This window comes from Podarcis pityusensis (assembly GCF_964106645.2).
Source record: "Podarcis pityusensis genome assembly, chromosome: 3".
Classification (NCBI taxonomy): Eukaryota; Metazoa; Chordata; class Lepidosauria; order Squamata; family Lacertidae; genus Podarcis; species Podarcis pityusensis.
Genome location: NC_138026.1, coordinates 67,201,560 through 67,345,738, shown reverse-complemented (window position 1 = coordinate 67,345,738; position 144,179 = coordinate 67,201,560). Strand labels below are relative to the sequence as shown.

General features: G+C 43.2%; 3 protein-coding genes and 2 long non-coding RNA genes across 10 annotated transcripts; 3 read left to right on the top strand and 2 right to left on the bottom strand.

Moving 5' to 3' along the window:
- Nucleotides 1-35,686: 35,686 nt before the first annotated feature.
- Nucleotides 35,687-45,796, bottom strand: LOC308473125. The gene is made up of 3 exons (XR_013983919.1): nucleotides 44,629-45,796; nucleotides 41,613-41,807; nucleotides 35,687-37,017 (listed from the first exon to the last, which is right to left on the bottom strand). It is a non-coding gene; the product is annotated as an uncharacterized lncRNA (long non-coding RNA).
- RGS17 (regulator of G protein signaling 17) lies at nucleotides 38,219-102,591 on the top strand. Of its 4 annotated transcripts, none has more exons than XM_080998424.1 (5): nucleotides 38,219-38,321; nucleotides 79,790-79,933; nucleotides 98,441-98,518; nucleotides 101,198-101,432; nucleotides 102,243-102,591. In XM_080998424.1, exons 2-5 carry the CDS (start codon nucleotides 79,815-79,817, stop codon nucleotides 102,429-102,431), a joined length of 621 nt encoding a protein of 206 aa, XP_080854550.1. In that variant the 5' UTR covers nucleotides 38,219-38,321; nucleotides 79,790-79,814; the 3' UTR covers nucleotides 102,432-102,591. The 4 variants fall into 4 exon arrangements, with proteins under 4 accessions (XP_080854550.1, XP_080854548.1, XP_080854551.1 ...); XM_080998422.1 differs by having other exon boundaries at nucleotides 98,429-98,518; XM_080998423.1 differs by lacking the exon at nucleotides 38,219-38,321 and adding an exon at nucleotides 50,334-50,522 and having other exon boundaries at nucleotides 98,429-98,518.
- An 8,596-nt stretch (nucleotides 102,592-111,187) lies between these two features.
- MTRF1L (mitochondrial translation release factor 1 like) lies at nucleotides 111,188-122,158 on the top strand (the record flags this gene model as incomplete). 2 transcript variants are annotated; one of them, XM_080998411.1, is made up of 9 exons in its annotated part: nucleotides 111,188-111,515; nucleotides 111,813-111,892; nucleotides 112,315-112,498; nucleotides 113,628-113,791; nucleotides 114,188-114,305; nucleotides 116,060-116,196; nucleotides 117,327-119,028; nucleotides 119,274-119,388; nucleotides 119,990-122,158. In XM_080998411.1, 7 exons carry the CDS (start codon nucleotides 111,188-111,190, stop codon nucleotides 117,540-117,542), a joined length of 1,227 nt encoding a protein of 408 aa, XP_080854537.1. In that variant the 3' UTR covers nucleotides 117,543-119,028; nucleotides 119,274-119,388; nucleotides 119,990-122,158. The 2 variants fall into 2 exon arrangements, with proteins under 2 accessions (XP_080854537.1, XP_080854536.1); XM_080998410.1 differs by having other exon boundaries at nucleotides 117,327-119,388.
- On the bottom strand, nucleotides 113,627-124,509 carry LOC308473131. The gene is made up of 3 exons (XR_013983932.1): nucleotides 124,267-124,509; nucleotides 123,123-123,184; nucleotides 113,627-113,720 (listed from the first exon to the last, which is right to left on the bottom strand). It is a non-coding gene; the product is annotated as an uncharacterized lncRNA (long non-coding RNA).
- Nucleotides 117,417-131,318, top strand: FBXO5 (F-box protein 5). Of its 2 annotated transcripts, none has more exons than XM_080998413.1 (5): nucleotides 117,417-117,554; nucleotides 126,655-127,350; nucleotides 128,121-128,211; nucleotides 129,859-130,032; nucleotides 130,365-131,318. In XM_080998413.1, the coding sequence occupies exons 2-5, from the start codon at nucleotides 126,695-126,697 to the stop codon at nucleotides 130,614-130,616; spliced, it is 1,173 nt and encodes a 390-aa protein (XP_080854539.1). In that variant the 5' UTR covers nucleotides 117,417-117,554; nucleotides 126,655-126,694; the 3' UTR covers nucleotides 130,617-131,318. The 2 variants fall into 2 exon arrangements, with proteins under 2 accessions (XP_080854539.1, XP_080854538.1); XM_080998412.1 differs by lacking the exon at nucleotides 117,417-117,554 and adding an exon at nucleotides 124,734-124,973.
- The last annotated feature ends 12,861 nt before the right edge of the window (nucleotides 131,319-144,179 follow it).

Sequence of the window (144,179 nt, the reverse complement as noted above, 5' to 3'; positions counted from 1 at the left end):
TCATGAATCTCTACCATCAGCTTACAGAAACTGAGAGAGAACCTCTGGAATATTTCTTCTTTCAATAGAGAAGAGAAGAACAGAAAAAGCCCAAGGGCTGGAATTATTTGGAGAAGGGGAGAAACCTTAATGAAACTTCAAAGCCCCATCTTCTACCCATCCCCAGTTTGGGCCAATTCATCCCTCCTTCACCTCTCTGGGTAGCCTTCCAAAAGACCAGTAGCCAGAAGGCTACCACAAACAGTGGTTCTGTTAGGTAATGTTATACTCTGGGCTTCAGGGTTTTTAGATGGAAATGTGTATTTGTTTCAAAATGTGGGGAGCCAGACTGCTGCATTTGGGGTCCCTCCTGTTTATTTTCCTGAGTGGGACCAAGAATTTCTGCCCCAAAGTCTTGCTGTGATAGCACCGCAGATCATGAAAGCTAAGCTTCCCGCACAGCACAGCCATAAGTGAAGCCCTGCTTATTATAGAAAACTTGAAAGTTCATATAGACACGTCTTCAATATTTTTCTGGCCATATTTTCATTAAAGGGAGAATTATTTCTAAGCTTGAGTCAGGTCTAGTGCATTGATTAGTTATATACTGTCTGCATATGTCTATGGCTGAGTAAGTGGTACTCCAGTCACTTATTTTTATTTCATGCAGATTTAGATTTTTGTAATTTCAGAAGGGTAATCTTGTTATGCAATGTTCATCATGTAAACACTTCAGAGCGCTTCAACAGCTTTGTTTACAAGAGCCTCATACCGAGATCAATACGTGCCTTGGATTCAGCCAAATGTGATGCTTGAGGCCCACCATCTAATTAACTATTGTATTTACTACTCAGTCATAGAGCTGAAATTTGGTTTTTAAAAATGAAAAGCCAGCAAAGAATGAAACAGTGAAGGCGTGCTGCGGGCATGAAATACCGCATTTATTTCATTTTGAAGAAGTGATTAATTAATGAAAACCTTAGCTGGGCTGGTGATTCTGATATTAAGCTAATTATGTGAACAGTTAGTCTACATAGGCAGTTTTTTCTCCTAGTAAAAGCTCTGTCCCTTTTCCTTGGTGATTTGGGAAGAGCAGCATGGATTCATAGCTGCAGAATAATGGATACTGCTGAAATAAGAAAAAAGTAGCATCAAACTGAATATAACCCAGGATGCACAAAAAGCACAGGAAGCTGTGCTGGTTCATAAACAAAATGCCAAAATCCACAATCAGGCAATACTTTTACTAGAACCATAGAGAAGGCACCCTAGCACAGAGAAAGGCTCCTGTCTGGAACCCAAGAGAGCCACGACCAATCAGCACACAGAGTACTCAGCTAGATGGGCACAGGAAGCTGGCTTATACCAAGCCAGACCATTGGTCCATTGAGCTCAGTGTTGTCAACACTGACTGGCAGCAGCTCTGCAAGGTTTTAGACTGGGGACATTCTCAGTCCCACCTGGAGATGCCAGGGATTGAACTTGGACCTCCTGCAAGCAAAGACAGTGCTGTGCCAATGAGCTATAGCTGGTCTGACTTGGTATAAGGCCCATAAAAGCAAATTCAGTCTAGTCCTATACAGAGTAGTAAACACCAAGCCAGTTGTTTTCAATTTGCTTAGGATTGCTTAACAGGAGGGTGGGACTGTGACTAGCCAGTTCCATGTCATTTTCAGTGTTTGGCCTGTTGGTGAGTAATGTAAAATTCCTGCATGAATCACAAGACTTTGAGCTATTTTGCTCCGTTTGGTCCCCAACTTAGCCTGTATCTCAATATGAGTTTGAATTGGTCAGTAGTGGTGGTGCGTCTGTGCCAAGGTGACAGAATAATCCAGGCAGCTGTTAATGACATAGCATTGCTAACTTTTCCTTTAAATTGGACAAAATTAGTGCAGTCACTAAATGCCTGTGCCCAATGCCACTTTCTGGAGAGTCTCCCTCTGAGAGAAAAATAATCAACCAGTCATCGGAGAAACTGTGGCAAAGGAGCCCAAGGAAACCGGAGCATTTGCCCTTTTTGAAAATGCGACGGCAAAATTGCAGAGGGTGATTCACTAAGTAATTTCTTCACAGGCTTCAAACCAAGGACTATAGATACATTGCAATGGGCTTGATACATTCCCAAAAGCTGACCAGCAGGTGGGGGGGGGGTTTAACAGGGATTTGTTTTTATATGCCTTGGACTATTGATTTTCAGTCTCTTGCTTCTTGGATCAATTTGTCAAATTACTGTGCTTCTCTTAACCCACCTGTGACTAGAGGGTTTGAAGAGAGCATTTCCAGTGTGTTTTTAGGTGTAGATGGTAGCATATGGGCACTGGGCAAAATTTGGCTAGAATATGTATCATTTTATAAAGGTGTCCACTCTTTAAATCAGCAAGACCTTCTGGTTACAATTGTATGGTTTAGCTTGCAGTGTCTTTCATGCTTCCCAGTGAGAAGGTCCAGGGGGAACATACACTGACTGCATGATTCAGTTTGGACCGTAACTGAGGAAGCAGCCTGCCTATGTCCAAGGTATTTATAGGCTGTGCAGTTTGGCTCAAAGTGACTCTTAGTCCACTTAGTTTTATCTCCTTCCTCCCAATTCACAACTGGGAAAGCAGAACACAGATACAGATAGATGTCAGATAGATATTGGATATATATTTGATAGATATCAGCCCCTCAAGAGGGTATAAAGCTTGCCAGATAACAAGCAAATAGGTCCAGAAGTTTTTGTCCTGGACACCTTTAAAGTTCATTTGCTTGCTTGTATTTTAAAGAAACATCTCTAAATGTTTATTTTGGCAGAAGTGGATGGAATTTGCAGGCACACTTACAAGTGGAATTTCAGAAGTTTAGTTGTAGTGACCTACGCTTGTGGGAGTTTTGGAGTTCAGTTCTTATAGGAACTATGAAACTTCAATGCCCACATGCTCTGTGGGGGAGTTCTGAATGGACACAGCTGCCTCCATTACTGAATCTGTATGCTGGGTACAGCTGCTTCTGTAGAAGTGATGGAATGCAGCTCCATTACCTCTTTAAAATAAAATAAATAGCCTCTATTTTTTTTTTATTCCCCAAAAGCCACCTTTTGAAATCATTCTGGAGAATATTAGCTAGAATCCAGGCATTCAAGGGCATATTTATCAAGCAGTAAATAAGGAAATCATTTCTTGTATTAAATAACCCACAGAAACTCTGGAGACATTGAGCCCAGTCATGCCACACTAAAATAAATGGGGCGAGGCAAGTTCAAGAAGCAGTAGAGGTTTCCAGCATCATGCATTGTGATGGTTTATGGGTGCCTAGTGGATTCTGCACATTACTTGGTTTTTAGACATATGGCGTGTTGTTCCAAGTTTGATAGAACAATAATTCATTGCCAGTCTGTGCTCCATTTCATTATTGCTTGATTTCCTCCCCCCTCCCCACTTTTCTTTTCCAGACTTGCATGACTAGGGTTGCTTTTACACTAGAGTCCGCTTATATTGGTTTTTCTGCAATTATCTAGGAGCAAAAGTAAAATGACAGTTCCCCAAGCATTTTAATATAGCTCTATATTGGCCACCAGTGTTCTTCCCCATAATAGATATTTCTATTATGTTTACTCACAATTCCCATTCAGCAAAACTTCCTAGCAAGTTCAGTGCAACTTTTATGACTCGCAGGCTGGACCCATTTTTTCACTTCCTGTTTTGATGACAGCTGGGGAATTACTCTCCATTGCTCACATTTTTTAGTCTTTCTAAATAGAAAACTAGCACTAGGTCACTCATAAAATAATAATAATACAAGGAAACAATTAAAAACCCTGATAGCTCCCCTGTGGGAACAGAAACAGACATTGAGGCAATTCATGGAGCAATTATCAGGCTAATAATAACCACTAAGTAACCCACCTGAGAAAATAGTGCTTCACCTGTCAGTGCTAGGCAGGATGCAGCCATGAATCAGGTCAGAAAAAACATGGGATAACAACACAGGAAACTGTGGACTGCTCTATTTTGATGATATCAAAAGAGAGTGAGCAAAAATGAAAATGGTGATATAACACTTTTGGGTGGGGGAGGTTTTATGCACACTCAATAAGTTGAAGCAGACATGATGTGAGAGATCTGTGCTCAGATTTTAGAACACCCATGGATGGCCTGCATAATTCCCCCTTTCTGAGGTTAACAGTGGCTTGGGCCTGGCTTACACTTAGAGCAGAAAAACACTACATCAATGAAGTGTTTCTGTTCAAAACTAAAGCAGAAGTTTCCATGGCTCCTTTAAAGTCTTCTTTCTACAGATCTCCCACATCATGTCTTTTTCAAAAATGTTGTTCACTTGATGGTTTGTAAGGCTGATGGGGCTTGATGTTGGTCTCATTATTAACTTGTTGGCCACTTAATAAAAAATAATAATCTGTAAGCAACTTACAAAAGATTGTAGCCTAAAAATGGACAACACTACATTATTTTTTAAAATTACAAAAACCATAAAAGAGACCCACCAACAGCAGAAAACCTCTGCAGCAAAAAAACCAGCTAGTGAATAAATAGAACAGTTCACAAAAGCACTGAAATGATGTTCATGATAGCTCCCGGCAGACCTGACTACAGAGAGAGTATTCCATATGCATGGGGCCACAGCTAAAAAGACCCTCTCCACCGCCATAGCAACTTAGCATAATATTTGATTTATTATATTTCTATGCCACTTGCCATTCAAATGACATTATTAGCAAAACAGCAGCTAAAAAATAAGCTAAACATTATCATACCACTCAGAGACTGGAATGCATGCAATAATATATTTAATGTATCATGTAGTTTGACTCCCAGATGAGAGGTTTACAGGGCCTCATAGAGGCTGCGCAAGTTGTTCCCAAACCACACCCTCTCTCCTCTCCCATTATGTCTGATACATTGTCTGATTATGTTCCTCCTCAAAAAAGGGAGGGGCTGCATGTAAGTATGCAGCAGCCACACCATGTCATGTGATATCACTCATTCACAACAAAATGGAAGATGCCCATTGACACAGGGCTCAGTCACACTTCCCTTTGTTCCAAAAGTTTTTCTTTTCTTTTCTCACACTGGTTTCCCCAGGAAAACCCGCTGTTGACTGCTTGATCAGAACAAACATCAAGCCGCAGAAAACCCAGTTGACATTTGTTCCAGTTCAGCAGCAAACCGTAGGTTACTTCGGAGAAACTGGTGGGACAAAAGTAAAACCTCTTGGACTCATGCCTAGAAATCATGGGACAAACAGATTATTATCATCATCATCATCATCATCATCGTTATTATTATTGTTGTTGTTATTGATACATACATACATGCATGCATGCATACATACCCTGTCCATCTGGCTGGGTTTCCCCAGCTACTCTGGGCGGCTCACAACAGAATACTAAAAACATGATAAAAGATCAAACATTAAAAACTTCCCTAAACAGGGTTGCTTTCAGATGTCTTCTAAGAGTCAGATAGTTGTTTATTTCCTTGACATCTGATGGGAGGGCGCTACTACCAAGAAGGCCCTCTGCATGGTTCTCTGTAACCCCACTTCTCACAGGGAGGGAACCACCAGAAGGCATTCAGAGCTGGAGTTGTGTCCAGGCTGAACGATGGGGGATGGATGAGCCCTCGGAAAATATATGAACAAAGGCACAATCTGTCTTCCAAAGGAAACTCATCTCATAAAGGCTGCCCTTTCAAAACTTCTGCAAAAAAACAAACAAACCTACAAAGCATTTCAGTGTCACAAACGATTTGTAAGAAGGTGGTTGCAACGTGTGTGCATGGCGCTTCCAAGTTCCTGCCGCAAAACCCCTCAAAGGGGACAAACACATTTTCCAGAGAGCAGACTTCAAAGCCAAACACCACGGGGTTCCAATTATCCTCATTCATGAACGCTGTGGTTTCTCTTGCAATGTCAAATGCTGTGGACTGCTAGCATTTTCGGCCCCTGCAAACCAAAGTAGAAACTAACACCAATTAACAACATTTGGGGTAACCTGTTTATTTCATGAGCTTATAGGCTGCTATTCAGCATTAGGCTTCCAGAGCCGTGCTGATATTGAATAACGAAACAATGTTATTAAAATACAGTATTGAAACAGGAAAAAGCAGAAACTAGGCAAATCAATAAAATCTAAGCGGGTAGCAAAATTCAAGTTTAAGCAAGCTGTGTACAACAAACAAGAATGTTTAGGCAATTTTTAAAAAGTGTTTGCCAGGCAGTTAGAAGACATCAAAGTTGGTGTCAAGTGGTCTTCCCTAAAGAGGGCATTCCAGATATGGACCACCACAACTGAGAAGACCCTCTCCTGATGTTGTGGCTGCAGCAGCTGCTTCTAGCAAGATTTCGCCAAACTATCGAGGGATCTTGTGAGATCTCAAGAGAACCGCCAGAGGTGATGCACAACAGAGAGCAACTTTTCATATAGTCTTGACAGGTAAAAGACATGTCTTGCGCACTGCCCTGTTGCAAAGTGTGCATATTCCACATGCGTTGACTAGAGAAGGGAATGCCCAAGTTCTTCCTCTGCGCACTGAGTGGGAACTTCCAATTTGAGTGCAAGAAAACAGAAAGCCCAAGTCATTCACTTTATTAATTTATTTAATAAATAAAATCTTAAAATAGCGTTTGGCTATTTATGACCTTTAAAATATCTTTGAGGAAGGAGGTTATTTGGGGTTTTTTTGTTCTTCTTGATTTTATTCTGTATTTTGTGTTCTCATTTTGCATTTTGATGGTGTGAACTGCACTGTGATCTTCGGATGAAGGGGGGGTATACAAATAAAATAAATAATAAAACAAAATAAATAAATTAACACATCTGCATTTTACCAGTTTATGCAACATAAGCAATCTTGGGTTTCACAACTGGCTAGGATCATGGCTTCAAATGTTGCTGGACTATAATTCACACCATCCCTGACCGTTTGGCTGTGGAGCCCCAAGAAGGAGAGAAGAGGGAGATCAAAACTCAGGCATCAATTTCTAAACAGTTATTTCTGTATTTACCAGCTGTCACAGTTCAGAGGCAGCAGGTGCCTGGTGGAGCTGGGCCTGCAGCAAAGCAGATAAGACTGAGCTCTGCCTCCTCTCTGTCCCACAGAGGCAGTTTGATAGAATGGCTGCCCACAAGGCCCGACGGAGCTGATCTTTCACAGCAGAGCTGATGGAGTGAGCACTGTTTCTCAGCTCTCCTGCTGCTGGAATGGTTGCTTCCAGACAGGGCCGGATTTAGGTTTCATGAGGCCCTAACCTGCTGAGGGTAATGGGATATTTTTGGGAGCAGGCTAGCAGGCAGGCCCATTGCTTACATCATAGGAGCCTACACAACACAAAACACTGTTGCTGTATGTAGGTTTTTTATTATTTTTTATCTTATATTTTGGAAATGTACATCCAGTTGTTGTTTTTTCTTTAATTTTTTGGGGGGCCCCAAGAGAGTGGGGCCCTAAGCTATAGCTTGTTTAGCTTATACGTAAATCCAGCACTGCTTCCAGATGACAGCTGAATGGAAATGAGGCCCGATGGAGCCATTTCTGTTGGCAGCCATAGCATTATTGGAAACAAAGATGGTTGCTGTCTGGGCTAGTAGGATTTTGTTTATGGAGGTCCCAGTGGTGAGCCTGTTGAGGTGCTGTGATGCCAGCAGCTTCTCAAGAGTGCTGCCTGCTGTTTCCAGGTCTTGCCGCATGGGTGGAGTTACGGAAACACATCCATTTCATTACAGAATTAACCCTCATTGCAAGAGTGGTGAGTGTCTTCAGCAGCAGCCCCATGTGTTTTTCATAATATCTGCTTCCACCTCAACTTCCAAAATATGAGAGTTTCGGTTCCAGAAATTGCCTCTCCTGTATAGGCTGGCAAGCATTGCTATGTCATCAGTCCTCTCTTATTGTGAATGATAAAAGTTTGGCCCGAATTCAAAGGGAATTTTAGTGTAGGATTGGACCCCGAATAGCCAAACTTCAGATTCCATCTGGTTAGAGAGTATTAGGCAAATCACTAATTCTCTCCACTCAGTTATTGGAAGTTCCAGGGTTCGATAATGGAGAGACTCCAACTGGCCAGTGTGCCTCACCCTCTCACTCAGAGCTACACTGAAAATTATTAAAGGTTAAGCTTTACACATCATTTCCATCAAGACTTTGCTGACCTGCTGTGAACCACAGTACCCAGAACACTGAGGTACTACCATGAGGTGGTGCCAAAAAAGCAGTGATTTCACCTTTCAGTCATTTCACTTCAGTATATTTACTGTTAGGATATTTCCGTTCCACCTTAAAAGGGAGCAGGCTGTGAGTCACAGAGTCTGCGTATTTCCTGTTCACAGGATGTTTATGTTTTCTGTTGCTTTCGTTTCTCTCTGTGTGTCGTAGACACTAAAGCAGGCAGTCATGTTTTTCTGTGTTCTGATCAACGCTGAATAAAACTTGTAAATAATGCTCTCCTTAGTGCGACTTTTGCTGTGCATTATCTGCTGATAGAGTGTGCATGAGCTCTGGAATGTGGCAAGATATTTTCTAGAAACTCACGTCGCTAATTGCTGATACTGCGTGCCTACGGGAGATCGATGGATCGTCCGGCAGACGGCTTGGGGGCCATGATGGACTTTATCTCCCTGGCAGTATCCCAACATTTACAACAGTGGTAGATGGTGAATTTTTTGCCAAGTAACTGCTCAAAAGTTGACACGACATTAATTCCAAAGGGATTGTCTCCAGTGTCATTAGTCTGACTGAAGCATTAATTTTACCAGGCACATTTGTTGTGGTGACGGGGAGTATAAGTGAGTTTCTAGTGCTTAATTATTAGCATCAAGCGATCATGTTTTTCTCTCTTTGGCAGTCAATCAATCAGAGGTAAGAGTTTGGAAGGCAGGCAACACAGCTGAAAAACCAATGACATTTGGTTAGACAAACAGACACTTTCTCCTGTGCTCTCCATGTGCATTTGATTGAAAGCAGTGTAAGACATAGACTGCATCTGAACCTGGCCATTTGAGAAAAAGGTCCAGTTTATCTCCTGACCCTTTAAACTATGAAAGGATTCTTCCCTGCTGCCAATTAACGAACAAAGTTTTGTTCGTTAGGGATGTCACGAATCTACGTGTTTTTCTCTTGTAAACCACAATTCTTTACATTGTGAAAGATATTCCCACCCCACTCACTTCCTCCTCCCACTCACTTCTACAGGAAGTACCATCTCCAGGCACTTCCTCTTGACCCAGAAGCCAATTATGTGCAGCATGTGTGACCTGGCTGCAGGTGCTCCAGTGCCTCAGCAATGCCTGGCTTGGTTTAGATTGTCATGTTAGTTTTCCAAAAGCTTCTCTTTAACTTCCTCTTATAGATGACTGGTTGCCATTCATTCCCATGGGGAATAGTAAAATGCTGCACTAGGGATTCTAGTGAAAATTAAAAGTAGATTCCACTAGCCTGAAGTCTGCCTTAAAATGTCCTGCCTTCATACACACAAGAGTCCTTGAAAGGCCAGAAAAACTTTCTATTCTTCCTCAGAATTTTCATTCCCTTTGATTTCAATCACTTGAAAATAAACCAATGGAGGTTCTATTTTTTCACTGCAATGCACCAAATGCATACGGTAAATATAATTCAAACATGATAATTTAGAATTAATTTATCCTGTTCTTTGTTTCATTGGGAGATTATAGCTCTGAGGGTTAATGGTTTGACATTTACCTGTGCTGGTTTAAAAGAAAGCATATTTCCTCAGATATTTATGATCCATAAAGATTCTGGCACGAGCTTTCCCTTCTGCCTTCAGCTGACTTATCACCTCTGCAGGATATATTTCAAGCACTACTGCAGTTCCATCTGTCTCAGGAAGGGCTGCTCCCTCAACTCAAGTTCACTCAGGAAACACAGAATAACTATGCATTTCTTGCACATACCAGATATATATGATCCACAACTCAAATGGCATACTTGGGCCAGTTCACATGTCAACGGGGAAGCCAAGGTTGTGCAATGAAGGAGCAGACCCCCTTTCATAGTGCACAGTTGCCATGTGAAACAAAGATATACATACACCTGTGCACTTACATGCCCAGATCACCTTCTCCTGAAAAGAGAGAGAGAGAATGGTTGCTCAAATTGAGCATATACATAGAATTGTATAATTGTAGAGTTGGAAGGGACCACAGGGGTCATCTAGTCCAACCTTCTGCAATGCAGGAATCTTTTCCCAATGTAGGGCTCAAATCCATGAGCCTGAGATTCAGAGGCTCATGCTCTACCAACAAGATCATAACATATTGTAAAACTTACAGTGAAAGGCATACATACCTCCTCATAAGAACTTGAGAAGAGCCTGCTGGATCCTGCCAACAGTCATCTGGTCCAGCATCTTGTGCTCACAAAGGCCACCCAGATGCCTTTGGGAAGCCCAAAAGCAGGAGCAGAGAGCAACAGCAACCTCCCAATTTGTGATTCCCAGCAATTGGTATCGGTATTTTCTCCTCCTTTAACATCCATTTCGCCCTCACATCCGATGGGGGCAGATGGCCAAGAGCATATGACACCCCCGCTAAAACATCTGCACTAGCTTCCCATATGCTACCAGGCCAGCTTCAAGGTTCTTGTGCTGATATGCAAAGCTCCGAACAATTTGCTCTTAGGAGCCCTCATATTCCAGCTTGACGACTGAGGTCATCCAGAAAATAGCTGCTAGTTGTCCTCCTATGTTACAGAGGGCCTCAGCAAGAAGTTGGGCATTTGGTGTAGATGGCCCCACGCTGTTTGGTTTCTTAAATAGTGTTTATGTTTTAATATTGTACACCATCCTGATGTTCTATGATCTGGTGGTACGGAATAATTTATGGAAGGAAGGAAGGAAGGGACATAGTGTCATATGTACTTTGTTCCTAAGTCAATGTGTTTGAGTGTTGGACTAAGGCCTGAGAGAGCTGAATTGAAGCCTGCATTCATCTATGAAGCTCACTAGTTGACCTTGGGCCAGTTGCCATCTCTCAACCTAACCTACTTCACAGGGTTCTTTTGAGGATAAAATGTGGAGAATGAGAATCATATAGAACTCCTTCAGCTTTTTGCAAGAACGGTGGGATATAAATATAACAATAAATAAATAGCATTATAAAGACAAAACCTTTGCTTACTTCAGCCTTGTACTTTATTCCACCACTGCTCTGCTTCCAGCTGTGATTTACTTGGTTCACTTTTGAGTTGGCTATATTAGATCCACCGCGTGACATATGGTGCAGTGATTTTTCTCTTGCTTACCAGGCTGCATTGCCTCTTTCTTCCAAAAGCAATGAGCCTTTAAACACCTGGATAAAAAAAGAATTAGCTCTCTGTTCCCAAGGACAATACGGCACTCAGAAGGAAGAAAAAGACACATATATATTGTGGTGGTGTGAGCAAATCCTTGGAGCACTTCTTATTTATTTTTTCTGGGAAATGTTTTTGCAGAAATACTTTAACTTGAAAAGTAGCTGACCATTGTATAAAAAATGTCCTTATTTGTTCAAATCTCTTCTGTGTCATGAGAGATGCTTTCAGGTTATGCCATATTTTAGAAATAAAGAGACAAAAATATTTCCTATGAATGTAGGTTTAGGCTACATTTTTCCATTGAATGATTTTGAAATAGAGTGCAGCTATTGAAAGTATAACCTAAATGAAGACATGCTTAGAGCTGGGATATACAGTAATCAGTTCCAAAGAACAACAAACAAATTCCCTAGAGAACAAAATAAATTTCTTACAGCCATTGTTTCCTGAATTTTACTTTTATATATTATATAATTTCATTTCTTTTCTCTAATAAACCAAAGAAGCTGGGAGAAGCAAGTTTTGGTGATATGCATGCTGTCTTGAAATATTCTTGCAAAGCTCAATCTAGCTATTATTTTTAAAAATGTTTCATAGTTTATGAGTTGATTAGATTTCTATTTTCAAAGTATCTCATTGGAAAACGCAGGTGAAAACACTGGAATGGGATTTAGCTATGCCTAGCTAAGAACAGCTACAGTTTTCTGCATGTTTACCCAGAAGTTTCAGAGCAACCCAACCACCGCCTCCCCACCCACCCAGCCCTCCCTATCTCTCCTAATCTTCACCTGCAGAGTGACACCAGAACTTCCTCTTCTGTGTACAGATCATGTGAGTAGGTGGAACTGGGTGTGTCCCCCCCCCCCCCAGAAAGCTCCAAAAGAAGGCATTCCAAGGATGGGGAAGAACTGAGCTGGTCCAGGACCCATCGAATATTGAGCTGACCTCAGTGGAATCTGCCTGCTCTAGGTATGTTGCAGAATTCCAACAAAAAAGAGAAACGGAGGAAATGCAATTGTATGCTTTAGGTATCTTCTTCTTTAAGCCAGCTGCACATTTTTCCGTAGGAAGACACACAAAGACACATGGAGAAATGTCATTGTTCTTATCAACACTATTGGTTTCCTTTGAAATTCATCAGAAATTCTGAATAGAAACGCCTAAAATTTATATTTTAGATGACATTTGGTGACAGCCTAGCAGAGTTTTCAAACTAGCAGCCATGCCAGTTTTCCTTCCAAATGAAGAAGCCCATTGCAGCGGCGTAGCGTGGGTTATCAGCACCTGGGGCAAGGCAAGTAATTTGCGCCCCCTAACCCGGGGCAAGGCAAATAATTTGCGCCCCCTAACCCGGGGCAAGGCAAGTACAGTAATTTACTCTCCCAAGCAGCAGCAGCAGCGAGGCTTCTCTTTCCCCCGCGCTCTCCTGGAGCTGCCTCTTTTCTTTCCTTTTTCCCTTTCTCCAAGGCTTTTCGCTTTCTCTCCTTAATTGATTCCTCCTCCACACCGCAGCGTTTCCTAGCTGCTTCCCCCCCCTTCCCCTCTCTCTCCTCCTCGCTCTGCTTGCCTTGCCCTGCACCGGCAGCAGCAGGCGCAGCCAGACCCCCGCCAGCCAGCCCGCCCGCCCGCCCACCCGGCTTCCTCTCCTTTTTTTGCCCGCGGCAGAAGCCTTCGCTCTCCCCCTTCCGCCACCTCCTCGCCAAGCCGAGCGAGCGCAGGCTCCCTAACCCGTGGATTTTAGTAGGGGCAGAGAGCTGCTAGTGCGAGCGCGCCCCCCGCCCATGTTGCGCCCGGTGCGGCCGGCCCCCCTGGCACCCCCCACGCTACGCCACTGGCCCATTGCAACATCAGAGATGGAAATACAATTCAGACCTTGTGCTGAAATAGTTCTCTTGAATGTTTGCTTATAACCATGAGATTGTTGACATCTAGGCAAGAGCAACCAGGTCTTACTGCATATTTGGGATGTGGCAGTGATGAATGATCAGACATTGATGAATGACAAAGCCCTGCAGCATCAGTAGATCCAAGATGCTTAGCGCCTGCCATGATTTGTTCTGAGCAACAAATTGATACTGTGCTACGTTGTTTTGAAGGACCAACTTCAGCCCATTAACTCTTATCTTAATTTATGAGATGAAGTTTTCTTGGAGCCTGCCGGTAAGAGTCTAAATGAAGCTCCAATACAAAGTGCAGAGAAAGTTATAGGATTTAAGAACATTTAAGCCTGATACAGGGAGCTACTGTAGCACTGAACCAATTTAAGACCAATTAATCTAACGTAACTGGATGTTCATTAACTTAAGCTATGATCTCCCTAGCCTAACAGCTATTTAGTTGAAAATAAAATAATGTTCATCTTATTTAGCAGGAGTATTGTTCAATTACAGTGACACTTCTATCGATGCAAAATGATTTATGACTTTTCAATTGATCCTCACCACAACCCCGAAGTTGGGCATATTTCCATTTAAGTCTTCTTTTATTTTTATGTTGGATATTTATATCGTGCTCTTCAATCCAAAAGGATTAGTGTGCATTTTTTAAAAAAATGAATCAAATGGAATTTTCAAATGAAACAGTAAATTATAAAAATAGCAGAAAACGCAGAAAATGTCTATGTTGATATACAGGCTTAGAACATCTGAAAACTATGAGAGCTAATAATAAAGGTATAGTTTTATTACTTTGTATTTTATAATTTTTTTTTTAAATGTTTTAAGCTCCTTTTAATCTCAACTAGGGATATCTGAAATACTATCTCCTTCCCTACAGATTCTCTTGGATCGGGGGGGGGCGGCTTTTGGTACTTCCACCTCCTTAGAAACTGAGGAGGTGGTAATTCCACCTCCTTAGAAACTGAGGGGGTGGTCTGGAAGAGGGCATTCTCTGTAGCAGCCCCTAAGTTGTGGAACTCCATCCCCACACAGGTACATCCGGCTTCCTCACTATGCAACTTTCAGCGAAAGCTGAAGATGGACTTTTTTACCCTAGTTTCTGACACCGGAGATGTGTGATTTCAGGGCCCACCCTGTGGTTTCCCGTGATTGCAATCTGTTTTAATTGTTAATAGAAGGGTAATCGATTTAACAACAAGAACAACTTTGAAAACTTCTCCCTAACTTCCCAGCCTTCTCTTTGCCAAATGACTGATTTCATCCTCTTGAAAACTATCACCCATTCCTCTGTTGTAGCAGCCAAGATGCTTTGTTAAGCCTGACGGCTGATGGCTTGTTTAGGCAGCTAAGATTCTTCAGAAGTGGGGCCACATACTTCCTTGCACTTCCTCTATGCAGTTCAAGAGGATGCTTGACTCTTAGGCAATAGCAGCTGTTCGTCTACACTGGTGGTAGCCAGCACAATATGGTCCAGGCGATGCAGGGTTACAATTCCCCATCTGGAAGGCCAGAGATTCTCCATCACCATCTCCACTGACTTCAGGCATCCAGTCAACCAAGACAGGGATCAAGGGTTGTACATAAAACTACCTGAAATTCCCACCTTTTAAAAGAAGAGTGGTGTCATGGAGGCTTATAATCCAGAATCAACCATTCAAGCAATGTGATTTATTCAATGTAGAATCATAGAATCGTAGACTTTGAAGGGACACCAAGAGTCATCTAGTCCATGCCCCTGCAGTGCAGGAATCTCAGCTAAACCATCCATGGCAGATGGCCATCCAACCTCTGCTTTAAAATCTCCAAGGAAGGAGAGCCCACCACCTTCGGAGGAAGATTGCTGCACTGTCAAACAGCTCTTGCTGTCAGAAAATTCTTCCCAACATTTATTTCAAATCTCATTTCTTAAGAGATCAAAATTAAGCAGGGCATTTCTGCCTGTCTAAGTTTTAGACAAATGCTTTCTCTTTGGCTCCAATTCCCCCCCAAAAAAATCTAGAAAGGAAGCGACAGCCATCCAAATTTTTGGACAAAGTTTGCTTCTTGCCAGGCTCGTAATATTTAAATCTGCTTGAGATCTAAGGAGATGTAGTGGTGCAGAGCATTCTTCCCTCACCCATCTCTTATTAAAAATGGGTTCTTATAAACAGTAAGTTCATCAGAGAGAGATGGTGCATATTTCAAAAGGAGGGCAGTAGTGCAGAGCAAAGTCATGTCTATGCCTGCTGGATGCAATTTGCTCAAAGCTATCCCTTCTTTTACAGCAGCCAGCGAAGTACTGCAGTGTTTTAGCGCCTTCTTGTGTTGGTCTCTGGCAATACAAATGAAAGAAATCTCAGAAGTGCTCTCTCTTCAAAGCAGCATATAAAAACGCTTTGCGTGGACTGCTTTCTTTCATTTCTTGTGGAATTCCGGTTGAGAGAGTTTGCTTTAGCGGGGTGTAAAAATGGTGATACATATTCAGCTTTGCTTTTAAAATACGTGGTGTTTAAACAGTTCATATAACTGACTCGGAACCTTCATTTCTCCCATGCATTGTGCACCTATTATGCACACCCCTGGAATCAAGTCCAAAAGAATGGGAGTCACTCCACAATAGAATAGGAAAAGATGGCCAGTCCCCTTGTCTCTTATATGGAGTAAAAAGGTAAAGGTACCCCTGACCATTAGGTCCAGTCGCGAACGACTCTGGGGTTGCGGCTCTCATTTTGTTTTACAGGTCGAGGGAGCCGGCGTACAGCTTCCGGGTCATGTGGCCAGCATGACTAAGCCGCTTCTGGCGAGCCAGAGCAGCACACAGAAACACCGTTTACCTTCCCGCTGGAGCGGTACCTATTTATCTACTTGCACTTTTACGTGCTTTCAAACTGCTAGGTTGGCAGGAGCAGGGACTGAGCAATGGGAGCTCACCCCATCACAGGGATTCAAACCGTCGACCTTCTGATTGGCAAGCCCTAGCCTCTGTGGTTTAGACCACAGCGCCACCCCCATCCCATCTTATATGGAGTAGTAGGGTTCTATTCCTGTTTGCTTGCTTACTGTTTGCTGGGTGCAATGGGTTTTTTAGGTGTCCCCTAGAGACACATAGGCAAACTACCACACCCCAGCATTAATGGCAGGCAGGCACCACTCCCAAATATTTATATACTAATGGAGACCAAAATGGTCCCCAGGCAGCCTGCCTCCTGAAGTGAGAGGCCAGTGCCAGTTCAGAACTGTCACTTTAGACAGTTGTCTAAGTCAAGTACTCCAGAAGGCAAGTGCTTAAGAAAATGGCATGGAGATCACTTACCAGAAGGCAAATGAATACAGCAGACAGCCTTACAGTTTCTATTTGAATCTGATTTCTACTAGGAACATAAAGCTAGTAAGGAAAAACAATTCCTTATTCTCCAATTCCATGCTTCAACAACATACCCACTCCTACAGACCAGCAGTCTTGGGGTAGGGATAGACAGATCAGTCTATTTCCAATCTGTGACAGTTTTGCATGTGTTCAGGTATATATCTTTTCCATCCCATTTTCTGCCTTTTTTTAAACTGCATGAAAAATCACATTTAGGGGGAAATGCATATGGGTAAAAATATGGGTACAATCACATTTAAATCATGCACATTTTTCCTAAAGCGTGTATTTTTTTGTACACACACATCTTGAGCTGACATCAACATTGCAAAATCTGGAGAATTGCATAATCAAAACAGTAGTTGTGTTCTGATCTGCATATTAGTCCAAAAAGTGCATATTAAATGGATTTGCTTAAAAGTGCAGACTAAACAAAATTCTCCAGTATCTTTTCCTTGGGATTTGTTCCAGGTTTGAGGGGACCCTCAGCAAAGTGCCCTCTCGTGAGCTCCAGCCTTACCTGGACGTGGCAGTGACAAGCAGCCATTTTAATTTCATAGTAACATAGGAAGCTGCCTTATACCAGATCAGACCATTGGACCATCTAGCTCCATATTGTCTACACTGAGAAGCAGAGGGTCTTAGGAGTTTCCCAGCCCTACCTGGAGAGGTTAGGATTTGAACCTGGAACCTTCTGCAAAGCACTCCATTCACTCTTTGCCCAAGTTTGTGTGGCTTTCTTCTTCATCAGACCTTTCCCATCTGGCAGAATTATGTGCCTGAGATTTGATTAAGACTTGATTAAGTATTTCGTTCCAAAATAAATTACCCCAGAGGCATTTTGCACCTTTAAGAAATAATAATGCCTTCGGATTTTCATTCTAACTATTGTTAATTGACAATTTTTATCCATGTACCTATAATTTTATCGAATGTTACCAGCTTATATTTCATAGTCATGTGAGACCTAGTATTAATTTTCTTTCTTAAATTTGTATACCACCTTTCATCCACAGATCTCAGGGTGGTAGTATCAGAGCCACACGCATCAAAGAAAATGGTAAAGTCTCCACCTCATACATTCTCCACTGATTTACTTAGTCCACCCAATTACCCTCACACCTCACACGACAGAGTTGTCCCAAAAGAAGGTATTGGCTGACATGGCAAGATACACAAAAGCCAACTAGACATGCAACTGGCTCTTACTTCAGTGCTGGCAAGACGACAGAGCCCTCCACCTTACCTGGCTGTGGCAGGTTATAAACTAGACTCAGAAAAATCTAGACTTGGGGAACTCAGGAAAGGCCAGTTCTGTCTGCTCTCCACTCCTCATTATCTGCCACCAGAGGCAGCTATCTCACTCTGCTTAATAATAGGGACAGCCCAGTCAACATGTACCACTTCCACCCACACCCATACTTTAGGCTTACTTTATGGAGATAACCCTTCACAGCACCAATCATTTCCTTATAGGATAATCTAGATTACAGCAGAGTTGCCAACATTTCAGTTGTCCCCTGCCATTGTGCCTTTAACAGAGGCTTGATATGTGTGAACTAGCTGGTGATACTTTTAGTTTCATAACCATAAACATCGCCAGCTTCTCTAACTCCTGCTTATCCAGCCACAACAGCAGGACCTGGTTAAACCTGTTGGCAACGCAAGATGCCGATTATCCAAATGAAAAATCAGTTATAACAGAAGTACCACTCTGATGGGGTCCTTTAATTCACCGGGCACTCCATAACGCTGGCATCTGCATCTTTAAGGTTTGACTCTGTCATTTTGTAACTTCTGCCACATCCATCAGTTGCAGAATCCATTGCAGCACAGAGCATAATAAATGCTGAGAAGCAGTCAGGCACTCACCACATCTTCAGCAAGCAAATCAGTCAAGAGCCCTGCTACAGAAAGGAGAAACAGATCTGATCAAAAGCTTCATTGGGACATTTTAGGGGGGGGGACCATGTTATCATTATTGGGGGGGGGACTTGCTGCCATATATACAGCTTGAAGACTATTTTTTTTAAAGTAAGGTAAGGTGCTAGCCAGTGCTTTTTTTCTGGGGGGACGCAGGGGCGTGCATACCCCTAAACATTTTGTGAATTTAAGTTTGGCCTCATTGAGGGGCAATATTTCAAAATGAGTAGGAAAATGAGAGTACCCCTAAACATTTTTTTTTAAAGAAAAAAATACACTGGTGCTAGCTGATTGACAACCTGATCCTACCCATTTTTCCTCTATAAGCAGCTGAATATTTCATCCACTACATGTGCAAAAGTTAAACATTTACCTGTGGAAACATTTTGTCTGTCTTGAATATTTATATACTGCCCATGAGTTTTGCAGATCCCCCAGGGCAGCTCATAACAATCACCAAAACAATATCAATTTTGAACAAATATTTACATTTTAAAATACAGTGGTACCTTGGGTTAAGAACTTAATTCATTCTGGAGGACTGTTCTTAACCTGAAACTGTTCTTAACCTGAGGTACCACTTTAGCTAATGGGGCCTCCCGCTGCCGCTGCCGCACAATTTCTGTTCTCATCCTGAAGCAAAGTTCTTAACCCCAGGTACTATTCTTGGGTTAGCAGAGTCTGTAACCTGAAGCGTCTGTAACCTGAAGTGTCTGTAACCCGAGGTACCACTGTAAATCCCAAATTAAAAATTATTAATACAGCAATAGCACAGAATGGGGGGGATGGGGGACCCTGCAGAATCAGTAGACAACATGTCAGCAGCTTTGAAACCAGCTTAGATCATATGCTGGGTATCTTGGGAAAATAAAAAGTCTTCACTGAAGTGACATCCAGTTTGGCAGTGGGTGGAGTGCCAGTAAAAAGGCCTCTTTCCACTGAACCTCAGAAAGCCAATAAGGTGCAGGAGTTAGCAGGAGGACCTCCAACACACATGGGGAAAGTTAACACTTTCTAAGCTCCCATGTAATTTCCAATATATGTTCTTGACAATTCAAGCCAACTCTGAAGTCTTTCTCAGCCTAAAACTCCATGTCTGAGACAAACCCCAGTTCAAAAGAGCAAGTAGAACATGACAAGAAATACCTCAGTTTGAAACTCTGGGTAGCTTTTGTCAATCAGAGTAGGAGACACTGGGCCAAATATCGCTAACCTATGTAAAAGCTCTGAACAGCTCAGTAAGAGGTTACCCTGAAAAATTGCTTGTCCCTATAAGATCACCTCGGGAAATTTCACTCGTGGGGCTCATACCCCACAGAATAGCACAGGGCAGTGACCTGAAAATTGTCATTTGGTGTACAGATGCTTTTAATGAAATAAATAAGCAGGCAAACAAACAGCTGGCCCAGCCTAAGGCTCCTTCCTGTGCGCCTGGGCCTCATGCTGGCTTGGAGTGGTACCAGCAGCAAACCAGTGGAGCCGATTCCATCAAACAGCAGGAGTCGAAGCATCTGCTGGTTCTCCAAGGATTCCTTGAAGGAGTCTTTGCACAACTGTCGCCTCCCTCCTACCACTGGGATGCTTGGATGCAGCATGGAAACTGCAAGGCAATTATCACCTCTAGGGGGGCTCTTCTTGTTGTTTCTTTTTTTTCTTTTGGCTTCAACTTCTTTATTCTTATTTTTCCTTCATGAATGTAACCATGGAAAAACCATGATGTCAGTTTTCGAAGGGGCAAGGGATTTTTTATTTAAAACACACACACACACACACACACACACACACACACCTCCCTCCCACAGATCCGAACAAGGAATTGTTCTACTAAGAGAGTGATCTGGAAGTTTGCTGAAAATGATTTGGTGGAATATAGGAAACAGCGTGCTTCTGGGGGGCTCCCTTTTTAATTGCCTACTTAATTACAGTCAGTGGGTGAGATCTGATGTAATGATGTTCAAGCTCTACATACAACTGTCTCCAGCAGCCGCAGCAGTTGCCATGGAGGTTGCACAACATCGTCTTGTGTGACAGGTTTCCCACATACTGACAACCTTTGGAACTCGCTCCCACTGCATGTCAGGCAGGCGCCTTCTCTATAGTCTTTTCAGCCCGTGCTAAAGATGTCTGCCTTTCAACAAGCATTCTGAAAACTTTATCCCAGTGGGTATCTGTCATGAATTAGAATTGATGTTATGTATGTGCTGCTGCTGTTTTCAAATTGTTTTATCAGATGATAGGCCTTGCATTTAAAAAGGCTGTCATCAATACCTTGAAACACTTTTTCCATAGGGAGTTTCCCTACATTTTCACATTGCCGTCTCATGTTGCCCCATGTGGCAGAGTAGAACACTCCTGGTATAGTATATTATGCAACTTGTCACACCAGATTAATCACCTGGGTTGCTAAGTAGAGCACAGTGCTTTCATTCTGGAATTTTTGCTGGGAAGGCGAAAAAAGCAGATGGGGGAGGAAGGTCCTTCACAGCTACTATTTTATTCTATGTGGGGGGGAGGAAGTGTAATGTTTGCTGTTTGGTGGTTGTGGGATTCATTTTCTGCCTGGAAAATAGCAAATTTACTTATTTTCCTAGTGTCCCTTGGTCATGTATGTTTTCATATGTTATGGATTGTAGAGGAAAGCAAAATAAGCCATTTTAAATGCAAATATTAGCCAATGGAGCAACTGACTATAGAGGCATGTACAAGCAATTCAAGTTTCAGATTGATAGTTTCCTTATTATCTGGTTTGATATGTTTGACAATTTTGTCTGTGACTGATAACAAAGTCTATTCAAGCATTTTGAATTAACACTTTAAAAAAAAAGTACAAGGAAAATATTCGTTTTCCCTATGTGCATGCTTGCCTGCAGCTTATGAGCTCTTTGGGGACAGTAAGCTATATTTAGCATCTATTAGTTCTAATTACTTCCTTCTTTCCCCATATACAATTCTCTCATCTCTCGATCTCTCAGGCCCCATCTTCGCCATACATTTAAAGCAATGCTATAGCTCTTTAAATAGTTACTGCTTTCCCCCAAATATTCCTGGGAGCTGCAGTTTGTTAAAGGTGCTGAGAGTTGTTAGAAGACCCCCATTTCCCTCACAGAGGACTGGAAAAATTCATTGGAGGATAAGCCTTTCAGTGGCTACAAGCCATGATGGCTGTGCTCTACCCATCCTGTCAGAGATAGTATACCTCTGGGAGAATCAGTAGGTGGGGAAGGGTTAAGCACTCCTTCCTGCCTGCCAGCTCTCCCTTGTCCTCGGTGCTCCTGCGAGGGGAACAAGAGGAGAAATCCTTATACCCATCTCTGGTACAGCAGGCATGAGGAATAAAGATTCACTACATTTACCATATCTAGGCAAGTACGAATACTGCAAGCCTAAAAAAAAAAAGTGTTCTGTAAACCTGAACTTGGAACAACTTCAAAGAAACTATAAAACTATTGTTTTCTTTCTGCATCTCCACAATGAAAAATGCTGTCTGGGTAAGTTTCAAGAAATTTACAAGTGTTTGTCATTCCTGGTTTAAACCCTGAAGCCCCTAGAGCTAAATGAACATCTTCTTTCAGTAAGCACAGGTGCCTGTCTCCTCCCTGTTCAGCCTCTTCCTGCCCACAAGGACAAATGCACAGAAAGGGTTAACCTTGGCACTTTAGGATGAGCTCCTTGCAATTATGAAAACTGCTGGGGATACAGCAAGAGGTAATATAAAGAACAAAAATCCTATTAACTTCAACGGGGTTAGGGCTGGTCGAGCACTTTGAGGATCAATGGGCACTTCAGGGCTATTATTCAGTCTGAAGTCGTTGACAGCAAATGATATTTGCCTGAAAAAAAATTGATTAAAGATCAAATAAGGGCCTAAGAGCCTGGCTCTGGAATCTTGAATTATTTGGTTTAATAGCCACTTGCCATGCACAGATTGCAAAGAAGGTTCGCCTTTTTTTCTTTGCAAAATGAAATTATAGAGCTGGAACAAGATTTGGGGATATTCTGAAAAATGAATGACCATTAAGAATGCCAAGCATGTGATAAGGCAGAAAGATCTAACGGCACAGTTCCCCATTTCAAATTTCATTATAAAGTTGGAAGTATTATGTAAATGAAACGCTCTTAAAAGTTGCAAATATTAAACGGAGGCTTTGGATAATCTGCTCTTGGCCTGTACATTTGATGTAGCCAGTTAGGTAACACACCCAGTGCTTGAACATTCCTGTCTCTCTGATGAATGGTCATAGCTCATTGATAAACTGCATGGTTTGCACGCAAGAGGTCCCAAGTTCAGCCCCAAAGATCTACAGGGCTGGGGAAAGGCTCCTTTGAAACCTGTCTTGAAATCTACTGCCAGTTGGTATAGACTAGATAGAAAATGATCTGACTCAATGTAAGACTTGTTCTCCAATGAAAGACAAAAGAAGCAGTTCACCAATATCAGAAAAAGTGAATCAGAAAAAGCTGGTGAGGTGCAATTTTAATTTAATGAAGACTATCCAATGCATGTTCAGCAGAGGAAACAGTTGACCATATATATATTTGGAAAATGGGCTTCTTTTGCCCAGGGGGAGCAAGTCATATCACTGCTCAGCTTCTTCTTTATCCTATCAGCCCCAACCAGCATGGTCATTGGTCAGGAATTCTGAAAGTTGCAGCCCCAGATGTCTTAACAGTGCCACGTTGAGGAAGGCTCAATCATATGAACTTCCTGAGGTGCTACAGTTGCAAGAAGGCTGAACTCAGTGCAGTGTGCTGTATGTGCTTCTAGATGGGCTGCTCAGCTCTCCTCTTAGCTTGGGGCATGAGATTGCCAATTTCTGTTGCAAAAACAAAAATTTAGCACATCTACAAAGCTGCAAACGAAAAGCAAATATTTAATGAGAAAGCTCATCAAGACATGTTTTTGCTTGCAAATAACTTGAAGGTCACATTTCCTTTGCAACACATCAGAAGGGCTACATGAAAATATGCAGCGGGTGATTCTGATATTTGCATGGAATCTATCCATGCCCCCCCCCCCAAATACTTTCTGTCAAATTGTCATAGGGTTTCAGGGCTATTTTTAGCATCCAGGAGGCGCCAAAAAAAATTTTTTTACAGGTCAGAGATTCCTAATGGAAGTAATTGGATTTTTAATTAGTTCTTTCAAGTTTCTAAATTTGGCATTTCCAACAAATAGCCAGTTGCTATACAAGCAGAAGAAAGCAAAGCAATAATTATGAACAGTTTGGACCCCTCTCTGCTGGAAGCATGGTTCACTTCCTAGTGTCTTTGCTGACCCTTGGAAAGAACATGAATAAAGCAGTTCAGAGTGTTCAGCCAATTTAAGGGCTTGGTTGACTGAATATTCAAAGCCTTCTAATTGTGAATTGCAGATACCACATACTGTGTGGGGCTTTCTTTGCTATGGTGTATCGTATGGGGGGGCACATCCTATTCAATTAGTGGTGGTTGGAATGATAATAAAACATGCACCCATCTTTAAAAATAATTCCCCCGTCCATTCTGATTGGGAGTAGTCAGGGACTAATTTGAGATAAACTTGAGTTTCCCCCCTGATTGGCACATATTTCCAAAGCCGCTGTTTTCAGTGCCAGGACAATGTCTGGGAACATGAGAAGTGATCACTGAATGTCTTTCAACATCTACAAAGCTCCTTCCTCTTTTCAACCGCCCCCCTCTCCCCAATTCTGGTTTTGAAGAATAGGATTTGGCAACAGGAGGCATAAGCTCCAAGTGAACTGGAAGCCTAATGCCCCCCCCCCCCAGTAGAAATGAATCATTGTGGATTTATTTCAAATTTTTGCTGGGTGTTTCCTCAAAATACCGTGCCTGAAAGTCAGGGTTGGCCTTCCAGATGTTGATGAACACCAAGTCCCATGAGTCCCAGGCAGCATGGCCCATGGTCAGGGATGATAGCCATTGTAGTCCAACATCTGGAGAACCATGTTTCCCACCCAGCCATGAATCTTGAACTTGTACTACAGCAGCCTGCCAGTGTGAAGTTCTCCTCTGCAGCCCTCTGACATAAACTAGATCACTAAGCCTTCTTAGTCGAAATATAAAATAATAAAATAAAATAAAAAATTGTCCAGTAGCACCTTAGAGACCAACTAAGTTTGTTCTTGGCATAAGCTTTCATGTGCATGCATACTTCTTCAGATACACTGAAACAGAAGTCACCAGACCCTTATATATAGTGGGAGGGTGGGGTGGGGGTTTTCTCAGGAGGGTAGTAGGAAATGAGTGATTGACTCAATGGGTATGGTAAACCTGTTGACGACTGTTAAAGGTAAAGGTAAAGGGACCCCTGACCATTAGATCCAGTCACGAACAACTCTGGGGTTGCGGCGCTCATCTTGCTTTATGCGGCCAGCATGGCTAAGCTTCTTCTGGCGAACCAGAGCAGTGCACGGAAACGCTGTTTACCTTCCCGCCGGAGAGGTACCTATTTATCTACTTGCACTTTGATGTGCTTTTGAACTGCTAGGTTGGCAGGAGCAGGGACTGAGCAATGGGAGCTCACCCCGTTGCAGGGATTCGAACCGCCGACCTTCTGATTGGCAAGTTAACAACTGCAATTAGTCCTACAAGAAAAAGCAAGGGGTAGTATGCATCCAATATCTCTATGAAGACCAGGTCTCACCACAGTTTTCAGTTTAGTGATAAGTTGTAATTCAGCAACTTCTCTTTCAAGTCTGTTTCTGAAATTCTTTTGTAATAAGACAGCTGCTTTGAGATCCTGTATTGAATGTCCTGGGAGATTAAAGTGTTCTCCTACTGGCTTGTCTGGCTTGTGATTCCTGATGTCAGATTTATGTCCATTTATCCTTAAGCCTTCTTAGTTGTAGCACCCTGGGATAAATGCCTTTCCGAAAGAAGCTTGCCCAGTGTCAACCCTGATGTCATCCTAGAATCAGGTGGACACCTTTTTTAAAATAATTTGTCTGGGCATGTGATGTAAACTAGTTTTAATTCTGGTATTATATACTCTGTTGACTTCTGTTGATGTTCTGTTGGTTGATGTCAGTCAACAAGGCAGGTTCAGAGAAAGCGAGAGAGAACACAGCTCTAATTTTTCATATATATGCTGTCCTGAAACTCTTGCACTGAAGAGTGGCATAGAAATTTTCTAAAGAAACAAATATTGGTTTATTGATTTAGGTAATTTATAACCCACTCTTCATTAAAACTAGCCCTGGAGCAGAGTACAACATAACCATATATAATACATAATAAAAGAAAGCAACCTGAAATATCAGACCACAACCACAACACTTCAAATTTAACAGGTATCACGAGAGTGACAAAACAGCTCCTGCAGTCAAATAACCAAATGCCTGAACAAATAAAAAAACAAAATTTAAAAGACACCTAAAATTCATTGCAGTTGGTAATGACTATCAGGGGTCAGATGGAATCTGCCCAAGTTTATCTTATCAGAATTCCTAGCACAGCAGACGGATTAGATCAGACATAGGCAAACTCGGCCCTCCAAATGTTTTGGGACTACAACTCCCATCATCCCTGATCACTGATCCTGTTAGCTAGGGATGATGGGAGTTGTAGTCCCAAAACATCTGGAGGGCCGAGTTTGCCTATGCCTGGATTAGATAAACCAGAAAACTTCAACTCTTGGTGCCGGCAGGAGACAGATGGGAAAGAAGCAAAGCTTGCTGCAATTGCTTGCAAACCACACACATTTTAATAAGTGTATCTGATGCAAAGCTTTATTAATGGTGAGAAAATACAATTGAAAAGGGATGACCATGTGCTGAAAACTTGCCAGGATTGGACTCCAGAATTGGGTTAAAATGCACCACCCTCAAAAAATTATGATATTCACTTTGTGATTATTAACATTTATTTATTCAAATATTGATATGCCACTGTTCATAAAACATATCTGTTTTGCTTGGGGTTTTATTTTTCCAAAGAAGGACCTCAACACGTGTTGACTATCAGAAAGCCACCGTTGTTGGGTCTGTGTGTCTTTGAAATACAGCAAGACAATGTTTTCCTATCATTTGTAATGGTTTAATAGTGAGCAACAAGCATGGCTCTTTTCCCACAAAGAACAAAGGCCCTTGTTGGTATCCTTATCTCCCATCCACAAGGCTCCTCATCTGCAAGAAAACAAAAAAACAAGCAAGCAGAAAGCAATATTATTACAGGAAGAAGAAACCCAGAAACCGCAGCAAAAAAGAAAATAAACACAAAAGCATGTGAGCAAATGAACAAAAAAATGATAAACATGGAGATGGACAGAGACACAGAAGAACAAGCCAGGAAACAAGCCAAAGGATGAAAAGGAGGGACACGATCCTCCGACCTACTAGGTCACACCTGCATGGGATATTTGAAGGGAATGTGTTTATGTCATTTCTAATGGCTTTAATGTCTTTGTCCTAAGAAGAGGCCTTTCTTCTGTGGTTCTGAGTGCAGCATGTTAGTCTCACAGCAGCAGTGTGAAGATATATGAGGCTAAGATGTTGGGCCAGTTTTTACAGATGTATAAATATCAACAGGTTTCTTCTCCATGTTGTGATTGCTCTCAGCCAAATGTGCTGTGCCGTGCTGTTAGGGATGCTGCAAGCATTTGGAAAGGGGTGCTCTAAAATGCAGGTTTTCATATTACTCAGGGCATGGAGAAAGTGGCTCGAGGAAAGCTTTCCTCCCTCTCTCACACCCTTAGAACTCATGGATATCCAATGAAGTCAGATGTTGGAAGATTCAGCACAAATAAAAGAAAATGCTTCTTCACACAGACAATGAACCTTTGGAACTCACTGCCACAGGAGGCAGAGGTGGCCCCCAACCTAGAGGGCTTTAAAAAGAGGATTAGACAAATTAATGGAGGAGAGGGCTATTCCTGGCTACTAGCTAGGATGGCTATGCTCTTCCTCTACACTTAAGAGGCAGCAACGCTTCCTCTAATACCAGTTGTAGGAAACCACAGGAGGGGAGAGCGCTCTGGTGCTTGGGTCCTGCTGGTGGGCATCTGTTTGGCCACTGTGAGAACAAGATACTGGACTACTAGACAGGTTATTTGTTTGTTCAGGTGTCCCTGTTGGAAAGCCCACATGCATTTGTATGGCAAACGCAGCCTTGATTGTTGTCTGATGTGGAAGCAGTCAGGCTCACTGCTGCTCACCTTGCAGCCACATGCCACAACCATTTGTGCCACTAACAGGGAAAAGGCCGTCTGATATTCAGACAACTTGTGCTGCTGTATGGGATGCAAGGTGGCAACTATATATATATATACCGTATTTTCCATGTATAAGACAATGCTTTTTGCTTTAAAAAATTAGGCAAAAATTGGGTGTCGTCTTATACACGGAAAGTGAATGCGGGGGGGGGGGGGCATGTGATTAATGGCAGCAGCAAGCCGGATATTGGCAGCGGCGATGGGGTAGGTGATTGGTGGCTGCGGCAATTGGGCAAGCGATTGGTGGCTGTGGTGAGGCAGGCAGTGATTGGCGGCTGCGGCAAGTGGGCGGGTGGGCTGTTGGTGGCGGTGAGTGGGCAGACAATTGGCGGCTGCAGCGAGGTGTATGATCGGCAGTGGCTGTGGCAAGTGATCGGCAGTGGCAGGCAGGCAGGTGAGCGATTGGCAGAAGTGACATCTCCCACCCCTAAAAAAAAGCTGAACAATTTAATTTCTTGATTTGGGGTTAAAAACATAGGAGTCGTCTTATACATGGGGGTGTCTTATACACGGAAAAATACAGTGTATCATGTGTTTAATAATCATGAAACAAGCATGATGAGATGGCTGTGCAATTTCTTTGGCTATGGTTGCATGAAAGAACAAGGTTATTTGGAAGTCAAAGTCGTTTTAGAACTGACTTCCTATGCAATCTGCTTAAGAAGAGAACCCAAATGCTTTTACTTGAATTCCACTGGAATGGCTGTAGCCACAATTTCACTAGTAGTTGCTCTAGAGTTCTGGGTCACTTTGTTTTTTTAACCGCATTTTATTGATCTTCAGTTATAACAGGACTGAACCACAATAATGTTATTACCAGTTCACTCCACTCCCCAAGGTACAGAGACAGCATTAAAGAATAGTATATTGGAATCAAGACTTTATTTAATAAAATGGATATACCACTTGATTGTTTTTAAAAAGGGGGAAAGCCTCTACAGCATTTACAGCTGTATAAAATAGAACAAGGCAAAACTATTGATAAAAAAGTTAAAAACAGGAATTAAAAATATTCAGAAGGAGCTAAAGATATCAACAGCAGCTAAAGAAACAAAATACATGTTTGGGTAGGCTTGCCCAAAACAAAAATGTTTTAAGCAGAAACCAAGACTGCAGTGGAGGTGCCAGCCTGATGTCAACAGGCAGGGAGTTCCAAAGTGCAGGTGCTGCCACCATTTCTTACAAGTGTGGAATGGGTATTATGTGGCATGCGTAACAGTGTCAGCTCAGCGCTCTGTAAGAAATCTCTAGTCTGCCTCATAGAACTAACTGTATCATTACTTCCTCAGCCTTTGTCTTCTAAATCAGGGATGAGCAGCTCAACTTGATATTCAGGGTTTTCTAAAATCCATCATTTCCCAGGTGGATCCGACTCCAGCCTCAGGCACAAGATGGAAGCCCTTGCTGCAAGTGCTGCCAGAATGCGACAAAAATATATATGCAGAAATGTATGGTTGATCATAAGGATCTGATATCAAGATTTGTTAGCCCATGATTACATTATTGCTTAACATATTGCATTATATTATGCTGTTCATATTTTATTTTACTCTTCTTGTAATTTTGTGTGGTGGTTCATTTTTAATTGTGGTTGCTATCGCTTTCTGGCTGAGACAATAAAATCTATATCAATTCCAAATCACAGTCCCTGTTGAATCTTCTCCTTGGTGTGAGACAGAAAACATAATTTTTGTTGTTTCCTGAGTGGCATTTTAAAAAATGCCTTGGAAATTCTGATGCTGGGATTTCCAGCCCAGGAAGTATCTGTAATTGAGAGTTTGCCAACCTGTACTCAACATAGATTTTTATTTTTATATGGCTGTTTTTCGTTTTTCTTCAACAATCAGGGTGTTTATTTAAAAATAACAAATAAGAGGCATTTAATTAACAGCCTTTCCTGTCTCTTCCAAAGGCTTTCTCCAAGTTTCAGGCTCCGCTCCCTTTCTAAATTACTAGGATAGAACAATGGGGCATAATTAGAGCATGCACAGGACAGCTTATTAATAAAGAACCCAATCTATTCTTTGCAGAACACAGCAGGTCTGGAGGCCCTTTGTATAAGCACTGTGTGTACAGAAGAGGGCAGCATTATGTGGCATGTACTTCCCATGAGTGCAATGATCTGGATATTATTGCACAGGTGCCAAAGCATGCAGGATTTTCAAGCACACTGCAGCCAACACTGAATAAATTGGGTCCTATCTGTGTGTGTCCCCTACTGTACACTGAAGCCTCTAGGTGACTTATATAAGGATCAGAAATGCAAGAATTAAAATACATAAATGCATCTCATCAAGCAAACACTAAAAAAAACACCACCCTGTATGTAACTGTATATAAGAAGAGATTTCCTCATACCAAGAATGTCAACTCCAATGATCTGTATTAAAACTGTCTACTGAGGGAAAGTATTCTCTTTTAAACCCAAGCACTGTTGTCACTGAAAACTAATAAAACACTAAAAGGCATTAAAACTGTGGGGCAGGGAGAGAGAAACATATTTGAATGGCACTGTAGCAGGGCTGCTATCAAAAAGGCCCTGTCTCTCATCACCACCCTCTGGATTCCAATCAAGAGGGCACTTTGAAGAGGTCCTCTGTAAATAATCTTAGGCACACATGTGAACCCATGAGTTCATGATTGTTGTTGATTTCTGCAGGAATAGCATGGAGGACTTGATCTCATAGTCACCCACCACAGACACTGTTGTTGTTGTTGTTGTTTAGTCGTTTAGTCGTGTCCGACTCTTTGTGACCCCATGGACTAGAGCACGCCAGGCACTCCTGTCTTCCACTGCCTCCCACAGTTTGGTCAGACTCATGTTTGTAGCTTCGAGAACACTGCCTAACCATCTCATCCTCTGTCGTCCCCTTCTTCTTGTGCCCTCAATATTTCCCAACATCAGGGTCTTTTCCAGGGAGTCTTCTCTTCTCATGAGGTGGCCAAAGTATTGGAGCCTCAGCTTCACGATCTGTCCTTCCAGTGAGCACTCAGGGCTGATTTCCTTAAGAATGGATACGTTTGATCTTCTTGCAGTCCATGGGACTCTCAAGAGTCTCCTCCAGCACCATAATTCAAAAGCATCAATTCTTCGGCGATCAGCCTTCTTTATGGTCCAGCTCTCGCTTCCATACATCACTACTGGGAAAACCATGGCTTTTACAATACGGACCTTTGTTGGCAAGGTGATGTCTCTGCTTTTTAAGATGTTGTCTAGGTTTGCCATCGCCTTTCTCCCAAGAAGCAGGCGTCTTTTAATTTCGTGGCTGCTGTCACCATCTGCAGTGATCATGGAGCCCAAGGAAGTAAAATCTCTCACTGCCTCCATTTCTTCCCCTTCTATTTGCCAGGAGGTGATGGGCCCAGTGGCCATGATCTTCATTTTTTTTTATGTTGAGCTTCAGACCATATTTTGCGCTCTCCTCTTTCACCCTCATTAAAAGGTTCTTTAATTCCTCCTCACTTTCTGCCATCAAGGTTGTGTCATCTGCATATCTGAGGTTGTTGATATTTCTTCCAGCGATCTTAATTCCGGCTTGGGATTCATCCAGCCCAGCCTTTCGCATGATGAATTCTGCATATAAGTTAAATAAGCAGGGAGACAATATACAGCCTTGCCGTACTCGTTTCCCAATTTTGAACCAATCAGTTGTTCCATATCCAGTTCTAACTGTAGCCTCTTGTCCCACATAGAGATTTCTCAGGAGACAGATGAGGTGATCAGGCACTCCCATTTCTTTAAGAACTTGCCATAGTTTGCTGTGGTCGACACAGTCGAAGGCTTTTGCAGAGTCAATGAAGCAGAAGTAGATGTCTTTCTGGAACTCTCTAGCTTTCTCCATAATCCAGCGCATGTTTACAATTTGGTCTCTGGTTCCTCTGCCCCTTCGAAATCCAGCTTGCACTTCTGGGAGTTCTCAGTCCACATACTGCTTAAGCCTGCCTTGTAGAATTTTAAGCATAACCTTGCTAGTGTGTGAAATGAGTGCAATTGTGCAGTAGTTGGAGCATTCTTTGGCACTGCCCTTCTTTGGGATTGGGATGTAGATTGATCTTCTCCAATCCTCTGGCCACTGCTGAGTTTTCCAAATTTGCTGGCATATTGAGTGTAGCACCTTGACAGCATCATCTTTTAAAATTTTAAGTAGTTCAGCTGGAATATCATCACTTCCACTGGCCTTGTTATTAGCAGTGCTTTCTAAGGCCCATTTGACTTCACTCTCCAGGATGTTTGGCTCAAGGTCGGCAACCACACTACCTGGGGTATACAAGACATCCATTTCTTTCTGGTATAGTTCCTCTGTGTATTCTTGCCACCTCTTCTTGATGTCTTCTGCTTCTGTTAGGTCCTTTCCACTTTTGTCTTTTAATATGGTAATCTTTGTATAAAATGTTCCTTTCATATCTCCAATTTTCTTGAACAGATCTCTGGTTTTTCCCATTCTGTTGTTTTCCTCTATTTCTTTGCATTGCTCGTTTAAGAAGGCCTTCTTGTCTCTCCTTGCTATTTTTTGGAAATCTGCATTCAATTTCCTGTATCTTTCACTATCTCCCTCGCATTTTGTTTGCATTCTCTCCCCCGCTATTTGTAAGGCCTCTTTAGACAGCCGCTTTGCTTTCTTGCATTTCCTTTTCATTGGGATGGTTTTCGTTGCTGCCTCCTGTATAATGTTACGAGCCTCCATCCATAGTTCTTCAGGCATTCTCTCCACCAAATCCAAATCCTTAAACCTGTTCCTCACTTCCACTGTGTATTCATAAGGGATTTGATTTAGATTGTATCTTACTGGCCCAGTGGTTTTTCCTACTTTCTTCAGTTTAAGCTTGAATTTTGCTCTAAGAAGCTGATGATCTGAGCCACAGTCAGCTCCAGGTCTTGTTTTTGCTGACTGTATAGAGCTTCTCCATCTTTGGCTGCAGAGAATATAATCAATCTGATTTCGATGCTGCCCATCTGGTGATGTCCATGTGTAGTGTCGTCTCTTGTGTTGTTGGAAAAGAGTGTTTGTGATGACCAGCTTATTCTCTTGGCAGAACTCTATTAGCCTTTGCCCTGCTTCATTTTGCTCTCCAAGGCCAAACTTGCCAGTTGTTCCTTTTATCTCTTGATTCCCTACTTTAGCATTCCAATCCCCTATAATGAGAAGAACATCCTTCTTTGGTGTCATTTCTATAAGGTGTTGTAAGTCTTCATAGAATTGGTCAATTTCAGTTTCTTCAGCACCAGTGGTTGGTGCATAAACTTGGATTACTGTGATGTTAAAAGGTCTGCCTTGGATTCGTATCGAGATCATTCTATCATTTTTGAGATTGCATCCCAGTACAGCTTTTGCCACTCTTTTGTTGACTATGAGGGCCACTCCATTTCTTTTACGGGTTTCTTGCCCACAGTAGTAGATATGATGGTCATCCGAACTGAATTCGCCCATTCCTGTCCATTTTAGTTCACTGATGCCCAGGATGTCAATATTTATTCTTGCCATCTCATTTTTGACCACATCCAACTTACCAAGGTTCATGGTTCTTACATTCCAGGTTCCTATGCAATATTTTTCTTTACAGCATTGGACTTTCCTTTCGCTTCCAGGCATATCCGCAACTGAGCATCCTTTCAGCTTTGGCCCAGCCGCTTCATCAGCTCTGAATCTACTTGTACTTGTCCTCCACTCTTCCTCAGTAGCATGTTGGACACCTTCCGACCTGAGGGGCTCATCTTCCAGCGTCATAACTTTTATATGCCTGTTGTCTTTGTCCATGGAGTTTTCTTGGCAGGTATACTGGAGTGGCTTGCCGGTTCCTGCTCCAGGTGGATCACGTTTGGTCAAAACTCTCCACTACGACCTGTCCATCTTGGGTGGCCCTGCACAGCATAGCTCATAGCTTCTCTGAGTTATTCAAGCCCCTTTGCCACGACAAGGCAGTGATCCATGAAGGGGACCACAGATACTACTACTAGCCTAGTGTATCTGAATGCACTAGCATGGCTTGTAGTGCCTGGGGTACCAACTGCAGGAAAATTTCCATTATAATATCAGTCCAATTGAGAGTGCTAGCGATAACCAGCAACAGCTAGATTTTTTTCATTTAAAAAATTGTGAAATAATTCCCATCAATATTGTTGAGTCCCTGGATTGATCCATTGAACTGCACCATTGATTCCACATGTATGAACTGCCCATACCCCACTCCCAGCCTTCCTCTGTGTACGAACCATTAATGGACTAATATTATATTCCACATATATGCACTCCTCCTGCATAGTCTAGAAACACGCCCATGGTTCTTTAGGGCCGAAAAAGGAGCAACAGAAAAACAAATCCATGTGTTGGAAGTGGTCCTACCACCTCACCCCTCCCCCTATAAGGCAGGGAGGCCATTGGAAGCAAGTGTCCTGTTTCACACAACAGCTTCAGAATTGCAGTGGATCTCTGACCCATGGGGAGAGTTCAGGTTCGGGTGAAGAGCAAGGCAAAGTAACACTAGGTCTGGGACTAGTGTTGATGCCAAGTAAGGCACCCTGGACAGCTCCATGCTGGGCTCCAGCTGCAGGCTCCACAACGGCACCACTGAGCAGCCCACCTCATCACAGACCCTTCTTTGTGTGCCTCCTTGAGAGGTCCAGAGGCTGGCAATACACAAACAGGCCTTTTCTGTAGTTCTGGAATGCTCTCCCCAGGGAGGTTTGGCTGGCACCTTCATTAAACATTATACACAAGGTATGTCCCCAGTAAGATCATGCCACCGTGATGTCTGGAAATCCCCTTGTCTGAAAAAACACAGTGGGAAAGATACGGTTTTCTCATTGAAGGAAGCACACCCTGCCCCACCAGGAAAAAAGGAATGGTATTGCAGCCAATGGATAAGGAAGCACAAGGGGTGTGTGCATCTCATTTTCTGCAACCCAGCAACCAACTGCAGTCTTGCTTGCAGTGCCTTCGGAACAGAGCTTTTCTATGAAGAGACTGGAGCTGGAGCTGAGCTGAGCACTCATGAAGAGAAGCAGAGCTCTGAACAGTGAACTTCTACCATTCTATAATATTTGTGAACTTTTCAGTGCAGTTGGGGCCTCATTAGATTTTAATTCTAAATTATGTATTGAACTGCCTTGCATCCACCTACCTTTAAAGCACTTCCAAGATCCTGGCCTATGATAGGGCAGCCATAGCTGATAACAAGGGGGAGGAGCACAACTCAATAGCACAGCACCTGCTGTGCATGGTGAAGACCCTGGAGAGCTACTGCCGCTCAATACAGACAATACTGAGCTAAATGGATCAGTTGTCTACATGGTTTAAGGCAGATCCCCATGCCCCTAACTTCCTTCAGATGCAGATGAATGCTAGGGCTTATCATAGAGAAGTGAGACACAGTGCCGTTCATTTCTGACTGCCCATTTAGACTTTACTCTGACTGCCCATTTAGACTTTATTCAAGCAAGCATCTTCTCATTACTTTCCCGAGACTTTTAAACAAAGTTTATAGCCATGCATTACTTGGGCCAAACTTAAATGCTCTCTCTCTCTGTTTTCTGCTGCCAAACTGCAAACAGAGCTATTTCCCTGTTTACTTTCAGTTTAAGTGTTTGTCTTCCCTTCATGTTTAATCTTCCTTCTCTGGCGGTGCTCCTGAGTCATGTGTTAAGCCACCTTATGAAGTTTCTCCATTAAACGATCAGGTCATGCATACATACATAATTTTATGTGTATGCTGCCTAAATCCTGCAATTTTTTGACTCTGAAGATTACACACAAACAAAATTACAGTGGTACCTTGGTTTCTGAACTCAATCCATTCTGGAAGTCTATTCTACTTCCAAAATGTTTGAAAACCAAGGTACAGCTTCTGATTGGCTGATTGGCCCCAGAAACAATGATGACAGCCAAAATGGATGTTCGACTTCTGAAAAACATTCGCAAACCGGAACACTTAGTTCCAAGTTTGTGGCATTTGGGAGCTGACTTGTTCCTCAACTAAGCCATTTGGGAACCAGGGTACCACTGTATACAGATAAATAAAAGAGAAGAATATGTAACATTACATAGCTATTTATTATTAGACATATTTGCATCCTATCAGTGCTTCAAGTTGCTGAGGACAATATGCATGAGATAAACCATCATTTTATTATATGGGGGAAGTCCCCTCAGGTGAGGGCAGCCTTTGCCAACCTGGTGCCCTACAAGTCCTTTGGACTACAACTCCCATCAACTTGAACTAGCATAGTTATGCTGTTTGGGGCTGATAGGAGTTGTAGTGCAAAACACCTAGGGTGCACTAAGTTGGCAAAGACTGGCCTAGAGGTATTGGGTAATATCCAAAGCTCCCTCTCCTCGGATTTGTCTCTCCTCTGTAGCCCCCAACTCAACATCCAGATGGTTGGGAGACTTTCAGGACCTACGAGGAGAGGAGATAGAAGTCCCATCATGTGAGTGGACTCCTTGCATGCAGTGCTGGGTGCACCCTATGTTCCTACAGCAGGACTCAAGCCCTTCTCCTCGGCTCTCCATGCTGAGCCTGTACTTGCAGTCCCATTGTAATCTGGACAGGTGGTGTAGTGCTATCATTACTGGGTTGTAAATTGTGCATGGAGTATAGAGCTGGGTGACTCCATGGTGTTGTTCAGCCACACAGATTGGTGCATGGGTACTGTGAGCGCAGTGTCGGTGTGAAAAATCATGATTGGTGACAAGAACTTCCAGGAATGCTGTGGGCATGTCTATCAGTGTTGCTATGTTGACTTGAGTTTCTTCTACTCTTTGCAGTTTTGACCTTGTGGCAAGTTGGGCAAAGGATGAAGATTATGTTGCACTGGTGTTAGCTATCATTATTGAGCCTTACGTTATATATGAGCTATAGGATCGCCCATCCTTCTCTCAAATGCTAGGTGCTGCTCTGGCTAGAATACAGCCATTATCAAAGTCCCCGCTCTCTCTTTCATAACCACTTCAGAAAACGCCTGCTTGCAGAATGTGAAAATGAAACTGAACTATACCAAGGTTTGTTGGAGGAATGTGAATCTAGATTCAGTTTTTAAAGCCATTGACCAGCTCTCTTTAACATTACATTGCACTAAATGCAGAACTCTTCCAGAATGTTTTTCACCCTAACAAAATTGTCACTTGATTAGCCCTGGAAATTAATCTCAGCTTGCTGAAATACCCCCCTGTATATATTGAATAGCAGCTCTTGAGAAGGGACAAGAATGTAACTCAGTGCTTCTCCATACTTCGCCAGTGTGCAGCTGGGTTGGAGCAGTTTCCGTGTTTTGAAAAGTGCACAGAAGATCGGTCACAATATTTTCTTTTCCTTCTGGGGTTGCTACAATGAAAATCCGCAGGCCTCTCACCACCTCCTCATCATCTGTAACATCAGGTTAAAAAATAACAGCATATCCATTTTCTGGTTGACTTGCCAGAGGCAGCTTCACAGATTTTGACAGTGTGAAACATCATGGTTATATTTGGATTTCCTACAGCTGATATGTAGCATATGGACATCGCACACATCTGCAACTGGTACCACCATATCAAGCAGTGTCGAATCGATTAAATTAAATAGTTTAAACCAAATTTCAAATAAATGTGCAATTAATTGTAACTGTTTGGAATTCTATTGTGTTGTTATCTTCCTTAGTGGACAATGCTTTTTGATAGGGTAGGGAGAACTGGGGGTAAGTTGATGCAACCAAGGGTGACCCGAAATGCATTGGGACCCACTGGACTAGGTGGACTGTAGAGCATTCAGTCAAAGGCTGCCCCTGATGTCGTGTCTGGGGGCGAGGTCTGCTCTTTATTCCCCGGATCCATTCCAGCAGTATAAGCTGCCGGACTTCTCAGTGTCGTCCGGGCTCCTGAGGCAGCTCTGCTTCCCGACACGGCCGCCCGCTGCGCTCGGACGCCCAAGTCCGAATCTAGATCGGTTGCCCCTCCCCCTCCCCCCGCAACCGGAAAAAAGGCAGCTCTTCCCGCTTGCTTGGCCGAAACTTAGCCGTTTCCTCTCTCCGATATTAAACAAATAAATGAGCAAATAAATCTGGAGCGGCTCCGCGCTCCCGCCACCTCACCCGGGCGCTCACCTGGACGCGCGCGCGCCCCGCACAAACACGTGGCCCGCTTGCCTGCTCGCGGGGATCTTTTCAACGTGCCGCCTTCTCTCCTACGGAAAACTCAGCCCGAGGGTGGCTGGGGGGGGTGTACGGGGGGGGCTCGTCTGGGCGACTCCCCCTCCCTCCTCTCCCAATCGCCAGACAGCCTCCTCCCCCACCTCCTTGGAATCTCCCCGGGGAGGGGGGAGGCGGCGCGTGGGGGGGGGACCGTGGGCGGCGGCGTGTGTGCGGGGGAGGGGGGCAGCGAGGAGTGAGTCACGCTCGGGAGAAGCGGGGAAACTCCAGCTGCTGCGCCGGGGCCAGCGCTGGCGGCAAGGCGCGTGCGCAGACTGAGGTCTGGGCTCTCCACCCTCCTCCTCCTCCTCCTTCCCTTGCTTTGCTCCCTCTCTCTCCTTCCCCCCTCTCCCTCCCTCCCTCCCTCCCTTCCTCTCTCTCTCCCTGCCGGCTGGGTGCTGAAGTTGGGCGGATGGCAGCCCAGCAGCTCCGCTAGGGACCAGCGGCGCCAGCCTTTTTCGCCGGGATCGCTCAGGGCGGAGCGCGCGCAGCCAGGCGGGGGCGGGTAAGACGCCGGAGCGCTTTCCCTTTGGCAATCTCGGCCGCGCACGGAGCCCCAGCCCCAAAATGTCTGCTTTTGGAGGGACCCAGATGCATGCAGGGGGGAATGGCGGGAGCTCTAGCGGGAGCCTGGCGAGGGGAGAGGGCGCTCCGCGCGGGCGGAGGGCGACAGGGGGCGAGCGGGGGGGGGATGGCGACGCCTTCAGAGGTGCGCGCCTCCGGGTGTGTTGGGTGCCGGCGGGGGGGGGATGTTGTTTCTCTCCAGTGATGCAGAAAGGGGTGCGGAGCGAGAGAGGCTCGCCGGGGTGTCTTCCCTGGACCGACTGCCACACACACACACGGGGGCTGCAGATGGAGGAGAAGGATGCTGCCGGGCTTGGCGAGCGAAGGGTTGGAAACCGAGCGAGTCAGGGAGGCAGAAGATGGGGTTGGGAAGAGGAGATTATTATTTTTCCCGGGTGGGTGGGGAGAAATTTCGTAAAAAGGGGTGTAGCGCTGAAAAGAAGGGTGGCAGAGCTCCTGAAATGTGCACATGTCCGTTTTTCAGAGATGAAAAAACGCTGGGTGGTTTGGTTTGGTTTTGTAATTCCCTCAAATTCCTCCCAGAGAGGTATCTGGGTTGATTCCCTGAAAGTCTCCAGCCGATTCACACCCCTCAAATCTCTAATGCATAAAGATCATTGCAACGTGTAGAGCCATTTAAGAAAAATGTTGTGGTCTTTTTTTTAAGCGCTTCCAAATCTTGGATTAGAACTCTTTCCTTTTAAATAATCAGCAACAACCCCTAACGGAATTTAACATGCCACCAATTTCAGAAAGAGGGAGGGGGTGAAAAGAGGAGAAACACCCGCTGAATCTCTAGTAGCTGCTTTGGTGTGAAGGGGACACCACGGAGGGGTGAGAGGGGGTGACAGACAACCTCTTTGCCTTTCATAGGGAGAGCCAGGCATGCTTGCCCCCTTTCTATACCAGGCAGAGCCTCTCCTGGCTGAACGCCACCCAGCCACCCTCTTCATGCATTCTGCAGCATCAGCAGGGGGGCTTGGACTTGGCCAGATTCTTCTCCCCATTTCTGTGAAAATGTTGGGGGGGGTGTTGAGATTGGAGGAAAGACACACACAGAGAGAGAGAGAGACTAGGCTACAGCTAGCAGGATCCTTGCCAGCCTGCTTAGGCTAGAAGGGCAGCAGAGCATCTCTGCCCAGGTAGAATAAAAATCTGTTGCCCACCCACCCATAGCTGATACGCTGACGGAGTGATTGAAATCTTCAGTTTTTGCTTAGAGTGGTCCTGGCGGAATTGCTGACTCTGCCAATAGGCATGTGTGTGTGTAATTTGGGGGGGGGGGGACGACGACAATACACAGGGTAAGGAGAGAAGGGTGGCAGATTGTGATGGATGGGATCTTCCTTTCAAAGTCAGCTCTCCCTCCATCTTTCTCTCCAGGAAGCCATGAGATCTGATGTTTCAACACTCTTTTCTGCTTACCTCTCAGCTTCTAGGATTCCTTTCCTTCCAGTCAGCTTCTGGTCTCTCAGGAGAATTTTTAGGTGGATGGGCTACTCAAGTCAAGAGCACTACTTCCATGCTCTTTTAAAATTTGAATTAATGGGATCTTTCTTCAAAGAGTTGTAAAATGTTTTAGTTTCTTAATTTCCATTATAGCATTATATTAGGAAGGTCTCCAGGGGAGTAGTGAAGGGGTATTGGGCACTCACCCAAAATGTTGCCTACGAACCCCAGCATATATTTGTTTGTAATTTGTGTGGCAAAATCCTTACTCCCTTCATAATGGCCTTTGTACTTCTTCACTCCTCCAGTCTAGCTTTCCAGCACTGGCCCTGACAAGTTAGCAACCTGCCTTTGTGTTTCTGTACTTCATTCATACTATGTATGTTAAATTGGAATCAATCAGAAAATTATTGTCACAGGGATGTGGTTATCCCATAGCATTCTCCATTGCCCAATCTCTGCACTGCTTCTGCTCCACACCTCCTTTTTGCCATTCATAGCCTAATCCCTACGCATAGTTAGTCAAAAGTAATTCCCTATGAGAACACAGGAGAGGAGCCTCAGTTCTGCATCAGAAAAGTGGTTTCTTCTATGATCATTTGTGGAAAAGTAAGGTCTGGATTTAAACTAAACCAAAAGCTGCGCTCAAACTCCTAGAATCCTTAAACTTTCAGTTTATGAGTGGGCAGTCTGTTGTAATTCTTTGGTGATGGAGATACACTCTATACATTTTCTGAGGCACTCTTAGTTCATATGTTCAAGGGCCAAATCTTGGCGTGGTAAATAGATTCTGGGTTCAGCCCTGGTCAGGCTAGTCTCAAACTAAACTCTCACCCCTCTTACTCAGAATATTATAAGTGTCAGGGGACTAATGAAACGTCAAACAAAACTATAATCTGTTCTTATCAGTTTTTTCTTCTCTCAATAACTTCCTGGCTCCTGTATCATGTGTGTCCCTTGTAGCTGAATGGGTGAAGGAACCCCATATGTCTTGTTTGAAAAGCAGAACGTGAAAGATGCATAAAAATAAAGCAAAGCAAAGCAAAGCTGTGTGTTGGAGGTGAAGTGGAAGCTATGGAAGTTCTAACATACTGCATGAACCAGGCCTATATTTATGGCATGCCCAAGCATTGTCAGTGTGGAATGGACCAGAGAGTGAGGGATTTTTTATTTATTTCAAGAGCCACATTCCCTGAGCGATAATTTACCTGGGGCAGTATGCCAGTAGTGGGGAAGGAACCAAAAGTGGGAAGAGGTTACAGGATTGCATGGTCCGCACACTCTTTCTGTCCCACCCCTTCTCTCTCCTCTGTCTTTTTCTCTTACATGCACATGCACATGATCTGTAAGAAGAATCAGTTCTGGGTATCTATCCGCAGCATGCATAAGAATGTATTAAATAAGTCGGGTGGGGGGGGGCATCACTGCCCTAAAAATTCACTCCTTTATACTGGGTAGCAAATAAAATTATAACAGAGAAATGACTTGAATTCATGTCTTTTCAACAGGGACAAACATCTCTCTTTTGCAGTTTCCAATCTTCCTGGCATAACTGCCATGGTTGGTACATAAGTAGCCCCATTTCTCTCTCTCTCTCTCTCTCTCTCTCTCTCTGTGTGTGTGTGTGTGTTGACATTTTCATGAGCTTCCTAAGGAAGGACTAGTTTAGCTTCCCCTCTTATCCCTACCTTGAAATCAGAAGTATTGGGATTGAAAGGCACGTTATGCATTCTCTAAATATAGGACATGCCACAAAGAGGAAATAGAATGCCCTCCGTGTTACCTTGGCCTGCTCCTTTGCCCCTAGCTGTCAGGGGGATATGCTACTTATCTTGGATGCTGGCTGGAGCTCTGGGCTCAGGAGGTTATAAGCCTTAGGTTGAACCTCTGGTTGGCCCACTTTGTTGATAAACTGCTTGGCACCCTTCTTCCTCTATTCCATTCAGTCAAGATGGCTTCTTCCAGACAGTTCTAGAATCTAAGCAGAAAGAACTAAGTTGTGTGTCAGTGAAGGAACCCAACGAATCTTCACTAGGTGGAGGGAGAATGGAGTTTGAGGAAACAGTGGAGAACAATGGAAGGAAGAGCTTCTAATGAAGATTCAGGAACCATATTTTCCAATCAATACTGTGGTACCTCAGGTTACAAACTTAATTCGTTCCGGAGGTCTGTTCTTAACCTGAAACCGTTCTTAACCTGAGGTACCACTTTAGCTAATGGGGCCTCCCACTGCCACTGCCCAGCTGCTCCGTGATTTCTGTTCTCATCCTGGGGCAAAGTTCTCAACCCGAGGTACTACTTCTGGGTTAGTGGAGTTTGTAACCTGAAGTGTTTGTAACCCGAAGCGTTTGTAACCCAAGGTACCACTGTACTTCATCAAACTTCCTTGGTCTTCAGCTTAGTTTCCTGGTGGTCTGCCCTAGAGCAGGGACGTGGTACCTGTCATCCTCCAGATTTTAATTTTTGTTGGACTCTGGCACGACACCCATCAGCCCCAGCCAGCAAGTTTAATGGTCAGGGATGAAGAGGGCTGGTAGTTCAGCATTGGCTATGTTGGTTGGAGTTGATGGAGGCTGCTCTATTCTAAGAGTCATCCATCTTCCTAGCTCTCATATATTTGGTTAGCTCTTGTCTTGCTGATCAGTTCTATGCCATGATCGTCTGCAGAGGAAACCCCTCACTAGAAAACAAGGACAATATTTTTTTACAAGTGTGTAAGAATAATGATGTAGCTGCTAGAGTAGTGACATTCAACTACAGAGACCCGAGTGCAAAATCTCTGCTCAGACACAAAGCTTCCTGGGAGACTGCTGGCTAGTTATTACCTCCCAGGCTATAATAAAAAACCTTACAGGGTTGTTGTAACAATGAAAAATCAGGGTAAAATCTGCATTCACTGGATTGTATTGCTCTGTTAATACAAGTCTTGTGTTTTTAATTGGCTTGCAAAGAGTTGGAGGGTACATGTATTGTAAATGCTAGGTAGAAGGGGTTGCCAACTTGTCTGGACGTTGGTTTTAATAGCAGCATAATACACAGGAATCAGTAGGTGAAGCTTTTTAGAAGAAAGGAGATAAGCAAAATAGTAGCAACCTGGTACATGTTACTGGTAACATGTGCTGGTGGTGAATATTGAATTGAAGAGCCACCTATAACCCTTGACAATACTCAATAGCCGACTGTTTCAGCTTCTAAACATGGCCTTTCATGACAAATCAAACATTTGGGTTGACTTACAAGACAATACAAATAAACTTGACAGCATATTCTAGGCGGGGGGGGGGGGGAATGAGAGAATTTGGTGGTGATTTTGGATCTGAGTGACTGGCATCTGCAATGGAATTTTGTAGAAAGGAGACTCCAGAATACTTTCGCCTTGAATTTGGCTTCCCATTACACACAGCTATGCTGGGCCTATTCAGCAGGGTCCAGGCTTTGGTGCGTGGTAAAGTTATCATCAGTGCATGCCTAGAAGTCAGCATTCCTCATTCATGGTGCTGATCTGGCCATCCCTGTCTAGTCATCCATCTATGCCATGCAGTCTGCAGCAGGCCTAGGAATGCCCCAAATGTGCAAGGAGGAGGCTTCTAATATTGTTGTTGTTGTTAAAGAGTAAATAGGATGCTGTAGGCAGCATCATCTGTGTTCTGCAGTTTCAATCCACAAATGCAGCATTTTTCAATAATCAGAAGTTTCAGCACATCAGCTTTTTATTTAAAGTATTTTAAAAGCAAGTTTCTGTCTTTTAAGGCCGCAAAGATGTTTTCAAAAACATGGGGTGAACCAAAATCCCAGCAACTCGAGAAGAGCAGAATTTCTGTGAATGGTCAGACTGGTTTTCAGTTATCCTCATAGCTCTTGCCCCTTACCATGGCTAGCAGAAACAAAATATATTTGGTAAAATATATAAACACATGAAGATGTATATGGGATGGAGAATCCAGCTTTTATTGGAACAGAATTGAAGGGAGAATTTAACTTTTTTTAAAAGAAAGAAAGATAGAACACAGTTATCAGATGCATTGGCAATGATGGATCAAAACATCCACGCAAAGCTTTGCGCAGCCTGGTCCTGTAGCCTTATGAGGCTTTTGCCTCGGGTGGGAAAAATATTGCGCCCGTCTAAACATGCTGAAAACCCCTTGGCTTCTCACCCCCCCTTTCCTGGGAATAGTCCCAAGACAGCTTTCTGTTCATGCTCAGAGGAACTCATGGGCAGGACTCTGGAAGAAGGAGGAGAAAGGGGGAGGGAACTGGAATGGGAATATATGCTTGTGCACATGACTGTGAACTCGTGCATGCTTTTTGTGAGTTATCACACTTGCTCCTTCTACCAGTTCGTGGATGGTAGAAATAAAGCTTTTTCTCTGAAACTATTCCTTGAGTGTCTGTTGACTCCCACTTCCCTTTCCTGGGCGCAATATTTTTCCCACCCAAGGGCAAAGCCTCATAAGGCTACAGTCCTATTGATCATTTTTATCCACCACAGCACAAAAAGTGGTTTGCACCCTGAAAAGTGAAGCAGTGCCTTCTGCTGAGCCTGCTTTTCTGAGTATCTACAAATGGTGACCCACCAAACTGGCATCAGCCCAGACAAACCTGATAAACCTTCTGTTTTTTGCTGCTTGCCTGACATTACTAAAACAGGATTGTCCAACAGCTGCCAAGCTATGTGTCTGATGGCAAGGATGCATTTCTTGGCACAATGGAAGAACCAGATAGATGCCTTCTTAAAACTTTTCACTCAGTCATTTCTTTTGGGGGTGATCCAACTATATCGATTTATTAATCCAACCTACAGGCTTGTGATGTATTTTGTATTTATTTTCTGGGTGTTATTTTGTTGTTTGCTTTTCACCATCATGACATTTTCTTGATGTTGGCAATGTAGACATTTTTGCAAATAATTAAATAAATAGGAGGGAGGAAGAGTACTTCGTTGTCATTGCTGCAAGTAGGCTGCCGGCAACCAGATTTTTAAAGGCACCAATGGCAGTTAGGTTCTTGGATTCTTGCAGTGCTGGCTGGCGAGTTGTGTTTCAGTTGGTGGATTTCAAATTGTGCAGACCGTGTGTGGAATCTTTGTGCAAATGAAAACAAGGCTCGGTGGTCCAATGAACTAGGACAGAGATGAGCGCCCCCATCCTATAATGTGAGGCTTAGTTTAAATACTTCATTAATAGGGCTGTGAGACTTGAAGTCTCCTGTTCACAAAGTATTTAATTTAGTGCACTGTATTAAAACTACTTTGGTACCACTGAATTTGTTTAATCTAAATTGGCATACATGGCTTGCACTGTTTGCCTTCTGCCTTCTACCCATCTTCATGAAGACTGAATCTGAAAGACAAATAAGAATCCAGATTAAATATTAAAGAATGTCTTAAAATGGAGAATTTATGTGTGAACTCTTGACAGAAAATAGCCTGATATGTGGGGTTAGAACTATTGGAAAGGTGCCCCATCAATATCCTTTCACTTTGCTTTGTAATGAAGTAAAACCCCTCAGGAATGTAACTGCTGCCTTATCCTGAGTCAGACCATTGGTCAATTTAGCTCGGTGATGCCTACACAGGCTGGAATCAGCTTTCCAGGGTTTCATACAGGCGACATAAGAATATAAGAACATTAGAAGAGACTGCTAGATCTAGTCAAGGGCCATCTACTCCATCTTCCTGTTCTTGCGGTGGCCAACCAATTGCCTGTGAGAAATCTGCACGCAGGACCTGAGCACAAGAGTCCTCTCCTCTCCTGCTGTTTCCAGCAACTGGTATTCAGAAGCATTACTGCCTCTGACTGTGGAGGCAGAGCATAGCCATCATGGCTAGCAGTCAGCCTTACTTGAGTATGGGACCTTCGACGTACAAAGCAGATGCTCTGCAACTAAGAAATTACTTTATAATGGATTTAACGTTGAAAAAAATAAACCCAATAAAGCAATTTATTGAAAAGGAGTGTTCATGCCAACAAATTGGAATATGTGGGTTAGTCTGAGGCAATGAATGCTGGCATTAGCCCTGTTCGGATATTCATTAACCAACAAATGAGCATATGTTATTGTCTCGTGAGTGTTGCATCCCCTGAGCCTATCCTGCACTGAGCCCAAGCATATCCACCTACAATCTGGACTTGGCGCCTTTAACTGCTACTGATATACCACCCTCTCTGCTGCCCAGTGGCTTCCCTTACTGGCTGAGGGGGTCTCAGGTGTGATATTTGACAGACTCAGGGTCTTAGACTTGGGGCACTTCAGTCCCAAAGTCCAGCCCTACTGTATATGGCGAGGGAAAGGCTCTTGGCATGAATTTTGGTAGAGAAGAAAGCATGGTCGATAGTATAATGGAGATGTGTGGAGTCCTAGCATAGGGCTTCCATATCCTTTGATCATATCCTCAAACTACAGTCATACCTTGGTTGTCAAATGCCTTGGTACTCGGACCTTTTGGCTCCTGAACGCCACAAACCCGGAAGTGAGTGTTCCAGTTTGCAAACGTTTTTTGGAAGCTGAACGTCCGACGCGGCTTCCGCTTGAGTGCAGGAAGCTCCTGCAGCAAACCGGAAGCCACGTCTTGGTTTTTGAACCATTTCGGGAGTCGAACGGACTCCCGGAACAGATTACGTTTGACAACCAAGGTACCACCTTATATTTAATAAGTGGATTGCCACTATATTTAGTGATTCCTCCTTTGTGATTAATTTATATGGCTGGATTAAGATGGGCCACTTTTGAGAGCTAAAGGCGCTTTCTTAAAGGTGGTTCAAGCCATATCATTCCACCTTAAACATCTGTAGCTTTCCCCAAAATCCTGGCTGGGGACAGTAGTTTGTTAAGGATGCCGAAACTCCTATTCCCATCACAGAGCTACAGTTCCCTGCAAAGAGGGATTGACTGTGAAACCACTCTGAGAATTACAGCTCTGTGCAGATGAAGCCTTCCTAGGGAGTAAGCCCCAATGAACACATGCCCATTTCTTAACTTGGCTAGTGTTGTTGTACATAATGAAATTCTGACTGTATTCAAGTATGAGTGAGTAACATAGAGAATGAGAGTAGCAAACAACAAATTAAGACCCTTCAGTATAGTGTGTGTGTTACATCTTTCAAAAAATTGTGGTGCAACATGCCCCTGAACCTTTTAGTAGTGGATTACTCATGTATCTCATGAACTGCTATATTATTCTTTCCTTCATCACCATTTAACATGAAGCCTGTCCCCATTTTCCCTTGTATGTTTCATTTGGCTTTGAATATGACACTCCAGTAGCTGACCGGCTTCGTCCAATGAACAAATTACGTTGCATGATTTCCCCAATTCATTTTCTCCCTCTTTTGTCGCTTTTAAAACACTTCTAAAATGGGAGAGAACAGCCCCAGTCTGCATCTCAGCGAAGGCAGCAGGTTCAACAGATGTTGCTGAGTTTGTTCAGTCGGGCGTTCTCAATAACTGCAAAACTGCTAATTGTGACAGGCAGCAGATTTTATAACCTTGTGCTGGCATCCAGTTACAGTGTTCCCTGCCTAAATCAGCTTTGCCAAATGTATTCCTACGGCTGCTGCATGCTCAAAGCCCACAAAGACTGGAGACAGACAAAAAAAAATCTTATTTATGTAAAACGTTAGTTAGATGCTCTTCAGTTGTAGCTCCCTAAACATAACTTCTTATTATCTTTTAAAAAAACTAATATCCATATTTTCTTCCATCATGAAACCCAAGGCAGCGTATATACGAATATAAGGCAAGACGGCTGGATCAGAACAGTTGTCCACCTAGTCTAGCATCCTGTTCTCACAGTGGCCAACCAGATGCCTGTGAGAAGCCTGCAAGCTGGACATGAGCACAACAGCACTCTGCCCACCTGCAGATCCCTGCAACTGGTTTTCAGAGACATGGTGCCCCTGCCAGTGGAAATAGAGCATAGCCAAATGGTTCTTTTGCATACACCCCTCCCTTCTGAGCTTACCTTCTACTTGCATTGGGGTAAAAGCTCTATTTACACAAATGGAAGTTTTGCTTCTAACGTGAGTAACAGGTGTGTGGGACCTCTGTGTGACACAAATGGACCTCTTGCTCCACTTGCTAGGGTCGTGATCCAGACTGATAACTGTATAACTGTATGAATGGTGTCTAATCTCAAGGACCTCCTCTTTCCATATGAACCAACCCAGACCCTGAAATCATCTTCTGGTTTTTTTTTTAAAAAAAATAATATTTATTACTTTTCCAAAAAATTTAAACACTAAAAAAACAAAACAAAACAATACAATACAATACAATACATTAAACTAACAAAACAAAACAAAAACAATAAAATAAATCAAACAATTTCATTATCCCATCTTTCATTCACTTATTTCCACGACCTCCTCACACCTCCCTTTTTGTATTCCACTTCTGTTAATTATTTCAGCAATTCCTTTCCCTCTTCCTCTGTTTTCTATCCTATAATTATCTTAACTCATTCTAACCTTATCTTTTCCTTTAATACTCTATTATCTATTTATACTTAATTCCTTATAACATTTCTACTAAAGCCATGTAACTTCATTCCAACATTTTTCTAACATTCATTGATTTTACAGTATTTCTGTAAATAATCTTTAAATTTTTTCCAATCTTCTTCCACCGACTCTTCTCCCTGGTCTCGGATTCTGCCAGTCATTTCCGCCAATTCCATATAGTACATCAACTTCATCTGCCATTCTTCCCAGGTGGTTAAATCTTGTGTCTTCCAATATTTTGCGATGAGTATCCTTGCTGCTGTTGTTGCATACATAAAGAAAGTTCTATCCTTCTTTGACACCAATTGGCCGACCATGCCCAGGAGAAAGGCCTCTGGTTTCTTCAGGAAGGTATATTTGAATACCTTTTTCATTTCGTTATAAATCATCTCCCAGAATGTCTTAATCCTTGGGCATGTCCACCAAAGGTGAAAGAATGTGCCTTCAGTCTCGTTACATTTCCAACATTTATTATCGGGCAAATGGTGGATTTTTGCAAGCTTGACTGGTGTCATGTACCACCTATAAATCATTTTCATTAAGTTTTCTCTTAGAGCATTACATGCCGTAAATTTCATACCTGTAGTCCATAACTGTTCCCAGTCAGCCATCATTATGTTGTGTCCAACATCTTGTGCCCATTTAATCATTGCTGATTTCACCGTTTCATCCTGAGTATTCCATTTCAACAGCAAGTTATACATTTTTGACAAATTCTTAATTTTGGAATCTAACAATTCTGTTTCCAATTTTGATTTTTCCACCTGGAAACCAACTTTTTTGTCCAAATTGTATGCCTCCATTATTTGATAATAATGGAGCCAATCTCGCACTTTATTTTTCAATTTTTCAAAGCTCTGCAATTTTATTCTGTCTCCATCTTGATCCAGAATTTCCCAATATTTCAGGTAAGAAGCCTGAAATCATCTTCTGAGGCCCTCCTTCCTATACCTCCTCCTTGAGTGGTCTGGAGGGTGGAAACACAAGAACAGACCTTCTTCCTCAGTGGCTCCCCATCTGTGGAATGCTCTCCCCAGGGAAGTTTGCCTGGTGCCTTCATTATACACCTTTAGGCGCTAGGCAAAAATGTTAATTTTGATTTTATGTATTGTGATATTTTCTGTGAACCGCCCTGAGAACTCCAGGTATAGGGCGGTATATAAATTCAATAAATAAATAATCTAGCTTTGCCCTGATCAAGGCACCCTCAATTTAGAAAGTTTTCTGTTGTATATTTTTCAGCAGAAAACCTCCTGTTTTTATCAATGTATGGCTTCATAATATTAATTAAAAACATAATGCAGCTCCCGTACGAGTCAAGCTAGGTGGCTGGAATGGTTACACAATACCAGCGAAATCCAAAATTAACTTTTAATTAATTAACTTTTCTCAAGTTAATTAAAGACAGGCACAAGAGACAGGGCCTTCTTAGTGGTGGCCCACTGCTTATGGTACTCCCTCTTCATAGGGGTATTTGTGGCCACATTGATACCAGACTTTTTTATTTTTTAAAAAAAAAGCCTTGAAGACCCACTTCTTTCACTTGTCTTTTGGTTCAGACTTGGTTTGGCTTGATGCTGTTTTAGAAAATATTAGTTCCAATCAGTTGAATTGAGGAAGCTGGCTTTCTATTAATTCCCTAAAATTGTTGCACTTCATGATGTTTGGTCACCAGAGGGATGTACTGAAGGTCAGGCTACCACAAAAAAGCAAAGAAGTGCCAGGAATTATAGACCCAGGTCATGTTATCTTTCGCACAGCCCTGCTGGGCCTGGTTGTTGCACTTCCCAGCAGGGGATTCCCCCAAACCGAGCCTTCTGGCACAGAATCTGCTCTGCCATTCTCAGGGGAAAAGGAGCCGTGTTTTAGACTGGAATGTTCAAGCGACAATTCCTGAGTCTTTGTGCACGCACTGATAGGTACGTTAATATCTGGGTGAGGAGAGGCGGAAGAGAAATGCAGACTGAATGAAAAATTCAGTGATGAGCCATGTTTGCTGTAATGCTGCTTTTTGAACTCGGGAGAGGTTCATCTAGTGTACGTTTTTCTTCATGGCAAGATCATCACAGGCTTCGCACTGCTACCGTTTAATTCCTGCCATGCTCAGCCTCAAGCAGATGCAAGCAGACAATCGGACTGATGCTGATTTGCCTCATTTGAAGAGCGGATTCACTGCACGGTGCTTCTCTCCATCAGTAAGTCCCATTGTAACAGGCACAAGCGAGAGAGCAGGTTCAGTGCATTTATTTAGTGCATGCATTAAGTACCTAGATACTTGGGCAAAACCGCTGTTTGATTTTGTTCCAGAAATGGCAAAATGCTATATATTAGCTGGCAGTTCCTTGCGAAGTGAGATCACATTTTAACGTATCGCTAATATAATTTTGTTCGTACGGCAGTTCCAAACCGTTATACTGGTCGGCATTTATGCGGCAATTTAGGGCGTTCAAAGCATTTCCTGCACATTCTCTTGTTTGTAATCCTGTAATCTTGTTTGTAATTATATGGCAAATAATCCTGTAAGGTAGATCGGTTTTATTCTTCTCAGATTGCAGGGGAGGGTCTGAGTTTATGAGAATGTGGAATGCCTATAACCATCCACTGTATTCAAGGCAGAGGTTTGCTTCAAACAGGGTGGGGGAGGGAGGCTGAGGCTTCCTGATTTGCCACTCAAATCTCTCATGGTGCTTCCAAATGGGGGTTTAATAATGCAAACACGCAAATCAAATAGATCATTAGATATATAGAGATAGGTAGAGATAGAGAGATATAGTTGGATTTTCTGCCAAAAGGGTATATCCAAATTAAATCAGGGGCGAGGGGAGGGATACAAACTGGAATTTTGATACCAATGGCATCACGTGGAAAATGAATAACTGGCATGCATGAGAAGCACCAACCACACAATAAACACTGATTTTGAAGCACCCTTGGTATTTGTACAATATGCTGTGAGGGCATCAGAATTAGCGTCTCTAGGAATTCAAATAGCCTGATTATAGCTTCTTAAAAGCCAATGTGGAGGCAGTGGTTAGAGTGCTGGACTCGAATATGAGAGACTAGAGTTCAAATCCTCACTCACAAGGAAGCTCACTGGTTGACCTGGTTGGCCAGTCACTGTCACTGGCTGGCCAGTCACTGTCTCTCAGACTAACCTACTTCACGGGATTGTTGTGAAGATAAAACTCAGAGAGGGGAGAAACATGTGTGACATTTTTATCCTTGGAAGATAGGTGGAATATAAATGAATCTTAAAAAATAAATAAATCACCTCTTTAATACCCAAAGTGTGAAGGGAAGATGAGAAATTTCAGTCCTGTAGGAACGTGTTATTCTGTATCAGGAATAATCCCTGGTAGATTCCTCTCACTTGGCTTACTTTTTTTGCATTCTGAAATGCCTTATTAACATGTTTGTTAATGTGAGTTACAAGAGTTACCAGAGTCGGCATTCTTCAGGCCTCTACCCTGTCCCAGGAGTCTCCAGAACAGGAGAGGGGGCCCTGCAGATCTTGTTGGACTGACTCCAACTCCCATCAGCCCCAGCCAGCAATGATCAGGGATGAAGAGAGTCATGAGTCAATCCGACAACATCTGGGTGTCCACCAGTTCCCCACCCCTGCTCTGTAAGTTAAATATCTGAGTGAAGACTGGATGCATCTCGTCTCTAGTCCGCATCCATGTGACTCAGGTGTGGGAAACCATTGGCACATGAGACCTCATTGTACAACAACTTCCATCATTGTTGGCCTTGGCCATGATTGCTAGGACTGATGGGAGTTGTAGCTGTGCAACGTCTGTAGGGCCAAAGGTTATCCACTCTCATGTACAGCCTGCTATATGTGTTTCCCAACAGGCAAATAAAGAGGCAGACACATAAACTAGGCCACTTTTATATAACCTTCAATTAAAATCAGCAGAAGGGGTTTGACTGTGGGGCAGGAACTGACTATACTGGATAACTATAGCCTTTGGGAGACCCAGCCTTGCCCAAGGAATTAGGGAACAGCTCCCTAGCCTACTTGATTTGAATATGGTTTCAGAGGAGGCCCCTACCTCCTTTTTAACCAGGCCTTTGGTTGATCTTATTGACATCCAACACCATTTTAGAATGTGGCTGGGGGGGGGGGTTATTGGGTTATTGCTTTTGATTTGATCTTATATGTTGTGGTCTTGTTGTGAACCGCCCTGAGACCTCCGGGTATAGGGCGGTGTATAAGTTCAATCAATCAATCAATCAATCAATCATTAAAAACAATACCTTACCCTCTGAACTGTGGAGTCCAAAAAGTGAACCTCGGGGCCAACCGATCACCTGAAAGGTAATGAAAGGGTATCACCAGGCTCAACCAAACTATTTCTTTCCCCACACCTAAACTGCCAAAAGTGACAAAATCAAGCAGATTTACCTATTTAAACAACACAGTAGTCCGACGTGCACCCTGTCAAGTGTGAATGAAGCAGATGGGCGGGGGGGAATCCTACATAGTCTCCTAGTGGCGACCCCAAAGCACACTGGAAGCTGCTGCAAAACGGAGAGGCTGGAGGGAAGGCAGGCTGTTCCTTATATAGGGATCAAGCCCTCCCTCCCTCCTTGGACCACCTTTGGAATGTGCCAGTCAATGCCAAGGGTTTTCCCACGCTGCCTCTCTTGCACGCCGCTGTCTCAGCAACATCTGGGCTGCTTGGCGGAATGTTCTTCAGATGCTGCAACCGGTGATTTAGATTTTGAATGATTGAAAACACGTACTTTGTTAAACCAAATGAACAAATGCCCCCTTAGCTTTTAAATGAGCATTGGACACAGGCTCTTTAACAAATATAGCTCACAGCGAGCAGAGTGGAACCTACAGCAACAAGTAATGGTGGTGGAGGAGGAAGCGTCAGGTAGTGGCTCCCAGTGTGGGAATGGGTACAGGAATAGGGTCCTTGGTGTGTTACAATCAGGCTCCTGCTCTCATCTGTGAAACATTGCAGGGTGTGTGAATGCCTTTGCTGAATTTGCTTTCTTTTCCTTTCATTTTCAGACCAATTACCCAGTTTACCAGGATAATTATGCACCCTCCTGATAAACTCAAAAGTATTGGCGATCCTTCCAGTTTAGCACAGTGTACTAATTTGATGAGCACACTCGCTCTCTGTTCCTGAATCCAAGTCATTAATAAAAATGATGATCAAGCCCTGGCCTGGGAATGATTCCTTCGGGACCATGCTTAACTTCACTTAATTATTACTTGATAAATACTCAATTGCACTTTAAGAATAGCTTGTCATCATGTTATGTACATACCTGATGGTAGCTTCCTTTCCTGCCCCAACCACAATCACTTAATCAAAATTTATTTTTACTTACAGAGATGCCCATTAGAAAAATTAGCAAGAAAAATAGAGAGTCAACAGTAGGTATTTTAGGATGCAATCCTGCACAAAATTAGGCTCATTGAATCTAATACATGAAATGCATGATTGTATTTCATGGAGGGGTGTCTGTAATGTTTACTTTCAATTCATTAAATTAGGAAAGGAATTCATGAAATTCAATTCCTGAAATTAGGAAATTCATGAAATTGGGAAAGGAGGTGTGTGGCGTCTGCCCTCCTAGGTGTGTGACATCATACTGGGTTCATAGGGAAAGGATTAACTAATTGTAAAATGACTAACCAATGGGAACCCAGGGGGCAGAGTTATCTGTGTATAAGGTTTAAGCACAGAGGTTTTTGGGGGGGAGTTGGAGTTAGAGTTAGGGTGGTTGAGAAGACAGTCTGGAGTTAGAAGAGACAGATAAGATAAGTCTGTGGGTTGGGCTAGTCTGGTGTGAGAGAGTGAGAGAATTTGTTAAGAGGAGTCAGTCAAACAGTTGAGATAATCAGTCAGAAGGTATCAGGAAGGTATAGGCCGGTAAAGAAACTAAAGTTAAGGTACTGACAGAAATATTATCGGAGAAACGATAAACTGAGTCTGGACTCAGTGTTTTACCAGAGAGTAACTGGTTGGTGGCAGCAGGGAAGCGAGCACAGTGGTGGCACAGGGATCAATAGACCGTTAAACATCCGTGGACCTTGTGTGATTGCCACAAGGTGTTAACTCTTTTATCCTTGATTACAATAAAAATCACACACGCACACCCCTCATCTAAGTTGCTGTTGCTGAAGGATTGAAGCCACAGGGATTAACTGCAGGTCCATAAGAGTTTTAGATTTATTTGATCAAATTGCTGAATTAAACCAAATTAGTTTATCCACAAAAGTAATGGGGACCACATTGTAATTTTTTATGTTTATCTATTGCATTTATATCCCACCTTTTCCTCCAAGGAGCTTAGGGTTCTCCCCTTCCTCATTTAATCCCCACAACAACCCTGTGAGGTAGGTTAGGCTGCGAGGCAGTGACTGGTCCAAGGTCATCCAGTGAAATCCATGGTCTAGTGGGGATTTGAACCCTAGGCTCCCAGGTGCTAGTCCAACACTAACCACTACACCACAAGGGCAGGTTGCATCTGGTTCAACAATCTTGTAATTGTTTACAGCATATTCCTCAGTGTCTTCACACATTTCCCAGACACACATGGTTCCACTTCCCAGAATTTCAATCTCTGGTTTTAAATCTTGGTTTCTCTCTTTTCAAAGGAAAATAAAAGTAATAAGGGATGCAGCCCAGCCAAAAGCACCAGATTATTTTAAGGTGCAATAAATTAAACGGGAATAAAAAAAAATAGGTTTGTGCCACTTACTGGAAATGTATGGAATTTTGCAACTGGTGTTATTAATGACTAATTTCGGCCAGTTCTGCTTGTGGTTCTTGTGGCTATCATTGCTGGGAGGTGATGTTGGATTTCAAAAGGTGTTGAAAAAGTCTGAAATTGTGTAACTCTCCTTCTCAGACATGGACTGAAACTATTGAGTTTCAGAGGCCACAGGCACGTGCAGTTCTACATGCGTATATCTTCCTAACATGCAAAAATATGATAAACATTGACATTGTTGTATAAACACTGACAAATCCAGATGAATTTTTGGCTGGCTGACAATAGATACGTCTTTCCTGATACATATATTTGTGATGTAAATTTAAATACGATATTGTAACATTTCAACACTTGTTGTAACATCCAGTGCTTTTTTCTGGAAAAAAATGATCATTTTCCTACTCATATTGAAATACTGCCCTCAATGAGGCCAAACTTAGATTCACAAAATGTTTAAGGGTATGCGTACCCTAGCGTACCCCCCAGAAAAATAGCACTGGTAACATCTATTTTCCTACTCCATGTTCGTTTGGAATACATTGAGGTTCTACCATCCTAAGCCTACACAGAGACATAGAAGCATAGTCTGACTCAGTGTAGGAAGCTGCAGTGAAAGTTGGTCCATTAGAGCAAAAGAGACATAAGTCTGCCCTTAGCCAGACGCTGCCTGCCTGCCTTTTTGCTTGCAACCTGATCAAGCGATGGCCCAGAGAGAAGGATGGGGACAAAACTAGAATTACCTTATTTTTCTGTCTATAAGACACCCCCATGTATAAGGTTTTCTCCGTAGTGATGTATGGAAGTGAGAGCTGGACCATAAAGAAAGCTGATTGCCGAAGAATTGATGCTTTTGAATTATGGTGCTGGAGGAGACTCTTGAGAGTCCCATGGACTGCAAGAAGATCAAACCTATCCATTCTTAAGGAAATCAGCCCTGGAAGGACAAGATCGTGAAGCTGAGGCTCCAATACTTTGGCCACCTCATGAGAAGAGAAGACTCCCTGGAAAAGACCCTGATGTTGGGAAAGATGGAGGGCACAAGGAGAAGGGGACGACAGAGGACGAGATGGTTGGACAGTGTTCTCGAAGCTACCAGCATGAGTTTGACCAAATTGCGGGAGGCAGTGGAAGACAGGAGTGCCTGCCGTGCTCTGGTCCATGGGGTCACAAAGAGTCAGGCACGGCTAAATGACTAAACAACAACAATATGTATAAGATGCCCCCTATTTTTGGAGATTCTGATTTAAGAAAATGGGGGGAGATGGCCCCCGTGTATAAGATGCCCCCAAATTTTGGACATTATTTTTTAGGGAGAAAACCTAGTCTTATACAAGGAAAAATACACTACTTGGCTCTGGGTCCACCTACAGTTGGTCCCCCTGACTTCCGCCCTTCCAGCTGTGATAAGCACATTTAAAACAGGACTAAATCCCTAGTAAGTGGACACACATGGTCAGCAGTGGAGGAAGCCACTCGGGCACCTGGGGCAGGGCAAGCCACCCATAGCGGCAGGGCAAGGGCGGGGTGAGCCGCCCATAGGGGTGGGGCGCACCGCGGGACCTCTGGAGTCTGCCTGCCTCCTCCCACTCAGCCGCCCTACAGCTGGGTGGGAGGCAGCGGGCGGACCATTTGTGCAACACGAAGCCTGGCTCGGGCGCGTGGCTCGGGCGCACTGCAGGCCCCACGGTGACTGCCGCCTGGCATTTTGTCACCCCCCCAGTGGTGACACCCAAGGCAGACCGCACCCACTGTACCCCCCTTCCTCTGCCCCTGCACATGGTGAAGGTCCATTTATCCAGCTGGGAAAGCCTGTTGGAACAAAAATGTCTTAAATTGTTTCCAGAAAGGGCAAGTAGCGAGTGCCTGTCTGATCTTAACAGGAAGGCTATTCCACAGAACAAGGGCAGCCACACTAAAAGCCCTTCCTCCAAGTTACTACTGGAGTGTGTATTTATTTGCTATGTTGATGGTTTTCAACATAGAACGCCCTCCCATCAGATGTCAAGGAGATAAACAACTATCTGACGTCTAGAAGACATCTGAAGGCAGCCCTGTTTAGGGAAGTTTTTAATGACTGATGTTTTAATGTACTTTTAATCTTTTGTTAGAAGCCACCCAGAGTTGTTGGGGAAACCCAGCCAGATGGGTGGGGTATAAATATTTTATTATTATTATTATTATTATTATTATTATTATTTTTTTTTCACACTTTTGTGAAGAAGGCATGGTTATGAAATGCATTAACTAAATGAAATCGATGGCTCTCTCCTGCCTCTGCTTACAGATAACTATAATTTTGTTTGCTTGCTTGCTTCTATTAGTGTAGTACAGATGATAGGATATAGGGATTTTTATTTCAATGTGGACAGCTGAACTAGATAAATGTGGAAGATCATTTGAGTTGGCAGTGCTGTGTGCTGCTACACACACACAAGGAAGAATTTGGTAAGAAAGGGACATTTTCTTGTCACGTAATGATACGTACAATAAGTGTCCAACGGAGCAGAGAAAGAAATGATGGTGACAAATAGAAAACTACCTATTTCTGTGTAGCTTATTTGCTACTTTTAAGCCATAAAATGGAAGTCTTTAAACAAAGCTTCTGGCACTTGTCTTGAAAAGGGAATGTGTTATTAGGCTTCCTTGATAAAGAGATCCCGCAATTTGGCAAGGCAAATAACTCTTCATTAACTCTGTTACACCGGCAGCTCTCCCTCACACCTTCCTTTTGATCAATGAACCAGGAACTTCCCTGAGAGATAGATCACTGGATTCAATTTAGGAAGCTTGTCAGTAGCATAACTCAGTGATTTGCTTTCAGCAAAGAGCTGGGGCATACACACAAGTGACCTGTTTTCCCTCACTATCACTTTTGTGAGTTCACAACTATATGGAGAACTGTTCCTGCTAGTGTGACGTCAGCTTGACCTCCTGACCCCTAGCTTAGCCTCACATATTTTTGCACATGGTTATTTATCAGCCCAGCATCAGCCCCTGACATCCTTGAGGTGCACTTGCTGGGTTCACAGGTGTCTGGTCTGGTCCTGAGCCCACTCCTCTGTTTGGATTTACCTAGTTACAGTGGCAAGTGGCTATGAGTGATCTGCCATTTTAAGCTTGTCACAGTATGGTCTCTTTAGGATACATTTTCCTCTTAAAAATGAGCATAGGAGGCAGTTTGGTACCATCTGCACAACATGAAAGGACAGCAGTAGAGTAGGTCTTTTCATGACCACTTGTTTTGATTGCCACTCTTTTGATCCCTTTCATATCAACAGTTCTGTTGGGAGGCACATCACAATTGAGAGGCACCTCATCCATGTTTGCAATCTGACTTGGTTTTTTGGAGTTTTATGACATAGAAGTGAAATGCTTGAATTTTATCCTCATAAGCATTTTCTGCACTAACTTGGTTCATGTTCCCATAGCCAAGCCTTCTCTCCTCATGAAGTTGTGGCACCATTTCGCCTTTCCTATGAAGTCAGCAATGTTCATTTCCTTTGCAAACCTTTTTGCCTCATATTGTATCATCTTGGTTGACACACTTATCCCACTTTGACATTGCTCCATAATCCTTGTCTTAAGCCTCTGCTCCAAGTTTGGCCATTTTGCTGGTTTTTCTCTTAAGGCCCTTTTCTGTTTTGGCATTTTGAGGAGACGTTTTTCCTGTTTTCTCCACTTTCTGATCATGACCTCAGTGGGGGGACTTTATTTCCATGGTTTTTTTGCGTAATTGATGACTTTTAACTTGAATTTTGCAGAATATGTCAATCTTTTTTATTTTCTGACATTTTTATGGGCTAGTGCTAAAAAAACTGTTAATGCAGTACAGTGGTACCTCGGGTTACATACGCTTCAGGTTACATACGCTCCAGGTTACAGACTCCGCTAACCCAGAAATAGTACCTCAGGTTAAGAACTTTGCTTCAGGATGAGAACAGAAATCGTGGCGGCGCAGCGGCAGCAGGAGGCCCCATTAGCTAAAGTGGTGCTTCAGGTTAAGAACAGTTTCAGGTTAAGAACGGACCTCCGGCACAAATTAAGTACTTAACCAGAGGTACCACTGTACTCTGAAGTTACGGTAATGGCTCCACAGTGCATGCTGGGAGACAACAGCAGGTGGTGTGAGTGCATGCTGGGACATCACAGATTATTCCCTCTGATCCCCATTTCAGCCCCCATAAACATCAGAAAGCCAGACCTTTCTCATTACAAACATTACAACCTAGAGCATGGATTTAAACTTGATTTGATGATTCCAGAATTCCTGTCCTAAAATCCACTCTTCCTTTTTGCTACTCTTTTTTTTTTCTATTATTTTTATCACTTTTAGATATGTTTTATTTTGTATTATATATGAAGTTTATTTGACATTTATTTGACATTGTGGGACATTGAGGCAAGCTGTGTAAAGAATAGCAATTCTATCAACTAATACTAACCCATTTTAGAAAATACATCCTTATAATCATGCCTGAGGATAGTGGAAATGATCCAATCTAGGAGAGTGTAAACAACCCCTAGGAAAAAACATTTCCTTAAGCATGCTTAGCATTCCCAGGAGTCCTGCGGGGATGACACACACAACATATACTATAGTTTCCTTACCCTTATTAAATCAAATTATAGAAATGCAGCTTTGATTGTCTTTCCTTTGATCATACAATAAGAGGCATCACTATGTGCCTGGAAGCAGCAAATGCTGAGGAATGACTGTGATTGGAATCTCTTGAAACTGGAACGAAAGGTTTACCCGATGGTTTATTATCATGAAAATTAGTCTATGGAACCACAAAGAAATAATTCCTTCTGTGTCTGATGTGACGTAAGCTTAGTTCTTTGCTAACTTTTCAAGAAATTATAGACTTCCATGTTACATTGTACATTCATTCACAGTCCGTCTTTCTCAGCATCACTTTCAACCGCACGAATAATTTATCCTCACAGGATAGGTCAAGAATCCCTCCTTATCTTTCAAAAGCTAATTTTAGTGAACCAGAGAGAGAGAGAGAGAAAGGGAAGGAAGGAAGGAAGGAAGGAAGGAAGGAAGGAAGGAAGGAAGGAAGGAAGGTTGGTTGATGGTACACAATTTTAGTTGATGGGATTATTGCACAGATAATGCAGAAATATGAATGGAGGGTTCTACTACAGTCGTACCTTGAAAGCTGAACGGAATCCATTCCGGAAGTCCATTGAACTTCTAAAACATTTGGAAACCAAGGCACAGCTTCCGATTGGCTTCAGGACACCGGATGTACAGTTTACAAAGAACGTTCGCAAACCGGAACACTCACTTCCAGGTTTGCGGCATTCGGGAGCCAAAACGTGCGAGTGCCAAGGCGTTCAGCTTCCAAGGTACGACTGTACTTGTAAGATCATTGGAGAGACATTGCTTTTCCCAAAGCTGAGTAACTTTAACTTGACATACACAAACAGAAGATGTATCGTTCATACATTTCATCATCTGAAAGAAGAAATCTTTAAATGCTCTCCCTTATTAATGTCTGGACCCAATTCAAGATGCTAGTGCTGATCTTTAGAAAGCTAATACCAAAGGGCAAATATTATTAGTAGCATTAGAAAAATCTTTGCCTGTCACGTAAAACTAGATAAAGTTGGTGTCAGGTGTACCTCCCTAGGGAATAGCCAACATGCCTTCTAAGGAGGTCCTTGTTAATCTGGCCCTGCTGGGCTCAAGGAAACACTGGAATCAGTTGCAATCTTAAGTCTGTGGTCCTTGTCTGTGGTTCAGTGTTGTCCAAAAATTCGAGGTACAAATCTGAAAGCAGACATTGCACCCACAGCTTCAAAAAGCAAATCTGATTGCTGTGGTAATGTAATAATGATTTAGGAACCTTAAAAAGAATACTATGGAAAAGAAAAAATCTAAAATTATGTCACTGGTATATTCATCTCCATATAGAGCTACAAATGTTCTACTTTTGTGGTTTTAAATTTTCCCATTTCATTGCATAGGATTCTGGGATATATTATAGTGTCCCCAGACCAGTGGCCAGCCCTGTTATTACTGATAAGTGTGTGTGCCTTTGCACACATTTATTTGAACATGTATTTTACACGTGTACTCACAAAATGGCTAATTTGGGCGAATTAGCAATACTTATCTAGGGATCTTTAGTGGAGAAAATTGGATGCTACAGACATGATGGCATTAACTGGGATTGGCTTGTTTACTTTGCGGCTTTTAGCGGTAATCAGTAAAACCCAATAAAAGCAATAACCGCTCTTGCTGTTGCAATTGCAATGTTTGTTTACAAATGAATAATGGTATTTAGGGGTAAGATCATGCCAAGGTAAAATGATTTAGAAGCAATGACAACTGTTTTTGTGGCTCAAAATACCGTATGGAGCATATAATTTATTACTACTGCAGAAACAAAAGGGGAAGGACTAGAAGTGAAGCATTTCTGAACATGGAATTAAGAGACTCAGCTTTGCTATGGCGAGAGCAGGGGAACCAGGATGAGAAAATGTTACATGCAATAGTTCTTTCCGTCTCATGAGAGCCAGAGTTGGCTGAGATAATGGAGATGCAAAAGTTAGAGAGAAACTGTAGACTGGACTGGACTCTGTAGTCCATATATTAGCCTACCTTTACGTAAAAGGAATAGGAAGAAATAGGAAGAATACTTTGGATCATGGTTTCACAATGGTTTGCTATAGCAACAGGGTGAGAGCCACAACTAGTCTTGGATGCTTCAGCAGGAGTTTAGGTATTTAAAATAGTGTTTCCACCTGTTGGAACAGTGGCAGAATCCTAGCTTTCACTGGGGAGGCCAGTCACCCAACTCCACATCGATTCACCACCACCATTGCTTCCCTTGGTTCTTGCGAACCCACCAAACCTTGGTTCTGAAACAAAAAAAAATCCCTTTTAGGAGCTGTGACGGTTCCCAAAGTAAAATAACATGGCATCCAGGGAATCGGTTAGATAATTACAACCTGCTTGTGCCTGACCTATCCTGAAATCAAAGCAGGCTACTAGCACAGCCTGTACCATAACGGCACATTCATTGCTCAGAGCAAAGCCAAATCGCACATATTCTCGAGGCATGTACAGAGTTCCAGCTGAACTCATTGACACTATTTCCCCTTTGACAGCAATATGTGACTGAGTGTGCACAGTGAACTAGAACACACTCAAAACCTCTCCATAGCTGTGTAATAAAGGGGCAGATCAGCTGTGGTGAGCAAGCTATATTCAGGGAAGCTCAGCTTGCCATTAAAGAAACTTTTAAGGATATACTTTCAAAGAACCCCAGTTTCCTAGAAAACAATCTGAAAACCACCAGGGCTCTAAGAGATATCAAATTTTATGGTCTATAATTCAGGAAATGGTGCTGGACCTTCCACTTTGGACTGAGCACATTGTCTATGCCAAAATTCTGGTTTTAAATACAGTACTCTCTTCACATACTGTATTACAAAAGAAGGCATAGAATGGCAATGCAGTACGTTATGCAGTCCATAACTCTTATAAAATGGATTGCTCCCCGTAGTTTTCTAAAGCCTGTAGTCATGCTACTCACTGAATTTCATTGCTGCAAGTCTAATATAGAAAAATTTGGTGGGAAAGCTATTAATAATCAAGTTTGTATATTAATAGTGGTCCACTGGGATTTGGCTGCTGTGTTGAAAGTTTTCTGGTACTTAGGGAACCCAAGTCCCTAGAATACCTAAAGAAGCCTTGAAGTGGGGTGGGATATAATTTTCAGTGTTTTTTGCTGTCCTAAAAGCCACTCGTGTAAGTGGTATATTCTTGCTTACTTACTTTATCAATCATAACTGTTCTGAAATGGTAAAAGGAGCACCTACAGCATAGTCTTGTGCACATTTAACAAAAAAATAATAATGAACCTGGCTGTGTTTGATGGGTCTCACAGCAAAATATTGGTAGCATTGCATGAGTTAGGAGCTAGTAAGAGACTGGCTGCTTAAGATGAAATTCCACTTCTGATAGCTTTCCTTAGTGCTAGTTAGCACAACTTTTTCTTTTGCTTCAATACAGATTGAGTGTTTTGTTTTGGGCATATTGTGGTTGATGATGATGATGTGTTAAACAAACAGCCATCTCAAGGCACTCCACACATAAGATGATTAAAAAGCAGTTAAATACAAAAATATCAGATACATTTAAAACAACAACAACAACAACAACAACAACAACAATAATAATAATTTATACCCTGCCCATCTGGCTGGGTCCCCCCAGCCACTCTGGGCAGCTTCCAACAAAACACTAAAATACAATAACCTATTAAACATTAAAAGCTTCCCTAAACAGGGCTGCCTTTAGATGTCTTCTAAAAGTTTGGTAGTTATTTTTCTCTTTGAAAAAAAATCTGGTGGGAGGGTGTTCCACAGGGTGGGCGCCACTACCGAGAAGGCCCTCTGCCTGGTTCCCTGTAACCTCACTTCTCGCAAGGAGGGAACCGCCAGAAGGCCCTTGGCGCTGGACCTCAGTGTCCGGGCAGAACGATGGAGGTGGAGACGCTCCTTAAGGTATACTGGACCGAGGCCATTTAGGGCTTTAAAGGTCAGCACCAACACTTTGAATTGTGCTCAGAAACGTACTGGGAGCCAGTGTAGGTCTTTCAAGACAGGTGTTATATGGTCTCAGCGGCCGCTCCCAGTCACCAGTCTAGCTGCCACATTCTGGATTAATTATAGTTTCCGGATCACCTTCAAAGGTAGCCCCACATAGAGCGCATTGCAGTAGTCCAAGCGAGAGATAACCAGAGCGTGCACCACTCTGGCGAGACAGTCCGCAGGCAGGTAGGGACTCAGCCTGCGTACCAGGTGGAGCTGATAAACAGCTGCCCTGGACACAAAATTGACCTGTGCCTCCATGGACAGCTGTGAGTCCAAAATGACTCCCAGGCTGCGCACCTGGTCCTTCAGGGGCACAGTTACCCCATTCAGGACCAGGGAGTCTTCCACACCTGCCCGCCTCCTGTCCCCCAAAAACAGTACTTCTGTCTTGTCAGGATTCAACCTTAATCTGTTAGCTGCCATCCATCCTCCAACCACCTCCAGACACTCACACCAGACCTTCACCGCCTTCACTGGTTCTGATTTGAAAGAGAGGTAGAGCTGGGTATCATCCGTATACTGATGAACACCCAGCCCAAACCCCCTGATGATCTCTCCCAGCGGCTGCATGTAGATGTTGAAAAGCATGGGGGAGAGGACAGAACCCTGAGGCACACCACAAGTGAGAGCCCAGGGGTCTGAACACTCATCCCCCACCACCACTTTCTGAACACGGCCCAGGAGGAAGGAGCAGAACCACTGTATAACAGTGCCCCCAGCTCCCAGCCCCTCTAGACGGTCCAGAAGGATGTTATGGTCGATGGTATCAAAAGCCGCTGAGAGATCCAGCAAAACTAGGAAACAACAAGATGAAAGCCCTAATAAAGTATACACTTTCAGCAAAGACCCGTATACCCAGCTGGGAAAGCCTGTCAGAAAGTGCAGACAGTGGGTGCCTGTCATATCTTGATAGGAATGCTATTCCACAGAACTGGAGCAGTATAGTGGGAATTGATGAGCACTCACATGAATAAGTTTGCCACACTCTCACTGCATGTGGATGCAGAAGGTTACGCAGACACTGAAGACCACCATAATAAGTATGTCCAGCAACCTATTCACTCCAGCAGACACAGAATAAATCCAAAATGGATGACCAAAACCAGATCCCTTCTCTCCCTGCCCAGGGAGAAAGGCTTATAATGTTCATTTGATTTCAGTCTTCACTAATACATTTTCCATGATCCAATAAGGAAGAAAATTGCAATTCTCTAACTGTAAGACTTCTGCAGCAAGAAGCACGGCTGCAGCAGGAACTAAAATTGTCCCCAGACCTCCAGTTTATCTGGTGTATTCCTGAGTACAGCCTTTAGCTTTTAAAGAATGCTCAAATGTGGTTCATGTTCCTGTGCGTTCGCTCTGTATTCAGATATTTAGATTATATTATTATTATTTATCAATAAAAATTCATCAGATTGCAACACAAAGAAAAAACTTGTATTACCCTGAAACACCTTGTTCTCAAGTGAAACAAATTATGGAGACAAGTTTTGAAAGAAATTGCTGTCCACTTGCCTTCTTTCGCTTTGGATAGAACTAAAGCTTACTGCAAACAAGTGGCTGCATCTCTGGTCCTCTACCTCCTCCTCCTCCCTCCACTGTGACTTCCACTACTACAAAATATGTAATGTAACATCACCATACTACATGCTTCCTGAATTTCGCTCCACTCCACTGGCTGTTGCTTGTTGTGGAGGCAGAGAAGCACACAGTGAAATCACTTTACCTTTTTTGTGATTTACCAAAGGAGAGAGGAAGAAGAGGCATGGGCTGCTCTTTTGGGGAGCAGTCATACTTTGAAATGGGGGACAAATTTGCTTCAGTTCATATTTAGGAACAAAGCGATCTAATTTGCACTATTTCTGAAACAATCCGCAAATCAAAACACAGACAACCTCTGAATTTTTTTCAGTGCAGTTCACCAGGTATGTGCAAAAATGTATATGCTAGGGCAAATACGTGCCTAAAATGCATGTATTTGTTGATGAAAATTGTATAGGAACAGCTTTTCAAAAATACGTACACTAGGCAAAATTGCATGCAGAAATGTGTACATCACGAGAACTTAAGAAGGGCTTGCTGGATTGGGGCAGTTACCCTTCTAGTCTGTCAATCTGTTCTCACAGTGGGTAACCAGATGCCTGTGGGAAGTGCACAAGCAGGGCTTGTGGGCACGAGCGCTCTGTCCACCTGTGATTGCCAGCAGCTGGTGCTCAGAGCCATGCTGCTTCCAGCAGTGGAGACAGAGCATAGCCGTTGTGGCTAGCGATTAGCACTTAAATGCTGGCAATGGCTTTCTAAAAATAAATCGCAAACTGATGGGGAATATCAGAACTGAACTTAAGCTTCGGAAAATGAAACATGAGAGAAACCTCAATTAATTCTCTGTTATCCATATGACATTCTTCTCCAAATCATTGCCTTCCCACACTCTCTCCTCCTCCCTCGGTCTGGATTTTCTCTCAGTCGTCTCCTTTTCAGTGCATCCCTCGTATGAGAGAATCCAGACTGCGGGAGGGGAAAGTGTGAGGAGGCAGCTATTTGGAGAACATCATATGGATGATGGAGAATTAATGGGGGTGCAGGAAGCTTGCTGTTCACATTAAACAACAGTAAGGATAAGTCCGTAGTAAAATTTATGTTTGCGGTGTTGCAAGTTTTCCACTTGACAAGCCTTTCTCTTCTGACGATTATCAACTGACGTTTTTGCAGCTGCAAATAAAGTTGTAACAGGCTGAACTAAAATGGAACTTGCTCCTGCTCTAATGCTAAACACATTTGTGTAGAAATAAGCAAGATTTTGTTGTTAAAAAAAAAAAAGATAATATGTTTTAAACGTTAAGTAATATATTGAGTGTCTACAACCATGTATGTGCCTAGCTGGCTGTCTCCCTAAGTATGAAATGTTGCTGTTTTTATAAAAGGAAGGAAGGAAGGATACTTCAGCAACCAGTGTCAGCCCCATTAGCTCCTGGCATGCTCATACTGGCCCAGTTGCTGACACTGGTCCTATTTGCTGCTGTCCCCATCTTCTTCCATTCTCTTGGAATTTGGGGTTTTGGATTTCAACCATGAGGTCTAGCCTTAGCTGCATCACTGGGCTGTGTTGTTGATGCAACTGGGCTGATAACTCAATTAAGCCATGCATGGATGGCTAGTTAGAGAAGAATGTGGCTGAAGATGCTCACTTGGATAGGATGCCCATTGGAATGCACATCACATTGAAAGTGACATGGTGGAGGAGGAAGATAGCTGCATATTGGTGCACATCTAGAAATGCAATGTGATATAAAAAGTAAAGGTAAAGGGACCCCTGACCATTAGGTCCAGTCGTGGCTGACTCTGGGGTTGCGGTGCTCATCTCGCTTTATTGGCCGAGGGAGCCAGTGTACAGCTTCCAGGTCATGTGGCCAGCATGACTAAGCCACTTCTGGCGAACCAGAGCAGCGCATGGAAACACCGTTTACCTTCCTGCCGGAGTGGTACCTATTTATCTACTTGCACTTTGACGTGCTTTCGAACTGCTAGGTTGGCAGGAGCAGGGACCGAGCAACGGGAGCTCACCCCATCGCGGGGATTCGAACTGCCAACCTTCTGATCGGCAAGTCCTAGGCTCTGTGGTTTAACCCACATCGCCACCCACATCCCCCGCAATGCAATGTAGTTGTTTGCTATTTGCAGTGCACGACTTTCAGTGACCTGTTCAGGTGCTCTCTAACTAGTTATACATAAAGTACATAGGCTTGAAATAGATTGCGGCAAAGGTCTGAAAATACTGCAGGACATGAAATCAGCAAGGCAAGGCAAAGAATGGTTGCTTGGGCAAAGAGAATATGTTCCCTTCTCATCTACTGCCTCACTGAGAATGAAGGCAATGGGAGGACTTTGCCCTTTTGTGATATTGCCACAAAGCCCAATCTGATTGGTTATATGGCACTGTGAGGTCATCAGGCTCACTACATGATGTCTGATTGGCTTGGATCATGCACTGAAATAGAGATCATCCCTAAAAATGGCCATGAAACTGTGAATGTGGGCAGTGGGAGGGGAGGGAGATTGCAAAAAGCCACTATGGTGTATGAGGCTTCCTTCCCCTTAGAAGTCCACTTCTCAAGACAGAATATCAAACCTCGTGAAAATTTAGCACAGCACTATTTTAACTGTTAAATTAGTCAGTGAAATGTGAACCAATTCTAAAATGTCAGATTCACCTGAACTTGGAGAGAGAAATTATATTTCTGAAATCCAAACTTAAATTGCCCCAGCCTTCCCTATAAAAATGTAGCAAGTTAAATAGGAGTGAAACTGTGAGAACACAAGTCCTCTAATAAATGCAAGACGTTTTATTTGAATTATAAAAAGGACGCCATAGACCCGCTGTGTTTGTTCTATTAAGATTTAGTGTTCTAAAATACAGGACATGCAGCGTTTTCTATGTAGCTGTGATGTCCTGGAACAACAGAAAATACTTTAGAAGAATGCAAAATCCATTAGAAGCAGGAACATTTGGCAACCTGTAGTCTGGGAGTAATCTAGCTAGCTGTTACTCTGTCTTGATTGGAGCTATCACTCACTTGTAGTTCAGCTACCTCCCTGAAGGCCTAAAAGGTAGCTTTGAAACATAGTTTCTTCTTATTCCAGTATTCTTGATAGGCAGCAATAGTAAGATACCAGTTTAAACTGGAAAGCTGCCTTATACTAGGTTAGGCTATTCATCCATTTATGTATTGCCCATACCTATTGGCAGTGGTTATCTCCAGGAAGCCAGGCAGAGAACTTTCCCATGACCTCTAGTGGAGAAATTAGAGACTGAAACTGGGGCATTCAGCATGTGCTGGGTCACCAAGCTATGGTAGGGTTGCCATACATCCAGAATTTCCTGGACATATCCAGAATACTGCAGTCGGAAGCAGCGTCTGGGCAGAAATCACTAAAATGTCCAGGAAAATCCAGCCATATAGCAACCCTATGGTTCCTTTGCAATTACAGTCAAAGCTTGGTTGTCAAACGTAATCTGTTCCGGAAACCAATTTGGCTTCCGAAATGTTTGACAACTGAGGTTGCAGGAGCTTCCGGTACTCAAGCAGAAGCCGTGTCGGGCATTCAGCTTCTGAAAAACATTGGATAAGAGGAGTGCTCAACATCAACCCTGCTGTGTGTGAATCCCTTGCAAACAACCACAGTGCTTGGAGACAGGCAGTTAGGTTGTGTATCTATAGCAGTGACCAGAGTAGGAATGGCTGCTGGGAGGAGCACAGATAGAAGAAATGCCATGGTGCATCTGCAGCAGCACAACTGGATGCCTTCATCTGCCCCGGCTGCAATAAAACATGTCTCTTCTATATCAGTCTCTATAGCTACAGCAAGCGCTGCAACCTTCCAACAGTTTGACTTCACCTCCATAGGCGCAGTCCTCCATTATCTCCCAAGATAGATGGATGCCAACAAAGGGGGAATGCTCAGCCTCTAAAAAATAGGTGGGAAATCTTCAGGCTTCCAGATGTTGTTGGACTCCAACTCCCAGCAACTCCAGTCAGCATGGCCAATGGGAATTGTAGTACAGCAACATCTAGAGGGCAAGAGGTTCCTAACTCCTACTCTACTGATCTTCCAAAAAGTTGAAGAGACTTGTGAACTGACAATATACATTGCTGCATTTTCTATAGAAAGCTGTAGAAACTAACTTCTCCATTCCAGTTTTGGGAACCTGTATTCTGTTCAGCTATAAGTATTTCAGACATGCTGACCTAGCACTGAATCTGATTTATAGGAGAATCTGCGAGATAATTGACACTCTTGTCATAGTTTGTTCAGCAGTCTATGAAGACAACATTCTAAACAGCCTCATCTACTGATCTTGAGGGTCCTATTTGTCAAAATTAAGTGGATACGCTGACTTCCCCTGCCTTTGCAATTGGAGGAACTTCTTAATAGCTTCCTGTATAATAGCTCAGCTAAGGGATTGCAAATTTGTGCTAATACTCAGGGTAAGATTAGAGAGCTGGGAATTGCACAGATCTGACAAGCCACAATATTTATGTGCTGTAATTTCAATGTGCCCACAGGATTTAAAGGACGAAGGTTTGAGTTTGAATAGCCCATTCTTAATATACATCTTTGGAGTATGAGATTAGTCAGTAGTGGTGCAATAAACAGAAATAGGCTAGAGTTAGTCATGGAATTAGATCACTGGAAAGCAGCTTTGGAGTTTCTTCATCTCCTTAAACATCACTAAAGCAAGAGATACTACATATTTTTGAGGTGTGTATAAAGAAAGGAAGAGGAAAGGCATCGGTTGTCCCCAAGAGGTTTCTGAACACTTTTATCGGAACAACTTGAGGGATACTGAATTTGACTACAACAGCAGGTTGTCACTGCATCTTAATATGGAAACCATGAAACTGAACGTTTGCAATGCTAAGCCCTGTTGAATTAAAATTAAAAAGCCTTCACCTAGTCCAGGAAGAGCATATTGCACAGTGTCAGATGAGCCTTCCTGGGAAGGGCATTTCGCATGTGGGGTAACACAACTGAGAAGGCCTCTGGTCATCATCTAATTTTGGAATGTGACAGAACTCAGAGGAGCCTCAAATAATCAATGTAATGTCTGCTGAGCAGGTGCAAAGAAAAGTTGAAGCTTGGTTTTGCCTCTCCTGGTAGCTGTCAGTGCATTAGGTCCAAAGACGTCTCTTAATAAGATTTCACTTGTGACTTTTTTTTAGTAGATACAGTAAGTATGGAATAAACCCAGTCACATGGGTGGGGTATAAGTAATAATAATAATAATAATAATAATAATAATTCCATTAACATGTGCTGTGTATGTGCCTGACTCTCTGCACCAATGAGAAGGAGAAGAATCCCTTTTGGGTTTTCTGCAATACAAACTGGAAAATTTGCGGATTCTTTGTAACTAAGTATCGTGCCCCAATTTAGGGCATTTAACAGATTAAGCGGCGACTTTCTGTTTCTTTACATTTCTTATCATTTTCTCCCCAAATGTATCTCTAGAAGATCATGGTTTTATATGCTGGTTAGTAAACCAAAATTAAGCCAAATTTTCCCAGTTCAGATGTAATAGGAAATGATGAATTCATTAAACAAACCAAGATAAAAGCAGCAAAGCTGGCACACAAGGGGAGGATTAAGGAGAAATCCCATGATTATTCTTGACTTTGTCATGGCCTGTTGGTTTTCTTTGTAGTAGATGGTTGCAATGGAACCTCTTTCTTACCTGGCTAAAGGAAAAGACTGAGCAGTGCCAGCTACAGCCACGTATTCATTTGCATGAAATCTGGGTATCCTGCTCAGCTTCGTTAGTGTTCAAAGTCAGCACACAACAATTTAACCGCGACAAGCATGTGAATTACCCAGAGCAGTCTCTGTGATGAGCATACCTTGTTTTGATACTCCCCACCCCCGAAAGCTTTGAACTTAAAGATGATAGAGATATATGCCTTGAATAATCACAACAAATTTTGTAGTCCTTCACATTCATTAGCTTCAAAGGAATACAAAATCACAGGAGTCTGTTTTATTTGCAGCATACACTTCAAAATTCAAATTGATTTATAAGTTTAAAAAAAAGTAGCAGCAAGAAAAAGGGAAAATAGTTAAAACTTGTAAGCGTTTCATGTAGAGAGCTGGAAGTGAAAATATGCTACAGAGTAATCTGTGATCTCTCATTCTCACCTTTCCAATCATGAAAGAGTGTCAAGATTTTCAACAGATACATATGCTCCTTTATTTACCGCTAAATCTTACTGAGTTCAAAGACTATCTCCAGGTAAATATGCAAGGGATTAGTTTTCTCCAACTTGATTGCTGTGTTACTTGAAAAATGTGATATTTCATATTCACCTCACAAAGGTGTAATGGCCAGGGTGCCCTGTGTGGAGAGACTGGTTGTTAAGCCACTTTGAGAACTGTAGCTCTGGGAGGAGTATAGGGGTCTCCTCACAACTTTCAACACCCTTAACAGGCCTCTCTTGCTAGATGGCAGGAGGGAGGGCGCACTGGGTTTAGACAAATCTCTATGCCTCAGGCAAAAGTGGAATGCCTGAAACTTGTGGTCATTGCACTTTGTTGGGGGGAAATCTCGATGGCTTGGTATTAGACTGATTTAAAATGGGTAGAGAACTTTAGTTAGGCCCAAAAGATGCTCTGAAATTGGATGATGCAGTTATGCTGCCAAAGCTAAACAGGCTTGAGCAGGAATACTTACTGATTTGAGCTTTCTGGAGGTCAAATGGGGCACAAGTGTAATAAACAGAGGACTGTAACCATAATGGAAGTGGATGGAGGGGGTCAGCGGAGGGTAGGTGCAGTTCTGTGTGCCGATAAAATGCAGGTGATAGGGTGTATTTAGATAGGATTCTTTAGATGATTCACTATCCCGGTCCTGGATTTGTGTAATGGAAGTGTATAGAAAGTAAATCATATAATGGAGGTGCTTTCTAGTCGGCAAGGCAATTGCTCAACTCAGAAATTGTCTGTAGCACTTTGCTAGTCATAGAGTTGTGCCTAGTTATGTGAAAGTCTGAGAATGTGCATGGATACGAGGAGGAAGCAAACATTCCTGGTGCCAGGTGTGGATCTTCCAAGGTCCCATCCCAAGGCATTGCTGTGTGAGCATGGGAAAAAATTTTTTTGCTAATTACTTCTGTGGGCAGAGTGCAGTCTGTGATAATTAATTCTCCCTAAATATGGTAACAAGCTTCTGTGGGGCTTCACTTTATGGCGAACCAAGCCTCAGGAGATAGCTTGTGGTTTAATTATAAAAGAAATCACGCGACTCTTTTGGCCTGTGAATAATAATAATGATAATAAAACTTTTCTCTTGCTTGTTTCTGTTGTTTAACATTGACCATTGTTGGCACAATTGAATGATTGACTTGCTAAGTGAAAACAGCAGCACAATATTTAATGAAGGGTGGTGTTGTCATCAACAACAGTATAGAGGCTTGTGCTTCTCTGTTGCGGTTTCCAGTGTTTTGGGTGTTAATGAGTCTTAAGTAAATAGTCAAGCTGTGGCATAGAACTTCATCTCTAAGTTAGAAATCATATGCAAACTTACCTAGGTGCAAGTCTTGTTGAATTCAGAAGGAGTTATTTCTTTGTATAAGTATGCATATGTTTGGGCTTCCTGAGGAGGTTATTTTCTCCTCTGTCCCACTGCTAAATTTTGTAGATTTCATTAATCGAGTTGCAGAGGTTTCAAAATAACAACTCTCAGAGAGAGAAATGCCTACCCTGCCATGAGAAAAATGTGGTATTTTTGTGCATCGACTTCAAGATTCAGCTCAGACCCTAATCTGGCTTTACCAATAACAGTTCAGCTCAGTGGAAATCGCTTCAGATGCTGCTCAATTCAGCTTAAGGTTCCAGGCCAAGTCTGCTTCAGGAAAAACAAAGTTTCATTTCACTGCCCCGCTCCCGCCCCCCCATTGATGATTTCAGAATTTTTAAAAATGGGTATTGCTTTTTCCCCTTTTGGGGAGAAGTGAATGGAATTTTCAGGCATAGTGGATAAAGCCGGCCAAATTATAATAAAGTAAGTCTTGAGGTTTCTGAACTGGGCACCTTAACAGTTTGATTTTATATATATAAGAGAAAATGTCTAACATTTTTACAAAGCCATTCCAATAAGCAGAACAGATAACACAGAATTAAATATATTACTGTTATGTACTGAGTTGAATAGGATCCAAACTGTAGCAGTCTGATTGGTCCTAGAACAATAGGATCCAAAAGGCAGCAGTCTGATTGGTCCTAGAACAATAGGATTCAGAATGCAGCAGTCTGATTGGTCCTAGAACAATGCAGCAGTATGATTGGTTGGCAGGAACCACCCAATCCTGCTCCAGATAGAAGTGAATCCACAACCTGATTGGCTTACAGTAGAATTCCAGAATTAGCCAATCATGTGCAGCCCATTGTGTAAATAATGTATATAAAGCAGATACTGTGAGGGGACATTTATTCATTCCTCCTCACCACTATGAGCTGAATAAAGAGCATGAAATCACTTTGCGACTCTGAGTATATTTCACTGGCGACGAAGGTGGGATCCCGCTGAGCTGACTGCCACACACAGCACCGCAGCACCGCCAACTGCCGCACCGCTGCCTCGCACCGTGTATCCAGGCTTCAGCTCCGGGGCACAAGGAACTCAGAATGGCAGCCAACAGCAGCTTCTCGCCATTCAACCCAGCATCTGGAGACTGGGAAGCGTACGCCTCCCGTTTCACCTTCCTCCTAGAAGCCAAAGGGGTCACCGACGAAGAAGACGCCAAGAAGAGGGCGATATTCTTCAGCGTCTGCGGAGAGGAGACGTTTGAAATCGCCCGGGCTCTCCTTGCGCCTGAAGACGTCGCTACTGTTCCATACAAAACAATAATGGAACAGCTGAAGGGGCACTTTTCGCCGCAGCCCTCAGTGGTGGCTCGTCGAAATGCCTTCTACGCAAAGCGGCAAGCCCCTGGGGAAACCATAACTGGGTTTGTGACCTCTCTCCGCCAAGCCGCCCGGTTCTGCAACTTCTCAGAGCTGGAGAACATGCTTCGTGACCGCCTCGTCGGTGGCCTGAAGGATGAGAAGCTGCAACGACGCCTCTACGCTAAGAAGGACCTAACGTTCCAGGTCGCTCTGGAGGAGGCCCTGGCAACAGAAGCTGCCGAGAGGTCGACCCAAGAGGCACGGCCGAGCCTGCCATCCCAACCGAGGGTCCACCATGAAGACCTCACCGACGACTCAGGATCCGACAGGGAGGAGGTGCACCGAGTACAGCAGCGCACTCAAGCAGCGCACAGACCACAGCTGCCTCGACGAGAAGGAGGGAACTGCGCAAGCTGCGGGGAGAGTCACGAGAGGAGGACCTGCCGTTTCCGCAACGCAGAGTGCAGGCAGTGCAGAAAATCGGGACACATCGCCCGGGTGTGTCGGGCTCGGCCCACCCGACACCAGGCATCAGATGACCAATCCAAGAGCCCCAGGTCCCGGGGCCCAACGCACCAAGGCAACTCGACGGAGCTCACGGACTTCCAGGTATACCAGTTGCCCCACCCCAACGTAGAGAAAATTTATGTAGAGGTACAGATAGAGGGGGCCCCATGCCGCATGGAGCTTGACACGGGTTCAACTCTATCCATAATCTCGGCAAGGACCTTAAGGAAACTGTGTCCCACTGGGGGTCCCAAACTCAGGCCGGCCCCATTCACCCTCCGGGACTTCCAGAAACGTAAGGTCCCCACAATGGGGGTGGGGACCTTCAGGGTGCAATACCGAGGGCGGACGCGGCAACTGGACTTGCTTGTGGTCAAGGGCCCCTACATTAGCTTACTGGGATTGGCATGGTTTGGACCACTGGGGCTAGCTGTCACCGGGGTGAACCACACTAGCTTACAAGTGGACGTGGACGCCATATGCAAGGAATTTCCAGGGGTTTTCGATGGGAAATTGGGACAGTATACGGGCCCCCCCATTGCGCTACAGCTTGACCCCGCAGTACGACCGGTCAGGCTCAAGGCCCGCCGGGTCCCGTTCGCCTTGAAACCCCGTATAGACGAGGAATTGGACCGACTCGTAGAGCAAGGAGTGCTGGAGCCGGTGCCTAATGCTCCCTGGGAAACCCCAATCGTCACACCCGTCAAGCCTAATGGTTCGGTCCGCATCTGCGCAGACTACAAATGTACCATAAACAAGGCCCTCACGGCCCACGCATACCCAGTGCCAGTGGTCAGCCATGTCCTTGCCACCCTGGCTGGGTCGAAAATTTTTGGCAAGCTGGACTTGGCCCAAGCATATCAACAGCTGCCAGTAGATGAGGCCACAGCAGAGGCACAGACGATTGTGACGCACAAAGGAGCGTTCAGGGTAAAGCGGCTGCAATTCGGTGTCAGCGTGGCACCAGGCATATTCCAGAATATAATGGACTCTCTCCTTAAAGGGATTCCTGGCGTCACCCCCTTCTTCGATGATGTGTTGATTGCCGGCCCCACACCAGAGGAGTTTGAGGACCGCCTCCGCACCGTTCTGCACCGTTTCCAGACGGCGGGTCTCAAGGTGAAGCGGGAAAAATGTCTACTAGGAGTGCCTCAGGTGGACTTTCTGGGATTTATGGTGGACGCAGAAGGGGTCCACCCGACTGGGGACAAGGTACGGGCCATTTGTGATGCCCCAGCGCCCAAGAGCAAGACTGAACTTCAGGCCTTCTTGGGGCTATTGAACTTTTACCATTCCTTCCTTCCCCACAAGGCGGCGGTAGCGGAGCCCCTACACAGACTCCTGGACAAGCGGGCCCCTTGGGTGTGGGGCCAGCGCCAGGAGGCCGCATTCCAGGCAGTCAAGGACTTGCTTGTCTCAAACTCGGTCTTGGCACACTTCGACGAGAGGCTGCCGGTGGTGCTAGCATGCGACGCCTCACCCTATGGCATTGGAGCTGTCCTGGGGCACCAACTCCCGGATGGAAGAGAGGTACCGGTGGCGTACTTTTCCCAGACACTCAACACAACCGAGCGGAACTACTCGCAAATCGACAAGGAGGGTCTGGCAATCGTAAAGGGAGTAAAAAAATTCCATGATTTCTTGTACGGGCGGCCCTTCACCGTGGTGACTGACCACAAGCCGTTGCTTGGCTTGTTTGCCCCCGAAAAGCAGACCCCCCAAGTGCTGTCTCCTCGCGTCCTCAGGTGGTCAATTTTCCTTGCCAGCTACCAGTATGCACTGATTCACCGACCTGGGAAGGCGATGGGCCATGCGGACGCCCTCAGCAGGCTACCACTACCGGAAACAGGCCCTGACCCAGCACCTGCACAAGAGGTTATGAGCCTGGAGCTGCTTCCCGACCGCCCCATTCAGGCACAAGAAGTTGCACACCATTCCAAGAAAGATAGGGTCATCTCCCGGGTCCTGGACTGGGTGTGGAGGGGATGGCCCAGCAGCAGCCCCGGGCCAGAATTCGCCGGCTACACAACCTGCAAACATGAACTGTCGGCCCACAAGGGGTGCCTGTTATGGGGAAGCAGAGTCGTTGTTCCCCAGCCCCTCTGCAAAAGGGTCCTCACAGCCCTACACGAGACACATCCAGGGGTAGTAAGAATGAAGGCCCTTGCCAGGAGTTATGTGTGGTGGCCGGGGATCGATGGAGAGATAGAGGCCTGGGTCAAACACTGCCAGGCCTGCCAAGAATCCCGCCCAGATCCCCCAAGGGCCCCAGTCCAGTCCTGGGAGTCCGCCCGAGCACCATGGTCACGCCTGCATGTGGATTTCGCTGGCCCCTTTCAGGGGAAAACATTCTTCATAGTGGTGGACTCCTACACCAAATGGCTGGAAGTCGCACTGGTACCGTCCACTTCCACGTCCGCAGCCATCCGGGTACTACGCAGGCTGTTTGCAACCCACGGGCTCCCTGACACTCTCGTCTCAGACAACGGGACTGCATTTACGTCAGGAGAATTCCAAACCTTCACAGCGCAGAACGCCATCCGCCACATCCGTTCGGCGCCGTTCCACCCTGCCACCAATGGCCAAGCAGAACGCATGGTGCGGACCACCAAGGACACCCTTCGCCGCATGACGCAAGGGGACTGGGAGTACCGCCTTGCCACATTCCTTCTAGCACAGCACAGCACCCCCAGCTCAACGACTGGCCGGAGCCCCGCTGAACTACTAATGGGTCGGCGCCTTGCAATCAGATTGGACCGCCTTCACCCCGATAGAGCTCAGGATGAGATAGTGGTGGGGGAAGGCAGGAACCCCCGGACCTTCGAGGCCCAGGACCCAGTGTACGCAAAGAATTTTGGGGCAGGCCCAGCATGGGTACCCGCCACAATCACCAGGGTCACTGGCCCCGTGTCGTACGAGGTGCTAACGGATGGGGGGCAATGCTGGCGCCGCCACTGCGACCAGATACGGCGACGATTCCCGGGAGAAAACCAGGAGGAGGACAGGTCAGAGGAGTCCCAAGGGAACAGCGGGGCAGTGAGGCCCATAGAGCAGGAGGGGCCAGCAGGAGAGGCAGAATCAGTAAATACAGAGAGGACCCGTGAGGCCGAAAGGACACCGGAACCAGAACCACGACTGAGCGAGCCGGTTGCACCAGACCAAACAGCCGCATCACAGCCAGCATCCTTGGAACACGAGCCAGAACCCGGAGCCCGGACCAGGGAACACCCCAGGCCACAACGCACACGTAGGCCGCCGGCATACCTTGAGGACTATGAATGCGACCTCCCGGGCAGGACTGGAACTTAGAGGGGAGGGGTGTTATGTACTGAGTTGAATAGGATCCAAACTGTAGCAGTCTGATTGGTCCTAGAACAATAGGATCCAAAAGGCAGCAGTCTGATTGGTCCTAGAACAATAGGATTCAGAATGCAGCAGTCTGATTGGTCCTAGAACAATGCAGCAGTATGATTGGTTGGCAGGAACCACCCAATCCTGCTCCAGATAGAAGTGAATCCACAACCTGATTGGCTTACAGTAGAATTCCAGAATTAGCCAATCATGTGCAGCCCATTGTGTAAATAATGTATATAAAGCAGATACTGTGAGGGGACATTTATTCATTCCTCCTCACCACTATGAGCTGAATAAAGAGCATGAAATCACTTTGCGACTCTGAGTATATTTCAATTACACAGTTAAAATAATTATTAAAACCAGGTACTTTATCAAATAAGAGTTTGCTCCCCTGAAGAATTTAACTGATATTTCCCCACAAACTTTTCCTTTTCAAATTGTCACTTTTTCAGCAGTGTATTGTTTCTGAATGCCATAATTCCTTGTGAAGAAATTCACAGAGTTAACCAGTTTTAACTTTATTGTATAGATAGATATGACATATCCAGCAGAATTCAACATATCAGTGACCTATGGTGCTTCGCCAGGGCTTGCAATATATGTTTTCTGCTTGCAATAACAAAAACCAGCGAGACTGGCAAAGATCCGGCAGGCAACATAGTGAGATGCAATGAGGTACATTGATTTTATTTTTCACAAATTGTTTCAGGCTCACAATCAAATAGTGAAAGTAGTATTGTCCATGTTGCGTGGGTACAATATCTACTTTTATATGAACCCAGAAGAGTGGCCACTTAAGCACTGCAAAAAAAGAAAAAGAAACCACCAGGAAATATATTACCAAAAAAGGCGAAAACTAGAACACAAATTTGCCTTAGCTAATTTACATGTCTAAGTGCAAATTTATTAATAATTTTATAAATGAGATAGAATACATCTCATCATAGTGTGGAAGACTGACCAGGTGCTCGCCAATAAAGGGCAACTTTCAGGCTCCTGCTCTCCATTCTTTTTTCTTTAAAACCAGGCTTGCTTTGGCCAGCCCTTCAAATAGAGGATGCTCCTCTGCAAAGTAAGGCATATATTGCCACACTGTTTAGAGTAAAACAGGGAATACGTCTGTGTGTCTTCAGTGACATTCTTTCTCTGCAAAAAGAAAAGACGGAAAAGCTGTGATAGTCACATTGTCATTGGCATCTTAAACACTACCAAGTGCTATACAAACTGTGAAGTGCATGCCACTGAACATGGGTAACAAAAAGAGTTTCTTAAACCAAAGGAATATAAAACAGCAAGGTGGGATCTGTGAACATCTTTTAGGTGTTAAGCCTTGTGGCAAGCAACCCTGAAGCACTATCTCCCCAGACCCACACTTCAAAACCTTTCTGGCAGTGAAAGATGTCTGCCCTTCTCCCCACATCACTACAGAAAATATATTTGCTGGAGATGGAACCGGATTTCAGGAATGCACATTGAAGAGGGAGCCCTTCGAACTCCTTTCCCTGTCCTCCTGATTAAGTCTGGAGGCCATCTTTGCTTCCAGAAAGGTTTAGGGAGATGGAGACTTGGCAGGTGGAAATTTGCCCTGTCCTCATTACCTTCTGTGTAGCTTCTCTTCTGCACTCCTTCCTCCCACTTAGGGTCCCTGGGAATCCCACTTCACCTGAGACATGAAGTGGCAGACAGGATGCTTTGATTTGTATTTTGAAGCTGAAAGAGGGCACGAGCCGTTGGCGTCAATTTAGAAAGAGCACAAATTCAGGTTGTGTTTCCTTCATGTTCTTTTATGTCTGTGTTCTTGTAGCCACTGGGGTGCTGAAGTAGCTGAAATGAGAAAAAGGCAACAGCCACAAAATGAAGAAACATCTGCTGTGTCTCAAGCACCTGGAAACCAAAGGCCCAACAACACATGTTGCTTCTGTTGGTGTTGTTGTTGCAGCTGCTCATGGTATGTCACGCAGTCTATTTGATACCATAGCTAGCGCAGGTAAATGTCAACCCAAAGCCATCAGTTGTCAGGTTTAACGTAAAAAGCTGGGGGGGGGGGGCTTTTCTGTGCAATCAGGTTGTTGCGTGATAAATGCTCATTTGATTCTCATTGCTTGCACACAGACTTCATGTCTTCTCTCAACGTTGTGCTCATGTTGCACATTTTAAAAAAGAAAGTAATTGAACAATGTTTTGTGTTGAGGAAAATATGATTCCTAAGTCTCTGTGCATGCATGTGCTCACACAGACCTCCCTCCTGATAATGCAACCAGAGCGAAGCAAGAAGAGTGTTTGTGTGCATTTGCTTTTTGCATATAATTTGACCCCTTCAAAAGTTGTTCTAGGAGAACTGGCTTTCCCCTAACCAATTTTAAAAGATGGGCATTTGAAAAGACTTTCCAAATTTTATATCTATGAAAACTCCCAACTGTAGAAATATTTTTTAAAAAATGTAGCAAATATGTGCAAAAAAGTAGTTTTCTGATTATTTGGGGAAGCAGGGCATGGGGAAGAGAAAATGGGTGATGAGCTGTGCATTTTGAATTAATGGGAAACATGAACAAAACTGTCTTGTTTATTTCTACCTGATAATTTGACGAATAACCTACAGAATGTATTTATAGTCAGGATGCATTCAAATTCCACTGAGATCCTTCAACTGGCAAAGAGCCGTCATCTTAATGGGGATCAGGCCAGGAAATATTTGCTGCTCAGCTCTTCCTAAAAGAATCATCAGCTCAGGAAATATGAGACTGAAATTTAGTGTTTATTTTCCTGTTTTTAAAATAACCTCAGATAACCATGTGATCTTTCTAGGCTGGGATAGCCTGCCTAGGATGCCTGTCACAAAAGTGTATATATAAAACTTTTAATATAGCAATATTTATATGCATGTGAACAGCTCAGTGGCATCAACAGGGCTGCGGTTACAATACAGCTATTTACAAGCTTAGATGCTCTGGGTTTCCCATGTGTACACATCTGTCTAGAAATGCCAGTAGCTAAAATTTCATTGCAGGGATGCGGACCCTCAGCCCCATGAGCCAAATGTCATCTTCTGTGTCTTGGGAATCTCCCCAGACCAAACACCTTCACAAACCACACCCCTCACCAGCCCTGTCTTGCACCCTCCGTGAGTGTTTTTGCTTGGCTGAAATGTGTCCTTGGACTCTGATAACATTGATTACTTGCTTGGATGGAGGATAGAGAGGAATGCGTCAACGTGAAGAAACTGGGCTACCGTACCAAGACAAAATTTGCATTTGTTGCTCTGACCTGGCGCTGGCATATCGCCCCAGGAAAGCTACCAGAAGGGAATGTGACCCCCGGGCTAATTAAAAAGGTCCCCCGCCTTGCTGTAGTGTGATGAAGAAACAGACCCCAAGATGGAGCAATGGTGCCATTAGGGCAGAACCTTGAGACAGAAATCCAGAAGTGTATGAAGTGTGAATCGGGTCAGTTTGCTTAAAAATGCAGACCGAGCAAAATCCCCACACATCCCTGCCTGCAACTGTGTGATTTTATAAGCTTGAAAGAAACCATTATGCACAGAGAAGATTTCCTGCTCCATTATTCTGCCATTTCTCACCACACCGGTGGAGAAACCCTAGGGGAAGATGGTTTCCAAATATTTCAGGCCAATGGCACCTATGCCATTCGCCTTTGCAACCACTGTCTGTATCACCATTCATGTGTGCGAATCGTGCCTTGGATGTATAGGGAAGTCATCATGTGACTGTTTTCTCTCGTGGCCAAATGCAGTCCTCACACTGGCTACCAACTCACATCATCATCAACAACAACAATTTATTTATACCCCGCCCATCTGGTTGGGTTTCCCCAGCCACTCTGGGTGGCTCCCAAGAGAATATTAAAAACATGATAAATTATCAAACATTAAAAACTTCCCTGATAGTCAGGTAGTTGTTTATTTCTTTGACATCTGATGGGCGGGCACCACTACCAAGAAGGCCCTCTGTCTGGTTCCCTGTAACCTCACTTCTCTCAGTGAGGGAACCGCCAGAAGGCCCTCAGAGCTGGACCTCAGTGTCCAGGCTGAACAATGGGGGTGGAGACGCTCCTTCAGGTATACTGGGCCGAGGCCTAGAAGGGCACTTTGATGTCCATGCTATCTAGTCATGGACATCAAAGTGCTCTTCCAGGGTCAAGCCAAGTGTTCGTCTGGGAAGGGGGTGGGGAAATTGATTTTTATGAAGCTTTCTCCTGATTGCTTTTGCATGCTGGATAAGGAATAAAAAAGACTTTTTAAATATAGCTGAATATATAGGTGAATAATAGCAGTGGCAGCCAGTGTGGTGGGACAGGAATATGGAGCCACCCTCCCAACACTGACCTCACCTCAGCTTACCTGGATGCTGGGTTTCCACTGGTACCCATACAGTCCTAGCTTGGCAACATCCTTCCCCACTCTATACCCATCCAGGTAAGCTGCATCCCTCCCGATTTTGGCAGGGCAAGTCCACATCTCTGCCTCATCACACACACTGCTAGTAAATAGCAGGGATAATGCAAGCTCTTCTCTGTGTTACGCAAGTATCACCCATGGCTGTCAGCTAATAGAGTTATATTTTTGCTGCTCTTTAAAAGCAAGCTGAATTTATTTACATTATACTTCTCTGGGAACTTTTCTTAGCTTGAAGTCGTTCTCAGATGGTATTTAAAAACAATGTTGCCCTTGGCAAGACACCAAAACTCCACAGTCCCCATATGAGTATTTAGGATCTATGCATCAGCATTCGTTGCTTACATGCCCCCCAACCCAAGTCTTCAGTGTGTTTGTAAGTTGCAATACTGTCTGTCATCACAGATTATGTGCTGCGTTCTTGTGAGAGTTTGGGCAAGCCTGTTACAGCTTGCCTGCTTTAAAAAATAATAACGTTAGAAAGTTAGGATCAAAGTTGTGGTGGAAATGCCATTGCTTGCGATTCTTAGAATTAGATTGGACAAAAGTATGGAAAAAGAATGTAAGGAGAAACAGATTGGATGGCCTAATAACTTTTTCTTCCATCTCTAACATTTGCAGTGGAAGGGTTTTTTAAAAATTGGTTTTCTTTCAGGAAACAGGGAAAGATACAGCACAGATCTTTGAAGACCGAATTAATCAAATATATGATTCTAAAGGCTACTAAAATTACAGCAGCACATCCAACTGATACTAAGGGGGGACAATGATGAAGTTGCATCTTAACTCTTTACACAATGACTGCTGTGTCCATATAGAAACTCAGGTTGACTCCTGTGGCCATTTAGCTCCAGCAAAATAACAGTTGTGATTTTCATCTTAAATAAGCTCCTTGAATGGTGCAGGTGACCATGGAAATGACCATCATCATTTACACAGAACTTTCAATGTACATCCTGGTCTGCAAATAAAAAGTCCCTACCTGAAGGGTTTTCAATCTAAAATAGGCACAAGAAGCAACAGGGGAAAGGGAAGATGAAGGCAGAGGAAGAATGTGTGACTATTTCAATTACACATACTCTGGCTTAGTCTCCACCTTACCATAACTAAGCAGATGATCCAAAGGCTTCATGGGAAAGCTGAGCACAGCAGCACTAATGGTGGGGACTGTGGTTGCCATTTTCTCTGCAGATATCCATTTAGTGTGGCATTATCAAATGGAGTTGAAATGAATAACTGAAATGAATAACTAACTTTCACCCTCCCCCCCCCCCCAGCCGTAGTTGGATACAATCCATAGTGTCAGTCCAGGGCATTTGCAGGTGGAGCAAAGGCTGTCAAGAGGTGATTCATTGCCAGAACAGCCACATAGGTACCAGTGAAAATGAAAGCAAGCAACACCCCACTCTGCCCAACCGATGCACTTAAATTATCCCATTTTTCCACCTGCACATGGTGTGGGGACAGAGAATTTAGTGCATTTTGCAGCGGCATTTCCCCTTCCCTCCCAAAGCCCAAAGCCTCTTATAAAATCTGCTAAGGTCATTTTGATGCCCATTTTATAAATGAAGAATAAATAGTTTTTCCAGACCATGTAGGCTGCTGTTGGAAGCCAGTCACTTAACGTCCATGCCCAATACTCATCCCCTGGACCACACTGTAATTCCAGTGGATTGACGTGCATGCTTCTGTTCCCGGTAAAGGCTTGGAAGACCTTTGTACCCTTGAGCCGGAACCTTTTTAAAAGCACCAGTCATCCTTAAGGCTGCATCTGTTTGACTGGCACATTTCATGTCAGGTGATGTTTAGTTTTCGCTTTCACTGCAGCCAACATTTGAATCAGAATGAGGATTAAGCCTTTTGTTTGCACAGCAACTGATAGTTAAATACCCACACCTTTGTTCAGTGGATAGTAAATTTATGACATCAATCAAAGCGTTAGATATGGTATGAGAACAATTAGCTGTTTAAGAGAGGATGTGCCTCTTCTGTCATTTATGCCTCTTTAATAATAGGCATTAGGCCACGTGGTACCTATTAATACTGCAAGGTTTCTTAGCTGGGAATATAGACCTAAGAGTGGATGTTAAGGAATAAGCAAAAATGTCATTTTGTAGAAAGACAGACATCTCTTCTCATTAACTTTCTTCCTGCTGGTTAAGTAAGTTCACTGATGAATCAAGGTTTCATTTGCAGTGAACCTTCACAAAGTAAGGAAAGATTAGTCAGAGCCTCTCTAAATGTAACTAAGTGTGATCTACACATTTTGTTTTGTTTAAAGCATGATACGGTTATCCTAGAGGCTGTGCCATTTCTGGATGCAGATGGGGGTGCAGGTGGGACTGAATGCTCCTCCTCCTGGTCAGAAAACCTTTTGTCTCTGGAAAGCTAGGGTGCATGAAATAATGGTTGCTTACCTGCTTATTTTCTATGTACAGGGAAGTTTGGCATAAAACTGCTCTACCCCAGGATTATTTCACATGTTTACTTAATCTCTTTTTTAAAAAAACAAAGAAAAAGACATAATATTTGACTGGTGGGGCTTGCATTCAGTCTGGATACAAAGATCCAAGGAAAGAGAAGAGCCAAGGATACTTGTCTGCCTTAAGGGACAATGGAAGCTGATACAACTCACTCCCACAGGAGGCAATGATGGACAACAACTTGGAGGACTTTAATAGAGGAGGTTGTCAATGGCTACTAACCATGATTCCTGGGCTTTGTCTCCGCCGTCAGAGGCTTAATGCTTCTGAATACCAGTTGCTTAGGAGGGGAGAGTCATCTTGTGCTTGGGTCCTACTTGTGGGTTTCTCACAGGCATCTGGTTGGCCACAGTGAAAACAGAATGCTTAACTAGATGGGCCATTGGCCTGATCCAGTAGGCTCTTCTTATGGAGACTTCCCATCCCACTAAAAAAGGGAGGGAGGGAGAGAATTGCCCAACCTGCCCTCAGTTCCATCAAAAAATAGATAAGAAGGCATCCAGGTAGTGCAGCTGGGATATGGGAGGAACTCAGAGATGTAAAAACATACGCTGAAATGAGATACCCACAGTGAATTTTTACCTCCCTTAGCTCTTTCCTTTCCACCAATCCATTTTCTACTCAAGCTCTATCCACAAAACAATGCAAGAAAATGTATGCATGTGGTTGCATAGCCTGTGGGATTCTACGAAAGTTATTATGACCTTTGGTTTTAGCAAATAAAGTGTTGACTGACATTCAGAAGAAACCATGTGAGAATACCCTTGCCTGATATTTTAAAAATTTTGTTTATTTCAGCTGGCAAATTACTGCATTTGTATTAATATTACATCACTAGTTGTCTAAGAGAGGACCGTAGTCCATTCTTTAAAAATGAAAATAACTTATTTGACTATGCATTTATCTAGTCCTAAGAATCATTCAAGTCTCTTTTACCAACCTTTGAAGCAGATTGGAGCCATATTTTCATATGGATATGTCCTCCAAACCCTCAAATAAGATGACTCTCTCCCGTTAGACTTCTTTAGTTCAGGTGTTGAGAAATCTGCACCATATTCAATATATGCCTGGCATCTAAGACACGCCTCATCTTACTGCCACCTCCATCCACACAAAGCATCAGAGTGAGCTTTTTTTTTTAAAGAGAAGCAAGAACAACTGGTTCGAATTATGCAGCCTCACAACCTCTTATTCCCTCTAGCCAGAACAACACTGACCCCCTGCTTGGCTGACCCTTTAGAGATGGTTAAAGCCATCAGTTATAGTACAGCTGTAACAACTGCAACTATGTAAGTCAGTTTCAATAATGACCTTGGCATCAGAATCTTCAGTCACACCATCTTCATCTCACCTTGGTGATGGGGAACCTGTGGTCTTCCAGATATGTACTTAAAATACCCATCGTCCCTAATCACTGGCCATGCTGGATGGAGCTGATGGGAATGAGAATCTAACAAAACATCTAGAGAACCACAGCTCCTCATTCTTGCTGCAATGGCTTGGCATACTTTCCTAATGTATTAGGACTAACAAGACTCCTTTTCCTTGGGGATTATAATTTTAGAGGACAACTGATGAACTGAATTTTTGAAATATTTTTAAAGCCACTAATTCAAACCCTCCAAGTGTCCCTATTTTCTGGGGTGTCACTGATTTAGAGAAGCCGTACCAGTTTCTGATTTGATCCTGGAATGTACCACTTTTCCTTAGGATGTCCCTATTTTCATTGGAGAAATGTTGGAGGGTATGGAGTTATCTAACCCCCGAGCCATCTGAAGGCAATCCTGTATAGGGAATGTTGCTGTTTTTTATATTTAGTGTTTTATTATGTTTTAATATATGTTGGAAGCTGCCCAGAGTGGCTGGGGCAACCCAGTAAAATTATCATTATGGAATGGGATGTCCCTATTTTCACCGGAGAAATGTTGGAGGATATACTAATTCCATCAGGTGGCAGAAGAGCCTATTGTGACATGTGTCTTGAAATTTGAAGAACCCTGCATTTTAATAGAACACTAGGCCCCTCCCCTCCCTGAACATGCCCTTTACTAATTAAATCACACCACCCATCATGAAACCATACCAAAGCTCAAAAACCTTCCTTCTGCCACAGTGTCATAAACGTAAGGTGGATAGATTATTCAGAAACTGACAGTATTTCCACCATTTCCCCCCAGTAAGTAAACGAACAAAAGTTTTACATTATTTTAATAGCATGAAGTACAATACAAGGTCTTAGTTCTTCAAAAATTGGCTGTTGGTTCCTGACCTTCAAAGTGAAAAGTCAGAGTTGGGCATGGAAGTGTAAGGCCCAGAGTGGCAGCAAGCCAGCACTGAAACCAGGTGAACTCAGCAAGCCTTCAGGCTGCTCACTAAAGTACTCAGAGTCAGCAAAAGTCACTGTTGGCAAGAAACCTCTTCTTTCTGGTTTTGTAATTTGCCTCGATAGTCTGAAAGCTCTTGCTTCTGACCTTATTACACAAATATTTCTTTTTATTAAAAGGAACATTTTTTCCTTGTATGGGTTTAACAGCTAACTTGGAGTTATAAAAAAAAGTCACAGCGTCCATGCTTTTGTCATTATTTTTACAGTGAATTTGTGAGGTGTCTGACAGCTATACATGTATTTTGGTAAAGACCTACAGAGAGAGAGAAAGATTAAGCGTCTTGTTCTTCATCCCACACTAGGAGCCAGATTTCTCTCCTGTTATTTAAATGTAGCTATCACTATAAAATTTGAGGCTGTCACATTATTTATAAAGATGGCTGGCTATACTATCACACATAGCTGTGGAGATTTTCAGAGTGGAAAGCAGTTTGAAACAGGGATTGATCTTCGTTGGTATATATACTCTCGGTCTCATCCCACTTCTGCCCCTGGTGACCAGTTTTTGAAGAAGAGGGGGAAAGAACTCTGCGAAATGTATTTGACCAGAGGCAGCTGGGGGGCAGGATCCATTGGAGGAAATGCTTCTCTTCAAGCAGTTTTTAACACCCTTAAGAGCTATTGCCTGCCTTCATCCGTACTTGGATGGAAGAAATTACTGAACTTCACACTAAAAAAAACCCTCAACAGCAGGCCTACACAACTTGTGACCCATCAAGCTGAATGAAACCCACCAGTCACATATGGCAACCCACCAGGGATTCATTTCTACTTCCTGCGGGGTCTAGCCTACCCAGGGCTTTAGTAGGTAGCATCATCTGTTCATGTCTCATTGAGTAAATCTTCAGTAAGTAGCAAAGCAGGTTCATTAATCTGAACATTTCCAGTTTGCCTATTTGAATGCAAATAACTTCTTCGTACACTATTTTGTGAGGCTCTGGGAGTCTACTTTGTGTTCCTTAATAGCCAAGTGATTCTGATCTTTAAGCAAGGGGTTGGTTTGAAGCTTGGCAGTTCTGCTCTCTGCTACATAAAGATTTTGCATTGATTCATCCTCCAGCACTGAATTATTGACCTTATCAGTTGCATTTACAATCAAGGGAGTAAATCTTTCAGGAGCCTGCAGCCTGGAGTAGCTGCTTATTCTTTCTCAAGTTCTAGCACTTGTGCCTCCCTGACAATGTCTTAAATCCTTTCCCTGGGAGGAGGACACCAGCGTTTGAGGATTTTAGAACAACCACCTGGCCAACTGCAGAGATCATAGCGGTAGAACAGCCTCCACCAACCTAGTGTCCTCCAGCCAGTACAGGACATAGATTTGCATATAATTTGCATTGATTTATATAATTATTTCTAACTATACCTATGCATTAGCTAATGTGAATTATATGCAAATCTGTGCCCTGTACGTCCACTGTGCCTGCTCAGTCTGCTGTCCAATTGCTTGTCACTGATGGGCAATGTCAGGGTATCCCTACTCTCTCCCTACTTACTGCTTTATGTCTGTGACTTGGCCTGACAGCCCATCAAACAGAAGACACCTTCAAATGGAGGTCTGTCCTCTGGTAATCCTTCAGCTAGAGGACCACCCTCTATAAAGTAGGACACATGGCCACCCTACTTAGCTGGCAGCCAATGGTGGGCTTGATGAGCTAGCTGCATTCTCTTAATCCCTAGGGATATGGTACACCTGGGTTGAATCAAGAGAAGTTACCAGGTGTTAGTAGTGACATAATGAGGTTATGGGACAGACAGGGTCTGTAGAGCAGGTATCTACAATTCAATAAACAGAGAAGCCTTTGTTGGAAGCATGCAGAAGAGTGATGGAGACTGTAACCCTATGCCCACTTACCTGGGAAGATGTTCCATTGACCTCAGTGGGACATACTTCTGAGTCTACATGTGTAAAAATGTACAGTGAGTGTGTATGATAACACTGTTTAGCCTTATTAGAAGGCAGAGATGGAAATGCTGTAACTTGCCTTTTCCTGTGGTTAAACCACAGAGCCTAGGACTTGCCGATCAGAAGGTCGGCGGTTCGAATCCCTGTGACGGGGTGAGCTCCCGTTGCTCGGGCCCAGCTCCTCCCAACCTAGCAGTTTGAACGCACTTCAAGGTGCAAGGAGATAAAGAGGTACCGCTCCAGTGGGAAGGTAAACAGCGTTTCCGTGCGTTGCTCTGGTTCGCCAGAAGCGGCTTAGTCATGCTGGCCACATGACCCGGAAGCTGTACGACGGCTCCCTCGGCCAATAAAGCGAGATGAGCGCCACAACCCCAGAGTCGGCCACGACTGGATCCAATGGTCAGGGGTCCTTTATGCAATCAAGCTCTGAACACAGCCTGCTCCGCACACCTAGTATCACTTAAACTGATGTGTGAGGAAAGATTTTATGTTTTGTCCCAAAGCCCCATGCAAAAAGAATAGTCTGCTACAAAACTGCTCAGGATGCAAGATGTGGGAAAGAAACGAAACCTCAGTGTCCTTTTGGCTTCTTAAATTGGACACCCCTCCCCACAAGATACAGTTCTCTTTCCCATAAGACTTCACACTGTTTTGAATGTCAAGGTACATTATGTGAAATTAAGACAAGTTCACCTCAGGACATAAACAATTACAAAACTGAATAAGGGTCGACTGAAGGGACAGGAAACAGTGGCAGAGATGCAAGAGTTAAGGTTGTTGATCCTTTCATATGTCTTTATTCATCAACTAGAGTACCAAGTATACATCCACACATACAAAAGAATCCTTTACAGAGTTACAGTTCTCAGCACCCTTAAACTACAGTTCCCAGGATCCTTTGTAGGATGCCATGTGCTTTAGATGTGCATTAGATGTATGGTGTGGTTGTGACCTACATTTCATTTCATTTTACTCTCTTTTATTCAGAAGACTGCAGTTAAACTCAAGTCCATAAGACAGATACAGCATTGGCATGATTTCCCCTATTTTTCAAAAGATCTTCCATTGCTAGAAACTGTGAAGACAATGTGCTTTGCCAGCACAGACCAACAATGTATCATCCGTCAGTAAGTTCCTATGAGCTTGTATAGACTGCATTTGCCTAACAGGGGTGACATCATCTTGGTACACTCTCGGCTCAGCTCAGGAACTATGCAAAACTCATATCTACAAAGAATGGCCACCTGTGTATATGGAAGTGATGTTTTCTCAGGCATGGTTCCTGACTGCTATGTATAGAGCCAACTTAAGTCTTCTTTCAGTTGAATGACCAGCAGCAGCTTGGGTGTGGTACGCATATTGACGGGATCCAGCTCACCCCTCCTATCAAATATTTACCCTTCAAACGGAAAATGATTGCAGTCAAGAAACTGTTTTCAGGGAGCTTGCTTGAAACAGTGTAATTGGGCTCACTGAAAATAATAAATATATTAATCTCTTCAATTTGATAAGGACTGGGGAATTTTTATTTTTCTGACTTCATATTGCAAGATAGTTTGGAGGGATTTCATGTTGTCATTTTAGTGAGGTTGGCATGTTGGCGTCGTTGGAGACCAAGAATACCTGTTTAATCCCTTACTAGGAAATTCAGCTACTGTCTTTGCACCTTTATGAGTGGTGTGATGGGCAGCAGTTAGCAGGTAATGACTCATTTGTATTGGGAGAGAGGCAATGGGAGTGCTACCCTGTTGGTTCTCTTCACGTCTCAGGGGCTTTTGACACCGTTGCCAATGGTGTTCTTCAGGAGCAACTGAGGAAGGTGGTGGTACTATCTTACAGGGGTTCTGCTCCTACCTGCAGGGTCACTACCAGAAAGTAGTACTAGGCGATGGTTGCTCAGCTTCATGGCTTTGGACCTGTGAGATCCCTCAAGAGCCCAAGCTGTCTCCTTTGCTATTTGACACCTATATGAAATCGTTGGGAGCTGACATCTGGGGATTTGGAGTATGGTGTCATCAATATGCTGATGAAACACAGCTCTATTTTTCCATTCCATTAGAACCAGGAGAGGCTGTGAAGGTTTTGGACAGACATCTGGATGGGGTCAATAAACTGGGGTTAGGGAGGGGAACAAGTGCTTGTAGGGTCTTCTGCCATAGGTACCAAAATAACTTGGTTGGCTTTGGATATTTTGCACCTTGACTTGGTGGGAAGCCTCAGGCAGCAGATTGTCTTGGGTCAGTCTTGCCGATGAAACTCTATAATAAAAAGCAGCAGGTAAGAGAAGAAGAAGAAGAAGAGTTTGGATTTGATATCCCGCCTTTCACTCCCTTTAAGGAGTCTCAAAGCGGCTAACATTCTCCTTTCCCTTCCTCCCCCACAACAAACACTCTGTGAGGTGAGTGGGGCTGAGAGACTTCAAAGAAGTGTGACTGGCCCAAGGTCACCCAGCAGCTGCATGTGGAGGAGCGGAGACGCGAACCCGGTTCCCCAGATTAGGAGACTACCGCTCTTAACCACTACACCACACTGGCTCTCAAGAGAGTTGAGAATTAGACCAAGCATCAAAATAAAACTCTTGTTTTGAGTTTCCGAAGACACATCTGAAAGTTCTGACTTTAGCGACTGAATCTAACTCAGCGGCCCAGTTCACATTGGGCAAACCCTGACTTAACATTATGGTTTGTTTGAAGTGAAGGAACCATGATCCCCAGTTCAGGTGTAATGACACATGAGGGATCATGGTCTGTCGCGCCCATTAATTAGGGGGGAGGAGTGAGCTGAGAGCCTTCTGTGCATTCACAATAATCCTCTAAGATTTTCTGCAACATGCAAACACTGCCAATGTTTTGATAATGGAATTATAAAAAATAAAAATAAAAATCCCCTTCACCCCCTATAGTGGAGGGTGAAAGATATAACTTCTGGCTGATATATTAGCTCACAGAATAATTTCCTGCTTGCAGAGAGTTTATCTTCCAACCATGTATCATTCCAAATCAGCTTAAAATGTCAGTTGCACCAGGAATAAGTGTCTGGGATTTTTAAACAGAACTCAAGCACTATCTCTGGACTCCAAAGAATTAAGCAACTCTTTCAAGACTTAAAACCAAGATGTTGTGGAATCCTTCAATTAAAAAGCAGCCCTACTCTTTCTTAAGACAGAAGGCAAAGAAGATAAACAGCCTTTAAAAATCTGGCAGAATATAAATATTCATCCATGTGGAGGCCCTACTGATGTGCTTAGGCATGCTTTCATACAGAATGTGCATCGTGTCTCCTTGTCTCTCTCCCTTTTTCTTCATTTCTTCACAATTTGGCTTCATGGAATTCTATTTGTACCTCTTACCTTCATTTTTGCTTCTCCTGTAATGTTCATTCGCATGGAGGGATTCATCCCATCATTTCTATTTCCAGATGTTAGTTGATTCCAAAGTGCCCTCTCCAAAGTATGTTTTAAACCTCCCCTGGTGCACTTTATGTTCCACTTTACATGATTCAACTTGCAGTTGGAGCAAACATTATGGATGGCCACTTACCTGTATTAAAATGGCCACAGTCACATACTTAAACGGGACATTTTGGTGGACCAGTTTGCATCACTTGCCTGGCAGTGTCCGAACAGCTCATATAGCAATAATCACATGATCACTGAGAAATGTGGTGTGTACTTATTGACATCCTAGTCATAAACATTTGGCTTGTGATGTGTTCACAGTACGGATCTGACAGTTGCTCTAACGTGGTCTGGGGAATCCACGTTTAGTTTCATTCTGGATCAGGAATGATTCAAATGTGTGGGGCCGGCTTCAACTCAATAGTTGTGCTGGCAGGAGCCAGAGCAACGAGTCCTGCTGGCACAATGGGGCTTGCTCATTTCTGCTCCCCGGTATGCCCCTGCTTTCCTCAGCTCAGTGGGGTCTGGAGAACCCCCCAAACAGCACATCAGGGGAGGGGAGATAGTTCCATCAGCAGAAATGCTTATGCTGATGGAAGAATCATATTAGCATGATGTTGAATTTCTTCCATGGTACCTCTAGCTCAGGCTTCTTCAAGATGTTTTTAAGACTACAATTCCCATCATCCCTGGCCACTGGTCCTGCTAGCTAGGGATCACGGGAGTTGTAGGTCAAAAACATCTGGAGGGCCGAGTCTGAGGAAGCCTGCTCTAGCTGGATTGCCACATTCATTGCACATGGATAGATACGTTCCAGTTGTTGGATGAGAAAACAACCACAGTGCCAAGAAGATGATCAGTGCTTTATGTTTTCCCAGCACAGATACCCTGTTTCCCCCAGAACAGGCAATCAGCTCTCACTCTAGATAGAGAGATTACGCTAAAAAAAAAAAAGAGGCTACGTATTCCCTTCTAATAGATAAGGCATGTTATTTATATTATTACTGTATCATGTTGAAGTTCAGTATTTACACTTTAAATACTCTAGGGGGTGCATTTACTCAGGGAAAATCAATAGTTAAGACTTCTGACTCAGTCCTATGGCACAAGAGCTTTCCACACATTTTTCAAAGGATCTGCTGACAAAGCAAGCTCAGCACTTCCCCTTGCTGTTCCTCCTTCTGCCCAGCCCCCTGCATGTTTAATTGGTGTCAAGACTTGTCCCTTCTTCCCAGTTGCCACTGTTCACCACTGTCATTTTTATGTTTTGTGTGCACATACATACACAGACATTTTAAAATGGGCAGCAAGGAGAATAGCATGAATCACCTGAAAAGAGTGGAAGAGGGATCAGGGAGCTATCAGCAGTGCCATAGATCAGTGGGTGGGGATTACATACCTGCCAACTATATGCATTCAATAAAACTTTGTCCAAATATGAATCAATGAGAAATGAAGAACTTTCACAAATTCTATTTTCAATCATTCCATTGTAATAGATTGGCATTCCCTAAACACTTCAACCAGCATCTCTGCCTCTAAGCCACATTTATTTGACTGTATTACAGCGCACACAGCATCTGGGTTACAGCAAGTTGCCATAGTGCAATGCATGCTGCATGCTAAGTATATATTTGCTGGCATAGGAAATATATAGGAATGGCCCTTTTGCTTATTATCCTGTACATGCTCACCTAGACAGTCACTGAATTCAGCTGCTTAGCAAGAACCTGACTAATGTGAATGCAGTTGGGAGTGTGAATGAATGTGAGTGATGGACAGGTACATCTTCATCACAATTTTGTCCCACCTTTCCTCCAAGCAGCTCATATGTTTGGGGAGGGAGAAGTACAGCCCCCCCCCCATTACATCCTCACAACAACCTCCAAGGATATCCTAATGCAGCTTTAAAGTCTGTGGATACCTGCTGATCGAAGAGCCCAAGGTCACAAGTAGGATTCACAGCTAAATACTCTTGTACCTAAGTAACTCTGGTCCATGGTCTGTGCTCTCTGCCTACTATATCACACTGTCTACAACACAAGTTTGTGATGTTCAGCATTTACTCCCAAAGCAGGTGCCTTATTTGTTCTATTGGCGCTTTCCCATTTTATGAGTCTTCAGAAAGTCAACTGGTGCAAATTTCTCTCTCACACACACACACAGTTCTGCTTCTCCATTGAAATCATAGTTACTGCTGCATTACTGAATCACTGCTGAATCATTGTTGCAGACCAAAGACCAATGACATAGTAATATTCTTATAGTGCCTGTAAGACAGAAATATGCTTGGAAACTGACACATTGGGGGAAAGGGGAGTTCTGGCCCCCTCGGTTCAGTTTTTATCATACAATTCATGCTACAAAAGGGTAAAGTAATTATGGAAAAACATACTCTGTTTTCCAAGGGCAACATTATAACCCTGCTCAGTTTCTTAGAAACACTGGGTACACATGAATGAATATTAGTGCTGAGACAGACTAGTGGGCTTATACCCCTCAAACATTTACATACCTCTCAAAAAGTATGCTCTGTGCTCAGCAGGGACACTTGAAAGGCACAAAGCTGTTCACCAATAGATTTTAGGATTCATTCATTACTCTTAAACTAAGCTTTCAGTGTTTATAGCTGACTACTTTTCTACACTGCTTAGGATGATTGGCATATGTTGCAAATGGCTGGTACTATAAGGCTGAAATCCAGTGCACACTTACCTGGGACTCTGAAAGTAAGTCCCAGTAAACTTAATAAGACAGGTAGAAGATTTCACTAAATTTTTCACCAAGAGCAGAAGTCTTAATTTTGAAGGCTCACAGTGTTATTGAAAATGGTGGCTGCCATTTCTAATTTACTAGTCAGGTGACCCATTAACCATAAACATGGATTACTGGGGGGGGGGGCATGGCTGGCCACAATTATAGAACTATCACTATCCTTACTGAAAATCATTTTGGTTCTGTCGAGGCTTCAGGTGGTTCCCCTGATGAAATCTTTAAAAAAAACACATTTTGCTTTAAGTAAAATTGCATGGATCCACTAGTCCCAGGTTTTCCCAGTTTTATCCTCTGTATGGAGAGTTTCTTCAACAGCCCTTGACTCCAGTGCTGTAGAGAATCAGATGGTGCCCACAGAATAACTTTACTAACAACCTACATTAATGCTTTCTGTGGGTCCTGGTTAGGTCTGTGAGCAGCCCCATAGAGGAGGAAAAAATATCTAGTCTTTGATTTCCTTAGAAATCCAGCAAAGCTCAAGCAGAAACTATCCCAAACTCCATTTTTTGCCTAATGGCAACTATAAATTAGCTTACTGTATACCTACTGTTTTGTTGTGAATAATATACCTATTAGGGATCTTAAGCATAGTCATAGAAACCTAACATACAAATTTGGGAAGCAAATATTATTGTAGGAGAAAAAGAAATCCCCCATTACTATCCATTAAGCATTGTAAAAGAGAGAAACAGGTCTTTGGGTGCAGAAATTTACATTGTTCTCAGCATCTTGTAATTGGAAGTAGATTTGATTTTTATTTTTTTGCTGGAAAGCAAACATGCTTTTATTGGCTTGAAGAGATTACTGGCCAAAGTGCCATTTATCACAGTGGTACATATTGAACTCACAGCCGAGGAGTATTCCTTGCACCTTAGTATTAAAACGATGGCTGGAGGCTCAATACATATGTTTTATTCATTGAAGATGATGTATAGTTTGGATTAACTCTCTGGACAATGTCATCAATCATCATAAGGCAAGCTCCCAGTAGTGCTAGGGCATACTGTTGTACATAGATATGTTTTTACACCCGATTACATTGTGAATGATAATATGACTTCTTAAAGATATATACTGAACATTAATGGCTCTAGTTGAAATAAATAGATGTTGCATAGTAGCAGTACCAGATTTGCTGGATTGTGCCCCAGTTTAAACCAGGCAGGTGCGCCAAGTATTGGGGACTGAGGGCTCTTCAGCCTCCCAAAAAAATTCAAGGAGGGGGCTGCCCCCCCCAAAAAAATCCTGTGGCCCTGCTCTGCCTCCTCCTCCCTGCCCATTGCCGCACAGGTAGAAGGAGGCCAATTGTGGAGCCCGGCAGCTATGCTCCAGGATTGTGTGGCTGCAGCTCCCAGCGAGATCTCCCAAGATCTCGCCAGAAGCAACACAATTCTGGTAGGTGATGTTTCGGCCAGGTGGAGGTGACACCTTCCTGTTTCACCTCAGGTGGCAAAACGGGACAGGCTGCCCCTGCGTAGATGCCATACTGATAGAGTATGTCTGGCTTTTAATACAAATCAGGCAACTAGATAGGTAAGGAGCTGGAACAAAAAGGGAAAACAATCAATCCTACTATTTTTAACAGGCCACATCATGTCACAGAGAGAGCATGGGAGCCAATGTTACAAGTTTCTATACTTGAGCACTGAATGCACAATAACATTTTGAAAGAGGAGCCATCTAGTGGCTAGTAGCATTGCTGAATCTGAGCTGCCAGAAGACATTGCAAGAAATGCCTCGCTTAGAATTTATGAAAATAACCACTGTTGGGCCTTTTAAATGATGACAATATGGAACATCTTTTCTCTGTTCTTTTCTTTTCTTCTTTTCTTTTCTGTTCTGTTCTTTTCACATATGTGTTCCAAATATTAAAATATATAGAGAGTCAGTTTGTTGTCAGGACTTACCGTATTTTTCGCCCTATAAGGCGCACCGGCCCATAGGATGCACCTAGCGTTCGGGGGGGGGTCAAGAAAAAAATATGATTCCCCTCCTCCCAGCTCTGGGAGCAGCGGACAGGCCTTCTCCCTGCTTTTGCGGGAGGTGGAGGAATTCCCCCACCTCCCGTGAAAGCCCACAGGAGGGAGAAGGGACTAACTCAGCCAGTCAGTCCCTTCTCCCTCCTTGGGGAAAAGCCCCCAAGAGCTGCGCGCTCTTTAAAGGCTGTGCGGCTCTTGCGGGCTTTTCTGCGAGGTGGGGGCCTCATAGAAAAGCCCGCAGAAGCCACGCAGTCTTTAAAAAGCGCACGGCTTCTGGGTGCTTTTGCGGGAGGTGAGGGAATTCCCCCATCTCCCGCAAAAGCCCACGGGAGGGAGAAGGGACTGACTCAGCCAGTCAGTCCCTTCTCCCTCCTTCGGGAAAAGCCCCCAAGAGCCGCGCAGGCTTTAAAGAGCGTGCAGCTCAAAGTGGGGTCGGGGAGCAGCGTGAAGGCGTCGCTGCCTTCCCACTGCCCCCCATCCTCTGGGGCTGGCGATGGGGGAAGCGCTGAGCTCCTCCACCGCCAGCCTCAAAGCCGGGTTGGAGAGTAGCGGGAAGGCGTCGCTCCCCTTCCCGCGGCCCCCCATCCTCTGGGGCTGGCGATGGGGGAAGCGTTGCTTTCCCCCACCGCCAGCCTCAAAGAGCAGACTCTCCTGGCTTCAGCGAAAGCATTGCGAAGCCTCCGGAGCAGGCTTCGGAGGCTTTGCGTTGCTATCGCTGAAGCCAAGGAGCCTGCATTCGCCCCATAGGACGCACACACATTTCCCCTTAATTTTTGGAGGGGAAAATGTGCGTCCTATAGGACGAAAAATATGGTAATCACTGAAACAAATAAAGATTACAAAAGTTACAATTGAGGTGTTGATATTAAATATACAATCTGTCTCCCTCGGTGTTCCTTTGAGTAGAGGAGATTGGAGGAGTCTTAAAAGGTCAGGGGAATCTCTTTTTATGATGGGTATTCCAATGGTGGCCTGCATTTGCCACCAAGACAATGTCTCCTTTAAGAATGCAGGTTCACGTTAAACCTCAGTGTTGTTTTATATATTGTATATTCATTGTTTTAAATTAATTCTCTCTAGACAAAATAAAGTGTTGTACTACATTGCAGCCTCACTGTTAGGAATGAAGATAGAGGGGACAGTACAGGAAGGCCGACACACACAACTAAAATGGAGAGCATTCAAGTCATAGAAGAGTGGTAAGTTTGCTGTTTGTCTTCTCTAATTGCCTCTTACCATAAACTATGATGGCCGCAATCTTCTGCACACATACTTGGGACTAAGTCCCACTGAACTCAATGGGCGGTATCAATGGCTACCTTAGCACAAAGATCTCTGTTTGTGCCATGGAACTTCCTTCCCTCTCCTCTTCCCAAATCTGCTCTGGACGGTTGGGGAAAACACAGAACAAGTTGGGGAAGAGATGAGTAGAGGGGAGGGAAGTTTCATTGTGTAGCCAGAATAAGGTTACCAGATTTTTTTCAATGAATCCGGGGACACTTTTCAACTTCAATGGATTTTGTATGGGGACTGATTTGTAAATCCGGGGACTGTCCCCGGGAAACGGGGACGTCTGGTAACCTAATGGAACTACTTTGTTGTGGCTTACTTCTGAGTAAACATGTACAGGATTGCACTGTTAGTTGCTTCACTGTGTGTGCTTTCCTGTAATTCATACAAAAGCAACAACCAGAAATTTGAGTTTCAATCAGCTGGTCTTCATGTAATATAACAGGATAGGAGCATTGCTGATGCATGATTGTGGTATAAATAAAATAAAATAAAGCATGCTTTCTCCTTTCTGTCAGCATATCAATGAATAATCATTTTTTTCTGTGCAGAAAAATAACTGTAAGAAGCGCAATTAGATTCGGCGCTGTGCATGCTCCATGCAAAAATAAGTGTGTGTTAAAACTCCTGTGTTATGGAAATACAAATTCTGTGCCAAGAAAAGCTGAACTCATCATCATGTATAAATTAGGAAATTGAATAAATTTTGCACACTGACTCTTTTGCGTAATTTATTTTGCTTTTGCTTGTCATGGTGAGAAGCAAATAACTATATGGAGCCCTGAGCTCTGCTACCAAACTATTGGCATTCTTATTCGTCCATACTTCTATGCCTTCTTACAGTTTAGTAAGTCACTGTTAATTTGTTTTTAAAACTGTTTATCAGTTTCTGATAATTACTATAATTACTTGCTGTTCTTAATATCTGTTTTTAGCATTATTTTAATGTATATTTTATACTCTTATGTAAACTGCTTACAGGTATGGGCTTGTGTGTGTTCTTGTCCTCTCTCCTCCTTGTGCAATAAAAGGGGAGTGAAAGCTTCCACTTTCGCTACTGAATAAACCACAGTTCCATGTTATGTATGAACCTAGAGAACTGTGGATAGTTATAACCAATGTTAGTTACAATGGTTTGATACATAACAGATTGTGAAACTAATAGGTTGCTTATTAGTTAAGTAACAGGCTGTTAGTTTGTTAACTAACAGGTTGTAGAAACATGCTGGCAAGCATGGGGGCAATTCCTACTGAAATCTCAGAAACCAGATCTTTTAATTAATGCAAGTGGAAGGCTAAGGAAGACATAGTTGAAATTTTAATGGTCATCTGAGCTGGGTCTCTCTGTTGCATCATCCATTGAGGATTCACACAACTGACAACACTCAGCTGAGGTTCTGGAAGAGCAGGGAAGTTCATCCCTTGTTCTGTCGTCAGATACATACCCATGTCACAATTACACTGATGTAGTTACCTTTCAGACATACGTGCTGCCTTATACTGAGTCAGACCATTAATCTATCTCACTCAGTGTTGTCTACACTAGGAGCAGACAGCCTTCTAGGCCCAAAGTGGCAGTGTGTGAGCTTTTGGATCCAGTGGGTGTGGTTAGTGATAGGTGTGGCTGGAGCCGGTGTTGCCATATACAGAATTCACATGCACACAATTTTCTTTTTCTTTTGCCCCAGTTTTTCCTTTCATTGGTTTTTCATTAGCCTCCCTACCCTCTTTCATTTGCCTCCCTTTACACCATCAATTTCTGACATTATACTGCTGCTCCTCCCTTTTTATATTAGTTCAAGTTATTGGCCTAATCCTGTCTTATTGATAACCTTACTACATGCTATAAATTACAAACATAAAAGTATTGGAGCTTACTGTTGTTGTTGTTGTTGTTGTTGTTGTTGTTGTTGTTGTTAAGTTAAACTATTACACCAATTCAGGATCTGAGATTTTTAAAAATTGCCTTCATGGTTTTCAGTCTAACTTTTTTCTTCCCTTTCCACTTCAAGGTAATGCCATCTTGTGGTCAAGAATGATTTTTCATAACATAGCATCCATTAGTTTCAAAGAAGGGTATCCCACATTTCTGGTCTTTATAAGTTGAAGAAAGGTTTTAATAATCCATTGCACAGCCATTTTGTTTATAGAAACAAATTTTAATATCCTTTTTAGAATTAATTCACATGTCTCATGTTTCACCTCTGGCCAACTCAAGTCAAAGAGTGAAGCTCTCATTGGAGAGGGTTTTGGTGTGTGTGGGGGGGGGGGGTGTAAATGCATGCCGGGGGGGGGCATGCACCTGCTCTCCACCCATGCTTGCTGACTTGTCAGTTTGAGGAAATATCTGTTGTTGTGAGGTCTGCGTTTTGGGATTAGGATAAGATTTGTATTTCCATGGGAGGCAAAATGTCTCTTCCCAATCCCAGCGCTCATCTCTGACTCCTGTACATAACCTGACAACCTACTTCTGTCTTCTCTTTCTAAATATGAATTGTTTGACTGCTAGCTTTTAGAATTAGAAACACTGAATAGCTTTTCGTTGTTGTTGTTGCTGCTGCTCTTGTCATTGTTTGTTTGTTTTGCAGCCAAAACCCTACAGAAGATGAAATCCTGTCTTGGGCTCAAAATTTTGACAAGATGATGAAAACACCAGCCGGTAGGAATATTTTCAGAGAATTTCTTCGAACAGAATATAGTGAAGAAAACTTGCTGTTCTGGCTAGCATGTGAAGACCTGAAGAAGGAACAGAACAAAGAAATTGTTGAAGAAAAAGCAAGGCTTATATACGAAGACTACATTTCTATACTTTCACCCAAAGAGGTAATACCATAAATTCCAAATTGGCATACAAGCTTGGGGTCAAATGTGGCCCCAGGCCCCTTGCTCTCTCTGGCCCTTGGAATTCTCTGAGGGCCATGCCCTTCATCTGCTCTGCTCTGCATTCCCCTTGAGTGTTTTGACTGGCCTGAACTATGATAATTCCCCTTGCTTGTTGGGTGAAGAATGGAGAGAGATATGATTTGTGCAGCTGGAATGTAGTCTACAAAAACAAAGGGGAAAGTTCCAAACCCCTGCCATAAAGGCTTACAGTTGCCTTTAGGTTAGAAAGCATGAAGTAAACTCCTTCACAAGTGGTTGGTAAAGGTGCCATAAGCGATAAACTCTTTGCTGTAATGCTCTCTAACAAAGGGAAGTGAAAACAAGATGGCAGCAGCTGTTCAGCAAAGTGATAGTGCAAAGCAGGCATTATGCCTGACAATGGAGAGAGTCCTGGGAAAGGTTGAGGCAGAGGGTTGGGCTTGCTTTGCAACCAAACGGGACTAACAATGTATGGAACAGATAAATAAATACCTGAAATGGTCCTATGTCTATGCTTTTCCACCCAGGCCAATGACTCAGTAGTTCAGGCAAAAAATGCATAGGTTTGTATCATTCCATTTTCATTTGCTAAAGAAACACAGTACATATCATATCAATCATACAACTGATAAAGATGTCAAAGGGTTTAGGACAGTCCTTCCATGTAGGCAAGATCCAGTTGGTGATTGAGTAAGACTGAAGCCTTAAAGTGAGATCTGTATACCTTTCTTGAGTGAGGGATTGCTCAACTTCTTTTCCTCTTCTCTTTAGGTTAGTCTAGACTCACGGGTGCGAGAAGTGATCAACAGAAATTTGTTGGATCCCAATCCGCATATGTACGAAGACGCTCAACTTCAGATCTATACGTTAATGCACAGAGACTCTTTCCCAAGGTTTTTGAACTCTCAGATTTATAAGTCTCTTGTCGAAAGTACTGTGGGCTCTACTTCTGAAACTTAGGTCTGTTTGAGAGGGGCTGAAATCTTGATTTAGCTTTTGGGGTGGGGTGAGGGTGGGGATACTATTAGGATGAAGACAGAAGAAGCATTTTTAGAGTGGCGGGGCTGCTCTGGAAGCACCCTTGCTGCATTCAATCCAAAACGTACCTTTCTTCTCCCACGTCAACTGGAGCAGTTTTGCACTTTAAGAAACGTATCCTTTTTCAATGAATAAGGTGACAAATGAGCAGATTGAACGCTGTGCTTTTTTAAAAAAAAGAGAGAGAGAAAAGATGGATGGCTCATTCATTAAATGGAGTGGGGGGGGGGAGCAAGACTGACAGCTGAGCCAGGCTTTACTTTGCTGGCATGTCTACGTCTGTCTTTTCGCTTGTGAGGCTGAGAGGAAGCCAGGTTCACCCCACAGCCGAGAGACATGCTACGAGCTCTCTTTTTGTATTCCATCTGTCTTCACCTTAGTAGTTTACTAACATCTGAAACTGAGTTCCTGGAGAACTACAGTTTAGCACTACTCAGGCTACTGTGAAGAAAACAAATACACACAATGGTCTTTGTCTACATTTTACCAAGGTCCTTCATGCTTGAGTTTGGAAGGGGGAGGAAGAGTAGATTTGCTAAATAACCACTCGTTTCGCACACTTTTCACAGCTGCAGTTGAGATTGCAATGACATGCGTGTCGTTTTATGAAGTATTTCCTTGTGTACCCTCACACAGCATGTGCAAAGCAAAAACTGCTTCATTTACCACTTTGTTGTTGCAATATTTAATCCAACAACATAAATTATATCGGTATTTAATAACATTTTGTGCAATATGGTCTTACAGTACACACAGGAATCCTCTGAACAGGCCGAAAAGCAACTTGCATTTTTAAACAACATATGCGAACACTGTCAGAAACTAGCCCTGAAGTGTAGCAATGTTATTCCAAGCGCTCTGTGGGGGAAAATCCATTGCTATGAAAGACAGACAAGCTTTCTGTGTAAGAAGGAGAGAGAGATGGAGCATGTGTGTGTTATTTATCATTAATTTAAAAATTCAAAACAAGAGGTTCCTCTTGTTGACTGCCATAATTGTGGCATTTTCATTGCAGAGTTCAAAATGTCAAAAAAATAAACATAAACAAAGCACAATTACATGAAGGGATCCATGTTGGGGTTACATAGTATATGCGCTGACATTGTTTTTAATTGTTATAAGAACAGATAATCAATGTACATTTCAGATGTCGGATAATGTAACAGATTTATTAAAGACTGGCTATCCAGTTATCTCACGCTGCTGTGTAATGTTATGTAATTCAGCAAAGCAAAACAAAAACCCAGAAAACAAAAAAAAATTAATGCATACACACAACCATGGTTGATAATTTACTTTTTTTTAATTAAAAAGTTTAAATTTTTTAAAGGGAAAAATGCCTAGATGTAGCATTTCAGTCCACACTGAGGACTACTATTTGTCTGTCAGTTATTTTTTCTAAAAAGTGCTATCATATGAAATGGAATGTTCGTGTGTTTTCCAGAAACTGAAACCAAATTGTTATTTTAAAAAAAAAAAAAAAAGGCTGAAGAAGACTATCTTCTGACCTGCCTAATTTTGAAGGATTTGTTGTGGAGTAGAAAAAGTTTACAGAGATTTAAATAAATATTAATTTAAAAAAAAAAAAAGTGGCCCAAGAATGAGATCAGTGGGTGTTTTATTATCTTTGTTCAAAAACAAAATTAGACAAACAAAAGGACTTCTTTTAAGTGCTAAAATGAAAGAGGGAACAAAGTAGTTCAGCCACCTTAAGCTCAGTTTATTTGGGCCATCTTTTTGCACAACCACTCTGGATTGAACGTGAGCTCAGGCAGCGAGTAATGGGGCTTTTGTGGAACTCCCATTCATTGCTCTTGTGCGACGGTCGAGATTCCTGGGGGGGAAATATACACACTCCCTTTGCTGCTAGTTTTGTAGGTAGGTGCTTAATGTGGTTTTTTTTAAAAAAATAAACTTTCCTGATTTAAATACATGCTTCGACCTTGCGAATAAATATCTAATCTAAAAATTGAAAGAAAACACCACACATTTTTCACAGCTGTTCAAACCAGTGGTGCGTGTTGACATATTTCCTTTGAGGAACTTTTTTAAAGCAGGCCATAGGGTTTTGAAGAGTTTTGTTTTGGGTTTTTTTGACCATCCAAAACCTCAGTGATGCTTCTCCCTTAATGTCAGCCAGTTGACGTAGTTGGCCCTCGTTTAAAATAAACCTCACTGTGGTGTTAACTGAGTAGACTTTGGTTCTCAAATGTTGGCCTCTTGTCTGCAGGCTATTCCTAAAGGGCAACATCTCTGAAGGGCCACCAAGCATGCTGAGGTGCAGCCCCCCTCCCATCTTTAGGTGACATTTGACCCAGGGCTGTGCTGAATAGGATGTCCTCAGAAGCTCCATTGCAGTGGCCAAAAGGACTCTCAGCCGGAATAGGTATTGATTGGTGCAGAATAACTTTCAGAGCTGGATAGTCCTACCCCAGTCCTAAACATCTGCACCAGAAGTCCTTTATCCATGCCAGCAGAATATCAGAGTACCCTAAATACCCCCTTCCTAAATCCCTTTTTGCTGGTGATTGGGCCATTCATATGTTTCCAAAAGGATCTTTCTTTCTTTCTTTCTTTCTTTCTTTCTTTCTTTCTTTCTTTTCTTCCTCTCTTTCCTTTGCTACCTCTTCATTTTTAATTTATTGAACACATGTCAAAGGGCAGATGTGGGGAATTTTTGCTTATTATTTTACTTGAAATCTGTAGAACTTTTAGGTGGGGGGGAGGGAGGGAGGGAGACGCAGGCAATTTAGCTGCTCATTTTCTTAAGCTCATTTGGGTTTTTTGTAATTTATATAGAATTCAGGAGATAATGACTTTAAAGGGCTATTCTTTATTCCCTATGCAACTCTTTGGATAACTGTGGTAGTGTTTGACAAAATGGGGGTTTAAAAAAAAAGAGGAGAGAGACTAAATAAATAAATAAGAGGAAATTCTGCAAAGCAGAAAACATAAAAGGTCTGTTTACACTGGCATTGCTGACTATCCTACCATAATCAGCACTTTTAAATATTGTTGTTTATGAAACTGTAGTTTAAAATGCAAGATGAATTATTTATAAAGGACATTCTTTTAATAAATATCTGTTTTGTCTGAAAAGTGTTATTGTGTTATGATATACTTTATTCATGTTGGTTAGTTATTTACCATTATGAATAAATTTTAAAGGTATATTGATAGAATAATACCTTTGAAGATGTTTACAAAGACAGATTTTTTTTTCCTAAAGGGGGGTGGGAATGGGCAAGGGGAGTGGAACTGACAGAGAAATGCCTCCTCCTACTGTGAAATTCTCATTGTGGATGAAATAAATGTAAGATATGTGTTTTTTTCCTAACCAGAATTGATTTAACTGTGGTATTGCATATCAAGAGCACCACAGTTAATGTCATTTTTACTATGGTACTCTGAATATATAGCACCCTTTCTGTATATATATGGTGTGAATTCAGGTTTGTTACAGTGTTTGAAACACAATTATCTCTGGTGCACACAACTAGGTACTATGTAATTAGAGAATACTGCATGTATACAACTTTCAATATTTAGACTTCATATTTTGATGTTACTATTTGATGGTGACCTGTTAATCAGAAGCTATCTTTATAAGATACTTTTAATACAGTAGGCAAGTTGTCAGTTTGACAGAATATATCTTCTGAGGAAACTTAATGAAAACTAACTATAAGGGCCCAAAAACACCATCCTGAATTCTAGCATAGGATTTCATAGTATCTGTATTTGGGGGAGGGGGGGAAATGTATAGCATTTAAACAAACTTTTCAGAAATTGGTTAGTGTGTTATTGCAATGAGACTGTGTTAACATTTCAGTCTATGTCCTTCTTCTTAAGAGGTCAGTAGACTAACCATACAACACTCCAAATGTTCTTCCTAGGAGTAGATGTATATTTTAAATGCACAGGATATATATGCCTTTTGCCTTTTTTTTTTTAAAAAAAACCATGCAGGTTGTTGGGTGTCAAAATCCTGTGGCTGCAAAAACAGCCAGAGTTTTTTCATGCCACTTTTGCATACCTCAATCTGTTTTATGAAACTGATGCAGTATTGGCAATGTTTTAGACGGTAACATAATCTCATTGCTCTCGGTATATTTGCAAAATGTGAGCAGCCAATGATTAAACTTCTAAAAAGACTACCGTATTGTGCATGCGCTATACAATAACTTTAAAACAAACAAACAAATGCCTACCTATACTTAACTACTTGCAGGCGAAAATAGATTTAAACTGTATTTACTTCCTGGATTTTGGATTTTCATGAGGCCACACATATATGAAATAAATATGAAACTTTTTATTTAAAAATGGCTGTGAATAAATTATCTATACACTGTGGTCATGCAAAAGCCCATACATGTCTCTCATTCATCTAAGTGCTGTTGATATTTCTTATTCCAACTAATCTTTTTATTGAATGTTTATAAGTAAGGGTGCTCTATGGACTGTGGCTTATGACAGCAACTTAGCGCTCCTAGGCATTTGGGGGCATAAACCTGAATCCATAGATGCAGTTGTATTAGCAAAAGGTGCTTCTACTCACTCAAACCAGGGGGGTCCTTAATTTCACCAGTTCTCCGTTAACATGCTAGCCCCCTTGCTATTCCCTGTGCTATTCTGGAGGATCCCCAACCTAAAAGAGTGGCTTTTTACGGGCTCAGTGCTGCAACAGGAAGGAGGCAGAAAAGTGCCACTCTAGGAGTAGAACCAGATCCTGGAAGTTAAGACCTATATTGTAACCCACACACCCCATCACACATGCTGCCCACTTCATGCTTCATTTATCCTCTGGATGGAAGAGGATTGATTGTTTTGTACTGTTTGATCTCCCCTTTCCTATACTTTTTATATGGTTTCTGCTATATCCCAGTTAAAGTGAATTGAGGAATGGGGGAGGAATATCCAAGGTCTTGGGATCTAAAGTGTTGACAACTAGTAAAATTCTTAACAACACTTGCTGATACAGCAGGTAATATACAAGACATATTAATAATTCGTTATTGGTTTTTTGTATTCACACTTCTGAGAGATTTTGAGTTGAAGGGGGAAATATGTGAGACCCCATAGGAATTAACACTAGCGGAGGGTGATTACAGACCACAGACACTCTCTCTGTATAGTTGTACCCCTGTACTATGAACAATAATTATTAATAAAATTTTATATTTTATACTTCAAATGGGAGTCATTGTCTAATACATCAGATTTTTTTCCATCTCTGACTTAATCAGGATCTGTTTGACCCCAAGAGCAGATCAGTGTGATGAGTTAGAAAAGGGACTCATTTTAGAATATACTGCTGTATTTTGAGTCACACACCAGTATAGGAGTTCATATGCAGGGCTCAAGTATATTAACTATTTCTCCTAGGTAAACAATTGCCATGTTAGGGAACAGCACAGAGCCGGATCTGGAAAATCCATAGGTGGAACTCACAGTACACTCTGACTAAAGAAGGGGTGGAGATGGGGCTTGGGGCTTCAGGAGGAAGTAAAGACAGAAATTGGTGGAAATCCCACACACCTTTTCCCAGTATGTCTCCTCTCCAGATCTTGGTCCTTCCACCGACAGAAGGAGCTGTTCAGTTTGCACAAGGGCAAGTCTGAATCTAACCTCATGACATAAACTTTCACCAACTAGAGTCCATCAGATGCATGAAGTGTTATCCCTAAGTTGTTAGATACACATGAAGGTGGAAAAAGAAAAATCTAAACAATATCAGAGAAAAATGAAATACGAAAACCCAGATGTTGAAAATTACATAAAGGCTAAATGTATGTAAAATAAGCACACTGATCATTCACAAGGCAGCATTAACGGTAGTACTTATTCAGCTGAAGCATTTGTGCATGCCACTATAATCCCCAGCACAAAAATCATATAGTTTACTTCCATGGGCATAGGCAGTGCTCTTTTTTCATAGAATCATAGAATCATAGAGTTGGAAGAGACCACAAGGGCCATCGAGTCCAACCCCCTGCAAAGCAGGAAACACCATCAGAGCACTCCTGACTAATAATAATAATAATAATAATAATAATAAGGTTGTCAAGCCTCTGCTTAAAGAGCTCCAAAGAAGGAGACTCCACCACACTCCTTGGCAGCAAATTCCACTGTCGAACAGCTCTTACTGTCAGGAAGTTCTTCCTAATGTTTAGGTGGAATCTTCTTTCTTGTAGTTTGGATCCATTGCTCCGTGTCCGCTTCTCTGGAGCAGCAGAAAACAACCTTTCCCCCTCCTCTATGTGACATCCTTTTATATATTTGAACATGGCTATCATATCACCCCTTAACCTCCTCTTCTCCAGGCTAAACATGCCCAGCTCCCTTAGCCGTTCCTCATAAGGCATCGTTTCCAGGCCTTTGACCATTTTGGTTGCCCTCCTCTGGACACTTTCCAGTTTGTCAGTGTCCTTCTTGAACTGTGGTGCCCAGAACTGGACACAGTACTCCAGGTGAGGTCTGACCAGAGCAGAATACAGTGGCACTATTACTTCCCTTGATCTAGATGCTATACTCCTATTGATGCAGCCCAGAATTGCATTGGCTTTTTTAGCTGCCACGTCACACTGTGGACTCATGTCAAGTTTGTGGTCAACCAAGACTCCTAGATCCTTTTCACATGTACTGCTCTCAAGCCAGGCGTCACCCATCTTGTATTTGTGCCTCTCATTTTTTTTGCCCAAGTGCAATACTTTACATTTCTCCCTGTTAAAATTCATCTTGTTTGTTTTGGCCCAGTTCTCTAATCTGTCAAGGTCGTTTTGAAGTGTGATCCTGTCCTCTGGGGTGTTAGCCACCCCTCCCAGTTTGGTGTCATCTGCAAATTTGATCAGGATGCCCTTGAGTCCATCATCCAAGTCGTTGATAAAGATGTTGAATAAGACCGGGCCCAAGACAGAACCCTGTGGCACCCCACTAGTCACTCTTCTCCAGGATGAAGAGGAACCATTGATGAGCACCCTTTGGGTTTGGTCAGTCAGTCAGTTACAAATCCAAATTTTTTGGATTACAAAAAATCCAAATCTATCTCCCGCCTTTACTCCGTACAGTTACAAAGTTACAAATTTTTTAGGGGGTACTCAACGGTATGCAGTACGGCACCTCTTTTTTTTGTTAAAAAAGTGTGGCATGTATTGTAACAACTTCTTGGTGAGCCCCGGCACCTCATTTCTAAAAAGACAAAAAAGCACTTGGCATAGCTAGGATTTATGTCATGGGGGTCAGGCTTTATGTTAGGGGGCAGAACCGAGTTATCTGCAACACGATTGGCCTGTTAGTTAAGTATTTTTATTTATTTACTTGAATGGGGGGGGCAGCTGCACCCTTCTGGCTACCCTCATCATATTTACTTCTACTTCTATTGGAGGGGCGCTCCTTGGTTGGCTGTGGGTAGAGCGAGGTGCAACACACACTTAATTTTTTTAACCTGCTGTTTTGTGCAAATCTAGTATGCCGTTAAACTGGTGTTACAAAAATAATAATAATGAAAAATTGACAACCAACACAGGTAAACAAATACCTGTGTTTGTCAGTCATCCCAGCCAGCAGCATAGCGTGGGTTGTCAGCACCCGGGGCAAGGCAAGTAATTTGCGCCCCCTAACCCGGGGCAAGGCAAGTAATTTGCGCCCCCTAACCCCTAACCTGCCGCCGCTGCCAGCTTCTTCTTGCTGCTGCCTGGTCTGGTCTAGTGTGGTTCTCTCCCGTGCTGGGCGGCCGCTGCACTGTCCCTCCCCCAGATAGTCCCTCGCTCTCTCTCCGCACCGCACGCCTGGCACCCACCCCCTCCACAGTGGGCGGCGACCCAGCGGCTCGGATCAGATTTGCACAGCCAGCACTGCAGTGAGAGAGAGTGAGTGAGCCAGGTAGGGGCAGAGAGCTGCGAGTGCGAGCGGGCCCCCCCCCCCAGATGTTGCGCCCGGTGCGGCTGGCCCCCCCTGCACCCCCCACGCTACGCCACTGATCCCAGCACCTTTCAATTAATTGCCCAGAAACCGGGAGGCAACCATTCTGTTGGGTTACCTCTCTCTAATGTTTCATTTCATGATGTTTATAGAAAAGTTTGACTCCTTCCTCCCGTCGGGAGTCGCATCTTTTCGGCTTTTTCCGGATTTTGCTGCCGTTGCCGTGAATTGGAACTAGCAATGCAAGCCCTACAAAACAGTGCCCAATTGAACACATGACAACCCGTACCAGCAAAAGAAGCCCACGCATTATTATCCCCCTACCTCTATCTCCCGCCTTTACTCCGTACAGCTCGGGGCAGCACGCGCGGCTCTTGCAATTCCCACTCCCCCCTTATCCTCACAACAACCCTGTCATGTAGGCTCGGCTGAGTGACTGCACAAGCCCACTCAGTGAGCCTCTTTTCCGGTGTGTGTGTGTGTGCGTGTATGTGTGGACTGGAAACCGAGTATTCCCTGGCCATGGTCTTAAAGAGGCTCGGGAATGAAGCGCTTCCGTGATTTGCCAACGCGGTTCCTACCCGGCATAGAACGCCGTCCAACTGTGAACCCGAAGTGAAGGCTGTTCGTATTGCCCATTCTTGTTTTAACTCTATGCTGGACGCGGGGCCGGTTCGTTTGTTTCCGGAAGTTGCCGGCCTCGTGACCGGAAGCCGAAACTTTCCGGGCAAGGGAAGGCGTAGTTTGCCGTCGGTATGTGGCGGAGTGTTGCGCGCAGTCTGTTGTGGCGGCGGCAGCAGCAGCAACAGCGGAGGTGGAGGTCGCGCGCCTTGTCTTCTTCGCCGCTCGCCCTTGCCCTCGCGCCGGGGCGGTGGGAGGCGACGGCGCCTCGGCGCTCCTCCAGCAGCCAGGCTGGCTTGCGCGAGCTGTTCGAGCTGCCGGCGCTGCAGCGCTTCCTGGAGCGGCAGCAGCAGGAGCCGGGGCTGCTTCGCGGGGCTTCGTGGCCGGACTTGGCAGCGCGGATTCGCCTCCTGCGGGAGAAGGAGCAGGAGCTGCGCGACATGGAGCGCCTGGCGCAGGAAGGTGAGGCCGCCTCGGCAGACTCCGTAGCCACAGCCCGCTTGGCGCTCGTTGCCCTAAGCCGCAGCTCTGTGGCTCCGCAGCCGCCTTCAGTGGTGGCTGCCGCACAGCTTGCTACCTGCCTGCACCAGAGGGAGAGAGGCGAGTCTTCCCGGGCTTGGCTCTCTCCCGCAGGGACCATCCCATCTCGCCGTCATATTAGTACCTGCATTTAGTGCACTGAAATTCTTATACAGGGGCCGGGTATTTTAGTTGTATTATCGTTACAGGCATTATTTGCTAACAATAGCTGTATTCTAGATGAACATGAAGATTTGCGGAAGCTGGCGGAAACAGAAGCTGTTTCCTGTCAGGAAGAGATAGCAGAATTGAAACACCAGGTACATTGCTTCCTTTTTTTATTCCTTTTATTTAAAACATTGCTTTTCATTGTGGGAACAATTCCAGAGTGGAATATGATATGCAATATTATTTTCATATACAGTCAACCTTAGTTGCTGAACGCCTGGAACTGGTTAAGTTTCGGCTCCCGAACAATAGAAAACCAGAAGTGAGTTTTTTAACGATATTCAGAAGCCGAATGTCCTTCTGGTTTCTGCAGCCAATTGGAAGCCGCACCTTGGTTTTCAAACGGTTTCGGGAGTCGAACGGATTCCTCAAACGCATTCTGTTCGAGAACCAAGGTACACCTGTATATATATTGATTATTGTTCTTATTGCATGTGTTCCAGCAAGGTATGTGATAGGATACTGTTGGCTGAAGATTTTATTTGGGTAGAAAGGCATCCCTTTTTCGTTTCAGATTGTATTGCTTTTGATTCCTTCAGAAGAAACAGATAGAAGTGATCTCATCATGGAAGTGACTGCTGGAGTTGGAGGGCAGGAAGCAATGCTGTTCACAGCAGAGATGTTTGATATGTATCAACAGTATGCTGCATATAAAAAGTGGAATTTTGAAGTTCTGGAATATGCTTCCAGTGACATAGGTAAGTAACCAGTGTCACCCTACACATTACATTGCTGCAGGGGACATCTTATTTTTTCTGCTGCTAAATATGAGTGTTGGAGTATGAATGGTTATATATCATTGAAATCCAGCAACCATGTCTAGGAATCTTGTAGAGGTTTGCCCAGTATGCACCTAGTGTTTAAAGATGCATGCACTCTTGTGTATGACAACCACATGAGTAAAATGAAAATAGTAGCATAAAAACAGTGTGAAGCCGCCTTCAGTAACCCTCTTAGAATACTCTGCTGAAGAAATTGCATCCAACAATTACATCCAATTAGACCCAACAACAACTGGAGGGCCAGTTCCTTACCCAATTATATGTTGGTTATAATAATGACCTAGTTTATAGGAATATTATATGAATTAATGAGAATTTTCATAGGTTGGCTATGATAGGCCTTTCCACAGCCGATTGCTCTAAGGAATGGACCAAAGATATGGACCGGAAGAGTGTTGGAGGCAGAAAACTGTGATTAATTGGAAACTTCCTGGTTTGATCGTTGTGGCTGCATGTGCAGGCAAAGGCACAAACCATGGGCATGAACATATGTCTGGTTAATAAGATCAAAGATGACTGTCTGAACTTAACCAGTGTAAAAGCAATAATATACATGAGTGGGACCCCCAACAAAATACTGTGGTGTGGAATGCTCCTGTTTGGTGTTCCAGCCAGCTCTTTCTTCTTTCAGGATGTTCCATTCCCTTTCTTCTCCTGCTGGTTTTCTGCCTTTACTACTACAACAGACACTCAGCATTCTTTGGCTGCTGTTCATGTTCAGTCCTTAATGGTTTGAATTTATTTGAGGGTGAAGTGGGGTGGGTGGTGGGCGTCTTAGGTTCTTTATGCTGATGAATTTTTCTACTTCTGCCAACCTTAGGGTTCTCCTTAGCTTGGTGATACCCCCTTTAACTCAATAACACACAAGTTTGTTATCAGTATATCCGGTTATTTATAAACTTTCTAGGAACAGGGCAAAAATTAAGAACAAAATACAAACTCTGGTTGCAAGCTTAAAATCATCAGTCACCATATAAATCCTTCAGCGAACTTTTCCAAATGGATTGTACTATACAGTTACAGTGCATTTTTATTTTTATTGAAGGTGGTTTGAGACATGCATCTGCTGTTATAGGAGGCCTCGACACGTATAAACAAATGAAGTTTGAAGGGGGCGTACATCGTGTCCAGAGAGTGCCTAAGACAGAAAAGCAAGGACGCATTCACACCAGCACAATGACTGTAGCAATTTTACCACAACCAGATGAGGTATGATACAGTTACACAGTTGCAGAGTTGTAGGACTAGATGACGCTAAGGTCCCTTTTCAGTGCTACAATTCTATGATTCTAAGTAGGTGCTCAAATACTCTGCTTTCAGATATGCTCTTTTATGTAGACTTACTATGCTCAGAATAATTATTTATTTTATTACTTGATTATTTCATTTATAATCCACCTTTCCACCAAGGAGCTCTAGGTGGTATACATAGTTCTCTGCAGAAGGCAGCTTATTGTTTCGGAAGAGTGTTTTAAAGGGTGGTGGGTGCCCCAGGTGTCAGTGAAAAACTTGCTTTGTCATTTTAAATAAGAATGATTTGTAAATAGAATTATCTGGCTGTTCATTTACAAAGCATAAGTTGAGTGTGTCTCTTTCACGTTGCAGATAAATTTGACAATTAATCCTAAAGACTTGCGTATTGAAACTAAACGAGCCAGTGGGGCTGGTGGTCAGCATGTAAATAAAACTGATAGCGCTGTAAGAATCGTCCATATTCCCACAGGTACATTATAGCTTTCTGCCTTGATGAAATCTGTTTCTGCATATTATGATTTACACAAACAGTGAGCATGGCTTAGTAGCAGTGCAATGCTGTGTAGGCAGAAGATTCCAGGAGTCAGTGTGGATACTGCTGCCAGTCAGAGTTGATGGCCTGAGTGGTCTCATTCAGTGTCAGGGGTCACCTTCTTACTGCCATTGTTGGGCCAGCTCTGAGTGGCTGCAGACTTCTGTGCCTGCCAAGGACATAACACACAGGTGCTAGGAAGCTGCAGACAGGCTAGAAGACTGGTAGAAATGGTGGGGTGGAATTAACTGGAAGTGAGGGCAGAGACACAGAGGGCTGGTGGCTGAAAAATAAACCAATAACCTGAGCACGGGGTGAGGTGGAGGAAACAGGATACAAGAACATGAGGAGACGGAGAGGTGGGCAGGAAGTAGTTAATAGTGTGTAGGTGGGAAGCAGGTGGTGTGTGAGAGGGAGACAGTGGAAAAAGCATGGACGTAGGCAGCAAATGCCATTAAAATGAGAACTGGACAAGCCACCAGAGGGAAGCAAATGGCATGCAGAATGCAGAGGTCACAAAAAGCCTGCACACATTACCACTGCTAGATGAAGGTGTTTGGCCCTGAGATGCTGACCCATGGAAGAAGCCACCTGCTGACCAACCCATGCAGCTAGTCTTGACTATGCATTACCCACCAGGGATCACTACCCTAGAGAAAGCTCTGAGAACACCTTAATTATATAAGGTGTTAAAAAAAATACGTTGAGTAAGTTAGCTTTGTGCTAGGGAGATTCATGGAATGGGGAGGTATTGCATCCACCTGAGTGACACTCATTGTAAGGCAACTTCATATATACATGTCAGAAAACCTAGGTTTGCCACCAGTACTGCTTCTCCAACAAGTGTATTTGGGTGACTAACACATCCACAAATACATAATTTTTCCATTCATATTCAAACGTTTGCATGTACAGGTAATAAATGTTGCGTTAACCTGTGAATTCAGTGATACCTTAATCATTGCTTTAAAAAAACAGATTATCAGTGGCCTTTGCATGAATTTTGACTTTGAACTACAGTTTTTACCAACCATAAGTGTGAATTCTGCAGATAGTATTTGAATTCCTGGAGTATGTGGGAATTAGTTATAGTTAACAGTGCAAAGGGTTTGTGTTTCCACATTTAACCTCTTTTGATGCTATTTGCAACAGACAGTGTACCTTCTGAATAGCCTACCCGTAGTAAAGCATAATCACAGCAAGGTCCTTCCTTTCTTACAAATCTACTTAATATTTAGCTTTTCCTATTTCTCTTTTCCAGTCCTCAGTGCCTTCCCTCTTTTCTGCTTAAATTGCAACATAGCATAGCAATGTATTTGGTTTTTTTCTGTTTGGGGCTAAATGCCTACCAGACGTCCTGCTTCTAGTGCAGGGTTGACTAACCTTTGAGTATCCAGATCCTTTTGGATTCCAGTTCTTTTCGCGTAGTCGGGGATGATGGGCCCTAGGAACAGTGCTCTGTTCCCACTGGAGCTTATTGCTTTCGTTTTGCTATCTTGGTAATCACCAGGCTTCACACTGCTGCCATTACAGTAGCATATACTTCCCCAAGCCCTGAGTTCAGAAACTAGCAGTTGTGTAACTTAAATTGCTTGTCAGATCTCACTGTGCTCTTTGAAAGTTGGCCTTCATCCTTCCCTTAGGACTCTTTGTTTTGTTTTTGACTGACATCATTTTTCTTGCTGCTGCAGGTGTTGTGTCTGAGTGTCAGCAGGAAAGATCTCAAATAAAAAATAAAGAAAAGGCTATGAAGATCCTTCGTGCCAAGCTATACAGTATCAAACTTGAAGAAGAGACCAGAAAAACAGAAATTGCTAGAAAGATTCAGGTAATGTTTAATTTACTCTTCATCAGTGCCTGGAAACTTGAGTTTAAGTTCTACTGGGACAAGTACGTACATCAAACATGACAAGAAGGCATGAGCTGATGATATAATTGGGCTGGAGGGCGCAAAGAAGAAATCTACAGCATGAAGCTTGGAATTTTAATAGGCATTGTGTGGTGGAGAAAAAATAGGTTTCTTAAACAACACAGTGAAGTAGAGATAGGTAGCCGTGTTGGTCTGCCATAGTCAAAATAAAAAAAATCCTTCCAGTAGCACCTTTAAGACCAACTAAGTTAGTTCTTGGTATGAGCTTTCGTGTGCAAGCACACTTCTTCAGATACAGATTTTTTTTATTTTGACAGTGAAGTAGAGTAATTTAACAATTAACACCTCACTTAAAATAAAGTGAGCATAAAGCTTACCAGCATGTCTGTTAATACCCTTAAGTGTATCCCTGAAACTAATGACAGTACTTATTAGTGTGCACCCCGACTTTTATAGCTGTGCTCAGAAGGCGAGGAAACTGCCCTCACAGTTCTTCTGGTAGCACCTTGGGCAGAGGTGTGGTATAGTAGTTAGTGTATTTGTGCAGGGAAAATAAGTTTCCTATAGTGTTTTCCTTGTTAACTCTTCATGCCATACATTTGCATCTCTAATATGTTTTCAGTCCAATCCATGCATGTATCTGAGCTCTTGTTCATGGCACAATAACCCAGTTAGTCGCCAAGGAACTAGATACAGCATGCTTTTGTTTTCTTCATATTCTGGCAAGGTGTCTCTGAGAGCCCAAGACACCTCCAAGTGCATCTGCTCTCCCTCCTGTTCCCTTTAAAAGTTTGACTGGCTGAGAGAAGTGATGCCTCAATTTGTCAGAAGCAGGAAATGTTATAAGAGATGCAGTACACATGTTCTGTTTCTCCTACTTACAGTAGTTGCTTTTTAGGTGTAAGCATAATGGAGAGAGCTATAAGCCTCTCCTGTTACACTACATTTATTTATTTTGCTCAAGCAATTTAGAGCATAAGCTATTCAGGGTGAGGGCTTATCTTCTGGGTCTTTTTGGTTATGTTAACTCTGCAAAGGATTAGGTATATATAAAAAAACCCTGATCAAATTTTTCTTTTTCTGATTAGACTGGGTCCAGAGGAAGGTCGGAGAAAATCAGAACCTACAACTTTCCCCAGGATCGTGTTACTGATCACAGAATAAGCAGATCAGTGCATGACATTGAAAGGTTCATGTTGGGGGAGGAACTGCTAGATGATATGATAAAGTCCCTAAGAGAATATGCTGATTATGAGACTGTATTGGAAGTTATTTCTGAAAGTGATCCAACCAGGCTGAGATGATCTGCCCCACAGGTACAGAATGCAACCAACTAGCTTGCTGCATCTGCTAGCTTTGGACCTACCTGACATTGAAATCTCTCTCTTTCTGTGAAAAAGGGTGAAGTTAGCATTATTCTCAAATTGCTTCTTGAAGCAGACAGCTATGATGGTGCTAAGCAAATTGACACTTGAGACAGATTTTTGAATGGATGCTGGTGCTGTACTCTTCAGAGGTGGGCAAGAAATTGAGAACACACTGTCGGTGAATGGCTTTTTTACAGCGAAAATCATTCAGTGCAATAAGAAAGCTAACATGATGTTTTAAGTTATTACAATGTTGATACCTTAATCTAAAACCTGGAAGAAATTTTATTGTTTTCAGTGGCACTTGGATTTGTCACCACATGTAAATTTGAATTTATTTATTGTGACATTGTTAGAAAATTATACATAAGATTCTAACAGCTGTGGTGCCATAGCAAGTCAGAGGATTGGGCTTTTGCTGGTTGCCCCTCTGTTATGTTAAATGAAACTTCTTTAAAATCTGAGCCTACTTGTGTTGAATCCTTTGGCCCAGTTATGCACATGGATCCCATGAGTAAAGAGAACATTGTTACACTTTCCATCCTGCTGTCTAAATAGCTGGTCACCCCATACTTACATGTCCTAGTTTTCTACCACACATGGAAATTTGACTGGGAACTTTGGAACCTTAGAGCCTGCCTAGAGGTAGCCAGCTGGACCTCATTTTCTATCATCCATGACCACTGGCCAAGCTGACCAGGAATGATGGGAGTTGGAGTATAACAATGCCTGAAGGGCATCACATTGGATATCCCCTAGAGCCTGCCTTCAAACAGAAGGAAGAGTCTAGGTCACTGGTATTTTAGCTGCTGTCTCATAACCCAGAAATCTAGAGGAAATGAAGAGCCTTATGGTTCACAGGCAAGTGCCTAATGGCTGGTTTGAAAAAGAATAATAAAAGTCCTCACTTTATATGGCAAGTCTTTAAAAGGACACTGAAATACTCTACTCTTCCCAACTGCAGAGGTCCAATATCATCTTCACAGCTTCCCAGTGGGCTGCTTAACTCCTTGCGCTGTGGCAAACTCCAATCAAATTGGCTTTCTATATAGGGAGTTCCTTTTTCTGTGCTTTTCACACCTGTGACTGTGCTGTGAAAAAGAACCCCACTGGATAATCTGCTCTGAAATTCTATCTACAATTAGTTGACAGGAATTTGTTAAATAGGGATGGAAATGTTGGGGGGCATCCAACCAAGTTGTCCCATTAGCACAAGGATGTCTGTCTATTAAACAGAACTTCCTTTCTCTGTGCCCCCTTAATCTGCCTTTGGGCTTTCCCAAACCCTCTGGACCAGATTGGGGGGGGGGGGCATGCATGAAGGTGAAGCTCCATTGCACAAACCAATTATTGGCCTGATGGAACTACTTTGTTGGATATTGCCCCGACTTTCCTTTCCTGTGTACAACCTTGAAGTACAGTGGTGCCCCGCAAGACGAAAAACTCGCTAGATGAAAGAGTTTTCCGTTTTTTGAGTCGTTCCGCAAGACGAATTTCCCTATGGGCTTGCTTCGCAAGACAAAACGTCTTGCAAGTTCTTGCGAGTTTGTTTCCTTTTTCTTAAAGCCGCTAAGCCGCTAATAGCCGTGCTTCGCAAGACGAAAAAACTGCAAGACGAAGAGACTCGCGGTACGGATTAATTTCGTCTTGCGAGGCACCACTAAAAAGCTTTCAAGAAGAATTTTGATTTAATATTTTTTATTTTAAAAAACCAGCTACTAATAAGAAAACACACCCCTGCACACATGCCTGTAGCAGTATCTTCGGCATGTTTCAGGCTGAGGTACCGTATTTTTCGCCCCATAGGGCACACTGGCCCATAGGGCACACCTAGTTTTTTTGGGGGGGGGAATAAAGAAAAAAAATTATTTCTCTCCCCCCCCCCCCGGCGCGGGGCTGGGGCGGGGGAAGCCCAAGCTTCCCACAACCCCAGCCCCCAGAACAGGCTGCTATCCGCAAGCCTAGGGAGCCTGGCGGGAAGTTGCACCGGTCTCCCCAGGCTTGCGGGTATCTGCCCGAAGTGCGCCCCGGGCTTCGGGATGCAGGCCGCTCTCCAGAAGCCTTGGGAGACCAGCGTGACTTCCTGCCGGTCTCCCACGGCTTGCGGAGAGCTGCCCGAAGCCCGGAGCGCACTTCTCAGCGCGCCCCGGGCTTCGGGATGCAGGCAGGTCTCCGCAAGCCTTGGGAGACCAGCAGGAACTCCCACGGGTTCCCAAGGCTTGCAGATAGCTTCCTGAAGCCTGGAGAGCGAGAGGGGTCGGTGCGCACCGACCCCTCTCGCTCTCCAGGCTTCAGCGAAAGCCTGCATTCGCCCCATAGGACGCACACACATTTCCCCTTCATTTTTGGAGGGGAAAAAGTGCGTCCTGTGGGGCGAAAAATAGGTAATCTAATAGTGATTTGTAAATGTCTCACAGAAGATCAAGTAACTTCTTTGAAGTTGGGAAATTCTGATCCAGTGATTTAGTTAGAAACAGTCTGATATTCTCTTTGGAGATTTATCCCAGCAGTTCAGTAGGTTTCTGTGATTATTCTCTAGTATCAACCTGTAACAGAATACAGCCATACTGCTGGGGGTTGCGGGACTTTTAAAGTTCTTTGCACATTTATTTCATACAGCTTTTACATTTCATTCCCTGCCTGTTATTATTCAGGGTGGGGGAAAATTAGAGCCAGTTGTGAAACTATGAAACATTTTGGGAATCCCAGATATGCAAGGACATAGGGTTGAAAAGTGAGTCCCAAGAGATTCTTTGGGACAAACTGGAAAAGCTTTGCAACAAGAGACGACTTGTGTTATGACAATCTTTAACTTGAGAATTCAGTATCTTGCACTCTTATCTTTCAATATATAATGCCAGTGATAGCACTCTTTATAATGTTAAAGCCAAGATAAAAATGATGTACACAAATTAGCATTTTACCCTTTTCACAGTGCAGTAGGATCAGTCTCTTTTACCACTTGTACACTCTCTAACATAAGCTCTCTGGTAAGAAATGTGTGGGCTTTTATGTTTGTTTGTTTTTTAAAAAACACTGTTTTAAAACAACATATAGAGAGTCAGAGAGCCTTACTGAGATAGCTTTCCTTTGCTCAGAAATTCTTTTCTGTCCTTGGTAGTTGTTATAGGTCAGGGGTCAGCAACCTTTTCCAGCCATGGGCCGGTCCACTGTCCCTCAGACCATGTGGTGGGCCGGACTATATTCTGGGAGGGGGGAAATGAACAAATTCCTATGCCCCACAAATCACCCAGAGATGCATTTGGAATAAAAGGACACATTCTACTCATGTAAAAACACGTTGATTTCCGGACCATCTGCGGGCTGGATTGAGAAGGCGAATGGGCCATATCCGGCCCCTGGGCCTTAGATTGCCTACCCCTGTTATAGGTGGCTTGTTTTTATTCATAAGATTCAAGAACCATGGCTTACAGCACAAAGGCAGAAGGCTTCAAAGATGCCCTACCTTTCTGTTGGGCTGCCTTCCTTACTGCCCTGCCCTGAAGGCAGTTTGTAACAATTAAATCCAGTGGAAGTGCCTGACCCCTTGCCCTCAAGACAGCTAATTCTATCACTTGGCATGATTACATCAAAGGCAGGGTAGAATCCTGGTCTTTTTTTGTTGGGGCAGTAAGCTCTAGTAAGCTCTTTCTACTTACCTTTCGTAGGGCTGTTCTCAGTGATAAGATTTATTTCTAATCACTGAGAAAAGATGAAAACCTACCCTAAATGTAATTCCCATATTTCTTTCCTGTCTACGTCTACCTGTTGCATCACTACAACTAAATAACTGGAGCATGCATGCTTGAAAGAGGCAAGTTGAAGCATCTGCCTCACCTGTTTCAAGGAAAGAAGCACCTATATATAAGTATTTGTTTCCTTTAAAAAGGCATAAACAAAACCGATATCTGTAGTGATAATTTCTCAACATGGGATAATGAAATTATGTCAAAAGATATTTTACAATTTAGGAGAACATGAGATGATGGATATGAAACGGTAATCTTAATTTATAGGCCACAACAAAATTATGGGTCTACAAGTGGCCAAAATAAAGGATAGATTACCCAAGTTAAAATTATGTTGCTGTATTAAGTGAGGGTAGTTAAAACTACTTAAGATAATCATTTCTACCTGAATGTCCTAAAAGCTGAGAAAGCATTTCTGCAGTGAAGCCACTATTGTGCTATAGTAAAATGAATTTCAGGGAGGACTGTGCCTATCTCAAAAACACAACTTTTTGTTAGGTTTAAATCATAAATTCTTCAAATATGAAGTGCATTTGCTTCTGGAAAAACAACTTCATAGTATTTTATTTCATACACTGATTTGCTGTAAAAGATTTTCCAAGTATTTTTATTGTTCTTTGTTGGAATATTAGCTTGTGTATTGCTGAAGGATGCCTTGGCTCTTTATTGATCATAAAACATTTAAATATGATATTAACATTTTTACTTAGGAGAATCTCAACAAATATGCTGCCTATTTAGATCCTAAACACAATTATCCAAAAGCAAGTCTCTCTGAATTCAATAAATGTTGCTTTCTTGTAACTGTGTTTAAGATCAATTTTAGAATCAATCCTATTCACATTTACCTGGGAGTAAGTCTTATGGAACTCAATGGGACTTATGCATACGACTCTTATCTCTGCACAAGTATCCTATAGATGCTGCTTTATGTTTAGACATAGAGGGGAAATAATATATTCTTTTGATACTAAAATTTGTGGCAGAAAGATCCATACTATCTATTATACCCTACACCAGTGTAGCAGATAGCCTTATCTAAGGGCCAGTATTTCTTCCTAACCCTGTTTGTTTTTTAAAAAGCAAAGTATTACATTGATTTTTATTCAACACTGATAGCTTTGTAGCTGGAGGCAAAGGTAATGTGTTAGTGTTTGCTATTTATATGTAAAGATCTGCGTAAACACTTCAGAGGCATGAAGTGTTATGTGTTTATTCATGATACATTATTTGTTGAATGAATTTATGGATAGCTTTGAGGCTCTATGAACAAGCTAATAAAAATTGTTAAGAGCTGGTCTTCTAAGAGTTGGATAGGAAAGTATAGCTGTCACAATTATTACTTAGTGCATCTATCTAGGATTGTACCCAGTGCCTCTCATGCACTTCCATGCTGCTTTTGTAACTGATGTGTTTGGGGAGGGGGTGAAAGATAGGGTAGTGGTACATTCCTAGTCCCACACAGTTAACACTCTTGATAGCTGTGGGAATGTATTAATATCTTTTGCAACAAACATAAAACTGCTGCAAACTGATGACCTGGAAAGAGCCTTGGTGCATTCAACTTTCACTAAAACCAGTGGAAAATGGCGTAGACATGGCAGAAGGAATCTTATTACAATCTGTAGCTTTAAACTGAGGTCTACTAGCATAATTTGTCCAATTCTACTATTGTAGAATTATTGTATTCTATTATTCTATAATTCTATTATTGTAGAATAATGGTAATAACAAAATTAATTGTAATGCAATTTCATAATGTTTATACCTTTGATAAGGCTTTACCAAGCTGTCCTTGATTCAGAAATGGGAGCAATTTCCATCAGGTAGCTGCGGAAGTTTCAAGAGAGATTAAACTAAATATTGGGCTTCATTGTCCAAGACCACTGCAGCAAGACATGATTGCACCATTAGAGTATCAGAATAGAATGTACTCTCATACTTGCAGCTTAAATCTGCTTCTCCTCCTGAATACATTGCAAACTTACAATTAAAGATAATAGCGCAAGGCTTGTTTACAGGAAAACCCTCTGCAGTGCAGGGGGTTGGACTAGATGACCCTCATAGTCCCAACTCTACAATTCCACGCTTTCATGTGTGGAGGTGAAGGAGGCCAACAAAGTAGAGTCCTTACTGTTACGAGCGTGCTTTTTAAGGATGAATATATTGGGACGTGGGTGGTGCTGTGGGTTAAACCACAGAGCCTAGGACTTGCTGATCAGAAGGTTGGCAGTTCGAATCCCCGCGATGGGGTGAGCTCCCGTTGCTCGGCCCCTGCTCCTGCCAACCTAGCAGTTCGAAAGCACGTCAAAGTGCAAGTAGATAAATAGGTACCACTCCGGCAGGAAGGTAAACGGGGGTTCCGTGTGCTGCTCTGGTTCGCCAGAAGCAGCTTAGTCATGCTGGCCACATGACCTGGAAGCTGTACACTGGCTCCCTCGGCCAATAAAGCGAGATGAGCGCCGCAACCCCAGAGTCGGCCACGACTGGACCTAATGGTCAGGGGTCCCTTTACCCTTATATTGGAGCAAGCTGTGGCTTTAATTCCAAACTTACTTAGACTTAAAGCTACAGCCTAATTCTGTGAAACGGTTTAGCTTTAGGATTTGTTTACAGCAGCAGGGTTTAAAAGTAGTAGGCTTTATAAAATAAAATACCTGAGAAGCTGAACAATGAAATCTGCCTCCTTCCTTAAACCAAGCCAATCCACTCCAGCCCGCCCCCAGTCCCCCAAAAAACCAGGTATCATAGAAGGAAATACTGTACTCCCAGGTCAGTTTCTGGTCCCTGTTTCTTGACTGTGTTATAAGAACCCAATTAATTTAGGAAATTGCTGCCAAGTTAATCATACTCAGGATTGTGAAAGCTCGCGTTTTAAGAAGGAGACTTAATTACATACCAGTTTCCTGTACCTGTTATATTAAAAACCGCAGGCCGGGGGAGATGGAACATGTCTAAGAGGCGGTACAGTGTCACGTGTCTCCTCCTCCTCCTCAGTTATCCTAATACTATAGTGGCAAGAGGTCTGAAGAGGCGGAGAGCCCGCCAGGCCCGAATGGTGTCTCCTGAACGCGCAGGAGCCCGGGGCTGGGCGCCAGACGCTGACCAATAGAATGGCCCGGGGAAGGAGAGCGCGAGCTCTTTCGAAATCGTGGGCAGGCGCCACAGCCTCTCCCGCGCTCCAACGCGTCTCCCTCCAAAGCTCGAGAGAGGCGGGGCGGGGGATGGCACGCCTTTCCCCCGCCCCGCCACCTCAAGGCCCCGAGTAGCACAGGCTCGCGCCCTCAGCCTTTAAAACCTCTTGGTAGTCGAGAGAGAGAAAGGGAAAACCACCCCCAACGGCAGCTCCGCCTCTCGCGAGCAGGCATTGGCCTCCGCCTCTCCCTTTCCCCGTATTGGCCGCCGAGCTTCAGCGGCGGCTCCCCATTGGCTCCTCTAGTTTTGGATACCAGATTCAAAGTTTTTAAAAGTACCCGGCAAAGAAATTCCGCCCAGAGCAGGCAAGCGGGCTAGTGGCGGCTGGGGAAGCAGCGCCGAGGAAGAGCCCCGTTAGGGAAAAGGACGGAGGAAGAAGGAAAGGGAAGGAAAACGTAGAAGTGCATCGACTCCTCCGTTCCAGGTACAGGGGAGGGAAGCAGGGATGAAAGAGGCGCCTGCAAGGCTGCAATGCCCTCTTTGGGGTGGGGGCGATGTGGGGGGCCCAAATCCCCCCAAGAACGCCTGATAGCAATGGATGGGAAGGGATTAGGATCCAGCTTGGTATGGATGGGCTGAAAAAGTCCATATTTCCCCCTCTTCTCCCCAATAAAAGGGAACTGACGCTGTAAAGGAGTCCCGCCGGCGGGAGAAGCCCTGCGTCGCTCTCCCGCGTAGTGGACGGGGAGCTCCTTTAAAGTGCGGGAAATGATCCCCTTTACCCCCTTGGCTCTTCTCCGTTTACTGAACTCGTTTATTATCCCGCGATCTGCTCAGGAGATGGGCTTCTCCCCACCCCGGCCAACCACCTCCCCCCACCCCAATTGTGCCTTACAGCGCACGTGGGATATGGATTGGGGAGCCCGTGAAAAAACACCGAATGGTCTCTTCCACCCACCCGAGATCCTTTTCTCCACCTCGCCCCGCAACCTCTTATTTTTCCTGCCCTGGGAGGCCTGGCGGGCACCGTTTCTGCAGGGCGCGGGCGCCTTTGCGCCTCCCTAGCTTCTGTAATCTGGAGCCCGCCAGGGTGGGAGCAGCCATTAAGCGCGTGCTCGAGCCTTGAATTGGAGGGGGGGTAGGAGGCGCGAATTAATATCTGCCCCCCTCCCCCGAGAAAGACATACATTTATTAAGGGGGAAACCAGGCAGGGCGGGCCTCCCATGTCCATTCTCCCATCTCCCGCGCTCCTTGAGAAGGCGCCTCCCAACCCCTCAGAGATGGCAGCGGGCTGAGGAGAAATAACAGCGATTTTGGACTGCTCTAACCAACGAATGGGGGGGGGGGTCGGGATTGCCACTCACCTTGATATGGGGAGGGGGGCTTTTTCTCGTTCCTTTGGGGACGGCAGTGTGAGGCAATCTTCCCTCACATCTGAATATATTTTGCCCCACAGCATATATACTGCCTTTTAGGATGTAATGCCCAAAACAGCATCTAGATTTCCCCACCCCCTTCACATTATAAACTGTACCTCAGTGTTGAAGGGTGCTTGAGAAAAGGACTGGCGGTGTGCTTAATGCACCATAGCTGTATTTTTTTTAGCCACCACTAGGTTCCATGACTGCCTCGCCTTGGAGAAAGGCTAAAGCAGCATTCTGAACGAAGGGGAACCCCCTAATAATCCTTGAGAAAGTAGAACCATTATTTCCCCAGGACCCAGCTGGAAATGTGACTGATAATGCTTTAACTGTAGAGCAGGGAATTGGACAAACATGCCAATTCAGGACCATCTATCCTGATCTGCCATTTTGTAGCCCTCCTTTTATAGCTTTCCAAGTTGCTCCATACCTGGCATACAATATGTCTATGCAGAGTAAATAATTTTTAGTTTGGCAGTTTATCCTCATCTTCGCTGGAGGTAAAATGCCTTGTAAAATGTGTTTTGTAAGTTATTTTGTTCATTTGTATTAAAGCGAGCTGTCTATAAACAGTAAGAAATAATCACATGTATAAAAAGCCCTATATTTCTGCAGCGTAATTTTATATTAACATGAAAGTGTTGAATTAAATGTTTTAAAACAAATGAACAGCCCTTCAACAATGCTTCCAGATTGTCTTCTGAAATAATTTTAACGCTAATGTCTTTTTATTTTTGTTTTAGATACAAATCTGACAATATTTAAAAACAAACCACTTTGAAAATGAAACGTGATGTTAATTGTTACTATGTTCACTGTGGATATTCACCATTAAAACCAGGTGGAACAGAGAAAAGGTCAGAAGAGCTCTGTATTGCTAATTATGATAAAGACTTTTGTAAAGACTGCAATAAAGACTATCAGAAGGTTTTCTACAGTGACCTGCACCATGGAAGTCCCAAGAGTGTCAGCATCCAAAGTGGCGAGGAACCTGTACATAACAACAAAGAAAACCAAGAAATATTGTGGAGCCATGTTCAGAGTGTCAGTGAAATGGACAATGGAAATGAGGACAGTGGGTATTCCTCTTTGTTGGGCAATCAGCACGAACCTACCATCCACGATGATAGCATGCCTTTGGCAGGAAACATCAATAATACACCAAATCACCATCTTAATCAAAGAAAGAATTTGCTTCCAGTCCTCCATTTTGAAGAACTTGTCTGCTCAACTTTAAAAAAAACTAGTAGAAGAAATCCAAAGACATGGGCTCTTGTCTTAGATAAGATTGTTTCTAAGCAAAACATGGAATTTAGGAATCTAATTGGCAAAAAAATGGGACTAGATAAATTAGACATTCTTGGTGAGCTGTTCTGTGGAAAGTTCAGTCATCTGCTAGCAAGTATCTTAAAGCATCTCAGCTATATGGACTTGATAAAGTGAGTTCATTTAATATGGTGTCTGTACATTAAGCTGAATTATAAGGTCAAGCTCAAGAGACCATTTTTACTGTGTGGTGCACTGATTTTCCTCATGGACGAATATTGCATGGAGACATATGTGTCTGCTAGCATATCCATGTGAAGTATTGTGCGAATATTCTTTTACTGTCTGTTCCCAGTGCTCTGGCAATAAATATTAATATCTCAGAATGACCTTCGTTGGGTGACATCCAATCAGCAGAAGAGACCTGTTGGTCACGCAACAGGATTCCTCTTTCTGTTCCCCTTTGCAGTTGCACCACACTCCAAAATATACTCTGGAGGATTGGAAGACCTTCTGAGCATATGAGGCGAGGAAGGGGAAGTCTGTTCACATGACATCGGATGTTACCCATTCAATTTAATTTGTTAAGGCATTGGTAGGGAAAACAATTTTATATTTGTAGATGTTAGAACCCTTTATCATTTTTCATTTCTGCTTTCCTTTATTTCATTTCGAACTATTCAGAATAGAATATGAAGCTGTCCAACTCCTATGCTGTGCTAAGCTTAGAGTGGACACTTCTGAAACGTGCACGTCCTTTCTAAAAGTGCATAGAAGGGAGATGAATGTACATCTCTGCACTGAGGTTGCCTATAGTTTTATAATAATGGAAAGGTTTATAAATGGTGCCTTGGAGGTATCTATAGGTAGAATTGTTTACTTGGTTAAGCAACAGGATTTGATCTTATTTTCTGAATATAACTGATGGTTTTTTTCACAACAGTGTGGCTAAAGTGAGCACTACATGGAAAAAAATTCTACAAGATGACAAGTGGGCTTTCCAGATGTATAACAAAGCACTGAAATTGACTTTGGTAAGATTCTCTACTTTCCCCCATTCTAAGTCCTGTTTTTATTATTGAAGCACCTACACATCTAGGAACTGGGGCAAGGGGTTCCATCATTTCTGTTGCAAGCCTCTGATTGCTAACACAAGCTAAAAAGCAGAGGTGGAGAACCTCAGGCTCTGTCTGGCCCAGGGCACACACCTCACAGGCTCTCAGCATGGCTGAAATGCCTCCATGAATTCTGATGATGCCTCTTCCTTCTATGAGGGTAGAGAGGTACATGCATAGGAACTAGTCTACTGTACAAAGGCACAATTTGGATTTGTTGCTCCACCCAGTTTTGCCTCTGGCCCCACCCACCACTGACATGTTGGCCATTGGGCTGAAAAGGTATATACACCCCTCCTATAAAGGTAACTTGCTCGTTTTCTCAGGCCCGCAGGTTTTGGCTGGATTTGTTAGCCTGCTTTTATTTGTGCCAGATAACTTGGTAGGGCCTGATTAATATATGTGGCAAGGCTCAAGAGTAAGGGCTGGGCCTTGGTCAGCTTTGCATGCAGCTGTTTTGCACTGCTAATTGTGCAAGCAGCAAAGCATGCCAGGAGTCTATATGCTAGATTGCCAGTGGCAATGCCTGTACAATCAAATCTTGTTTTAATCATCTGAGATATTCCGAAACTTCATACAACCAGACACAGCACTTTGCAAACATACAATCTAGGAAGCAACAATTAACTAATTTCCCATTATGTCCAAACCAGGAGACAGCAGATAATGGCTTCTAAACAAGTCAGAATATGAAAAGGTGGCTTAAAAAGCTGGTTTTCAGAACCTGGTTTGTTTGGGCGATATTAACCATGGTTTCCAGTTCGGTTGGAATAGAAATGTATGACTAATAGAGGCTTCCTGTCATGCATGCATGCTTACATAAAGGTGCTGTACGTGGATGCATGCACATTGGGCAAAAAGATTCCTGCGTTGCAGGGGGTTGGACTAGATGGTCCCTGTGGTCCCTTCCAACTCTATACTTCTATGAACCTCAGACATATCTCAGCTTACTAAGCCAACACTGGACTGTGAATGTGGCCAGTGGCTGTTGCTACTGGCAGTCCATCAAATGGATTTTTTTTGAAGCCCTGGTTCCAGTCTTGCAAATAAATTTGGGGAAGATATTGGCCTACACATACATTTAGTAGCCTGCCAGCCAATCCATATTTGTATTGCTCTCTTTGGAAGTTCCAAAAGCAAAAAACACTAATTTTTAATCTAATTAGATTTTTAATATAATTTTTAATACCTCAGTTTTTAATAAGGTCCCCAAAGACACATTTGGAGGCTATTGGGCCATATGCCACCTGGAGGGCTGATACAAGCTGTGAGTTAAAATGCCGTGTTCTACACCAGGGATCTTTTATTCATGAAAATTCCTGAGAATTTGGCAAAGGTGCTGAGCCATCTATTGGTCAGATGGTAGATTGTCTTTTGTAGGAATACTGCCAGAAACTAGAAGGAAGACGTCTCCGAAGTATCAGCTAAGTTTCCTTATTCTGCTTTTGTTTCTTTACTCCCTGAATACAAAAGCAGGTTCCGATGTGTGTGTATACTAACAGATAATTAGCACTTTACTTTCTTTTTCAATCCGCAGTCTTGTAATAAACATTATTTTCTTGGCAGAGTAACAGAGTGAAGGCCTCCAGACAGGGTGATACAAGGGAATATGCTCTTTGTCGAGAACCATTAACTCACGTTCAGAAAGTATCAGCTGCACAAAACTCTAAAAAAGCATCCAGAATCAAGGTGGACAACCAGAGCTCTTCCTCCTACAGCCGGTACACACAGTTTTCCGAGGTAAAGTGCTTTTAATTCTGAGTGGCTTCTGGTGATGCCACATTGTTAGTAATAATTTCAAGTACAATGGCCCCATATCATGTGCCAGTTATTCTTATACAGTACAAACCTTGTGAAGCCAGATTAAGCAAGCAACATATTGAACTGTTTAACAGGCTGTATCTTTTGACAATAGAATTTGAAGTAGAGGAAGCCTTAAATTCTTTTTAGAAGGGCAAGCAAGCTGTAAAAACATGGTGTGTCTATTTAAATGAGCTTCATTTTGATTCAGGGAGATGTTTACAAAAGCAAAATCCTTTTAATTTTTTTTTATTATTTATTTTGCTCAACAGGTTGCCATGACTTTGAAAAACACTGAAAGCCTGAAAGTCTGCAGTTACTGTGGTTCACCTGCTAAGTATGATTCCCATCTGCAGAGGGCAACATGTATCCGTGAAGGCTGTGGTTTTGACTTTTGCACAAAGTGCTTATGCAGCTACCATAGTGCCAAGGACTGCTCAAGTGGAAAGTCTTTGAAGCCCTCCTTCAAATCAGGACCCCTTCCTGGTACCAAAAAAAGCAAACAAAATTTACGCAGGCTTTAATGGGACCTGATTTGGAAGTCCAAAAGAGTGAATATGAAAGAAAGAACTGACTTGTTTAAAACCATTTTTTTTAAAAGAATGAAAACAAATGTATTTTGGAACTTTTCCAGTGGGTTAGATGCTTTTAAATTTTTTAAAAAATGAATTTGCTATTCCAAATGTCCTACCTGCTGTTTTAAAAAGGGTATTCGCCAAAAAAAATTAAATTCAATTTGTTTTAAGGGGATGGAGAGGGTAGCAAGCTAGCATCTGGACAGAAAGTGGAATTAGGTTTTGAAAGTTCAGTAGAATAAATTGGTTTTAAGGAATGAGCTTTTGTTTTAATGTATTCAGACTTCATGCCTTACAAAAGCTTTTAGAACTTTACTGTTGAATGACAATGGATATGAAATGCATTTTTTGCTAAATACGCAATAATACCCTTGTATTTGCGGTTTGAAATATTTATTGACCAAGTTTTGTCTAATTATTTTCAAAGCATTGGATGTGACTGGGATTAATAACCACTCTGGTCTTCATAACTGCTGAAACAATATTGTTTATCATGCCCCCATTTCATTCCTGGGCAAATATCCTGATGGCCAGTTATCCCTTTACTTTACTTTTCTTCAAATCCAATATGCGTCTCCTGCCTATATACTTGTAAATACTTAAATATTTGTCTGTCTCTATGCTGAAAAATAAATTTAACTTTATAAATAATACCAGCACTATGTTTGTTACAGCACGCAAATAACTAGAGACAGGTACATTCCTGCATGGACAGAACTCCATACAATGGGGGTGGCAGTCACACACTCCATGCCAAGCTAGCCATGTGCACATCACAGTTCAGGCCCAATGAAGAGTCACTAGGGACAAATAGGCTTGGAGGGTCACATTTGACCTCTGGCCTTGAGGTTCCCAACTCCTGGTCTAGATTTTTAGAAAGGCAAATTGCCCCGAGCAATAAGAACAAGAACTGTGTGTGTTTTTTAATCCTCTCTCATAACAAAGAGTTCCATGACAGATATTGCACACATGCAGCTGGAAAGAACATTTCTTCGCCATACTTAGAAATCAAGAACTTATCAGAGAGTGGGAGCATTTTAAGCTCTGTCTGGTATGTATGAGAGCTTATTTTACTGCAGGGATTCCTGTGGTACTTGTATGCACAGTGGTGTGGCGCTTAGCCCATTTGAATTCTTGCTCATATACTTGATATATCCCCTTGATTCCAGCTATATTGTGACGCTACTACCAACTTTTTGCACCTAACAGTGAAATGTTGCTCCCTCCAAACATTTTCTCTTCCAGTTTTTTAGAAGTTCTGTGGCATTGATTGTGTATTATATTGCACATAGCCTTAGCTTTGCCTTATGCTGTTTTAGGTACTTATTAGTAATTATGCCACAATCGAGCTTTGAAAATGTAGGTTGCTCGAAAAATTGCATGGGGCTGGTATCTTTTCTAGGGTCCTTCAACTGGCCTAAGTTACACCATTTTCTTTTTTTACAGTGACTGCTTAGTTATTGCATAGCTTAAAGGAGACCACACGATGGGGCTGTTGCAGCATTACACAAATGTACTAGGAAACATGTTTTTGGATGGGAGAAGAAAAACATTACAGCATTTTGATTCATTTTATGAGTTGTTACAAGGCATGATCCACAACTTTTTTCTTGATCCCACCACACCACCCTGGAGAACCACAGACATCCACCTGAATCCATTTTTTAAAAAAATGTTTAGACTATAATTTTACAGAAAGCCCACAAAACAAGTTCAGAGTGAAAGGGTTGCAGGGAATGAAAGAGATGGGATCAGGAAGGAGAAAGGAGCCACAATGATCTGATGTGGTTCTTCTGCATGTCTTTATTTTTTTATGGCTGCTTACATTATTTGGTGTCAGGAAGGCATCTCTTATGAATCTTAATCACTTCATGATGAAAAGGTAAGTGCAAGATTTCTGTAGTGGACGGAAGAGGTCGCCTTATTTTAAAAAATGAGGTCCTACTTTTTACCACCTGGGTGTCAATGTGGCCTACTATAATAAAAAAAAAATGCAATATAAAATAATATATAAATTAAATTTCAAGAAGTTAAAATCTCAGGAATTGGAGCAAAGGACTTCCAAAAATCAAGGGGAATCCCATACAGAAACCCTGAAATAGTAAGCCATAGGGGCATGATAATGCTATAATTGTTCACCGTGATGTGTTATAAATTTTGCCTACAGTTTTCAAGTAATCTGTCTTCAAGTCATACTGCATTACAGTTTTGGTGTACCAAGCAGGGATACAGAAAGTTGGAAAGTAGGTGCAGGGTGAAGAGAGATCTGTGGGTGCCCTTATCTGGACAGGGATAGCCTAACTACTGTTGTCCATGCTCTGGTAATCTAGGTTAGATTACTGCAACAGGTTACAGTGGTACCTTGGGTTAAGTACTTAATTCGTTCCGGAGGTCCGTACTTAACCTGAAACTGTTCTTAACCTGAAGCACCACTTTAGCTAATGGGGCCTCCTGCTGCCACCACGCCGCCGGAGCACGATTTCTGTTCTCATCCTGAAGCAAAGTGCTTAACCTGAAGCACTATTTCTGGGTTAGCGGAGTCTGTAACCTGAAGAGTATGTAACCTGAAGTGTATGTAACCTGAGGTACCACTGTATATGCTGGGCTGCCTTTGAAGACTGTTCAGAAACTTCAGCTAGTGCAGAATTCAGCACTCAGGTTTCTCACCAGGGTAAATAATTAGAATAAAAAGAGCTCATCAGCAGCCTTTTCATTAAAAGCAGTTAGTTCCCAAAAGCTTGCCAGCAGAAGGACAAGGAGGGAGCCAATCTAACTTCTCTAGGAAAGGAGTTCCAACGTCTGGGAGCAGCTACCAAGAAGGCCCTCTCCCACATCCCTACCAAATACCCCCTCCCTTCTGATGTTTGTGCATATCCATTTGGAAGGATGCCAGGAGATGGACTACTCCACATGCCCCCTTGGCATGTTCAAACACTGGAAAAGGCAACAGTAAATGCACGGTGCTACTTTTATCTAAATTTACCCGTCGTGATGTTTTCCCGTTTACTCTGCCTTCCCTCTTAGGGAAGTGGTGTAGCACAGTAGTACAGTGGTACCTCAGGTTACATACGCTTCAGGTTACAGACTCTGCTAACCCAGAAATAGTGCTTCAGGTTAAGAACTTTGCTTCAGGATGAGAACAGAAATCATGCTCCGGCGGCGTGGTGGCAGCAGGAGGCCCCATTAGCTAAAGTGGTGCTTCAGGTTAAGAACAGTTTCAGGTTAAGAACGGACCTCTGGAACGAATTAAGTACTTAACCTCAGGTACCACTGTAGAGCATCTGCTTTGCATGCAGAAACTTGCAGGTTCAATCTCCAGCATCTCTAGGTAGGCCTGGGAGAGAACTTTGTACCTTGAAGTGCTGCTACCAGTCACCATAGACAATATTGAGCAAGATGGACTTAAGGGATTGTCCTAGTGTTAGAGAACCTCCTACATTCCTGGTTCTACCTGGTCTTGTTCTGTTATGGCACTTTGGGTGCTTCAAGGCAACCTGTTTGTACATTCAACATCAGTCCTGATTTGTTCACATAAAGCTGATACAGAGGATTTATTGAGCATTTGATCTAATTTATTTTATTTAAATATTTTAAAACAGCTTTCAAATAAAATATCACAAGATACTAAAAAAACACACAAATACTACAATAAAAGCATCAAGCACACAACCAAAAGCTGGTTGGCAAAGAATCTCAGGTTTGAAAGGTCTTTTTCAGAAGATGTCTGAAAGAGCAGGGGTGACTACTGCTATTGGCAGTAATTGGGAAATACTTCCAAGTAAAGATATGTAGGGTTGCACTGTAAGTGTGTTTACGATAGAAGCCCATATCATCTATGGCCATCTACTTTGCAATAAACATACTGTTGGAGGCAACGTGGTGCTCCCACCATCTGGAAGTTTGGTACAATAAAGTCTGCATTCCATAGGTTCATCAGAGGGGTGTGGCCGATTATCTCAAGGCGATTTGGCCTTAAAATGAATAATTGAGAGGATGAGGTTGGCCTATTCCAGGGCAATGATGAGACTGAACATTGGCTCTGTTCTTCACAACTTGTATTCGTTTCCCCCTCCTTCCCACTAGAGGGCAAACTACACCTTTTCTTTTTCAAGCAACAAAACAAGAAACAATGTCTCATTTGAGCTAATTCTGCAAGTTGTTAACAAGGCATGAATCGGAAAGGGAACCATACAGCTTGTTAGGTACATGTCTTCTATTCAGTATTGTTTTGTGAGGATTTAATTCAGTTTAACTTATTGCATTACAAATGCAGATGTGTCTTAGAACACCAATGAACTGGGGGAAAGATCAGCTACAATTTGCTCATAAATACATTTTAAGCAGCTACTTTAAACAAGGCATGCTTCTCATTTTAAAGTAGAATGCCATTTCCAATCTAAAATCCCAGTAACATGCGGAGTAAATAATTCCATGGGAAGCGGTATATCTACATAGAATACATTTTAAAATCTAAATTCTGCTCCAAGAAAGACTGTATGCTGTGGTTAGTACAAATATATGCACACATTTCCTTATTTTCTATATTATATTCTCTCTGGGTTGGGACACAGCACTATGCAGGTGCTTCCAAATACCAGTTTCTGGAAACTACTACCAGCAAGAGTATTCTTGTGCTCGGATCCTGCTTCCAGGTTTGCCACAGGCATCTGGTTGGCCACTGTGAGAACAGGATGCTGGACCATTCAAAGTGTTGGTGCTGACCTTTAAAGCCCTAAATGGCCTCGGCCCAGTGTACCTGAAAGAGTGTCTCCACACACATTGTTCAGCCCGGATACTGAGATCCAGCCAGGAGGACCTTCTGGCAGTTCCCTCACTGCGAGATGTGAATTTACAGGGAACCAGGCAGAGGACCTTCTCTGTAGTTGTGCCTGCCCTGTGGAATGCCCTCCTAGCAGATGTCAAGGACAGAAACAACTACAGTGGTACCTCAGGTTAAGTACTTAATTCGTTCTGGAGGTCCATACTTAACCTGAAACTGTTCTTAACCTGAAGCACCACTTTAGCTAATGGGGCCTCCTGCTGCTGCCGCGCCGCCGGAGCCCGATTTCTGTTCTCATCCTGAAGCAAAGCTCTTAACCTGAAGCACTATTTCTGGGTTAGCAGAGTCTGTAACCTGAAGCGTATGTAACCTGAAGCATATGTAACCTGATGTACCACTGTACAGTGGACGCTCGGGTTGCGAACGTGGTCCATGCGGGATGCACGTTCGCAACCCGCAGCTGCGCATCTGTACACGCGCAGGTTGCGATTCGGCACTTCTGCGCATGTGCAAAGCGCGATTTAGTGCTTCTGTGCATGCGTGACCGCCGAAACCTGGAAGTAACCCGTTCCTGTACTTCCAGGTTTCAGCAGTCCGTAACCTGAAAAAACGCAACCTGAAGCGTCTGTAACCCAAGGTATGGCTGTGTTTGACTTATAGAAGAAACCTGAAGGCAGCCCAGTATGGAGAAGTTTTTAATGCTGGATGGTTTATTATGCTTCTGTATTTGTTGGAAGCTGCCCCGAGTGGCTGGGGCAACCCAGTCAGATGGGAGGGGTACAAATAATAAAATTACTACTCCTACTACAAAATGGTCCATAGAATTGTAGAGTTGGAATGGAGCACAAGAGTCATTAGTCCAACCCCCGGCAATGCTCTGTTCTGATCTAAGGCAATAGAGCACCATAAGACACGCAAAACAAATTTAAGAATGGATATAACTAAATTGTGTGCCTGAATAGGCCTGAAATGAAAAAAAGTTCAGCATCTAATTATGACTGACTACAACACAAAGTGATGCCTTGCATAGGTGAAATAGCAAGCCTGTATCAAAGTTAAGCATACGCTATGTGTGCTCATTTGGGGGGTGGGGATATATTACTACTCTGACATTCCAAGCATGGAATCATCTGTTGCATGTGTGGCTTAACACCCTCTGGGTGTCTGTATTTTGTATCACAAGGGAATTAAGACTTAATGGTCATGTTTGCCTTTTAATAGTCATGTTTGCAAAACATATGATTAACAACGGAGCACCTGCTGGAAAAGATTTTACTGTAGCCCAAATTGCAGAAGAAGAAGAAAATATTGTTATCCTGTTAGGGAAACAGAATTCTGCTCTTTGTCAGATTTCTTAACTAAGGAAATGAAGACTCCAAAGTGGAAGGTGCTCCCATCTAATTTCCTCCCTTGTTTCATATGCCTTATTAAATATTAAATTCAATTTGGAGCTTTGTTTAATTGAAATACACCTTTTAATCCCTAAATTTTATTCCCATCAGGCCTCTGCTGCAGCAGACTTAACCACGTTCAGAAACTTTCGTGAGCTTTCAAGCTAAGACTCTGAATCAGCAGACATGACCTCTGCAAAGGCCCTCTTACTCACAGCAGTCACAGGGGGCCGAGTGCAAAAGAGAAAAAATAACTTCAAACAGTTTTTCTAACCCTACCTGCTCTCTCCTATGTATCCATTCCCTTGGTATTCAAGGATGAAACGGAAACAGAATACCCTCTCCGCCTCCAGATTGGAGTGTTATGTTTCTTGCCACGGAAAAATAGCAATGTATTCCCTCTTAGGGAACTCCTGCCCTGCAGTAGACAAATGTGGTTCAAGAGCAGTATACATATAGCATAAACGCATAATTTAAAAGGTTATTCTAATAAATCAGTACAATTGCAGGGTTAATTTTTTAACAGAAGTCTGAATCAAGTTATGGTACACTAACTTAACTCCCCAACTCTACTCGTTTAACTCTGCCCCAAGCATTGTTATGGATGCACCCAAGACACAGAAAATTAGAGAAAGGATCCAGCAGTGTTTTTACAGCTATTTCATCCACTGCTCAATAAAAAGGGAACTTCAGGATGAATTGCAAACTGGCATAAAGAGAGCTTGATAAATTTATTGATTGGATGGGCAATGATCAGATACAGGGAAAGACCAAGTGAGAGAAGGTTTCAGAGATATAGAATTTATATTATACGAATATTTTCAAATTAGAGATTTTTTTAAATATAATTGGTTGTGAACTTACAGAGAAGGATTAAAGCAGCCAAATAATGTTGAGAAATTAATTTGTCAAAAGCATGTCCAGTTTTTTAAAAAATATTCATATAGCACTCAGTACACAAGTGAACCAGGTTATAAAATGGGAGGATATGACTGCATTGCAGGGGGTTGGACTAGATGACCCTTGGGTCCCTTCTAGCTCTAAGATTCTATGACTGGGACATCAGTCCCAAGAAATGTCTGGAAATATATATGGGAAAATATATTCCAAATATATTGCAACATTAACATTGAAGGCTAATTCTATAAAGCTTTGGACAATGTGGCATTTAACATCAACTCAGATCCAGTGGTACCTTGGTTCTCAAACACCTTGGTACTCAAACAACTTGGAACCCTAACGCTGCAAACCTGGAATTAAGTGTTCCTTTGCAAACTGTTTTTGGAAGTGGAATGTGCTCCATAAGAGTGTTATGCTTCCGAGTTGAGTGTTATGTTTCCGATTTGAGTGGAGTGCCACACTACCATTTTTGAGTGCCACGCTTACGTTTTGAGTGTTACGCTGAGGTCTGTCTGTTTTTTGCTATTTATTTTGAGTTTCTGTTTTTGCGGCTCTTTTTGTTTTGTTTTTGTGACTGTGTGGAACCCAGTTCAGCTACTGATTGATTAATTGTGTGACTGCAGTACATTTTTTATTGCTTTCATTTTATGGATCAATGGTCTCATTAGATAGTAAAATTCATGTTGAATTGCTGTTTTAAGGGTTGCTTTTAAAAGTCTGGAATGGATTAATCCATTTTGCATTACTTTCTATGAGAAAGTGCGCCTTGGTTTTGGAATGCTTTGGTTTTGGAACAGATTTCTGGGATGGATTAAGTTTGAGAACCAAGATACCACTGTATTTAGAGTATGTAAAACAGGAAATGGCAGATGATATAAATGAGGAATGGATAAAGCAGATTTTATCCACTGCTTGTGGAACTGTCCCAAAGCTAAAAAGTACTGCTATGAAATATTTTGAAGTATGGTTAGACCCAAACATCTACTGTACTTACTAGTACATCTTCAGCACGCAGTCCCTAAAGACAGAGATAAGTTATTGCACTGGATTATTCTAGCAGCAAGGATTGTGTGTGTGGATCATTGGAAAAAGAAAGAATGCCCCTGCTTAAGGGAATGGTTTCTAAAATTCAGGACCTGAGCATAGCAGCATTCAAGCCTGGCTTCCTCCAGCAGCTGGTATCAAGAGGCATAACTGCTTCCATGACTGCATACCTGCCAAGTGCCCCAGAAAAAAATAGGACATCCTGTTTTTTCACGCAAGATTGCAGTGGCCACTTTTTTCAGGGTGCTTTTTGGGAGGTGAAAGTGGGGCACTGGTCATGTGACTAACCTGGGAGCATGTCCTGGAAGATGCACATCCTGGTTTTGGGTCTGAAAAAGTTGGGTGGGGGTAGCACATACTCATAATGACTAGAAGCCATGGGTAGCTTTATCTTTCATGAACTTGTCAAATCCTCTCTTGTGGCAGTGAATTCCATAGTTTCCTTAGGTGCTTGGGAGCACAGTGAAACAGAAGGGACATTATTCAGTCTCTGCTGCATCCTCCCAACCCCACACTAAGCAGCTGAGCCTCTTTGCCCCATTGACAGTCTTCCTTGTAGAAGGGAGGGCTGAACTCACCTAAAGTTGGATGTAAAGGACTGGGCAGCGTTCTTATTCATTTGCAGCAAATGAAAGCCTTTTCTGTTACCTTCATAAAGTCAGAATAGCAGCCTAAAAATTATAGCAATGTTTCAGAAGCATTATTGCCATGAATTCAAAGTTAAAGTCTTTTATCTTCCCCTTAACCTCTCTGTAACCTCCTCCTCCCACAGCTCTGCATTACCCAAAGACTGGGGGTGGGTTAGTCTATTGAAGCAGTGCTCCATAATGACATTGCCTTTCATTATCGATCTTAGGATCTCTTTCTTGCACACAGATGTATCCCTAATAAGATCTCCCCTTTTAAAAACGTTCTAGGCCAAACGTGTAAGTTATATAGATTCTGCAGGGGCCAGAAGAACAGAAAATGCAGCAAATTCTATTACCGTAATTTGTACAAATTATTTTCCAACTTTATTGTGAAATTTCAAATGATTATGACTTCATGTGATAATTCCAATAGCCACATTAAACATGGGGTTGCAACAATTCTATTTCAGTCGGCTAATCTTAGCTAACCAAACAAGCTCTGCACAAAACTTTGGGTAAACATCTGAACCATAATGCTTTAGGTTTGTGTAATGTATCACTAAGGAAGAATCTTGTTCAGTCTAGTAAAACTGCAGAAAATATTCATTCTTAGGTGTATTTGAATTAATGATATTTTAAGGTCATGATCTAATAGTGTAACCTCCTATTTCCTCTTTACAACAACCATGGTTTCCAGCATTGTGAATAAGTCACATGAACCTTTAGCTTGTGTGCTCCTTGCTTCCTTTTCTACATGCTAGAGAAAAAAATCAAAAGCATCTGTTTCTGGTTGTAACCACAGTTCTCTATGATGTGCATACACAGGGAACCGTAGCTTATGCAAACCATGGTTTCAAAACAAACAAGGATATGAAACTACAGCTTGATATTCACTTGTTTTCGCTAACCAGTTTAAATAAACCATGGCTCCCTGAGTTGTTTGAAATGGGAAATGAAAGCTGTCACTCACCTCCTCAGAAAAGAAGGAAGGAGAGGGGAGTGTGAAAGCCTGAGGTTTTACGTAGCTTCTTTATGTAGTAAGAAACCATGTTTGCCTGTTACATCTAAGCTGGGCCTCTGTGTTACACTATAAACTGCTTTTCAACTTGAGCTGTGGAAGAATGTTTTGCTTCGAGGCCCCCAAGCCCTTCCCCTGAAAATAACTTCACACTGACACATAATTTTAGTTTAAGTTATTGGGCAAAATTTAGGCCACAACTTTAATGATTACAGCAAAGTGAGCAGTATTGGCTTAGGCATTGGCAACAGACTGACTCCTGCCTCTCTGGCTGGAAGTGTGAACGGGTAAACACCAAACGAGGGAGCAACATCGATGAAGACCAACTGAAGCTCACCCCGGAGTTCCTGCGGTCCTGGCATGGCCCTAGCCCCTCAAGCAGACTTCGGATGAGATCCAGGACCCCCAGATTCCTTTACCGGAATACCCTTCTTCATGGAGGGGCAGGTGATGGCCACACCTCCCCTCCCACACACTTCAATAAGCCAATGCCTAACTGCCAAACCTTACAAAGTTGTGATGATTGCTAAGGTGGTAGGCAAAAACCAAGTGGCTACAGCCAATCCGCCAAATGGAAAAATTCCTACCCAGCCCCTGCTCCAAAGCAGACGACCCAATCCAAAGAAAGGCCAAAGCAGCAGCACCTAAAATTAGGGAGGGAGGACAGGCATTTGGCAGTGTGAAGCAAGTACCCACAGTTACGTCGCGCTTCTGCTTTTATAGACCCCAGGAATCGCGCCAACCGCCCCGATTGGCCCAAACAGCCTGGCGCGATCCTGGGGTCTAACGGTTAAGGCTTGGGCCACGCCTGGCGACAACTCTCTCAGCGGGGGGTGCCTTAGGAGCCCGTGTCAACCAGGACCCTCATTAAGGAGGATCCCATCTGTAAAAAACAAACAAACCACAGATAAAAAAGGTGTACTTACATAGGATCTGATATATATGCACCTCTAAGGATCATGGTTCGGTCTTCATCTACTCCCTGCATCTTGTTATGTAAAATTCAGCCCATGCATGATTCTTGCAATAATAGATTTGTAGCTGAATCAGAAGGTACATGACCTCTTGCTTGTAGTATGATCCTGCTGATGTTTTTGCAGGGCCAAACACTGGTGAGCTGAGATAAATGAATGTCTTAAATGTTAAGTTTCATTGAAAGAGACAGGCTTTTCCAGGCAGAAAGAAAATGTGAGAGAATAAATATAATTTTGTTTGTAATAGTCTCCGGTGCTATCCTTTTGAATAATTCAGCAGAGAACTCTCATCAGTGCTGCAAAGGAGCATAATGATACTAACATATAATAGTCCTATTATGCAGGCATGATCTTGCAAAGTAAATTTAACGCAATATTAAACTGCTAATAATATTGGTACTACTCTGTGTGCAGAGGGAGGGCTGCATATTAGCTCCAAACAAGCCAGAAAATGGCCTACTGGCCATTATCATCGCCACCTCCTCAACACAGGGCAGGAGGAAAGGTTTAGACCAATACTTGTGCTGCAGCCCTGTCCAAATTGACTGCTTCCCACATGAATGCTCATAATTCAGTGGTAGACCACATGCTCTTTGTTCAATCCTCCGCATCTCCAGGTTGGACTGGAAAAGATTCTGGTGTGAAACTCTGAAGAGGCACTGCCAATTAGTGCGGCCCAGTGTTTCTCAAACTTGAGTTTCCAGCTGTTGTTGGACTACAACTCCCATCACCCCTAGCTAGCAGGACCAATGGTCAGGGATGATGGGAGTTGTAGTCCAACAACAGCTGGAGACTCAAGTGTGAGAAGCACTGGTGCAGGCCAGATGGATCAGTGGTCCAGTTCAGTATTAGGAAGCTCTCTGTATTCCCATGTCAGGACAGGAGGCACACCCTCTAGATTTAATTTGATCCTAAACAAAACCAAGAAAGTGATGTGTCTGGGTGTTCCCAGCTCTCACCCTCCACTACCAAGAAACATTTTAAGCATTTGGTGGCAGAGGGAGGGGGATTGTTTAAAAACATTCTAGTAGGATACAGAGAACAAATTACAGTACAGTGGTACCTCAGGTTACATACGCTTCTGGTTACAGACGCTTCAGGTAACAGACTCCGCTAACCCAGAAATAGTACCTCGGGTTAAGAACTTTGCTTCAGGATGAGAACAGAAATTGTGCAGCAGCAGCGCAGCAGCAGCAGGAGGCCCCATTAGCTAAAGTGGTGCTTCAGGTTAAGAACAGTTTCAGGTTAAGAACAGACCTCCAGAACGAATTAAGTTCTAAACCCGAGGTACCACTGTATTTGCAATGAGGTCCTGGTGGTTTAAGCAATTTCATTTTAGTTGGGGGCTATGAACAGGAATTGAATACAGAGGAGTAGACAAGACACTCAGAAATGTGTGTAAAGATTATTAAGCACTTACAGTGAGATGTGGCTATGGCAGGGGCTTATTGTGAAATCAGATGGCAAGGAGATCCAAAACAGTCAAGATTCATTCAAATGGAAGAAATCTACCTGAAGTCACCCCTTACATATTTAACCTCCCTGGGTGGGCTTCCTCTGCAGCTTGCAGCGCAATTACATTTCATTACAACATTAGATTACTGTACTTTTTTAGTGCTGAATTGGCAGCAGGAACCTCTACAGCTGTTAAATTACTCATCACCACCAATGCTATTATTCAAGCTAAGTGGCATTGAGTAAAATATGTTAATGCAATAACTTTTATGGTATCTAGATCGGCCAGACATTACTTGAAAATCAACACTCTGAGAACTTCAGATCTAGGTATAATCTGAAACTCATTGACATAGATGGCAGCTTCCTCACAGGACACACAGCAACCTGGCAGGGGGTCTGACATTCTAGTAGGAACAAAGGATTAAGGCCCACCCCTACTGCCATAGTCCTGATCCAGGCGTCTTCCAGTTTTTAAAAAATCCCATCTATGCAACACTCAACTACATGACTACACGGTCAGGACTAAAGCTGCTGGAACTGTATGTTTAACGCCATGTGGTGAACCTCTAAACTGCAGGTGGCAACTTCTCAATGAAAAAAATTCTGACCCTGATCTGAGTCAACCCACACAGATGGACCATTAGTTCCTACATATAGGAGGGCTTCTTTTCTCAGCTGAACAACAAGGTCTTCCTTGAAAGTTGGTGTGTTGCTGCATCCTTGGTTATTCTTTGCTGCTACCTGTCCTGGTCCAGGTTGCTGGATGGTCCCCCTACTGCAGGTTTTTTGCTTCCTGGCCTAATGCTGCTGTCCATGGTCCTGAAACACAGCAAGTTTGGCCTTCAATATCCTCTCTCCTTACATTAACTTTCGGTTCACTTCCTCTCTACATAGCAAAACTCTGCTCCAAGGCACATAAATCAATATGGTATATTCATTCAGTTGATAGGTTCCAGAAAATGGGCTATGCTTCTACGTTAACTATAACAGTATATTTTTTTTATTGGTTAACTTAGGGGTCAGGAATCTAGGCCCTTGTCAATTTGAGGGAGGCTCTTGTTCCCTTTCCCCCCATTTTCTGGAGTCCCTGTATCCTCCTGCACACCAACCTTTTGGTGGAGGAACACAAAAAGCCATAAATGAGAGAAGCCTTAATTTATATATGGAAAATATGCACAGTTCTTTGGATCACAGCCTTAGATTTGATTCTTCCTCCTGCTCAGGCTACGATTACTGCCATTCCTGAAGTTCTGTGTCTTTCTTAAATCCTGCTCTTTATTGCGAGTGTGCTGAGTACAGCTTGGTAATGTCAAACATC

What these genes read in the sequence shown, in the direction of transcription:
- RGS17 (XM_080998422.1), top strand. Translation starts at nt 79,815, where the DNA reads ATGAGAAAAAGGCAACAGCCACAAAATGAAGAAACATCTGCTGTGTCT. An exon ending in ATTCAAGTCATAGAAGAGTG is followed by an intron (nt 98,519 to 101,197) that starts GTAAGTTTGCTG and finishes TTTGTTTTGCAG; the next exon opens with CCAAAACCCTACAGAAGATG. An exon ending in CTATACTTTCACCCAAAGAG is followed by an intron (nt 101,433 to 102,242) that starts GTAATACCATAA and finishes TCTTCTCTTTAG; the next exon opens with GTTAGTCTAGACTCACGGGT.
- FBXO5 (XM_080998413.1), top strand. Translation starts at nt 126,695, where the DNA reads ATGAAACGTGATGTTAATTGTTACTATGTTCACTGTGGATATTCACCA. An exon ending in AAGCACTGAAATTGACTTTG is followed by an intron (nt 128,212 to 129,858) that starts GTAAGATTCTCT and finishes TTTTCTTGGCAG; the next exon opens with AGTAACAGAGTGAAGGCCTC. An exon ending in GGTACACACAGTTTTCCGAG is followed by an intron (nt 130,033 to 130,364) that starts GTAAAGTGCTTT and finishes TTTGCTCAACAG; the next exon opens with GTTGCCATGACTTTGAAAAA.